A 110,532-nucleotide genomic window follows, 5' to 3' on the forward strand; every position below is an offset into this window, starting at 1 on the left:
CTCCGCTCCCTGCCTGTGGCTTCCCCATCTCTGCTATAGTCGTGGCTTAGAAAACAGCCCTCACTAGGGAAGCAGAGTTGACTCAGAATGGTCCGGAAGACACACCCACTAACTTCTTAGCCCCGCCTACACATTCCAGACATAGAATCACAAATGGTAGAGTTGGAAGGGACCATGCGAGGATCATCTAGTCCAACCCCCTGCAAATGCAGGAATCTTTTGCCCAGTGTTGCATCCTGAAAATGTAGAGCTCAAACCCATGACCTTGTGATTAAGAGTCCCACGTTCTCAGGCTATGTAAGAGTCCCACGTTCTCAGGCTATGTGCGCACCAGCACCAGTTCAACTTGCATTTTCAATTGACTATAAACACCAGAGAGGGAGCAGACTGTCTTCATCTGATGCACACCACCAGGGCTGGCCCCCTCAAGTATTTTATGGTGGGGGAGCTGAAGTGACCTCAGACCTTAGGAGTTGGCTCCTATACACACTACAGTGCTACATCGGGTTACAGACACTTCAGGTTACAGACTCCGCTAACCCATAAATAGTACCTCGGGTTAAGAACTTTGCTTCAGGATGAGAACAGAAATCGCGTGGCGGCAGCGGGAGGCCCCATTAGCTACAGTGGTACCTCAGGTTAAGAACAGTTTCAGGTTAAGAATGGACCTCCAGAACAAATTAAGTTCTTAACCAGAGGTACCACTGTACTGTACTTTGTTTTCCTGTACCAAACTTCTGTTCAGTGAAGCTGTTATCTGAGCATGTGCAACAGCTGCCAGAAATGTACACACCTCATCTTAACTGTGCCAGAAGCTAGTCTGAGGGGCGGTATATCATCCATCAGTAGCAATCGTCAAGAAAGTGCAGGAAAACTGGTGGAGGAGCTGGTGGAAGTTCAAAAATTGTAAAATATGAGAATAAGATTGTGTTGAATAATTTGTAAAAGAAAATTTAATAAAAATTATAAAAAAAGAAAGTGCAGGAATACTTAGGGATGGTAACTAGCAATCAATCAATCAATCAATCAATCAATCAATCAAACAAACAAACAAACAAACAGAGCACTGGCAGTGGAATAAATGGTAAATGTGCGCACAGCCTCAGTGGCAGCACTCTTGTCTCTTCCAGAGATGTAGGCAATGCTAGTCTGTTGCAGCACTGTTCTGACACTCTAATAACTCCGCCACACCATTTCTCTCTCTCTATGACCTAAAGTAGATAAGGTGGATTGCTAAACTTCAATATCATTGATTGGAAGAAGCTGGGAGTGGGGCTAGATCAAGCATTTGCCCCCCCTTATGACCAGCTAAATGCTGGCTGTTACAGTGCCCAGGCAGCTCAATGGACCAGACTAGGAATAGCAAATGCAGGATTGTATGCTGCCCATCCCCCCAAGCTATATTGGCACAGTAATATAAATATAATTGTTGTTGTTTAGTCATTTAGTCGTGTCTGGCTCTTTGTGACCCCCTGGACCAGAGCTCGCCCGGCACTTCTGTCTTCCACTGCCTCCCGCAGTTTGGTCAAACTCATGCTGGTAGCCTTGAGAACACCATCCAACCATCTCGTCCTCTGTCGTCCCCTTCTCCTTGTGCCTTCCATCTTTCCCAACATCAGGGTCTTTTCCAGGGAGTCTTCTCTTCTCATGAGGTGGCCAAAGTATTGGAGCTGTCCTTCCAATGAGCACTCAGAGCTGATTTCCTTAAGAATGGATAGGTTTGATCTTCTTGCAGTCTATATAAATATAATACAGTACTAGAAATAATAAATATTTGTTAGATTCCCAGCTCCACCACAATGTTTGCATGGCATCTTTACCGGGTGTTTCCCATTGGTCATCATTATCGCCTGCTCCTTTTCCTCTTGCTTTTGTGTTTCGGTGGTAGTGGTACAATATTTGGTGGTACAGTAAGGATACAGACTCCAATGGAAGTGGAAAAATTCCCTGCGCTTGTGGATGAAAACTGTTATTGGAGGAGATTAAGCAAACCGCAAACCATTCCCCATCCTAATTTTCAGACCAAAAGGCTCTGGCGTGCCAAAGTGTTTGGGGAGCAACTGGAGGATGATGGAAGCCTATTAAGGAAAGTATCACCAAGAGGATTTTCAAGAGGAGTCCACTTTAAGATTTGCATGGCTCTTATAAGATTACCTCTACAAGCCTACATGTACTCTGATTGGGGTTAAAAAAATAATATTCTGCACCAAGAAAAACTGAATTCTGCAACCTTATGCAAATTAGATAAATCTGTATAACCACAGTTCACATTATTTATTCTGTTTCTGCTCGTTACAGGAAGGGAGAAGGAACTACGGAGGCCACTTGTTGACCACCGGAAAATTAATCAACTCTGTGGTTCTTGAGATTTAGCAAAGCATTGTCCATATACTCTCAAGCATATTATTGCAACCATGAGAGCTAGATGGTTTTAAAAAGAAAAGAGCAAAAGCAGAGATTCTCAGGAATTTCATACTGAATATGGAACCTGGTTGTTTCTGTGCTTGTGTGGAACATACACACAGCCTAGCCGAAAGCATCCTTCCGCTGAAATTCTGATAAGTGCAGCTTTCAATAGATGGCTATGTTTTGTTTTTCATATTGTTTTGGAAAGTGCAGATTTGATACATTCCACTTAAAATGTGAATATAATTTTTCCACCATCCCTAATGGCAGGAGTTGGAGTCCAGCAGCACCAAACCCACCACGTTTTGTGGACTTCTCTTTTTACTACAGCATATGTGGGGGGGATCTTTGGCCCTCCAGTTGTTGCTGGACTCCAACTCCCATCAGCCAGCGCAGCCGGTGGCCAAGGATGATAGGAGTTGTAGTCTAAGTCTAATAGTATCTGGAGGACCAAAGGTTCTGCAGCTCTGGTTTGTAACAACAGTATGCCAAACTAGAGAGCTGATCAGAAATACTGATGCTTCTGAGTAATAATTGCAAATGGTCTGAAACACCAGGAGTTGGGAGCCTTCCTAAAACAGTGCCTCTTTGCTACACAGCCAAGGTCCATTAATAATTACTCAGGTGTGGTCAAGAGATCAGCCCTCTCTTTCTGCGCCTCTCTGGCTTCTGTTTTTGGGCAGGAGCTGCTGTTATACTAGCCTGTCCACTTCATTCCAGAAATCTGCCTGCTTGAAAAATGGGAGGGGGGGTCATTTGCGTGTGAAGAGGGTTGGGAGCGGGGAAACACTTTAGCTTAAACTGTAATACACTATGATGTGTGATAGACATTAACAAACAGAATCCCACATTAAATTTAATTTCATTCCACTCTTCCTGCCTGGAGCGATTGTTCCCTTCATTTTCATTTTTCCTCTGAATTCCCACAACTCGGGCCTCTTTGAATTCCAGGTTTAATTAACAATGCTCATTAAATGAATTTTTATTCCTTTCTTTTAATATTACTCTGCCACCTGTCTTTAGACATTGAGGGCTGACTGTTTATTCTAATTTATTTCTATTAAATATGGCATTAAAAGGAGCAATGAAAGCAGGGCGGGGGAGAGGCAGGGAAGGGGGGGGGGGAGGTAGAAGTGAAACCAGAAGAGCTATTCCTCCCTCCCTCCCCGGTTCCTGCTCTGTCTCTAACAAAGACAACCCAAAATGAATTTCAAGGACACAGTGCCTGAAAGTTCTGTGGGATTGCATTTGTTTTCCACCAGATCTGTTTCATTTGCTAAAATTGGATCAGACATGCTATATTTTGTAGGGATTTTCCACCTAATTCTTAAAGCCCATTGCTCATCTAGTAGTCTGTGTATGATTCCAATTCTCTTTTTACAGGGAAAGAGTCAGAACAATGCAGGGGGGGGGGGGGGGACTCTGTGTTGAAAGAAAGGCTGCGGAGATGTAGCAATGTGGTTTGTTTTGTTTCAAAAGGCAGAGGTGGACCATGAGAAGGAACAAAAGCTAATGCTGTTCTCTGCTCATCCTGATTTGTCACAACTGCCCCCACTTGCAATGGATCTTCCATATACAGGGGGAGGATATCCCTGAACTGGGATGAACAACAGGAGGAAGTCGTCGTCATCATCATCATCATCAGCATCATTTATTATTTATACCCCACCCATCTGGCTGGGTTTCCTCAGCCACTCTGGGCGGCTTCCAATAAAATATAAAAAATACAAAAAAATCAAACATAAAAAAACTTCCCTAAACAGGGCTGCCTTTGGATGTCTTCTAAAAGTCAGATAGTTGTTTATTTCCTTGACATCTGGTGGGAGGGTGTTCCACAGGGCGGGCGCCACTACCGAGAAGGCCCTCTGCCTGGTTCCCTGTAACTTTGCTTCTCGCAGTGAGGGAACCGCCAGAAGGCCCTCAGAGCTGGACCTCAGTGTCTGGGCTGAACGATGGGGGTGGAGATGCTCAACTTCATGTCCTACTTGTAAGTTGACAGAGACTGCTTGCTGACAGAAACTCAGTATTGGACTAGAAGGATCTTTGGTCTGCACCAGCAAAGCAATTGTTGTGTTCCATCTGAATACAGTATTACAAAACATACTAGCAGGTTAGCAAGTTGCAGCAGTGGAAAAGATGAGAAGCAGGATGATCCCATTAGTTCAACTAGTAGACTAGCTCCTCCTCTCCCAAACCCATTTCTATTTCAGTCGTTCATTCATACATAGAGTAACTCTCATGTAATTTAAAGGATTGGTGCTGGAGTTTGCCTCCCCCCCCTTCCCTCTCACCTTCTTTCCTTTTGTGTCATTTCCTTCAGGCTGTAAGCCTGCAGACAGGAAACTGTCTTGTTTGAATTACAGTGGTAAAGGTAAAGGTAAAGGTACCCCTGCCCGTACGGGCCAGTCTTGCCAGACTCTGGGGTTGTGCGCCCATCTCACTTAAGAGGCCAGGGGCCAGCGCTGTCCGGAGACACTTCCGGGTCACATGGCCAGCGTGACATCGCTGCTCTGGCGAGCCAGAGCTGCACACGGAAACGCCGTTTACCTTCCCGCTAGAAAGCGGTCCCTATTTATCTACTTGCACCCGAGGGTGCTTTCGAACTGCTAGGTTGGCAGGCGCTGGGACCGAGCAACGGGAGCGCACCCCGCTGCGGGGATTCGAACTGCCGACCTTTCGATCGGCAAGCCCTAGGCGCTGAGGCTTTAACCCACAGCGCCACCCGCGTCCCTAATTACAGTGGTACCTCGGGTTAAGTACTTAGTTCATTCTGGAGTTCTGTTTTTAACCTGAAACTGTTCTTAACCTGAAGCACCACTTAGCTAATTGGGCCTCCTGCTGCTGCCACGCTGCCAGAGCACGATTTCTGTTCTCATCCTGAAGCAAAGTTCTTAACCCGAGGTACTATTTCTGGGTTAGCGGAGTCTGTAACCTGAACCGTATGTAACCTGAAGCGTATGTAACAAACATTCTTGGGGTGGCCCAGTCACATTTTTCTTTTTCTTTTTTTATAATATTTTTATTAATTTTAAGAAATACAGAAAAAAGAATAAAGGATAGTTATAAGAAAATAGAATAGAAGAATAACAAATTTCCATGTTCTTTTTCCATCCAATCTAAAGGACTTCCCCACATCCTCCAAACCCTGCGTTCTCTGTCATATAAAACATCAGCAATTTGTTAACTTATTTCAAAACTTATTGTATCTTCCATTTTATCATGTTCCCTGATTTCAATTTTACTATAACCCAATTCTTGTATGCTTTGTATTAAACACAATAAAGTTATTTCATTATTTTACCTCTAAATTCTTGTATCTTAATTTTCATTTCATTAACTTACATTTGCTGAAGCTAGAGTTTCCTAAAAGGTGCATTTTTTTAACATTCATACAGCTTATAGTGTTTTTTCAAATAGTCCTTAAACTTTTTCCAGTCCTCCTCAATTGTTTCTTCTCCCAAGTCTCGGATTCTGCCAGTCATTTCAGCCAATTCCATATAGTCCATCAACTGTGATTGCCATTCCTCCAGCGTGGGTAAATCTTGTGTCTTCCAATATTTTGCAATCAGGATCCTTGCTGCTGTGGTAGCGTACATGAAAAAGGTTCTGTCCTTCTTAAGCACTCTCTGGTCTACCATGCCCAGAAGGAAGGCCTCTGGTTTCTTAGGTAAGGTAAATCTCAGTACCTTTTTTAGTTCATTATGGATCATTTCCCAGAAGGCCTTCACTTTCGGGCAGGTCCACCAGAGATGAAAGAATGTCCCTTCCGCCTCTCTACATTTCCAACATTTATTGTCAGACAGATGGTATATCTTAGCTAGCTTGACTGGGGTCATGTACCACCGGTATACCATTTTCATAATATTTTCCTTCAAGGCAGTGCATGCCGTAAATTTCAAACCGGTGTTCCATAACCTTTCCCAGTCTACAAACATAATGTTGTGCCCCACGTCCTGCGCCCATTTTATCATGGCGGATTTGACTGTCTCATCCTGTGTATTCCACTTAAGCAGCAAGTTATACATTCTCGAAAGTAGTTTACTTTTTGGCTCTAACAATTCAGTCTCTAGTTTCGATTTTTCCACCTGGAATCCAACCTTTTTATCTATTTTAAAGACCTCCTGAATTTGCGCATAGTGCACACATTTTTCTAACAGGAGACAGGATTGGGTATTTGTTGTGTATGCAAATATAGCACATCTTCCAAATGCCCAACACTGAGCAAATCCTTCCCATGCAGTCTGTGCAGAGGCGGAGCTAGCTGCTGTGGCACTTGGAGCAGCACACATGCTGCGCACCCGGGGGTGGGGCTAGCCGCTTGTGGGGGCGGGGCTAGCATCCCAGGGGGGCAGGGGGCCTGATGTCAACCCCCCCCCAGATGACGGCACCCACAGTACCCCCTTCCTCTGCCAGTGAGTCTGTGACAAGCCTCAGTGCACCTGCCATAGCAAGTGTGTCCATGGCAGTCTTGTGTTAACAGGGGTTAATGCTTTGCCACCTCAGCCATGATGTCCCCCCGCACCTTCCTGGCTGTGTTCATAAATGTAGCTGGGTGGCTGGGAAGGCTTGTGCAGTTTCCCAAGTGAAAACCATACCAGTTTTTATGATGACATGTGTCCATGTAAACATATAAGCTGCTTTACAGAGAATCAGACAACTGCCTCAGGTGGACCATTGCTTTGAATCATAGAGTTGGAAAGGAGGAGCCCAAGTCCAACTGCCTGCAATGCAGGAATCTTTCACCCAACGTGGGGCTCAAACCCACAACCCCGAGATTAAGAGCATCAGGCTCCACCGACTGAGCTATAAGAAGCTTCAGGCAGAAGCTCTCCATAGCCTGTCAGGAATGGAACTGGAGGTACTGATTCTGGTGAAACGCGTGAGCTTTCTATAACATTGTTGTTGTTGTTGTTGTTGTTGTTATTTATTGCCAGCAGTGCCCTTCAGCTATCTATATTGGACAAACAGGCCAAACCCTATGCCAAAGGATAAATGGACATAAATCTGGCATCAGGAATCACAAGACAGAAAAGCCAGTAGGAGAACACTTCAATCTCCCAGGACATTCAATACAGGATCTCAAAGCAGCTGTCTTATTACAAAATAATTTCAGAAATAGACTTGAAAGAGAAGTTGCTGAATTACAACTTATTACTAAACTGAAAACTACGGAGAGACTTGGTCTGAATAGAGATATTGGATTCTTGTCTCATTACACATGCTAAAGCTATTTTTGGTCATCTGCATACTATACCTTGCATTTTCCTGTAGGGCTAATTGCAGTTGTTAACAGTCGTCTACAGGTTTACCATACCCATTGAGTCAATCACCCATCTCCTACTACCCTTCTGAAAAAAACCCACCCCACCCTCCCACTATATATAAGGGTCTGGTGACTTCTGTTTCAGTGTATCTGATGAAGCTAAGGTGCTACTGGACAATTTTTTTAAAAAATTATGTAATTCAGTTTATTATTAGTAGTAGTATACAACCCTTTATCCATAGATCCCGGCTTGAATATATGAGCAGCCAAGTTGCCCACCTACATCATGTACATCTGGGTAAGAAAAATCTCAGGAGTGACTCTAGGGACTCTAGCAGAACTTGAGAGGAAAAATTCCTGTTTTCTCAGAGAGGGCAAGCCCTTTTTTAACATAAGAGTGACCCCTAGTGGCACAACCTAAGAAGTACCCTGTGTTTTCTTTCTCTACTGCCCATCAGCACAATGCATCAACTATTCAGAGTAAAGCTTCTCTCTCTCTCTCTCCTTACCTGGGACTAAGCACCACAGAATCCAACAAGACTTACTTCCAAGTAGGGGATATGGGGGAAATTCGATTCAGTTCACAGTTAAAGGCAAACTTATCAAATTTGCACTTTCCCAAAAACAATTTCCTTTGAAATTGGCACTTTGCTTGACTGGAGAGCTGTGTTTCCAAATTTTGCAATGTGTGCAAAAATGCATACATTGGGGTAAAATGCATTATAGTAGCAGGCATGGCTTGCAAATGTATTTGTCAAAATACAAAAATGTGCTTATTAGGAGAACTGCACACAAATTGTAAAAAAGGTTTTTTTCCTTCTTAATGCAGATTGCTGCAGAAATGTGGAAAAATGAATTTAAGACTGGAGAAATGAGAGAACCACAGACTGACAGATTCATCTGTCCCTGCTTCTGAGCAGACCTGGTTCGGATCTCACTGTTAAGTTTCCTTAACCTACTTGCTCTCACTATTATTGAAGTACTGTCTTACTCATGTGAAAATTGTTGTTGTTGTTTAGTTGTGTCCAACTCTTCGTGACCCCATGGACCAGAGCACGCCAGGCACTCCTGTCTTCCACTGCCTCCCGCAGTTTGGTCAAACTCATGTTAGTAGCTTTGAGAACACTGTCCAACCATCTCGTCCTCTGTAGTCCCCTTCTCCTTGTGCCCTCTATCTTTCCCAACATCAGGGTCTTTTCCAGGGAGTCTTCTCTTCTCATGAGGTGGCCAAAGTATTGGAGCCTCAGCTTCACGATTTGTCCTTCCAGTGAGCACTCAGGGCTGATACTTCATGTGAAATACTCATCTCTGATAACAGCACTAGGGTGACTTGCCCAAGAGAACAAGAAAATAAGATGCAGAAGAATTATACTGTCAATGAGAAATGCCTTTAGTCCCAGAAATGTCTATAGCCACAAAGTTGACTGATATTGTGGCGGTGAGATGTCCTATGGACACATAAAGATAATGCGACCGCTGACCATTTGGTCCATTCGTGACCGTCTCTGGGGTTGCGGCGCTCATCTCGCTTTATTGGCCGAGGGAGCCAGCGTACAGCTTCCAGGTCATGTGGCTAGCATGACTAAGCCGCTTCTGGCGAACCAGAGCAGCGCACGGAAACGCCGTTTACCTTCCTCTATGGACACATAGTGGGGGGCAAAAGAAGACAGTCTGAGACAGCAAAAATGTAAAGCAGGGATGGGGAACTTGTGCGCCCACTGGACTTCCCCAGGCTTCCCACCCCTGTTCTGGACAGTAAAGGGTTACCATGTAGTGGAATGACTCCATCACCCAAGCTTGCCATAGTTGTCCTTTAAAGGATGGCCAAGGCTTCCTGTAGGGCTGGGAATTTGCCTGGGCAATAGCAGCCTTTGTTGCCTCTTGAATTGTTTTCCAGTTCTGCCCCCAGGGCCATATACCGCCTTACACATTAAACTGATTCAGAGGTTGTTCCTTCCCATAAATGAAATTACACTGCACACCTAGAAAAGGCAGCCTAAAAAGGTTATTATAGGCATGACTGTGTGCAGCACTGTTCTCATGAGCAGGAAGTGATATGAGAACAGGTATGTAGTAAAGATACACTTTGAGCTGGTTATTCATGTAGAATCTTCATTACGAACAAAATAAAAGCTGCTTTATAAAGCCATTCCGCTGATCCGCCCAGCTGCATCGTCTATTCTGACAGGCAGAAGCTCTCCTAGATCTCAGGCTAAGGTGATCCCATCCTTTAAAGCCGGATCTCAAACCTGGGATGTTCCGAATGCAAAGCAGGTGCTTAATCCCTGAGCTATGGCTCTTCTCCTCCAGGCAAAGATCATGGAACAAGGATGCTCTTTGCCAGGTTGTACCAGTGCAGCACCTGGCACTGTGATACTGCATCCACCAGCTTGAGTAAGAGCTTAAAGGCAGAGAAGTCACCTGAACCATTGTTGTTGGAATCCATCTGTCTCAAGAGACAATAGAGTGCGCCTCCGGGGTAGTCAAACTGCTGCCCTAGCAGCGCTGAAGTGACCAAGCCTGGGAAGTGTGTATGGAGGTCCTGGGCTGCCTAGAAAACAAGACCACCAGCCCTCAGCCTCACTGATGTGGTCTAAAAAAGCCTTTCTCAACCTGTGGGTCACCAGATGTTGTTGGACTACAACTCCCATCACCCCTAGCAAGGCCAGAGCTCAGGGGTGATGGGAGTTGTAGTCCAACATCATCTGGGGACCCACAGGTTGAGAACCACTGGAAGGAAAGCAGAGCAATACACTTGGCACCAGCTTGGCTGAAGCAACAGCTGGGAGGTGGACAAGGTGCCACCCAACCATCTTAGGGAACCCACTCTGGATTTGTGCAGGGTTTACTCCTTAGCTTTTTCTTCTCCTGGAGATCTCCCACAAGGCAGCGGAGGGTTAGGAGCTATCTTCCCAGGCTGAGTCCAATCTGCCCCTTAGTTCCCTCTATAGCACATGAAGAAACCGCCTCCTTGACCATTGACTCATTGGCTACCCTTACCTGCTTTAGCCGACCAGTCAAATCCATTCCCAGGCTGTGGATGCTGTCACATTTGACACCTGCTAGGAGCCACAGGTGAGAGCTGAGAGCATGGTGAGGACCAAAGGTGCCAAACTACCCCTGGAGCATGACGTGTCCCCCACCAGAGGTACTACCCCTCCCCTAACATCCCATGAACCCATCAGCTGAACCACAACTCCCACATCACAATGCCTACTCAGGGCTCTGAACACACCGCATCCCCATAGGTGCTTCCTGGTACTGAGGTGAAATATTTTAACTGGGAAATAAAGGACCTTGCTTGAACTTCCCTCAATCGGGGGGCAGAAAAGAGGCAGCACGGTGCTTCCTGCACTCACAAGTACACACAGGTCTGTGATTAGGAGCAAGAGCAATGCTATTTAAAAGGTTTTATAGGCTTGGATGGGAGATGGCTGCCTTCATCTGCCGCTGAGAACCTGCATGTCATCCCGGTGAGCCCAAGAGTGTCAATGGCCCTTTTGTCCCACTTCATACCACCAGTGCATAAATGAGAAAGAAATAGTATGTGACCAGAACACTGAGAAGACTGTACCTGCTTTGTAAAAGGACGTTTCTTCCCATAAAGTTGAATTTTGCTTGAAGAACCAACCGGCACCAGCCTCATAAAGCTGCCCATGAAGCGGCATGAAGACAACGGCCAGATAGCCATACTTTTCTCCATCAAGGGCTGAGTGAGTTTCAACCACTCTGCCCTCACCTTGTAGGTTCGAAGTAGGGAGCTGCTACCCAACAGATCAGATGGATCTGGATCAGGGCTTGTGGCCATTCATGGACTGGCTGGACTTTAACTCCCATCAGCAAGCATGGCCAAGGGGTTAGGGATGATGGGAGTTGTAGTCCAAGCCAACCGTGGAGGCTCTCCAGCCACCCGACCCAGAGACACCACAGAAAATTCCTTATCAAAGCAAATTTCAAGGCGGACTAAAGATCAGTAGCTAATATGTATTGCTTTGGGAGAGGCCCATCAACGGCTACTAGCCATGTCCAGAATCATTGGGACTTGGAATATTTGCTGCTATGGATGAACTGCAAAGACCTCCATGCCCTGCTTGTGAACTCTTCATAGGACATCTGGTTGGCCACTGCTGGAGACTGAAGTAGAGGAACCTTTGATTTGACACAGTAGGGCTCTCCCTCCCTCTCCCTTCTGCTTCACAGGGATTACAGGAGGGAATGAGAGGAAAGGCGATGCTTGCTTCCAGCAGACATCCATTTGGTGAACAAGACCCACATGTCAGTAAGAATCAGGCATTTATTACAAGACAAAGCACTTTTATTTACTGAACTGTAAACACCAAGATATTAAGCCAAGGCCACAGCTTCAGGGGCTAATCCAGCCTCCAACTCATGAACATAATATTTACTGGCTGCATGCAAGAGCCGACATGCGGAGTAATACAGAGAAGCGAAAAACAAGCAAACATTTAACACTCCGGAGAGTACAGATCCCAATACTATATATTTGGCCCCGGAAATCCCTCTTCCTTGAAATGCAGTTGATTCAAAAGGGAGTCAATTATTTTTAACAGCAAAATAGTTTGCACCCTCCCCCTCATTGCCTGCCCCATCTCCCCCCACAGGGCCATCTAATGGCAGCAGCCATGTGGGAGCAGGCAGGCAAGCAAAGGAGACCTTGGTCCTGCTCCAACTGGGGATGTCATCACTCCAGTCCACAGAGTGAACTTCCTCCCTCCCCAATTGTTTTAATCACATTTAAACTGTCCCTGCTTTTTTAAAAAAATTGTAAGCCACCTTGGTGTTTTTTGTTTTGTCCAGAAAGGCAGGTACAAATTTATTAAATAAAGACATCAGCTACCATGTGGGAAGGATCCCAAAGGCTTGTATGTTATTCAATACTGTTTCACTGTGATTTTATCAATATACTTCAATGTTACGTGTAAGCTGCCTAGGAAGAATTTGTATCCTTAAAAATTGAATATTCAAATAAATAAATAAATAGGTAAATAAATAGTATCCTCAAGAAAAGAGCTCCAACAATGGCACAGTCCTGAGGTAATCAATAATTAGATGGCCAGAAGTCTATCCAGTATGCCCTTCATAAGTGCATTACTTAAGTCTACCCTGAAGCCTGATTAAGGTAGCAAAAGGACACCTTGGAAACAATCGCTATACATAGTTAAAAACATTCCTTCCCTTCCACGCTAGAATGCCACCAAAGTTCCTTTAGCATTTGTTTACTCTCCCCTCTAGAGGAAAACTAGCTTTTTCCACAGTGCATTAGAGTCAACTGAACAGCACTAACGTGCACTGGCATACATTTGTGCAATTGTTTCATGTTACTCTACGATATCACAGAGAGCTAGGACACATGCTTTATGAGACATCATATTTTGTTTTAAAACTTTGTGCAGCCATCTGGGAAGAGGTGCCCGACACATCCCATGCCCTACTGATTAAGAAGATCATCCATCTGCATGAAACAGGATGATAAAAAACTGCTTCAGGGAAAACATTTCCCCCCACCCGACCACAACGTGTTCTGAGCACTGCTCACTGCTCAGAGAGACATTGTTCCAAGGCAGCCATGCCATACAGGCTGGCCATTTCCAAACCCCGGTGCTGTTGGATCATCTCCAAACACGGCTGGCTAGCTCGGGCCAGCTCCACCAGGATGCCTTGGAAAGCACGGACAACTTCCAAGTCTACGGATGACGGCGCCACACGGCCCAGCAAGGCCAGCAGCTCCTGAAGCCAGCCGGAGCGCAGGACATCCTGCGGCAGCCACAGGAAGAGGGGCACGCAGCTAGCGAAAGCCTGCATGCCCAGGAACCACAACTCACGGATGGCTGGCCAGGCCGCCTTATAGGTTGGAGAAACGCTCATGGTCACCTTCTCCCCATCGAGGTCAGTCTGGGCCACGTGGGCTTCTGCCAGGAAGCGGATGGCAGCATCAAAGAAGCCCTCAGATTCTGGAGTCCCCTGCAGACCTGAGTGAAAAAGAGAGGAGGAGAAAGGGAGAAAAAAGAGAGATAGAGAGAGGTAATGTGGGCATTCACCAACAACATATGCTTCTTTGCAGGGTCTGGGAAGGTACAGGAAGCAGTGATGGTCACCGACTTGGTTGGTTTCGATAGAGGATTAGGCAAATTCATGGAGGAGAGTGCTATCAATGGATACCAGCTAGGATGGCTATGCTCTGCTTCCACAGCTGGAGGCTGGTATAGTGGCACCGGGTATAGGAGGAGGGGGCTTCAGCTCCCCCAATATTGAGGGGGCCATCAACCCCTGACACTGCTGTGCACTCTCTGCACACCTCAGCCTCTGCTTAGCAGCCAGGCCGGGGGTGGGATGAGCAAGCGCAGAGATAGCCCTCCGCACGTCCCGCCCCCACAAAGTACCCGCTGGGCGGCATCACCCCTGGGACAAGCTGCTCTTTTCCAGCTTAATTTACCTCACAGTGCTGCTGCAAGGACAGAATGGGCTAGCACCTCCATGTGCATTACGCCGCTTTTAGGAGGAGGGAAAGACACAAGCTTAATACTTAAAATAAGTACATTTTAATTAGCCCAACTGGGATGGCTGTGTGGGCTTTGGGCCACTTGCTGTGCTGAGTGATCAGCAGCTTATTCTGAGGGAACTGCCTCTGTGAGGCTTCTCTTGCTTGCACCCTCTCATCCCAGCTCTTTTCCTTCTCATTTGACTCCCCATATATTAGAGCGCACTGTTTGTCAATTCCCAACTCGGGAGGGTAGTGGAGGAGGAAAGAGAGAGTCTCATGTTGGGCAACTCAAGAAAGAAAACGATACTATACGGAGTTGCCATGGAGATGGATGGTAATGAACCACTTGTCTGCCCACACAGGCCTAGCTTTCACTGAGCTAATAAACCTGTGCCTGGGCTGTACCACTTCAGGCTACTGCGGGGGTGCTCGCATGCTGTTCTATGCAAAAACAAAAAACCCAAAATAATCCCCACACAGTGAAAAACTAGTGCATCAGGGAGGAGGTTTGGCTAGAACCCTTCTCTTATGATGTGCTAGTTTTCTACGTGAAAGGGTTTTGGCCTTTTGTTTTGTAAGGACAGCATTCAGGTCATGTGGGCACACACCTGCACTCTGAAGAGGTACAGCCTAGCAACAGATTTGCCACTGAAGAAAAACTAGGGCATGGTTACATTTTGTTGACTTCCTACTCAGTTTTGGCAGTGGAAGCTGACAGCGCTATTTCTTGCCTGGGTAAGCAAACAGCCTCTTGGACATCATGAGTCCCAGTGTTGCCACATTGGCTGTCAGGCCGAGATGTTCCCTCTGTGGCAGCAGAGAAGGAAGGGACTTCAGCAATGTGTCCATCAAGGTCGCAAAGCAATCTTCTCGGCTGCAGATGAGAGAGAAAGCAAAACACGAGATGCTTTCTGAGTTAATCATATCTGCAGTCCACCCTTCACCCATAGTACTCAAGTTTATGTGCATAAACTTCTCTATTTTTGTTCCCACACCAGCTTGAGGGCTTGGCTAGGACCCTTTGAGCTTCATAACTTGAGTGGGGATTTAAACCCTGGGTGAAGAATTAAACCATGATTTCCTCAGTCATGTGTGAATTCATTTGTTACATTTTTAGGTGTACATCTCTTACTAAAGAAATTCATTGAGCGAGCACTTGATGAATATTTAAAGTATTATATTTCATGCTCTTCATTTTGTATTACAAAAATTATTATACATATTAAAATTACAACATATTTTTAAAAATATGTGAATAAGAAGTCTGCATTTCGAAACAGAGGTTTGCCTCTGTAACATGTTAAGGTGTCATTAACTCATTTGCATTCCTCCTCTACCCATTACCTGATTAAATCTGGAGCAGTCACAACCAAATTAAGGAAAATTTCACAACACGTCTGAAGGCTGGTTTCCACAGTAGTCGATGTAGTCAGGGTATCTGTATTTGAAACAAATATCTCCCACCGGTACAAGAAATATTGGCACAGGAGTACTGGCGCGCCCTCTGAAATGAGGATTCCACGGGGTCGATCCTCTGCAGTCAAGTGGCTTAAGCCAGGTAAGAGGAATCTGAAAGGGGACATGGAAGTGTTGGAACTAAGTTAAAGGCAGAGGGTTTTTCCCATTTATTTAAAGCATTTATATACCCAAGCTCTTAAGACAAAAAAGTCCCTCGAGCAGCTTACAAAAACCACTAACTAGATAGTCCATGGCCTCAAGCTTCTGACAGCAAAGTTTAACAAGGAAGTTGTTATGACCATGGTGAAATAAAAATGCATTTCAACCTGGAATATGGATTTTCTATAGTAAAAAACCCAAGCCAGTTACAAAAGATTTGCTACTGAAGAGCTGCCACCCTAGGTCAGCTCAACAGCCAGCCCAATGCCATACCCTAGCACTGGCTACTGCTGAATATATTCAAAAAAGGCCCAACAATTTTTGCACAAAGTAATGAGACCCTGCTGCACCTTCTGCCAATCTGACCAATAATGGGGTCCCTCTCATTATATTTGAGAAAACATGACTAGGGGTGGGAAATTAAATATCAAAGTAAGATCTGAAATGTTCAAATGTTCAGACTGCTTATTATAATGGGGTCTGGGCATTTTGTCTTGTTTATCCCATAAAGTGTGTTTCTTGAAAGCATTTGTACCCAATCTTTCCTACGTCTTTCGTTTCTTTTCCGGGCAGCCCACAATGATTAACACATAATAACAGACCGCAGGAGGACAGGTTTATAAAGTTAGCCTTAGATACCCCTGGCTCCTTTCTTACACTAGTCAAAGTCCTGTGGTTTTTTGTGGTTTTTTAAGGAGGAAATTATGTAAGTCCTAACAGAATGAAGGGAGAGGTAGTTGCATAGAACTGGGACAACTACCAGAGGCACCGCTCCATACCCCTGCCTCGCCACCTAAGCAGATGGTAGGTAGGTGTACTGTAGCTCGTGACACTGCAGCAGCTAGGCAGTATTACACTACACATTATATCCTTATTGTAAAATGCAGGAGAGCGGACCGGCTCCAAACAATTCAAACATTCTTAGAAGAGTACAGCCATACAAGGGAGCTCAGGAACCTGGTTAAAGGTTGTAGGTCACCCAGGATGGAGGCCAATTTTGGAGGAGGGGACTGGGTATGCAGTGACTGTTGGGAATCACACATACTCCAGTAAGACCTGTTTTAACAGTCTGGGATCACGACAAGGCTGCACATGGTTGGGTCTTCTCTCCCCTCCTTTGATGCTAATTGGTAGGGACTCCGTGCCCAATCCTTAACAGAGCCAGGACAACATCCTACCTTTGGTTCTCAAGTGACACAGCTGACCGCAGCTGAAGGGCTGGTTTCAACTCAAGAAGCTTAATGCTGGTCTGGCCTTCCCACAGCTTTTATTACTGGTCCCACTAGAGTGGAAGTTGGTGATCATTGGGTGATCATTGGGACTGATAGGATAGAAGGGAGGATAATCAACAGCAGGCGAGGCCAGAGCCAACTAATTCCAGGTTTGCCCCCTGCTGAAGTATATATGGTGTGACAGCACTGAGGCTAAGAAGGAGGAAGCCGACAACCAGTGCTGTTAAGTAAGAAGGCAGGACTAGCTATGGGGCAGGCTGAAGTTGGTGGGGCAGTGCCCCATTTGCCTTAATGAACCAGCCTTTGTTGCTTAAAAGATGGGAACAAAGGAACTTGATGGAACTTTGCATATTTAAAATTAAGGTGGATTTGCATCCTGGAAGCTGTTCCTACATGGCTCCTGATCCATATCCAACAAAACCAACCTCAGAGCTGAGAGACTGGTGAAAAGAGGAAGAAAGAAAAGAAAAGAAAAGAAAAGAAAAGCAAGCAGAGAGAGTGAACTCAAAGTAAACTGAATCACAGGAGTCAATATTGATGGGTTGATTTTTCCAGACCCAAGCTTGTAATGCCATTCCACATCAGGAAGGTTGCAAAGAGTTCTCCAGGGAACACAGATGACTCACTTGGGAACCTTTGTGCTATAGTCAGGCGCCCACGAACAAATGCTGCTCCCACATGGTCTCGGGATTAGAAACCATCAGTAAGAGCTGTTGCATAAGCCTTTCTAGTGCTCATCATGCCATTGCTGATGGGTGGCCAGAAGCTGTCTTAGATAGACAAGAAGGCTTGGCAAGTAAGCAGCTTACCCTCAACAGCATCCTGGTCCAGGGTAGAGGGGAAGGGGGCAGCACTACTGAAGGAATCCTGTTAACTGCTAAGTTTTATACATGCTAATTGCAACAACAATAAATCTACTGCTATAAAATACTTGGGCTTCCAATTAGCATCACTTCTGTCTTGCCTGGAATTCAGCCTCAGTTTCCCTGCCTGTATCCAACTGATCACAGCCACTGCTGTTGCTCTTGGTTGCCTAGCTAAAATATGCAGCACTGGGAGTCATCAACACTCTCCCCCACAGTTTCATGTAAATGTTTAAAAAAGAGCCCTGGTGGCAATATAAGACCCCTGTAAAAACTCTACACCTCTTATCTCCGGAGGAGAGTAAGCTGCCACCCCAAGATGGAATCTAGTCCAGGTCATTTCCACACTGATAACTAAGATGACAAAAGAAAAGCTTCATATTATGCTTTAGTTGAGATTCTTGCATTGCAGGCGGTTGGACCAGATGACTCTTAGGGTCCCTTCCAAGTCTACAATTCTATTCTGTGAAGAACGTTTCCAAAAATGTAGCAGCGCAGAATTTTATCAGTGTATCAGCGAGGCAGAGGTTTGCCTAAGGCCCCTCAAGGACTTTAATGTCCAAGCTGAAACTCCAGCCAGAATGTTCCTGATCCTCAGCTCATCATTAGAAGTGTTTAAGCAGAATAAACCTAAAGTGGTTCTGATTCCCAAACTGGAATCTAGAAGGCATAAAGCAGCAAAACAACATATTTCAACACCCAAGGCTGTAATTTACCTTATAGCATCTCCTTGCCAAACAGGAGGCTGGATGCTGCTTTGCCCAGCCTGCTCTGCCTCCTGCTGCAAACTACTTCTGACTCTCTTCTCCTCCTCAAACCGCATCTTGGCATAGTAGATGAGGAAAGGCAGAAGGTCACAGATCTCTTGCTTGAGGGAAGATGTCTCTTCAGCCAGCCAGGCCCCAAGGATTCGAACAGAGGCAAAGATGAAAGGGTCATCCAGCTTCTTTCGCCCTACCTGTGGGACAGAGAAAGCAGTCACAAACATGTTGTAAATCAGTGAGGCTGGGTTGAGTGACATTGTGAGCCAGACAAAGGAAAGTGAGCATGTACCATCTGTTAAATCCAAGCTGATAAGCCGCAGAGCCTGCAGGACCACAAGCACTTCAGCTACTTGGCCAAAACAGCAATCTGGGGAAGCAGTAGATTCTTTCGACCTTTTCCACCATCCTTGATGGATTTCAAAGGCCTTGATTGACTCCCAGTTCAGTCTTCCCTACATAAACAAAAGTTAAGGCAGCCCCTGTTTCAGAGCTCTTTGCCCTGCTGTGTTATTCAGAACTTCCACATTTTCATTTAGTCCAGGGACGCCATTTCTATCTCCCCCTTTCCTCCTCTGCTCCTTGTCCTGTACTATGGTTCATTTCCCTCAATACTAGTTTGGGCGTTCTACCCACAAGAATTGCCTCACTTGGACACCAGATGACTCCTACCAAACTCATAAAGGGTCCGAGGTTAATAGTAAGACTATTAACTGCTTCCTGAACTCCTGAGGGAGGCAGCCTTTAAGATTGGAAGATTTTGGGAGTCTTACTATACCTGTCTCAAGTAGTGTATGACAGCCCCGAAGGCTTCCTCCAGGATCCCCACCAGCTGCACTTTCTGCGTCTCCAGCAGCAAAGAACCTTTCTCTTTTGTGCACTCCACAATTGCCGTCTCCATCAGAACGTAGCAAGCAGCCATCAGCTCCTGCTTCTTGTCCACCTCTGCCAGATCCAGCTCCTCCAGAGTCAGGCGGACTTCGACACACGCCAGGTTGGACAGCAAGGCAAAGAACTTGCTGCCAGCACCCCCTCCTTGGATCCACTCTGAGCCACAGGCTTGTGACAGGCAGGCTGCCAGCTTCAAGGCAGGGTCCCGCTGGGAAGTGCTCAGCTTGCTGGTCAGGATGCTAGCCAGGCCTCGGTAGAGGGGCAGGAGGCATTCGGCGTTGGGCGAGAGAAGGGGAGGGATGAAGCGGGGCAGCACTTCACACAGCTGGAATTTGGTCATGTCTTCAGCCTTCTGGAATTCTAGACCAAGTACATTCAGCACCCCCATGAGGTCAACAGTGGCTCTCTGCCAGCACTTTGCTTCGGCTGCGATCAGAAGCCCCACAAGCAGCTTAAAGGCCTGATCAAAGCCATAGCCATGCTTCACATAAGCCCTGCACAGTGCTGGGACAGTGCCCCTGTTCACCAACTCTCTGGGACCCTTTGGAGTGGCCATGATAGCCCTGAGGCACTGATAAGCATCATCAATCATGGCATTACAGGAAGCATCTCCTGGCTTGCAAGTTGAAATCACATCATTGAAAACCGGGATTTTGTTAAGGACCTGGGGATGCCGGGCTAAATCTGGATCGGTGCAGAAGCAGGCCAACAGGGTGAGGCCCAGGGCTTGGAATGTGTGCTGTGTGCAGCCCTCAGGGGCATCCTTAGACGTCAGAAGCCTGTTTGGGAATGTGAAACCAACCGCGTCAAAGATCCTCCGGCGGGTTTTGGAATTGATTTCTCCAGCTTTTGCTGCTTTGGTCACCTGAAGGATAAAATCAGGAGGCATCAGAAGCGTGCAGTTTTGTGACATGGCTTGACTGAGCTAGCTGTTTCCCTTCCTCAGCTATAATTGCTTACTAGATCTCCCCCTCCCTAAGTTCCTCTTGCATGCCACAGACATGGAAGGCTTTGCTCTTTCCTTGTTACAAGGATCTGGGTCCATCTTAAGTCTACAGGACAAGAGTGGATGCTATTATCTAGCCCAAGTCCTTATCTTAAGCAATTATTAGTAATTATGACTGTCATTTTACAGGTAGAAAACTACTGATCACCCACCCAGTTAGCCAACTACCATGAACAGCTGGATTCAAAAAGCTTATCTTCATTCCCAAATTTGCTTCCAAAGCAGTCTATTCCTGCCAGTGCAAGGCCATATTCTTACCAGAAGCAGAGCAGCAAACTGTTCGCTATCGTTGCTTGCATCTCTAAGCACATTGAGACATCTCTCCAGTGTAGGATTCTTGCTGCTCTCACCATCATCAGGGACAATTCCCGAATTTGAAGCCATGATGTCAGCTCTGTACATAAAGACCACCATTGTTTTATACAGCAGGATAGACAAAAGATCACCTATCACATTGACACTGGATAGACCAAGTTCCCCTACAGCAGTGGCTGCTGTTACTGGCAAAGACACAATGCTCATGCCTAGCATGTTAGCTCATGCTATAAACAGGGAAGAACCCAAAACTTACTGAGCTTTCAGGATTCCCAAGTTTTAAGGCAGCTAATGGTAGCACAGTGTAGTAGTTAAGAAAGACTGAGCTATGAAGCTTGATGCTTACTGGGATACCGCAGTAAGATCAGTAAAAGTGATGGGCAAGCTTCCTGAAAAAGCATCTTGCCTTGATGCTTTTGCAGGAATAGGCAGCTGTGGTAACGTACACATTCTTAGCAGGCTATGATATCTAATAGGCCTAACTAACACTCCAAATGAAGTCACTTTAGATCTGAGGTTGCCAGCATGACAGTGGTGCATACAATGGAACCCTTGAGGCCATCGCTTTCACATCGCATTCACAAAAAATCCAAGACCCCACCCTCTCGCACTGCAACCTTTGTCCCGAGAGAGAGTATGGGCAATTACCTTCTTTTCCTCTTAGAAAGGTAGAGTTGGATGAAGAATCGAGACAAAGTGATGATCTTTCACCTCTATATGATTCTTAAGGTCAGAACAGCACCTGGCCAGGTGAACAGAAAGCAGAGTGATGAAAATGGGGGGGGGGCAGAGTCAAGGGAAGAAGGGGGAGTGCTGCAGGAGTCAGGTGGGGTGGGGATATAGAGCAGGCACCTGTTTTGTGGTGCTTGCAAGCACCAAATCTGTGGTTTCTACTGTGCCAATGCAAACTTTAACTTGATGGTGGTTGGGGGGGCTCTGAGCAAAGCAATGCAAATTCAAGATACATTGCAGTTTTGCTTGATTTGACTTTACCCACACCCTATGTAAAAACAAAAAACCTGTGTGCACACTTGCTCTCTTTTATGTAGGAACCTCCAGGGGAGGGGAGAAAGAATGCAACTAGAAGAGGTGGTATCCATTCAAAATTGCAAACGTGCCGGTGGGCTCAAAAAGGTAGGCAATGTCAGCTTTAGACCATGCCCAAAATAGTGATGAGGAACCTATGGTCTGCCACATGTTGCTGGGACTCCAACGCTCACCATCTTCAAGTGCCAGTAAAGGCAAAGAGGGAGGATATCCATCTTTGGGTTTGGACAGTCAGCTTTCCATAGTTATCTACTCTTGCCAAGTGCCAGGGTAGATTCTCTCAGAGATTTTTTTAAATGGCAATTGCTCTGAAATATTCATCTTCTCTCTCATGCGCTTGTAGGTTTAAGAAGGCAGTTAAAAAACCCTAAAGTACCCAAAAAGCAAGGCTGTGGTATTTGGAAAGAGACACCAGAAACTCTAACTGTAAACATATGAGTAACTGATTGACCTAAGAGGTGAATTTAAATGCCTAGAAATTCAGAATTCAGTTTAATGATACATTTTCTTGGGAAATTTGTAGAGAGATGTTTCAGCTTCTACAACTTTGGACACCATATTAAACTGTTTTTGTATAGAAAGGGGTGTTCTAATAGACCCTGCTTTAAAAACAGGTTTCAAAACAAGGTAATGACTCAGATTTTTTATAGGGCTGATTTTGTATAGGGCTGAAGTATCTATTGTCGACTGAAGAGTGGCTCCCTGCAAGGATTAATGAGAGGCAATTTCTGCGTTGCTAGGAAATGTGTGCACTTTAATTTTTAACTTCTATAAAAAACGTTATGCTCTTTATTTGTTAGTACTGCCACGGAAGGTGTGCTGGTTGTATCATTGCTAATAATTGATTGAACTGAAAATGTTTATCCAAGCTGATTCTGGTTGATATAGTTCAGCTCACTGATGTTAACTGATACATGTGCTTGATCATTTATAATTAGTTTAGAATGTTATAATATCCATATCATCAAAAGTGATCTATTTTTTCGGATTGGCATATTCTGTTTTGAAATGAGTTAGCATTTAGACTGTTATAGTAATGATGCATGTGTTTTTTTCCTGTGTTTTTTGCTGTCACATTGGGAGCTGCTTTGGGCAAACGTGTGCAGAAGCAGCATACACAATGGAATAATAAATAAAGTACGGGGCTGGGATGTTTCCCAAATGTTGAAGCTGGAATCTTTACAGAACAGTTTCTTGAAGAAATTGTTGGCTCTGTCCTACTACTCCTAATTCATTCAGAAATACAACTTTCTTCAGTCTCATCCAGTAACCATAATGCTATAATTTATTGTTATAATTATGGACAATTCTTCAGATAGATTTAACAGACTTTTAGTGTCGGCAGCTTCAACTCTCTGGAACCGATGACCAGCTGAAATCACACAGATGAAGTCATACAGATGCCTAGCATGGGGCTGTGTAGGCGCCTTCTGAAGACATTTTTGTTTAGGAAGGCTTTCCCCAAGGTGTAACCCAGTCATTTATGAAAGATAAATTTTATACCTGGTAAAAGGTTTCTGTTGTTTTTAAGTTTATGCTTCTGTGTTTCGTTCTGTTTTTACGCTTTATGTCGCAGTCTATAAATTTGTTTACTAAAACGAAAATCTGTCTAAATTGATACTGAATTGCAAGGACTGGGTTTCCAGATATCAGAAGATACTCAGATCTTAATATGTTTCTACATACACTTTGGTCAGCTCAAGAGAGATGTCAATCTCATCTGATAAAATTAATGCTCTAAGGTAAAGAATTACCATGGTAGAGTAAAAAAAATGACCATGGTAGAGTTGCCAGTTTGGTTAAGTCTTACATCTGCTAAACTCAGGCAAAGCTTTTCTGGCTCAATGTAGATACTTTCATGCAATCACTACTTTTAATTCTGTTCTTTATGCCTGGAATCCTGTTTTAAGGATTCTAGATACTATTTTATTGGGATTACACACAAACAAAACCATCCTAGAAAACATACATTGTCTATTGCCAGATATCATCATCATTAATTACTTGCTTTTCACTAGAAAGTCCAAGGCAGGGTTCCACTAATGTAAAGTGCAACATCAAAAAGAGTTTATAACAATTTACTATCATAACTAGAGTAGGCCTAGAAATATAGGGATGTGGGTAACTAAGTCCTGCTAAAAGTAGATCCAGTGAAATTAATAAACTTAAATTAGCCATTTCTATTAACTTCAATAGGTCTGTTCTGAGTAGTAAAAGAATGAATACGACACATTTTGTTATTGTAGTTTTTGGACAACAACAACAATTTATTCTAGAGAATAATCTTTTGGAGAATATTCTCAATTAATGAGGTGTGCACATTTAAAGCAGCTGTGTAGATGACACAGAATTTACAGTTTTTGGAGAATATTCTCATCTCACATCACTATGGACAAGGATAACTTACATTCGTTAATTTCAATGGGTCTACTCTGAGTAGGACTCTGCCAACTAGAATGTCAAAGGCCAGGGTAAAGAGCTATATCGTCAGCATTCAAAGATTTATACTGTGTCTTTTTTATGTTTGGATCTTTGCAGCAGTGAGTGCAAATAGTGCTTTCAGAGATACTGTAGCTATAAATTGTCATGGTAATGCCATGATTTGATGATAGTTTTATTATTTTACTGCATTTTCATCCCTTGTTTTTACTGTTTGTTTTTCTTGCTTTTTAAATAATTGATTCTGGCTCTCATTAAATATTTTTAGTACCTGCATTGGCAAACATGATTTACTGTACACTCTTCAGCCTGTCTGAATTTCTGCAAAGGCCTTTGGTGATAAGCAATAAAAGTTTAATTTGGCCGACTCTCATCAGCCCTGGTCAGTCATAAAGAATGATGGAAATTTTACTCTAGCAACATCTGCAGGGCCAAAGGCACCACATCTCTACCCTGACACACACACACAGAGAGACACAAAGATTCTGCAGTAGATTATATGGAAAACAAGTCAATTTTTGTAAACTCCTTTGAGTTTATTTGGTTCGTTCCCCCCATCAAGTGGTTTATTTATTTTTGTTTAATAAAATTCATATATGTGGCAATAAGGCACTATATAAACCACAAAGTTACATAAAATAGACAAAGATTAGGTATTTAGACCATGAATGTTTCAAAACTACACACCACCAAAACCACACCCAAATTTAAAACAAATTTCACGTGGGGGCAGTTTTTTGCTTGCAATCCAGATTTCCTGGTTATTTTTGAAGACTTGGCTGTACCTCAGTGAAGAAAAGAGAACAAAAAGTCTTGTGACACTTTAACAAACCAACAGATTGTTTAAGTGGTAATAGCGACATCTGCTCATCAGTAACAATGTAGCACAAGACTTGGCGGTCACATTATGTCTGCCCCCCAAAAGACAGAAATGCATGCATGCGTCTTCTTGTGTGAAAAATAAATGAATTTTTCATTAGCTGCCCTGCAGACATTAACTGCAGTGGGCTAGGAATGATAAAATTTCCAGTATTATTTTTCCCATCCCACAGATGGGGTGTGTATACATATCCTGTAAGCCAAAATACTCATTCAGGGCTGGAAGTGGAGGGTGGAAGAAGGAAAACCAATGACAAATCTGTAACATTGTCCATTGTTAGTATACCCAAATTGCAGATTGGGATGGGTGGGGAGGCAGGAAAATGGCTTACAACGATCCATTACTGTGATCTATGATTAGACCAGTATAGCAAGGATTCTGAGGCAGGGACCCCTGTCCTAATAACACTGCACTCCTACTATTCTAACATCTGTGGAGATTCATTACATTTATATCCCTTCTTTTCTCCAGGGTGACATGGTTTTTCCCACCTTCCCATTTCATCCTCACAACAATCTCAATTAACATATTTCTATTCGCCCCTGCAGAACAAGCCCTCTGAAAGCCTAAAAATAAAAAAAATGTTAAACAAAAACAACTTGTCAAACACAGGCAGCAATAAGATCTATAAAAAGCTTGGCAAAATAAGGGGACTACTTAAAAGCCACAATAGATTGGAGAAGGGGGGGGAGGCAATTTCACAAATACAGTGCCACCACTGAAAAGGCATTCTCCCTAATACAGACATCAGGCTACTGGCCTGTTTGGCCATTGTGATGGACCAGAATGCAGGACTGCTCTTAGCACCTGAGCAGGTTCATATAGGAGTAAGTGGTGTGTCAAATGCAATCCTTATCTGGATTTATGCCCCGGAGAAATCAACAGGGCATACTTCTAGGAAGGTGTACATACATACAACTATGTGCAAGTTGAACCTTGAACCATATAAGTAACCATCTGCCTGCGTTATCTGCAATTGTTTTGTGAATTACCGTTGCCAGTTATGTAATTATCAGCATATCTGTACTTTCTGCATTTCATTTCTCTCCGATCACACTGTGCACAATTCCTTCCTTAAACCATGTGGATATATACCTGAATTTCAGATGTGCATCTAATAAAGTAGTCTTGTATCTAATAAAGTAGACTGCAGTCCACAAACACTTACGCCATAAGTGTTAGTCTTTGCCACAAGGTGTCACAAGACTCTGCTATTTTTACTGCAACAGACTAACATGGCTAACCGTCTGGAAACGGGTAACCAACGCAACCGGTGAAAAATCGGCGAGATAAGATAAAACTGCCTAGCCCCTACAAGCATTCTGCTTCAGCTGAACTTTCTGGACAAAAAGCCCTCAGGAAACATGAAATAGCCTAGTCTCACAGGAGATAGCTAAAAAGCTTTCAGTAGGCCAGTCGCTGAGTGGGGATTTGCACCTGGGTCTACCCAGTGCAGGTCCAAAAATATTTCACTGCTTACCCTCTTCCAAGGTTGCTCACAACATATTAAAACAAAACAAAAAAAAATGTTTGCAAGCATAAAACATTTTCTGCAAACGCATCTAAACAAAATACTGAGAGCGCCGCTGCAGAAGCAGCACCAGCAGCATAAAACAGATCGATGCTGCATTCCTAACCCCGCTTACCTTAGCGACAGCTTCATAGAATTCAGTGGGACTTACCGCCAAGCAAATCCTGCTAGGATCGCAGCTCTAGGCTCGTGCAAAAGCTGACCGGAAGTCTCCCCCAGGACACCAAACGGGAGATGCGAAATGCCACTAAACTAGGAAGACCCTGCGCGCGTGGCGCATGCTAGAAGGCGCAGGCTCTGCCAGAGGTGCATTTGCTCCCTCCTTAATAGCGCACCCACAGACACCCACCCAAACCCTCAGCCCCTGCATACGTGACGCACTTCGCTTTTGCTCTCGTTAAAGACCACCCCCCTAATCTCCACCCGCCTCATCTCCGCAAACACCGACACTCACCTTTTCCTCCAAGCGGGATCCGTCACAGGCGCAAGAAAAACACTATATTACATCCCCTTCCCTTCTTACCTCCGTCTCACCTCCTCTCAGCCCCCGCACTTACTAGCCTCACCAGCCCACGCACGCGCTCCTTAACCAATCAACCTCCCCCTTACTACCCCTTTCGCCAATAGCGCTTCGAGTTCATAAGACGTGCCCTAAGAAGCCACCGCCTCCATGTCAGATATGGGCATTTTCCACCTCCTCCACAAACCCCCTCTCTTTTAAAAAAAAACAAACCGTGCTGGTTGGGGGGGCGAAACACATTGTCCCTCGCGAAAACCTCGCAATCGTAGCAACGGCGCGCGGTCTTTTCCGTTTCCGGCCAATCGAGCCCTGATTGGCTGGCCGGCCTGGCCTGCAAGGCGTACCTTTTTGTATTTCCGGATGAGAGAGAGAGAGAGAGAGAGAGAGAGAGAGAGAGATGGGGGCGGGGCTAGACAGAGTCGAGTGAGGTGCCGCTGCTGCTGCTGCTCTAGGAATGTCGCGCTGACGTGTAAGCGTCTGTAGGCGCGTGCTGAATAGCCTCCGACACTGAGGTGTGTTGTGGTGTGTTTTTTTTGACGGGGGGCGGCTGCTGGTGAGGGAGCCTGAGGCCTACGTGGTTACCATGGTGAACGCGAGGCCTGCCGCCCAGACCTCCACCCTGAGGGGGGATGCTGACAGGGTGACGCCCCCTCCCCTCACCTGAGCCTGTCAAGCCTACGACGACCTCCTCCGCTGCCCCCTCAACCCCACAGCCTCCCCTCCATTCCCAGTCGCGGACCCTTCGCCCCCCTCAGCGGGCAACTGAAGAGGACTCTCTCTCCGCGTCCGCCATGCACCTCTGGTAAGTGCCGCTCTTACTGCGTTTCCTGAAAGTAGGGCGCGGGTGGAGAACGGCGGAGACCGAGGTGGGGCCTCCCGCCTTGTCCGTCCTTTCCTGTGACAGGCATGGTCAGCGCGGAGGGAAGGGGTCTTCCCTGCCTGGACGGCGCCGAGTGCGCTGCAGTGGGGGATGGAAGCGACGCGAGGGAGATCCTATAACTAGATGACGCTGGAGGCTTTTGGAGCAGCTGGGCTCCACTCAAGAGTGGCGGTTTCCGTCCTGAATAGCGAAATCAAACTTTTGTTGGGGCTGTAGGAAGTGCAGCTTCGGTTTAAATCCTTTAAGCAGAGAGAGAGAGAGAGGACCTGCAACCTTACCTATGCAAAGCAGGTACTCTTGAATTATAGCTTCTTCCTGCAAATAGAGATAAAAGTGGCACGGCGAGGGATTTGTGGCCTGAAGCTGGACAAAATAGTAACAATAAGTGGACGAAACAAAGTTCAGAAGTTGGGAAACCGTAGCTTATTTTTGTAGCAAGCCTTTGTAGGTGTGCCAATGAGTGTGGCAATCTAGTTTTAAGGACCCTCTCCTAGCCCAAACCCTCAGTTAACCCCAAAATGAGCAGCTTGAAGCGAAAAGGACTTGATTCTAGGCTTGGGCAAAGATTTGGTTTGTTGTTCCTCTCCATATCAAATTGTCTTCCTGCAAGTTGTTTGCATTAGGTATTATCTTCCTGCTGAGTTCTCTGGCAGGGTGTGTTTTTTAAATAAATTCTGTAATCTTTTGTTCTTGTATTTTAAAAACTTCCATGATTCTCCAGAGGAGGAGGAAATCAACCTGATTTATTCTTATTTGTGAGCCTGTTCATGCCCCATAAAATTTTTTGGGGTAGAGATTAGTAACCTATGGGCATCAGTGGGATGCATTTTATTTATTATGCACGCTCTTCATGCTAGTTTGGAAGCTTTAGTGTATATAAATGCTAATGAATCTTTCAGTACTAATTTTGTACCAGTTAATTCTACTTTGAATCTCTTTTCTCTTAGCCCAGTAGTTCCTATACTGTTTACTGGGATTGGTGTGAACCTAAAGTAGCCAACCAGAAAGGAGATTGTCCATTATATCTCTGCATTTTACTGGTGCTTTGATTTTGCCTCCTTCCAATCAGCTTCAGTTGGAGACAGGTATTTCTTCATGTTGAGAAAGGATGGGATCATTTCTCATGTAAACACATATCAAAATTACCCACCAAAGCTGTCTGATGTGTGACTGTATGGGTTATTACTCTGGTCTTGCCATTTTCCCATCTGGAGGCTCATGCAGAACTGTGACTTGCACAGACACATAGGAGATGGACATCTAAAGGATGACAATTTTCATTCTAACTGTGAAAGTAGAAATGTTGAGATAAAAATGTGGCTCCAGTTTTAATTCTGAGAAAAAGTCAACCTCAGGTAGGAAAAATTTGGAAAATACTGTCTTAGCCTTTAAATAAATAAATAAATAGTTAGGAAGAATTGAGGAACCTAGTTGGCCACAGAAATCTTGTTTTGGTTTTGAAAACACCTCGTGAATTCAATTGTTTCTTCTAATGCTGTTAAGTACTGTATCTTATCTTTTGCAGCTCTAGTTAATCTGCTTGATCAAGAGCATTGTTGCAAAATAGAATATTTAACTATACAAAGTAGCAAATATATCCAGATTGAGTCAAGTGATCTACAGTGTGTCTAGTAGACTTTTAGACATTGAGTGAAAGTTTTAAAAGCATGCATATAGTGGGAAGAACAGCTTTTAATACATGCACTTAAGTTGAATGGTTGGAATCTTATTTGTGTTGGAGAATGGAGAATGAAAGTACCTTAAAAAGTATAAAGAAAGTATTATATTCTACTGAATATGAATAAGTTGTAAATTCTGTAGGAATGGATTAGATTTTGAAAGCTCACTGAGAAGAAATACCTTGTTAATAAGCTGTTTGAAATGCCATTCAGTAAGTGCATTTAATAGCCTCTTTAATTTAGCACTGAGTATAGTGGTTTGTGTCAAGGAACCCTTTTGGAGCACATAGTGATATAGAACTGGCTGTGCTTAATTTGCACTTTTTAGGGGCAGCTAATTAATGTGTGTGTCATTTGTGAATCAGATGGAGGCAAAGCTGTAGCTACTAGGATCCTCCTGTAATCTTAGAGCTAAACTATACAATGTGTTAAATGTGTGAAAGCATTTAATGTATGGTACTTGTTTCTTTCCCCCTTTCTAATGCATCGCTGTTAGGGCTTACATGACAAGCTACAACTGTCAAAATTCTCTCTTCTACACAACTATTAAAAGTTGGAGGAGCCCTGTCCACTTTTTCATCTTGCCACTCCAGTCATGGTCCCAGTGAACTTAAGCTGCTATTTGCTCCAGTTGCCCTTTGGGGGAAACTTTAATTGAGAAAACAGTGCAGAGTGAAAGGGCTAAATTCATGAAGGCATTTAGCATACAGTATTGTCTAGTTTGGCACTTTGAAGTGCCAACAGGAAAATGTTTCTTTGGGTTCTTTTTGCAGTTTTATTCCTCTTTGGCACATTTTTTACCATCACTTTATACCCCTTTCTCCATTGTATTGAGAACCAGACACTGAAATAAAATAAACCTAGCTGGATGACTAGGTTGTGTCATAGCACAAGCTAGTGTTTAAACTTTCATTCAATGCTCAAGGTTTCTTGGACATTTGTTCACAGTTCATAATTGTTATTGCCTACTTCATCCAATTTTTTTTGTAAGAACTCCTTATTATAGCAGTTGAATAACCTGCTTCACAGCTTCTTGATCAGAAAGCTATTCATTGTTCTGTGGAAATGGACTTTCAGGCCTGTAGCTGACAGAATTGAACTTTGAGTTGACTCCTTAAAGACTTGCACAATAGCAGGAATTTAATTTAATTTGTCATCCTGCATAAGTGTTCAGAGCAAAACATGAGATTAGATGCTACTCATAGGCTGATCTCGGCATCAGCCCAGTGCTACAGAGTGACTGGGCAGGTGGCTGACACAATTTAATTGGTGCTAGCCATGCTGGACCTGCCCACCTAACAGTTCGAAAGCACGCAGTACAAGTAGATAAATAGGTACCGTTCCGGCGGGAAGGTAAATGGCATTTCCGTGTGCTGCTCTGGTTCGCCAGAAGCGGCTTAGTCATGTTGACCACATGACCCGGAAGCTGTCTGCGGACAAACACCGGCTCCCTTGGCCTATAGTGCAAGATGAGTGCGCAACCCCAGAGTCGTCCGCGACTGGACCTTAATGGTCAGGGGTACCTTTACCTTTACCTTAGCCATGCTGGATGTAGTGTAAGTCAGGCTGTCATGCTTCTTCCAGAGTTGCTGGCCCCCAATATAACCTGGAAATATGCCCTTAGAATCCTCTGCAAGATTATGAAGGGGTTTTTAAGTGTATCTTCTGTTTTTATACAGCATTGCAGAAGGTTGGGCTTTTGCATTGCTTCCTGCATGGCCAATTCCTTCCTTGTGCAGTCTGAGGATATCCCTAAGATCCTCTTTGATGGAGTTATGTAACATATTTTAGGTCATATGGGAACACCTTTATCTCTCCCTTCCTATGATGATGCATGGTACTGAGGGAGTCCTGACCCCAGCAGTCACTTGAATCTGTTGCTCTGTAGAGTCTTCAGGGCCCACTAGGAGCACAGAAATGTATAGCTTGACATCTGCTGGCCTATTAGTGTTGGTACTGGTGGCATGGTCCAAATGATGAAGTGTCTTGGGATTGTAATTGCTCCTCCAGGTAATTTGCACAGCTTTTGTTCACATACTGGCTCCCTTGCTTCCCTTTTAGTTCCAGTTCTTGGATGCATCCTGGAGTGGTCTGTGCTAATTAGATTATAGATAAGTAGACGTTGCTATGAGGAATGGACATTGTTTTGGGGAATGGATAGATTCAGGTTACATGAAGAGGTTCTAGTTCCACTGCAGTTCAATTGACAATTGAATAGTTATCAATTGGGGAGGAAGGGAAAGGAGATTGTTAGCCGCTTTGAGACTTCTGAAGGGGAGTGAAAGGCGGGATATCAAATCCAAACTCTTCTTCTTCTTCTTCAAATTGAATGCTCCTGTCTGCGTGGTGACAATTGCCAGGCAAATAGGCTTGCACATAGAGAGAGTATGCGCATGTCTGGGGGGTAGAACAACTCTCACTCTTTGTCATGGTCTGTCTACTTTCAGTTTGTTACCTGAAATTCAGAGCTCTTGCCTTTTCTTCACTAGGGGTTATGCAAACTCTCTAGAGACATGAAAAACATAGCCGCTTGAGACTTTTATGGGCTTTGTTCTGTTAATGTGTCTCAGAACCCTTGAGAAGACACAATAAGGAAGGCAAAAAAACCTAACGTATTTGTTGGAGATGATTTTTACACTACACAGAGAATCAGTTCTATTCAAATTAAGTAAACCAGTCTAAAGTCACTGGGACTTAAAAGGCTGTGATCCTGTCCTCACTTATTTGGAAATAAATCCTGTTGAACTTTTGAGTAAAGAAGTATAGACCTATGCTGTTAGTTACCTGGTCCTGTACACATTTACTTGGAATTAAATGTCAGTGTGCTCAGTTGGACTTACTCCAAGGTAAGTCCCCATAGGATTGCAGCTTTAAATTTATTCTCTATCTGAACATTTGTTTTCTTTCTCTTGGCAGAGCAAAACAGCTCAACAGCTTGTTACACCAATAACACTGGGCTATGTGTCTATCAGAGCAAAGCATGAGAAGCTTCTCATTGGCTGTTTGTGTGGGCTGTGCAGCTCCTGTTCCCCTTTTGTTTTCTTACTGGTGCCAGGCAGTGCAAATAAGCAATTGCTGATATTAGGTCCACCTGCTCAGCAGCTGGGCTGTATTTATTGGTATTTAACACACTCTAGGTAGAAGTGACTGCTACCTCTGCACTGGAGACTTTCAAACAGAGTGTCCAAAAGATCCACCTGTTTAAAATTCATCAGCTCAGCACTGTTTGCTTGGAGTTTGGTTCATTTTGAATTGAATCCTGGAAGCTGCTACAAATGTGAGCTTGCTTCTGAGCTGTCTGTTCTAATGTGTGGAAGCAGCTGGCCAACAGTAGACAAGTGCCAAGAAGGCAGCTTTTTAGGTTTGTGTGGGCAACTGCTGTGGATAAATGAGGTTTGCTCTCATCTCATTGTGTTCAAAGGCTAACTGACTTTATAACTCACAAAATTTCTCCAGAAAATGGGCATATACTAAAAGTTGTGTCCTAAAGTACAGTTGGGAGAATTTTGTGATAATTCAGTAACAAACTTTGAGGCTTAATGGTAAACTATGGCAACTATTTGCTTCTGCTCTGTGTGCTTTATTTTACGTACCCGCATGAGAGATGTAATTGCTTTGCATAAAGTGGTCTCAATTCATCTTTCCTGAAAGTGAACTGTGTCTCTTGTGTATTTTATATTTAGAGAGTTCTGGGTCTTCTCACAAAGGCCATGGAGAAAAGCTTGGAAGACAATTTCAGCACCAGCTCTCTGAACATATTGGGATACTTATTTAGAAAAGCTGCCAAGTGCCTGGGCCATCTCCATCTTCTCTACATGTGTGCCTGCCTCAATGCCGCCTGTTCATATGCAGGTAATAGTTCACAATTCTCTTTCTGATAATTTTTTTTAAGATTGTGATGGTTGGGGTTACCATCAGAGAAGCTGTAGCAGCAAGATTCCTCTACTGAGCAGGGCCTAGACTAGAACATGGTGCTTGCAGGGTGTTGCTCAGTCCTATGGAGTCTCTGTTGTGGGGTTCCTGGGTTCAGTATTATCCCACATGCTTTTAAACATCAGCATTATTACCGTATTTTTCGCTCTATTGGACACACCGGATCACAGGACGCACCTAGTTTTTAGAGGGGGAAATCAAGGGAAAAAATGTTATTCTCTCCCCCCCCAGCCCCAAAGAGCAAGGGACAGGCTGCGTGCAGCTTGTCCGCTTATCCCAGAGCTTCTCGGGGCTGTGGGGGAAGCCTGGGTCCCCCCCCCCCCAGCCCCAAAGAGCAAAGAAGCCAAGACAGTGAGCGGGATCCATAGCCGCTCAACCTCTCCAGCCAGGAGCTAAACCTCTCCAGCGCAGCTGAAGAAGAAGACAAGGCAGCGAGCACGATCCATCCTGCTCACTGCCTTGGCTTTCTCTTTAGCCTTAAGCAGCATCTTTAGCCTTGCGCAACGGGATGGATTGTGCCCGCTGTCCACCGGGGCTGGACTAGATGACTCCTGGGGTTCCCTTCCAACCCTGCAATTCTATGACCTTGGAAGGTGTTGGGGGTCTCCACCACTGGAGGCTTTTAAGCAGCAGTTGGGGGACCATCTGCCTGGCGTTCTTTAGCTGTAATTCCTACATTGTGAGAGGGCTGGGCTAGATGACCCTCGGGTGGCCCTCCCAACTCTATACAGGCCTACACGTCTGCAGCAGGAGATCCACAGCCACTTCACACAATGCCCACTCCCAATTTTCATTGGAGAGACATGTGGATTCAGTGTCTAGGTAGGTACACCCCTACCTGCCACTCTCCCCCCACCCCACTTAAGCCCAGGGAATTCCTGCCCAGAGAAGCTCCCAGGTGAGGCAAGGGTTAAGATCTACCTCTGGTAAATGGCTTTCCCTTTTCTCTTCTTCTTCTGTGCTATTTCCTTCTTTTGTGTTTTGTTTAATCTGTTTTTATTGTATACTAAAATAAAAGCTGCAAAGTTTCCTTTTTTATAATACCCTCTCAAACTAAAACGTTAATCTAGATAAAAACACTGATCCAGAGGAAAAGAAGAGGGTGGAGAAAGGACGAAAAAAGAAAAAGAGATAGAGAGATTTTTTTAAAGTTGGCTTCTTTAGCCTTGCGCAGCCTCCTGCGATTGGAGAGGCGCGCAAGGCTAAGGAGGAAGCCCGGGCAGCGAGGGGATGGATATTATTTGGACAGATGGAATGCATCCTGTTCTAGATGGAGTCACACTTCCCTTGAGGAGCTGGTTCACAGTCTGAGATACTCTTGGATCCAACATTGTTACTGTTGTCACAAGGACAACATCTCTCCCCATATGAACCCTGAGATGAAGCCCTTCTTTGTGTGCTTTCCTCCAAGGGAGGTCCAGAGAGTGGTGATGAGAGAATGGGCCTGTTCTGTAATAGCTTCCCACTTATGGAATTCTCCTAGCAGGGAGGCAACCTGGTACCAAATTTGTCTAATTTCAGTGGCAATCAGATCTATTTTCATTTTCCTGTGCATTTGGACAGCAGCAACAATTGGATGTGTTGTTGTTTTTCACTCTGGGTACACTTTTAATTATGTTTATTACTACATTTTGCATTTTGCTCTAAATTACGTTGGGACTTTTATTTGTGAGACGCAATTCATAGATGTAATAAACTAAACTAAAATGACTAAGAACATTTGAAACAGATGAAAGCAGGAAAGTGTAGTGGTGTGGTTTGTTAAGGCCTCTCAAAGAGTAACTTATTTCACAGATTTCTTCTATCTTAATTCCCCACTGCCCCCTGCCACTTGAAAAGTTCTTAAAAATAAGCCTTCCAGCTGGCAAACTTGTAACATTTACTCTTTTTTCAGAGAATAGAGGGATCACTTATACTGACTCAGTTGCATTTGATCTCAGTGGGTTAGTACTATAGTTAGCAAAATCTCTGCCTTCTGGATAGGGCTGCTGCTGTAATCTCCATAATTATCCTATGCTGTCTCTGACGTTCGGCAATTGGGAAATTTGATTAAGCTGATGTGCAGTAAGTGAACCATTAATCTCCAGCTTGTCACACAAAGTTGATTTAAAATTCATGGTTTATTATCTTTTTAGTTGTAGAGAGTAAGTAGTAATCATTACATATTTTAAGTTAGAATGGATCTGCTTTTTTCTTCTTTTGAGATTAGTTTCCTGTTTCCTGAGCCTTCTGGAGTCGTGTTTCAAAAACCACTGGCTTTTTTTTGGTCTTTTTAACCATAGCTATGATAATTTGTGTGGGTGGGTGGGGGCACTTTGAGGCTTCTATGGTGGAAGGTATTGTGGCCTTGTTTGAATGTAATTCTTTACAAACCTACATTTTGCCATTCAGTGCATTCTGAATGCACACGACAAAATGAGCCCCAAAGGTTTAGTAGTAGGATGATTTTGGACATTTTTAAAATAACTTACGGAATTGCTTTATTGGAATTTAGAATTATTGTTCCAGCGTACTAAACTGTCACAGTCTGTCTCTTCTTAACTCCCACCTTCATAATGAATATTCACATACTGAAGAATGAAATTCTTCTTTGTTCCATACAGCTTTCTATTCAGTAGAAAGTGGATATTGTCTAGCTGTTACAATGCTATTTTTAAAAAGCCACCATTGTTTTCAAACAACAATGTAACTGCAAATTGTTGCAGTGAAATTTTCTTTCTTTCTTTCTTTCTTTCTTTCTTTCTTTCTTTCTTTCTGTTACCCTGTCAGAGTTAGTTACAATCTCTTGAGAGAGAAAGATTCATGAATGTGGCAAAACTGTATTTTCTTAATTGATTGATTTTATTCTAAACTGGAGGCAACATAAGGCTAATATAACGTGCTGTGGTAAATCTGAAGTCAGCAACTGGTTTACTTCTGAGAGCTACATTTGAACATCAGAGATCTGTAACTGACTTCATTATTTTAAGCCTGTAATAAACAGAAGGTCAATAGTGTAGGCTACAATCTGTGGTGGTGGTGTTGTTGTTGTTGTTTAGTCGTTTAGTCATGTCCGACTCTTCGTGATCCCATGGACCAGAGCACACCAGGCACTCCTGTCTTCCACTGCCTCCCACAGTTTGGTCAGACTCATGTTGGTAGCTTCGAGAACAGTGTCCAACCATCTCGTCCTCTGTCATTCCCTTCTCCTTGTGCCCTCCATCTTTCCCAACATCAGGGTCTTTTCCAGGGAGTCTTCTCTTCTCATGAGGTGGCCAAAGTATTGGAGCCTCAGCTTCAGGATCTGTGCTTCCAGTGAGCACTCAGGGCTGATCTCCTTAAGGATAGGTTTGATCTTCTTGCCGTCTGTGTTATTACATGTAATAAAAATAATGCTTAAACAGCATTTTTATGTGCTCAAAGTACTGCTTATGGTCATATTTACAACAACCTGATAAGGTTAGCCTAGTATTGTATTACTCTAATCCAGGCTTCCTCAACTCGGCCCTCCAAATGTTTTTGGCCTACAACTCCCATGATCCCTAGCTAGCAGGACTAGTGGTCAGGGATGATGGGAATTGTAGTCTCAAAACATCTGGAGGGCCGCATTTGAGGAAGCCTGCTCTAATCTTACTAATGAGAGGACAACCAGAGAGTTTAAAATGAAGACATCTCAGCCCATGTTCTTAGCTATTATGCTGATAAAAACCTACGGTCAATTCACAATATCTTGGAATTGCTTTCATTGTATGCTGACATTATTTTAGAAATTTCAGAAACCATCTGGGGCATTTTTTGGCTGGGAGAAGCTCCCATTATCCTCGGTGGTATGTTGTCTTCCTGTTCTGAATTGGGACAGCAGTAGGGGGCAAAGAGTTAAAGCCTTACACCAGAGCCTCAATCTGGATCCCCACTCCACAACTGCTGTTTGTGAAAATAAAAATCTTGCATTAGTGCTGCTCCATCATAAGCATCCAAGCAACTTTGACTTTTCTTTGTGTAGAGAAGGCCTGTTTGATGACAGTGATATGGGTCCTTAGCAGAGCACGCTTTCCCCCTACGCAGTTGCTGTTTAAGCAGTTCAGCTAGCTGTCATGCGGTCACAGTGCTTGTGCAAGAAAACTGCCTGAGCCACTTGTAAGGGTTACGAAACCTTTAATGAGTGTGTGTATTTGGATAAGAAAATAAATACTTTGCAGTTCTTGAGCTGGTGAATTGTTTGCTCTGCTGTTTTAATAGCAGTCATCAGGTTTCTCTGGAAGGACCCACCCTGCAAACTTTTGAGGAAGTAACTGAGGCACAACTGGGGCATGTCATGTAATTGATTGATTCTACAGTATTTGTGTTCTACCTTTTTCAAAGCAGTGGTTGTTTCTCTCAGAGTCTAGCATACCCTCTCCATGTTAAAGAAAATTCTTCCTGTTGACTCACAGTGTTGAGAATTCTCAAGGCTTTCCACAAAAAAGGCAGGAAAAGTTAGATAGAAAATTCTCTCTACCCCCCCCCCCCTGAGAAATACAAATCCCCCTTCCTCTTGTGGTGAAACGACTCCTGGCTGCCTTTCCCCATCTTTTGTTTATCTCCCTTACTCCCTTTGTGCTTATTTTCCTTGGGAATTGAGAGAGGAAGAAGCTGGGTAAATTAGCTATTAAGACAAGTGTCCACATGTTAGGCATTCCCAGTTCAAGCTCCAGAGTTCCTTACACTTGGGATGCTATCTTTGTTTTAAAAATTTAAATGGCAACCTCAAGGGGTAGAAAGGGAACCAGATTAGGATCAGAAGCATGATATGTGGTGACAGTAGCTAATCCTTCATTCCTCCTTCACTATAGTACCAGTGACATCTCCCTCAAAGCTTCAGTTCATGTCAGGAGGGATACCTCTGTTAGCCCCAATGGAGACCTCTTCTAGGGACTTTAGCAGCTTCAGGGAAGCAATTTTCATTAGGGACTGGCATAGGACAGAAGGTTTCACAACCCACCCACTTATTGGTAGCATGGATACGGATATTGGAAAATTGCAGTGGAAGTGGAAGTGAAAATGACAAATGTTTGTTAATTTGTCTCATGTTCAGAATAGAAATGAGTTTGGCAAATATTATCAGTATTCACTGTTGTTTCCAGTCCGCAAACAATACATGATTGGTGACATTTTGCCCCCTCTCATTTGCATTGTGTTTCCTTTGCTTTGAACTGATTGGCCTTTGCACTGAATTGAATTGTGTGGAAAAGCATAATAACATAATTTCGTAAAATTCAGTCACATCAGTCAGCGAGACGAATAACGTTTTTGTCGGAAGCTGAACTGCAGCAGAACAGAAATAGTGCAGCATGCAGAAAACATAGGTTAGAATAGAAATCAGTGCCTCACCCCTAGGCATGGCCTCAATCTCTCACCCCCAACATGGTTTCTATTTGATATGTAAATACCAGATACATGAAAGGCATTACATATCTTGTGTATGACCTAACTTAGTCCCTAGTTCTCTCTGAGACTGCTTCTTCCCCAGTGTCCCTTAAATCCTTCAGCTCTATAAAAAGCTTAATGATGCTACCCTTGCTGCAAGCATGCGCAAGGCAATTTCTGCTCCTTAATTATGTGGTTTCTTTCCCTTATATGTTTGCCAAAGCTTGGGCATTCTTAAGAAGCACAATGAGATGTCTGCTTTGGCTGACATTTGGTGACTAGGCAAAGCATTTAAAGGATTTATTTAATATATATGATAAGGAGGGAGACAAATGCAAATAAACAAAATGTAAGTACAGCTTGAATGTTTAATGGAAGGCAGCTGGCAAGAAAACATAATTAGGAATATTCAGCTTTGCCCATCTGTTTTCAGGATTCAAAGACTCTTCCCACCATTTCCTCCCTCCCATTCCATCTCAAAGCTGGCAGGAATACTGTGTCACCTATTTTAATTATGCTGCAGTGAATTTTTATGGTGCTTGACAGATTAATCAGCACACCAGACCAATACCAAACTCAGTAAGAATCTAAACTGTGCTTTGCTTCAAATTAAATTTTTTAAAAACACACACATGCTTGAGAACCTGTCTAAGAGATCTCCAGGGATCTGTTGAAATAAACCCAATAAAGTTGGTCGCCAGCCCCTTGATCCTGTTTATTTTTTTTGCCTTTTAGGTGAACTTTGAGGAAAGCCTCAGTTGTTAAATCCACATTTTGTAAGACCAATCCAAACATAATTTTAATTTTTCTTTAAGGCTGCCAGTACTTCCAATTTGCTATGGAAAATGTATCACAGAAACATTTGTTTTATGGACCTCATGCCCTTGTTATTATGACACCTGTCCTTTCTCAGCCAGTGGTATTGGGTGCTCAGCCCCTTTGTTCCAAAATGAGGTCCAGCTGTGTGCTAAACACAGAATGAATTTTGGAACACAAGACTTTGCAATGCAAGATGTAATGAGGAACAAAATATTTAAGACACCCATGCTTTTCACCCCAAACCTCATACTATTCTCAGGATCCATTCATGCCAATATACACAAAGATGCCAGACTGTTCGGTGACCAGTTGTGGTGTTAGTAGCAAGCATCTTAATTGCTGAGAACTCTTCTGATGGCAGATTTTCTTCTAGGTCCAGTAATAATAATATGTAATATTTTTGGAGCATATTAGTATATTCAGAATGCTTTACATTTAGTGGCCCATTTCACACGTAATGATAAGCCATGTTTTAGTGCTACATGGGTGACAATTAGAACAACAACTGAAAAAAGGCAGAACATACAGAAAAAACTTGAATCATCATCTGATTTTCCTGATGTGAGCAAAGAAAGGATAGCAATTCTTAGTTTGGAAGCATTTGATATTTTAAATAGGATGAAAGGCTGACCATTGAGACCATTGCTGGGCAAGAAAGCAGGTAGGAGATTGGAATGTTAGATAAAGGCTGCACAGTATTTGTAAGTAACTTGAACAAATATGAAATTTACAAAGTACCCACTGAAGAACCACAAACATGACATCCAACTGGCTAGTAGATTTTTCCTGTTTTGCATCTGAGTACAGTGGTGCCCCGCAAGACGAATGCCTCGCAAGACGGAAAACCCGCTAGACGAAAGGGTTTTCCGTTTTGGAGGTGCTTCGCAAAATGAATTACCTATGGGCTTGCTTCGCAAGACGAAAATGTCTTGCGAGTTCCTGCGGGTTTTTTTCCTTTTTCCTTTTCCCCAAGCCGCTAAGCCGCTTATCAGCTGATCCGCTAAGCCGCTTAACAGCTGATCCGCTAAGCCACTTAACAGCTGATCCGCTAAGCCGCTTAACAGCTGATCCGCTAAACCGCTTATCAGCTGATCCGCTAAGCCGCTAATGGGCTTGCTTCGCAAGACGAAAAAACCGCAAGACGAAGAGACTCGCGGAACGGATTCTTTTCGTCTTGCGAGGCACCACTGTACAGACACTGTGGCTGTGCTATAGAAAGACAAAATGAAATCCAGGGTTGATATACAGATATTGTAAATCTGCCATACAGTTTAATGAGGAATATTAGGGTAGGAAAGAGTTACATCAGGAACATGCAAGGAAAAAGAAAGAGGTAAAATGAGAGTCAAAACATTTTAAAATAAGAGGAAGTGTATATGAAAGCCCAACCCAATTCTGTGGCCATTGAACTCCTAGGCAAATATAAAACCATTAGGCTTTCAAACAAAAGCACAGTAAGCACATCTCAGATTTAGAGGGAATTATCAGTGTTTATTTAGAAAGAAAAATATATAACATGAAAAGATCATGGGAGAAAAATAGTCGTCTTTGATGTGCAATAATTAATTCCTTTACTGATGTGAAAACTTTATTGCGTTCTTTACCTTCTCCCTATTGTTGAGTTTAAACTTAATTCACTTAAGTGAATTGGTAACCTTTCGTTTAATGGCACAGTAGCAGCTAAGAACATAGCATGTGAATCAAGGAGTTGCTTTAAGGGTCAGGGCAATATGACCTGGTTATAAATTAATCTTGCAGAGGCCTATTTTCCCAGTCTAGTCATCTCACAGAGGCTAGCTGTCTATTTTAAAGTGTCCTTAATCCCTGGAACTTTATATATAAGGCTCTGATCAATGTAGTGAAAACAGGTGACAATTGTATTAAAATGAAATCCATTAGCATGGTACAGTGGTACCTCTGGTTACGTACTTAATTTGTTCCGGAGGTCCATTCTTAACCTGAAACTGTTCTTAACCTGAAGCACCACTTTAGCTAATGGGGCCTCCCGCTGCTGCCGTGCCGCTGTTGCACGATTTCTGTTCTCATCCTGAAGCAAAGTTCTTAACCCGAGGTACTATTTCTGGGTTAGTGGAGTCTGTAACCTGAAGTGTATGTAACCCAAGGTACCACTGTAATAATAAGAAGCATTTCCGGACTACTTTTTTTTAATGAGATTGCACTAAGCACAAGAAATGTTTGGTACACCAGTTACAGAATTAATAAGATCAATCAACTTCACATGCATGTACGGTGATACCTTGGGTTACAGACACTTCAGGTTACAGATGCTTCAGGTTACAGACTCCGCTAACCCAGAAATAGTACCTCAGGTTAAGAACTTTGCTTCAGGATGAGAACAGAAATTGTGCTGTGGCAGTGGGAGGCCCCATTAGCTAAAGTAGTATCTCAGATTAAGAACAATTTCAGGTTAAGAACGGACCTCCAGAACGAATTAAGTTCTTAACCCAAGGTACCACTGTACTGGCCTCCAGATATGCTTTGAGTTAGGATAGCTCAGATCTTCAAGAATACTTTGAAAAGGGCTTTGGCACTTTAAAAATTATTAATCCCCCCCTCATAAGAAACCTATTGCAACATCTTGAAAATGAGAGTGGGTGTGGGTATGGCTATTTAAAAGTTAGGATAGAATCTCAACCAGTAATCTACTCCAGTGCCATGGGAGTAAAGCACACCTTATGTAGTTTCATAACTGCCCTTGGGTGGTGCTGTGCAGTTTTGGGCTCTTCAGGCCAGAACAGATGGTAGTGTTATGAGCACATCATTACCAGTGGTGTTAGATGTTTGCTCTGTTGTGTTTCCATTCAAAACCTCCTCTGTAAAAGTCAGTCATTAAAAAGCACTTTAGGCTAAAATTTGATAGGCAGGCACCTTGTGGTATTAGCCATTTTTTCCACCCATTGGGGAAATCTTGTAATCGTTTAAGCAGACTTTACTGTGGATGGTATTTGTATTGGAAATAGTCCTTTTCTGCTATATGTTCCTGCAGGAGATCTTTGACCTTGGAGCTGTTAATACACAGGCACAGACTACAGGCCCCCAGCCATAGTCATTTGGTTTTCAAGGTAGCTGTGTTTCTTTGCCAGACTCTGCACCTACCAAGGGAAGGGGGTAAGGTCCTTGAATCCAGGCAAGGCTGGGTGCAGTGAGGCAGAGGCAAAGAAGAAGCAAGACAGATCTGTGGCAAGGAGCAGCAGAAGAGTTCTTTCATTGTCTGGAGCACAGGTGGGAACCTTACTCAGCCCAAGGACTTCATTCCCTCATGGGCAACCTTCCAAAGGAGGCCACATACCTGTATTGGCCGGGGCAAAAGTTGGCAGAGCAATGGATGTGACTCTTTCCTTTGTACATTAGGCTACATTCTAGCCATGCAAAAGCCAGGGGTTTATATGCATGCACATAAACCCTTCTCCATTAAGGCAGGCAAGAGATGTTTCATTCAGGCAAAAGCACTCAAGGAGGGCATGGAGTAGGAGCAGTAAAGGGTGGGACATAGCCAGGGGAGAGTCACAAGGGCCACATTGACCCCTGGGCCCAACATTCCTCATCCCTGGTCTGACCTGGACGAGGTAGGCATAGCAGATCTGTTCTCCTGATAACAGATTTCTTTGAGTGAAATTACTGTATTACTTTAACCAACATCCATTAGGGAAGTTGCAACAAACAACTTGTTTCTTAAGTTTCTTGTAACTTCTCATTGTTCTGCACTTCATAGTTATACAAGGCAACTCTGGTTCAGAACTGTGTGCACTGATGTCTGCATGCTGCTGTTTTTTAGGGCAAGGGAGCCTTGTCAGATTATAACAATGTAGAAAGAGAGAATCTTACAAACAATTGTGTGTGAATGAGTTTGCCAGTACTCCTTTGCTTGTACTTCTGACCTAGCCAAGATGATACTCTAGTCTTTGGCAACAAATGGTAATCGTTTGAAGATAAGACATTTCTCATTAAACAGATTAGCATTTAAGGCAGCTATTTAAAGCAGCCATTAGTATTTAAGGCAGTATTTAAAGTAGTTCCCATGATTCCTGTTTGTAGGGTGTTTAGTCTTCTATTCTTAGATCATAATCATCTAACAATTTAATTTTGTGTGGGTGGGCAACTTCATGCTTGAATGGAAAATATTTCTGTACCCATTTCATTCCAGCTTCAGGCCTGGATATTGGGATGGAAACTGCATTGATCACCCTGAGCAGTGACCTGTTTGGGGAGAAGGACAGGAGGAGTGTGACTCTGTTAATTCTCCTTTACTGCACCATAGCTTTTGATACCATTGACCATGGTATCCTTATAGACTATCACATGATTTTGGGAGTTAGAGATAGTGCATTGCTATGGTTCTTCTTTATTGAGGTCTGGCTCCAGAAACTATAATTGGGTTGCTACTGCTTGTGGGATTCTGCAGGCTCCAGCCTTGTAACCCATTTTGTTTAATACCTTTTGAAGTTATTGGGAGCTGTCATTGGGGGATTTGGAGTGAAGTGCCATCAATATGCTGATGACACCCACCCCTGATAAGTTATGTTTATTACTAGAGAGTAGAAATGAAGTAGGGTTTTTTAAAACAACAACAACAACAACAACAACAACCCAGATATAATTATTTCCTTGATTACATCTATGCTGTTGGATTCTTATTTAAAATTGTTATCATTTTATTTCTCTTTGCTCAGATGCAAGCTGGACTAGAGGCACTTGTCTGCCAGGGAAGGCTCTGCAGGGAGGCCATCTGAGGTCACTGGATGGCGTTCACCTCCAGCTGCTGGAAGGATTTCACTCTGTCCAATCTTGTCAAGCTACTTGCTGTCAGAGCCCTACCTGTGATGCCTTTTGGCTCAAGGGAAAGATGTGCATCCAAGTGAACTGTATCAAGCCTCATTGGTGTCAGGCAATCTGGACCAACACCACTGACTCGATCTTGGTGTTTGTAAAGAGATCTGAGCATATGATAAATGCCCAACCTGCAGCAGAGAGGAGAGGTTATCTTCCTAAGTGGCTGGACTGGAGGGAAGGACATCAAAGTAAAACAAGGATGAGAAGGTCCTTCAAAGAGTTACTGGCTTACAGAGCACACTTGGCAGACATCAGGGGAAGCTCTCTTAAGAGGGACACAGGCTCCAACAACGGAGGTCCTGTAGCCCATCCTGCTCCATCTCAGCCCTTGGATAGTAAATCCACCCATAATGATCTGACGGAAGCTCCTTCTTCACATCAAGAAACAAACTTTCCCAGAAACCACATTGATCCAGAAAAAAACCTGCTGCCAAACAGTGAAGACTTGAAAACAACCAAATTCAAAAGCTCATCTCCCCCCAGCAGCAATAATGTGAACAGACCAAGTGACCTTGCTGGGAGTGGCCTCATGAGGGTAAGTGCAAGATAATATTGTTAATGTCAACACTAATCCAAAATCTGTTGTATAAATGCTTTATAATCTTTTTTTATTGTACAATAGCAGCAACATACTTGACATTGTTTGGAAATTCTAAGAAATAAAAAAAAATCAAAACAGTTTTGAAAACGGTTGTTAGAATCGGTGCAGTTTTAAAAGGTTCAGTCCACTGCCTTGATGAGAAATGGTACCCAAAGGTTCACTCTTGCATTTGTGGATTAATGAACTGATAGGTTTGACTTGCTTGATGAGGAACCTCAAGCCCAGAGACTGAATGCAGCCTTCCAGGCCTCTCTATACAGCCCTTGGGACTCTCCTCAAGTCACACTCCTCACTGGCTTTGCTCCATGCTCTTCTCAGACAGTTTTGTCTGGCTGAAATATGTCCATGAATTGTGATGATGGAGAGATATGTCTGTCAAGTAAAAAAATGAAGTTGGAAGACGCCCCCCCCCCCAGCTTTTTCCTTAAGAAAGTCTAGAAAGGAAGAGAACTTGTCAGCTGGGATGCCTCTGCTTGAAGGTACCTCAGACAGAGGGAAAGTCTGGCAGAGAAGGGCATACACTGCCTTGGACACTCCTGATTGAAGATAACTCACGTGCCTTTTCTAAGAGGAGTGCTGGTGGGGGGAGGACCATTACAGTTTAGACACAACTGCTGAAAGTCTAACCTCCCACACACTGGATTTTCTGGTGGAGAGTATTCCAGCTTGGGCACCATTAGGTAAAGCTGCTTGGATCACTTTTTCCTAGAGATCACCCCTCTGCCTGCACTGACCTTTCCTGTTCTGGAGCACAAAAGGCTACAAGTGCTGATTTAGCCTTGCATAGCCCAGGCTTTCCAGGCACCTTGGCCACAGAGCTGCCAAACATCTCCCAGTCTTCCCCTTTCATAGTTAGAAATAAAACTGGTTGCTTATAACTTCATGGCAAGTGCAACAAACAGAATGGTTGAACTCAGCATATGTGGGGTGTGTGTACCAAGTGTACTTTTTTACTTGCATCCAGGTAAGGGTGCAACAGAGAGTCTTCCACAGCAGACAACTCAGTGACATAACTCTTATCAGTGGGGTCTATCTCATTTTTAGAAATCCCTTGCTCAACTTAGTATGTTTTCAGTAGATTGTGGTTCTTAAAAGCTGTTATTCTCATGTACCTGGTTGCAGATTTTGCAGTCCCAGGTTACATTGCAGCTGTGATATGAGAACTGCCAACCTGGTAGAACAGGATGCGGCTCAGAGCCAAAGGACATGACTAGGAAACCTGGAGCTATCCTAGTTAGCATGCAAAACAACCGCATGGTTTAACTTTGCCTTGCTGACTCAGCTGTCCCTCAGCCCTTGACTTCTTAACAGTCACTTAGGAACTGCTGTTTGGCTCCTCTGTCTCAGCAATACATCAATAATGATGCTTCCCTAAAACCGTAACCATCTGGCCTCTCACAAGAGACTGTCACTCAGGAAGTGATCCAGTGTGGTAGAGACTCCACTGCAATCCCTCTGCTAAGATTGATTCTTGCTTGCCCTAAGTGATAAATAGTAATGTGTCCCTAATTTCCCTGCTGATTTCAACAACAGGGTGTTGAGCTCTGAGCTATCAGATTCTCTTCTAATGCTCCAGCTGAGCAGAGAATGTAAAATTAAGGCTGTAAAAATAAATTCTCTGAAATCTGATGTTTTGCTGCAATTCCAGGCCACTTCCCTAGGGTTACCACTAAAGACCCATTTGTGATTTCTCTCATGGAGAACTTTCATTTTTTGATTTCCAAGTTATGGAAAGCAGGTTTTGCAATAACTGAAGGTCCCCACAGGACAAAAATCTTCATAAGAAAGAGAGAATATAATTTGCACAACAACCATCTTAAAATCACAGCCACGAGTAGTCCTATAACCCACGTCCTCCTACAAGATCTAAGTGTAGTTATGTACATTTAAAGATTGATGCACACTGTCTATTTTGCTTCTTATAGTAATTTAAAAGGGGGACTTGCCAGGCAGTGTTGCTGTGTATCTCCACCCTCTCAGGCATACTCCTGTTCAGGGCTCCAGTCAACCAGAAGCAGGAGCCTTGCAGTGCTTTTCAGGGTTGCGGGGAGATATTCAGGAGTGGGAAAGGGATAGGATACACACACTACACTGCTGCCCAGCAACCTCCTGCATTGCTATAGAGCTCCCAGTCCCAACCTGGCATTCTCCCTTGGAAGTGGCATTTTTAAAGAATATTTTGCTTCTTATAGCAGTATTGTAGCTTGATTGATAAATAGTGGATTTAAGACATATTCTCATAGGATCAAATAATATTCTGAGGGAAATGAAGTGAGAAAATGTTAACTAGAATTTGGCGTACCCCGGCTTTTGTCTAAGGCAAGCAAGGGGAAAATACCACATCTTATTCTTAGCACTACATTGCATTAAACATAAACTGTATCAGTGTACCTCCACATAATGAGACGGGGGCTGTGGAAGAAAGGGAAGTCATGCTGTGTGTGAGATGCAATAATGATAGGGCAGGAATTATTAATTACTGGGGATGTCTAACGATGTCAGAGAAATCCAAAGAAAGCAGAAAAAGGAGCAGGAATTATCAGCATTCACTTTTTTGCCCCGTGTCTGGAACAGAAATCAATCCAGTGAATATAAGTGGTATTCACTGTTGTTTTCAGTCGGCAACGGATACATAACTGATTATGCTTCTGCCATCCAGTTTGCATTGTGTTCCCTTTGCAGTTAAATGAATGGGACGGAATGGAATAATATAATGGCAACCTAAATTATGTAATTATTTAACTACTTTACATAAGTTATGTTATTTCACCTCAGTGAAAGACAAATAATGAAATTTTTGGTGGAAGACAAACTGCAGCAGAATAAAAACAGTACTGTATGCAACAAATACAGGGCAGAACAGAAACTCATAATGATGTTGTATGCACTTGTCTGTGGACCTGTCTGTGACATTCATGTATCTATTATCCAAACTGTTGTAACAAACACACTTGGTGAGGGAGAAGGAATTTCATTTTGCCAATACCAACACACTGCATTTTCCCTACAACAGACGCACTATGTTGGGGGAAGATAGTCTCACATTTACTGCTCATATTAAAAATGTTTGAAAGCCCCTCAGGAAGACAAATTGGCATATGCTCATGAGAGTGAGTGAGAGTCTGTCACGTGCCAAGTTGCAGTCTGGCTCCATTGCCAAATTAGTGCCTTTGTCTTCAAGCGCAATGCTGTGTATTTGAGTCAGACAACGGTGATTGACTAGTCAAGAGAAGTATTCAAGTACAGCACTGTTGATTAAGGGGTCTGCTGCTGCATCACTGTGTATGCTTGCAGAAGCAACCCCTATAAATAATGCACTTTTTTCAAATGAAACTCTTACAAGGTTAGTGTTTCTTGCCTTCCACTTTGACTGTGGTGTAGCTGAAGTGTCTTTATCCTTGGCCAGTGTTTGCTTGCCTTGGTTACTGATCATATTTGCTGCATTTGCAAATTTAGGTCCTGTGATCAGAGTTGAACATTGTTCTAGATATATTAGAACGTGACCCCCTGCCCCTAAAAACATAGGGATTGACACAGAAAGCTGTTCATTAGCAGAATATGTGGAGGAACCAAGAGGGAAGAAACCAGAATTTGCCAGTAACAAAACATTGAATTTTGAGAACTGTTTCATAACAGTTACTTATGAAAAGGTTGCACATATTAAAAATGTATGTGCCTGTGTCTATTTCTAGACTATTGATGGGCAAACTGCGCTCCCTGTCTTGAATTGGCTCAGTGCAAGCTTTCTTGGTGATTGTCCTGAAACAGATGTCTGTTTTAAGAGAGTTCCAGATAGTTAGCACATGCACAGTGATAGTGCTGTACAACGTGCACACAGTTGTATATTACATTCTGAGAAATGTAGTTTGATCTCTCTTGTGGTGCACTCCAGCCCATTGAACACCAGCTATTGTGGAAAGGCCTCTCAATCTCCCGCTAAAAAAAACACACAACACCATGCAGGAGAAGAGAGGGATTGGGGTCTGGATGGGGAGGCAACCACCACATAAAATCTTTGAAAGAAATAATTAAGATAATTGATTCACACAATTAGAGAAGTTGCTTGCCAACATGAGCCTGCTTGTTGATTTGATGATTTGATCACATATTTCACAACAGTAAATGAGAGTTCATTGCATATGAGGCTGCAGTGTTGAAAGAACTTCTTTTCATATGCCTTCAAAGCAACTGGCTTTGTAGTTTTGCAGCAATCAACAAGAGTTTCATTGAGAGTCATGGGTTAACATTAAATAAAGTTTGTGTACATTGTGGTTTGGGGCCCTTGGTCTCCGGGATGTACACCTTCAGAATCTCATTTAACATTCCATACCAGAGAATAGCTTCTTGAGGAAACAAGGCTTGATCCAAAATTATATGAACATTACCAGCCTATCAAATTCATATACTAAACCAGATAACTAGTGCTGTCACCAATATTCATAATCCAGATTGACTCAGTCCAATAGTCTCCAGTGGTCTCTCTCTCCATCTATGAATTGAATGTGTGTTTTGATCATCCCTTTAAATTCAGCTGATACCACATCTTGAACAGAACAGCACCGCAACCCAAAATTATTTCATAACTGGGGCCCTGAGCCCAGAGTTCAAATCCAGAGCTTTATGGGCTGATACTCACCTTCCCAAATTACATAACGTACATGATAACAGAAGTCATGAATTTCTCGCCCTTAGCTTGACCTTTTAAGTATTGCCATTTGACTGTGCCACAAGAAAGTGTGCTGTGATGTTTTTGTTTGTTATGAAAATCAAGTCCAGGTTGTTGATATTTCTGTGTGCTGTGATTTAAATGTTCATCTTATGCTATACAAAGATCAACTGAGGAAAATATGTAGCATATACAGATAAGCCCAGTTAAAGCTGAAATGTCTGGTTCTGGCTGCCTCAGGCTACTCACCGGAATGAGGAGGGCCTGGGGAAGGAATTTTCTTATGAAAGAAAGGAAATTGTTTTCATCTGTCCCCTTGTCTTGTTTACACTGGTCTGATTAGTCTCTCACGGCACTCAAAAGTGGGAGTATTTTATAAGTGAGCAAAATGGGCTTGTCACCCAAGTTCTTGACCATAAAGCCAGAAATTCTGTTTGCACAATGTGCTCCTTTTGAACATCCAGTTCTCTCATGTGGCAGAGGCTGTTAGTTAATTTACTTTTGCATAATCCCATCATTTTTTTGCCATTCAGGCCTATTATTATTATTATTTGCACCCTTCACCAACAGGTTCCAAGGCAGGTTACAACAATTTAAAGCACACCTCTCAGGCATGCAAAGGCCAGGATAAAGTGTTAGCTGAAAACTGTATAGTGAAGGTGTGACAGGGAAGGAATTTTACAATTTAGAGCAGAGGTCAGCAACCTTTTTCAGCCATTGGCTGGTCCACAGTCCCTCAGACCATGTGGTGGGCTGGACTATATTTTTTGGGGGGAAATGAATGAGTTCCTATGCCCCACAAATAACACAGAGATGCATTTTAAATAAAAGGACACTTTCTACTCATGTAAAAACATGCTGATTCCCACGGGCCTTGGGTTGCCTACCCCTGATTTAAAGGAATGCAAACTGTGGTTAATGTGCATAACGAGCCACTGTTCATATTCAAGTGTATATAATCATTCCATGAAGAAGGAATTATGCACACTTCCCAGTCGAGATGCATAATCTGCAATAGGCCTTGGGAAATGTGCATATATTGACAGAATTTTATACGTTCTTTAGTCAGGATACCTAACCTTCAACAGGCCCCTGGGAGTGGTCATATCTCAATTGCATTTTGCACATTTTCCAGGCAGCATGCACTTTCTCCAATCAGCATGCAGTCTCCAGAAACTTGATTTCCCCCTATCTTTCTTGTCCAGAAATGTGCAATTTGTGCACTTGTGCGCACCCCCAGCTGTTTCTAGCCAAACATGTTTTTCTCAAGTGATATGACACATACATTAATAATGAATATTACTACTACTACTACATCATTTTCCCTACTCTTCCTCTGAATGGGGCCCTTGAATGGGGTGAAATTTCTGACAGAGAGGGGAAATTTCCATGACTAGTGATGATAAGAGTTAGGTTGTAAATGCCATTTTGAATGTTGTAGTCAGTGAATGCTTTGTCACATTCCTTTCTTGCTTTCACTAGGCCCCTGTTGGAGCCTCCACTTCAGAACCCTCTCTGGCAGCTGCATTCCCCAGTCCTGTTGCAAACGCTGAGAAAGTCGAGCCATCCAGCAACACTTCTACCCAGCCTTTCTCGTTGGAGGATGCCATTCCAACTTCTAGCAGTCTTCATGGGAAGGGTATGGGGGAAACGCAGCTGGTTACTTCTGTTCCAACTGGCACTCCCACCAATGATAGTAATCCTGTAGTCCCAACAAACCCTGCTGTGCAACCCAGCACTGCTGCCCCAACGCCAGGTAAGAGCAACTGTCGGCTGAGGAGATGTTGTAAGCCTGCCTTTAAATGCTACTGACATAGTTCCACAATCTCAGCTCTTGATCTGACTGTTCATTTGCCAAATGTTTTGACAGAAGTTTTCTTCTAGTGCTTGTTTAAAACATCACATCTTGCTATCTTAGTTCGGAAGAGGGGGAAAAAACCTTTTGGTGATATTGTACAAAATCTAGGAACGTATCATTCTGGTTTTGCACTTTTCCACAGCTACTCTTTTGTGTTGTGCATTGCTTGATTAAGTGAAATAAACCTTTTACAGTGCTTGGCCTCAGATGAGAAATTATTACAAAAAACTATATACAGCTGCCTTTTCTGGGACCCACCTCTAACTTCAACCTTCAGTTTGAGATCTGCTTTTAATTTTTACATTTTACATCTCTGTTTTCTACATTCCCATTCCAACTTTGTCATTCTCCTTCTCTGGTGTTCTACTGTTCCATATCCCCCCCTTATTCTGAAGCTAAAGTGCCATTTCATTTTTGTTGTATGTTTGTTGCAAGGGGGCAATGAAGGGCTGGTCTGTTTGAGAAGAACTGGAGTGCTTTTAAAATTGAAACAAAGCATAAAGATCAATTTCAGTGATACCACCCCATATGCAAAGGTACAACAAGTACCAGAGAGTTAACTTTTATGGGATCTGCATACTTACTTGGACCCTAAAATGCTTCTCAGTTTCCAGCTCAGAATAGTGCAAATTCTTGCTATGTTTGCAAAAGGCTAAGCTTACAGTTGAATAAATAGAGGCTCTTGTCCCTCTCAGTTTGAGAAAGAGCAGCTAAATATGTCTCCTGAAACATATCTGATTCAGCTCTTCTCATCTCTACTGCACCTGGCTGACATCTCCCTTCAGTACAGAGCACAAAGTGCATGTTGAATTTTCCAGAAAGATAGCAAAGAGTTTAATTTCTGTATGATTCTGTTGGTTTGTATTCACTTTCAGTTTAAAATCTCAAATGGCATCTAAGTTTAAAGGATGGGATGTTATAGTTTAATAATTTGTAGCTTGTTATTTCTAAAGCTTTGCAACTAAGGGCTTGTGGTGCACTTTAATTGTGAGACGTGGGATGATTTCTGCAAGCAATTTCTGTGCCCGGGGTTATTACGCACAGCTTGCTTCTCATCAAAAACATGCATTTCCGTATTCCAGGCTCCAGAATATTGAAAACTGCTGTAGTTAATTGAGAAGCATATGACTCATTCACACAATGGCCCCTTTTGGATGTAACAGGTTTAAAACTATTGGTTAGCATGGCATGCACAACAAGCAGCAGCAGCAACCCTTAAGCTTAGTGTGGGTGAGGGAAGATTGGAAGCTTTCACTTCTGGTTTAAAACAAAACAGAGTTTCTCATTGTATCCAAATGTGTTGGGGTGGAGGACTCTAGTTTGTTCAAACATGTCAAGATCAAGCCATACTTTAAACAAACCAGTTTAGACATAATCAGTGCTTTTTTTCTGGGGGGATACATGCCCCTAAACATTTTGTGAATCTAAGTTTGGCTTCATTGAGGGGCAGTATTTCAATATGAGTAGGAAAATGAGAGTACCCCTAACCTTTTTTTTTTAAAGAAAAAAGCAGTGGGCATAATGAGACGCTCTGGTTAGTTCAGAATGGAAAGTGGATGCTTTTGATCTCCTCCTTACAGTCGTGCCTTGCTGCATCTCTGTGCTTTTTAAAATGAATACATACTTCTCAATGTGTTCTACTCTCTCATGCTTTCCCCTTCTTTTTGAAGTGACAATGTCATATCCTTTTTGTACAACAAAATGGCTGTTGCAAGGAGGAAATGAAGGGCTGGCCTGCATGCAAAGTTCAACCATGAGTTACCATCACATCCAAACAGAGCCAATACTTCTTCCACAAGCATCTGGGTATATGAATGGAAAATGTAACATGTGAAATGGCCTTGTCTTTTAATTTTTAATTCTCTCTCTCTTACAGTTATTAAGAAACTGGCAGTTTCTGCTGGAGACAGTGTTGAAGTAACACTGCCAAAGAATGAAGTGGAGCTGAATGCATACGTCTTGCCTCCACCACCTAAAGGTAGAACCCAGGGGGCTATGGCACATAGTATGTGGTAGCAAACCTGAGTTTGCCACCTTGTTAGTTTTGCTGGAAGAGATGCATGCTCTTTTAATGACAGCTCAAGATAGGTGATGAAGCTGGAAACGCTCAGTCAAACCTGCTTGGTAATCAACAGGTAAAGCCTGGTAATCAATAGGTAAAGCCTGCATGGCAGGAAGAAGTTCATCTGGGCTAATTCCAAGATACACTGGCCAGTTCTGAGCCAGTTGTGTGTACACAGCCTCCACACACTGAATTCCTCTTTGAACAGCTTTTGATATATCCTGAGAGTGCAAATATTTACAAGAGTCCAGGGGAGGCTCATGGTTGCTTAGATGGGCATAGAAATGACTCGGCTGTATATATTTTGGGTGCCAACTGTTACCATTTTGTGAGATGGGTTAAAGCACATGCCAAATTAAGTTTTCACAGTTAAGGTGGAATAAGTGCTCTGTTGCCCTGGCATAACAAATCCACTTTTAAAAATAGTTTTGCAGTTAAGTAAGTGCAAAATATACTGAAAAATGTGGGATGAATGAATTATTAAATGGGAAGATGTGTAAACTCCCCAAAAGCAAATCAGAATGAATACAGGATGAATGGTCATTTTCATATAACTATCCTGTAAACAAATCAGAGTACATGCTCAACAGTCATAGTCTAACTACCATGTTATCTTTGTAGAAGTAAATCAGGAGTAAAGCTACATAAACAGGTCATCTGGAAGAGCTCTGTAAATACTGTTATATATATTTGGTGCTAATTTCATTTTATTTATAAATAAATTTCCTTGCAAATAGAAATATAGATGGTCAGTTGGAATAAGCAAAAATTTCCAGCCCGCTAAATAAGCATGTTATGTTGGTGGAAGTGTGCAGTGGTGAAGCTGCATGCTCTGCTACCGGGGGTGGAGAGCAGTCGGGGGCGTGGTGCGCATCCTGGGGGCGTGGCACACATTCTGGGGGCATGGCACTTGACACGCTCGGGGGGGGTGGTGCAGCGCGTGTCCGGGGGGGCGCCACAATGGCACCCTACCAGAATAGTGGTGCCGGGGGTGGTCCGCACCCCTGTTCCTCTGCCAGTGGAAGTGTGCATTTTATTTTGCAGTATTTGATACATGGCTTACACTTCAAGGTTTTTTGGGATGGGATGTTTTAAGTGTATAGTCTCCCTTCTTTAATTTTCGTGCAGTTAATTAGATTTCATATAGCAGGATATTCTTATATTTTACTTTCCCACTCTGCAGTGATGGGAATGGACATTCTTTCCCAAGATTTAGTATGACATATTCTGGCCATAATCAGTATGAAAAGATTTCATTTTTTGTTTTTCAAATCTCAGCTTATATGAGTATTCCTTTCTATTGCATCAGTTTCACTCCCAATATGTGGTGGACCACCACATGTGGATATAACACAATTTAGTATTCTGAAGTGACATTAGTTTTAATCTAGGCTTAAGCTTCTGAGCTGCTTTGATCTTCTCATTTAGTTTCTTTTGATAGTGGGCTCTTCTAACCTCTGGTTTGTTTGTTTGTTTAGGGACTAGTTACTCCTATGACTGGAGGCTGATCACACACCCCACTGACTATAGTGGAGAGATGGAAGGACAGCACTCACAGATTCTCAAGTTATCCAAGGTGAATCTCTTGCTTTTTGGCAACTCTTAAATCTAAAATTTCAGTTGTAGGCTTTTGCACTGTCGTGCTGCAAGGTTAGGGGAAGCAAATGTTACAGTGTGTAACATATATATGTATTGAAGCTGCTTTATGCTGTCAGACCATTGGTCCATCTAACTACATATTGTTGCGTTGCTGAGTCCACAGTAGACAAAAAAAAAAAAAATATCCCCACTTCCACCTGAGCACAAGGCCCAGGTAATACAGGATGTTAGGGTCCAAATAGAGAAGGGATTTATTCTCTTCTGAGCAGATGGCATCAATGGCTCATATCTCTCATAATTCAGTATATGTCAGTTGCTTGATGTGAGGTACTAACATCATTGTGGTGGTCTAATTTAGGGGTGGGAACAGGTAGACACAGCCTTGCCCATGTCTAATATGCCCTGTTCATTTTCTTTGCTAGCTCACAGTTGGCCTATACGAATTCAATGTGATAGTAGATGGTGATAATGCTCATGGAGAAGGAATGGTGAATGTGACAGTTAAACCAGGTATGCTTAGCAGATACATTTACAGCTTGTAGGTTATATATTTCCTTTTTAAAAAAGCAATTTCCACAAAAGCTTGAGATGGTAGACAGCTGGGGGGAGACTGCAAGTTCTCCAGGGAGAAATTTTGGCTAAATTTGCCGTGGGAGGGAGGTGTTGGGTGAAACAGAATGTGAAAAAACATTCACTAACTTTTGCCTTGTTTTATGGTGGGTGGCAGCATCAGGAGTGCTCATCTTAGTGGCTGTCATTTTCTTTCCTGCTTGGCATAGCTTTGTGATTAGGCACACCTAACTAATTCACACTTCCCAAAACAAATTGTGATCCAAAATGGGGCCAAATTGTGAGCCAGAATTTGCTCCAAATTTGGTTGCTATTACCAAGGCTGGTCATAGCTAATATTTTTTGGAAGGTCATAGGATAGAAGCATTGCTCATTTGCTCTTATGTACCCATTTGGTCCTGTCCCCTCCACCCACAGTACTGTTATCTCTGGCTATACAAGTTTTTCTTCTATTTCAGTGCACTTAAGACTGCAAAACCAGGGAACTGAGAGAGCAGGATATTTGTGCACAGGAGTCCACAAATGTTTGACTCAGTGGAGGCTAGTCCATTAGGGCAAGTGTGGCACTGTCCCACCAACCTCTGCCTGGTTCAGTCCGGGGCCACCATGTCTGCTTCTTATGTACAACCAGTCCTAGTGGCAGCAGTGGCAGTCAGCTTCCTTCTCCTTAGTCTCAATGTTTATTTTCATTTTATTTACTTATTGTGTTTATTTGTTTCTTTTTCAAAAAATGAAACAAAGCACTCAGAGCGATGCAAAAGGGTAAAACAGCCTAAAATACACCAGTATCTCTCTCTTTTTCTCTCTCTCTCTCTCTCACACACAAATCCAACTTCACCCCACTGAGATATAAGCAGAAAGTTAATATCTAAGGGCCAGGGTGAATAAAAATGCTTTTGCCTGGTGCCTAAAATAGCTAGAGGTGGTGCCAGGAGTGGGTGGTTGTTCCTACCCGTTAAAGGATGTTGAATGGCTTATAGTCCAAATTCACATCTTCCTATCCTTCACCTAGGAAACGTTGGGTACAACAGGTGTGTGGGTGTGTATTGTCAGCAAATCTAGAAACTTGGTGTTTGTCACTTGGCCATTTCCCCATTAATGCCAGGGTTGCCTCTCTGCCTGCCAGTTTGCAATTTCCACCAGACAATGAAGTCGCTGCTCACCAGTGCCTCTGCTATCAGTGCTTACCTGATATGACCGAATTCAGTCTGGGTGCTTTCCCCTCCCAACAGATGAACAGTGCCATGATAGTATAGCCCAAGCCAGATGCTGCAAACATAGCAGGAGGCCTTGATCATTAAGAACCATTGATCTAGCACACTAGTCTTCAGTTGGTGGGTCGGGACTCATTAGTGGGTTGTGGCCTGATCCAAGGTGGGTCACAACAGGAGCACTACCACCATGCAAATGAAAGATTAAAAAATGGGTCTTCCAATGCATGTTTGAGTTAAAAGCAGGTCCTGTGTCTGAAATGGTTTGAGATATTTGATCTAGTAGAATAGTAGATGATCCTTGGAAGGATTAGCAGCCAGGTGCTGCTGCTCCCCTCCCCTCCCAGGGAGTGGTAGAAATACCTTTACCAACACTGTTTCCTTCAGAATGTCACAATGGCATATAAACAAAGATGAGAATGGCCATCCAAGTAAAAGAGCCTGTATTTCACCAGCTATAGATCTCTTGGATCCTCTTTGACTATGAAAAGGGAGTAAGTAGGCCTAATGGCTTCTAATAGCCAGTGATTGACTTCTAGAATGGAAAGTACCAAGATTCAGGTCTCTGCTGACTAAGATACCCCTTTTCTCCCTCATTCCTGTTGTGTGAGAGCTGGTTTTGATTCCTCAGTGGCAAGAAAGGCAAACTATGTACAGTGGTACCTCTGGATGCGAACGGGATCCGTTCCAGAGCCCTGTTCACATCCTAAAGCGAATGCAACCCACATTTGCGGGTCGCAATTTGCTGCTTCTGCGCATGCGCGTGACATCATTTTGAGTGGCGAAACCCGGAAGTAACACGTTTTGTTACTTCTGGGTTGCTGCGGAGCGCAACCTGAAAATGCTTAACCTGAAGCAACTTTAACCTGAGGTATGACTGTATTACTATTCTTGGCATAGTTATTCCTCCAAATACCACTAGGTGCTGCTAGCAGGGCTTAATATGTTCCAAGGTTCCTCAGAGCTCTGTACTGTAGCAATGGAAGGTAGTGACTTCTATTGATCGTGTGGAAAGTGCCACTTCCTGTAAGCACTCAAAGCGCTTCACCAGCTATATATCTGTGATCCTTACAATAATCCTGTAAAATAAGTTAGCAATTTCCATATTGCAAACAGTTTGCAATTTCCATATTGCAAACAGGAAGGTTGAGGCTCAGTGAGCTCGCTTGCCTAAAGTCACCTTTAGTCTTAACCGTTTTAACCACAAGTTCAATAATATATTAATATGTACAATTTAATATGTACAATTTATGTAGTTTGCGAGTGTTCAAAGTGCTTCTTGTTTATTGTTTTATAATCCTTATCCCATGTTGCAAATTGAAAAGACGTGGAGTAGTTGCTGAGGTTGGGAGAGACCATCTTTCCTTAAGGCCATTTAGTGAGTTCATGGCAGAGGTGAGGTTTGAGCCCTGGACTTCCTGATTCACAGCTCCATCTCTTAGCTATAATGCTGCAGTTTACTAGGATGGGAACTTTCTATGGTGGCTGTAATAGTTCTGTTTTTCATCGCAGAGCCTCGAGTGAATCAGCCCCCTGTGGCCATTGTGTTACCCCAGTTCCTGGAGATCTCACTACCAACTACCTCAACAGTCATTGATGGCAGCCGTAAGTACCTACTAAAACTAGTGCAATCTATTCCTGCAAACCTCAGATAAAAGTCATGGAGGAGACCGAGTGAGACTGTCTATTAAGGAACGGGATTCTAGCGGAATGTCGCTGATGTATCATTAGGATCAGTTCAAATCATGCACTGACTGTTGATCAATTTGTGGGCACATGTAGATTTGTAGCTACTGGTCTTCACTGCCAAATGCATTAGTTAAACTAGGGCAGCCCCAACTCAGTACAAGGAAAACATCTGCTCACTGGACTTGTTTAAACATATAAAGCTGCTCCACACAGAATCAGCCTTCTGGTCCCTTTAGCTCAGGGCTGGGGTATGTTTTTCAGCTCAAGATCTGCATTCCCTTCTGATAACCTTCTGGGGGGCCACATGCCAGGGTGGGCAGAGCTAGAGGCAAAAATAAGCAGAGCAATAGATGTGTGTTTTTCCTTTGTACAGTTGGCTAGCCCCCCCCCCCCCCCAGGCCAGCAAGAAGCAGTTTTAGAGTTCAGTGACACATTCTAGCAGAGCAAACTCAAGGAGAGTGCAAAGCCGCTCTAGTGAGGGGGTGGCAGAGGAGGGGGCCAGACAGAGAGGCTTGGAAGGCCACATTTGCCCCCCCCCCCCCAGCGTGAGGTTTCCCATCCCTACTTTGGCTTATTATTGTATTACTGATAGTGGCTCCCCAGAATCTCAGCCCTTCTACCTGAGACGTTTTTTGTTGAAGTGATGTGGGATAGACTCTGGGACCTTTACATTAATGGTGCATGGATTCTACCAGTGTGTTCATTCCTAGTTTCATTCAGCAATCCCATTTCTGGGGACTATCATTCATATTTTAAATACTCTTTCTTTTATCACATGGCACATTAAGCATAGCTTGACAGTTTAAAAATAAAATTAACTCTTGTCCCTTGTGAAAGTTGCTATACTGGTAGTATGGCCTTAAGCTACTTTGTAAATAGATTTTAATTCCTCCTGAACTTACTGGGAATGTGGCTTTATCTGTCTTCATTGAATCAGATAGTACTGATGATGACAAAATAGTCAGTTACCACTGGGAAGAACTGAAGGGGCCTCTACGGGAGGAGAAGGTATCGGCAGACACTGCGATTCTGAAACTGACCAATCTGGTGCCAGGAAATTACACGTTCAGGTAAGACAAAGAACCTGGGGTCATACCTTTGGTTTGGATTTTCTAGATCTAAAGCATAAGATAGATGACACAAACCAATTAATGAAATCAGCCCTTGGTATGTTAAACAGCTAGATAATCCTTTGTTCACGTGAGCCAAAGAAAACAGTGTATCAGCTAACAATTTACAAAACAAACCAGCAACAACTTTTTGCTACCTAGTCACATTTTATAGTTTCCCTGACCGTGGAGGTTGAGGTTATTGCTATATTCATAAAATTGTAATCTCCCAATTTAAACTGTTATGTGTGACTAGATAGCTAATGTGAAGGGGGGGGGAGAGAATAGTGGAAGGAATGCATGTGCCATAGAGCAGAGCTTATTTTGCCCCCAGCTCTAAACCATTTTTTTCACCCTCATTATAAAAATAGGATTTGGCATATAACTATTGAATATGTCACTGTGATTTTTAGTCGGGGATAAAAGGTTCAGGAATAAATTGATTATTCTAAGGCCCATCTGAAAATGAATATATTGGGTAAGGATATCTTTAGATGAGTTTCCTTTATAAAAGGTTCAAGGTAGCTCAAGAAGAGTTCTCCTGTAATAATTCAATTTTCTTTTGGTTTAGTGTAGCCGACCTCAGCTTTATTGTTATGGAATGAGGGTGATTCTGTGTGTGTCTGCCATTTGCTTCATAGTTGAAATATTCAGTAGGTTGAAAATTGAAATTGTATTTGCTAAGCCTAGCAAAAAAAAAATCTGTTTTAGTATCCTCCATGGGTAAACTGTGTGTCTCAGCTTTGTGTTCTCTCCCTGGGAATTGGGGATCCAGTAAAGTGCTTCAGTTGGTCCTCCCCAATCCCGCTGCTGCCACACTAGCCAGAACTAAGCTGTGGTTTGGCATAGTGTTATGTGTGAATCTGAGCTTGTGTTTTGCCTTCTCTAAACAAATCACAAGTGGTCAGCCTTGGTTACTGCTTGTGTTTTGGTTGGGAGAAAGACAAACCAAGAGCTCAGGTGTGCATGTAATGCTCATCCAAACCATGGCTTAGCCCTGGGTTGTGCAGCAGCAGGAAGACCGGAGAAGGGAAAAGCAGCTGCGAGTTTCCTTCTGGGTATCCACACACCTGCTTGTTCTTGCTAAGCCAGTGTGGCTTAGCATTATGTGTGAACTGGGTTCTTTCCACCTCTAAAGGCCTGTTTCCTCATTGCTTTACCAATGATTTTAAATAAATAATGACTTGCACAGCCCCATTACAAGCCTGTTTTTAGAAGGGGAAGAAGTTGAGAGTGTGCTGTACAGCAAATGATCCAAATTCTGGTTGGAAAGATTTTTGTGCTTTTACTTGCGAAGTCTGCACATGCATTCGACTATCTCAGTTGCTAAGCTCTCTGTCTCTCTCTTAATCCTTAGGAAGAGAGTTTTGTTAATGCATTTTGAGAGTCTTTTAAACAGATATTTTGGCTTCAACAGTGAATACCAGCTTTTAAATTGTTTTAATTGCAAGCAGGACTGTGGGTAGCCTCATTCTATTATTTTTTATGTTTTTCCAGCTTGCAGGTCTTGTATGGGTGACATTTGATGAGAGCAATTACAGAACCCACTAGCATATAATATGAAATTGTCTGAACTGTAAATTATGTGTTTCCTTCCTGTCCACACACCCCCAGCAAATTATGACAGGCTATTCATGCATATTGACCTTATCAGCAGTAATGAGGCCAGGAGAGATACACATATGAAATCATCAGACGGTTGGTCCATCTAGCGCTGCACTGCATACTTTTATCCTTTTAACTGCAGAGCTTGATGCTCATCCTGATTGGGACCCACTAGACACAAAGCATGGGCTCTGCTACTAGCCTATGGCCCTTCCTTATAAAGAGAGCTTCTGGATGAGGGGCTTTAGTGTTACCATTGCTGCTTCAGTTCCAAGCCTTTTCCTTGCCATGTGGCTCCAACCTCCCCTTTCCCCCATCTGTAAATGAAAATAAATGACAGAGGGACTCTTTGGAAATGTTCATCACAAAGTTGGCTAATTAACAGTGCTTTCCCAAAGAGAATTTAATACTTTACTGTAGGGCCACTTCTCATACAGTATGTTAGAGGTAAACAAAAGGAAGTATAGAGAAAACAACTTGGCCTGTGTAACTCATTGCACAGGATGTTGTGATGATATCCATTAGCATGCATACATGGTTTTTTTAAAAAAGGATTCAGTTGATTTATTAATTAGGAGCTACTAAATGTGAGTGGCAGAAGACTGACATGACTTTTCAGAGGCAGAATACTTCCCACAGTCAGACTTCAGCAATAATGGGATAGATACAGTAATTCTTTGTTTTTGTGAACTTGCCTAAAGCACACTAGGCAGACAAAATGCAATTTATTGGTCTGAGCCAGTTCTCTTATTTGATTAGCCATTGCCTAAGAGAGAGCTGGTTACACTCATCACTTGATCCCTGGCACATGTGAATGGGTTGCCTCAGATATAAACCACATATAACTTTCAGTTCACCTGCATTTCAATGGAATGGATTCATAATTTCAGCCACTAGTTATCCTGTGTATAGAAATTTTATTATGTCATGTGTGATTTTGCCTGAATAATTCATCCATGTGAAAACAGGCTCTTCAGAAAAGCCAAAAAATGATATGTGTAATCATTTTTTTTAAAATCCAGTATTTTTTTTTAAAGTACATTATTCTTACATGTGTAAAACCAGTGCTCTGTCAAAAATAGGTTACTATTGATGAATGAATTCTCAACTCGGCAAGAGTGAGAGAACAAGATTTTTAAAAATAGACTTTTTGGGTCTGTTTGACACAGCTTTGAGTTTATTTATTAAAGGTGATTTTTATACTACTTTATAAAATAATATTTTAAGGTATATGGCAAAATAAAATACACAAACATTACAAAAATCTACAATAAAACCATTATTATTTGTGAATATACTTTGAGTCTGTAAATGTGTATCTGGCATTTTGATTTCTTTATTTTCTTGTTATAAATACGGACATGTTTGAATATAGCTTTAGCTGCATGTTGTACATTTGTTTAAAATAGCATCACATTTTCATATTTGCATGCTTCCCTCCTACTTGTTCAGGCATCCGTCTTTGCCCCCCCCCCCCCAGTTTATACATATTCAGCTTAAACCATTAATTTTCTTCCCTTTCATTTGGGGCCGGTGGCTCCCTTTGAGCTTTTCCCTTTCTGTCCTGATCTTTGAATTCTCTTCCTTCCTCCCTCTTCAGCCTCACCGTGGTGGACTCGGATGGTGCCAGCAACTCCACCACTGCCAGCCTGACTGTGAACAAAGCAGTGGATTACCCACCCGTAGCGAACGCAGGCCCTAACCAAGTTATCACTCTGCCCCAAAACTCCATCACCCTCTATGGGAACCAGAGCACAGATGACCACGGCATTGTCAGCTATGAATGGTCCCTCAGCCCCAGCAGCAAAGGGAAAGTGGTAGAGATGCAGGTAAGATTTTGGGGCTGCATCTTGAGAGGAGTCAACACACTTCAATAAACATTTCCTATTATGTTTAAGTTCATGTAAATCAATTTGTTCAATCACTGTAAACACCTCTGACCCAACAATTACTTATCTAATCAACATTTAAAAAATATAGTGTGTGTGTTCAAACATTGTACACCTAGTAATTTTGTGAGGGCATGTCCCTTCTGTCATGTCTGGCGGCTAATTTTGTTTCTGAGCTTAATTTACTGTATGCACTTTGGGTACATGCTCTTTCTATGTGTTCTTATTAAGTTCTGTTGGATTTCTAGTATTATCCTTCCAGCCCACAGCAGTCAGCCTGATGTTTATTGAAAAGCCCACACACAGGACATCAGGGCAGTAGCACTCTCCCACCTGTGTCTCCCAGTATCTGATATTCAGGAGCATGCTGCCTTTGATCCTGGAGGTGTTACATAGACATCATGACTAGTAGTTCTTAGCATTCTTCTGGTCAGTTTGTCTAATCCCCCTTTTCCAACCTGGCAGCCACAACTTGTGGCAGCGATTTCCCTATCTTCTGTGTAAAAATAAATAAATGCATTTATATAAAGTTGCTTATATCACATACTTCAAAGTCGCTTACAGTAAAACAATATTCCTGATTCCTGCATTGCAGGAGGTTTGACTAGTTGTCCCTCGGGGTCCCTTCCAACTCTTCAATTCTATGAAGAAGAGTCAGTTTGGTGTAGTGGTTTGCATGTTGGACTAAGACCTGGGAGACTAGGGTTCAAATCCCCATTTGTCCAGTGTCACCTTGGGCCCGTCACTGTCTCTCAGCCTAGCCTACCTCACAGGGTTGTTGTGGGGATTAAACGAGGGCAGAAGGAACCACATACACCACCTGCAGCTCCCTGGAGAAGAAGGCAGAGGAGAATTGTAATAAATAAATAAACAAAGTGGGCACAAGTGTGATTAAAAGTTGTAACTGCTTTTCTAAACCCAAGCAATGAAGAAGTCCTGGCCTGGAGTTCCAGAGGCAAGAGGCTGCCGCAGAAAAGGCTGTTTTGCATATTGGCACCTTAATAGCTGAGGGGACAGTGAAGAGCTCAATTCTTAGATAGGATTGTATGGTGGATAGTAGTCCTTCATTAGATGATTCTGGGCTCCAGTATTACAAAAAAGGGAGGAAAAACTCCCTGTTCCAGGCATAGTAGCCAGCATGATGCCTTCCAGATGTTGGTAGGCTACAATTCTCACTGGCCATGCTGACTAGGACTCATGGGAGTTGTAGTTCAGCATCATCTGAACTACAGATGGCTATCTATGCACCTTACAGTCATACCTCAGGTTAAAGTTGCTTCAGGTTGAGCATTTTCAGGTTGCGCTCTGTGGCGACCCGGAAGTAATGGAACGCAGTACTTCTGGGTTTCGCTGCTTGTGCATGCGCAGACACTCAAAATGAGGTCATGCGCAGAAGCGGCAAATTGCGGCACGCGCAGATGCGGGTTGCATTCACTTCAAGATGCGAACAGGGCTCCAGAACGGATCCCATTCGCATCTAGAGGTACCACTGTATTGACTTTATCCTGGTTCTGCATGACCTACACATCTCTTTCTTGTCCTATCTTTTGTTTTTTCAAAACCAAAAGAACCCCAAGCATCTCAAGGTGGATAAATTACTGGATGGTTCCAAGGCATAATTGGAGGGCACATATTGCAGCAACCTTGTGGAAGCCAACCACATCTGGGGCTGGTCATTAGCTAGATAGGAGACCACAAGCACATGCCCCATGTATCCTCTAAATAATTTTATTTATTTCACAAAATGTATAAACCACTTGTTTAAAAAACTCCACCTGAAACTGGTTTATATAACTTTGCAATGAGTGGTGCATTTCTTAAGCCTCCTTTTACTTTCTTTCTTTGTGAATGGGGACTTAAATTCTTGGTATTTGTCGTTTCCAAGGGAGTGAGGACTTCAACTCTGCAGCTCTCTGCAATGCGTGAAGGTGACTACACCTACCTGCTGACGGTGACGGATTCTGCTGGCCACCAGTCCACTGCTGAGGTCACAGTGATTGTGCAACCCGGTACGCTTAATAAGGTTTTTTGTTTGTACAACTCCCCCCATTATATATGAGAAGCCTGTATTTGACATTAATATATTTGGGACCAGGGTTAAGGGGGATGCAGAGATAGTGACTGCATACACAGACATTTAAAGCACATGACTCCCCCCCAAAAAAAAATTTATCCGGAGAACTGTAGTTTAGCCATCAAAGAGATATAGTTTCCAGACTCCTTAAGAAAACCCTTAACAAAGTTCCCAGGATTATTTGGGAGAAGTCGTGTGTTTTAAATATGGTGTATGTGCAGCCAGTGTGTGGGGCTGGTGGAGAGCAGCTGGTTTTCTCTTGAACCTAGATAAATGTTTGGTAGCTAATCATGTTCAACACTGGGACAATCTGAAAATAAGCCAGCTGCTCTTCTAGACAGGCCATGATCCAGACAAAGGAACATATTTATAGGTACCATTGATTTCAACCATTGAGACCAATGGGTACTCCAAAGCACGTAACTTTGGATCATTCCCTTTTTTATTTTTTTGTAAAGCCTATTTTCCCCAAATAGCAGTGCCACCCACTCCCTTCAATTTCAAACACAGCTTGCTGTACAGCACAGATAATTGCTATTCAGGAAAAAGCAAAAAGTCAAAGGCTCTGCTGGACCAAGCAGAAAGCTAGTCTTGCAGTTTTCTGGATTGTATGCCCTTTGATTTGTGTGGTGCTATGAAAATGTCAGCCTAATTTCTGAGTCCTGTGAGCTTCCATTTTGTGAAGAGACACAAACCTATTGTCAAACTGATCCAGAATGGAAGACACTGCAATTTTTAAGCTGGGGGGAATCTCTTGTGGTTAAGATCTCCACCGCCCCATGTCTTAACTAGATTTCCTGCTTAATCTGATTTCTTAAACACTGTTTGAATCTGGCAGAGAGCATATAATTCTGTGGCCCACTCACATTCTTTTAATCATTGACTATGCTGTTGCATATGCATTGGCCCTTGGTGTGTGAAAAGTGTTAAGATGCTAGTACTACCTAATGAGTGGTTGCTAGTACTACCTAATGCAGGAATGGGGAACCTCTGACCTTCCAGCTGCTCCTCAGCTGCAACTCCGATCAACCCCAGCAAGCATGCCCAGTGGCTAGGGTTGACAGGAGTTGTAATTCAGTAACATCTGGAGATTCCCCATGCCTGGCCTAATAATTGCTCTTCTGTTGTAAGCTTTCTGTTTGACTTCCTTTAGTAATGTTTTATTTTGAAATCTTAAAGATAATGTTTTATCTTCAACCACTTTGATTTTTTTCCTTAAAAATATAAAGCGGTCTAGAAAGGAAATGAGGGAATAGATAAATAAGCTACAAACACAATTGTAATTGGATTCCTATAGTTTGTGAGCTGTGCATCTCCCTATGTTCCATCCACACTACTTGGTGTGATGAAGCCATGTAGATGGAGAAAGGACCGTTTAGTTGAGCATGCAGGGTTGTTGTATTGTGTGGTTAGTTTTTTTCATTTTTCTGCTAAGCCTTTCTTATTTATGCTCTACTATGTCATTACTTTAATTTTTTTTAAGGCTAAACATTATCTTAATGCTAATTAAATGTGTTGGAGCAGGGACACTGCTAAAATGATGTTGACCACAATGTTTTGAAGTTAATCTTGTACCAACATTCTTTTTCATTAATGTGTATAGATAGATTGTTTTAGTGCAGCTTAAAAAATAAACATGCTGATAAAATGACACTGACTGAAAAGCTATAGTGAAGATTTAACAAAGTATGAACGCATGGCAATAGGTTTTCCAGCCTAATATGTTATTGCCAAAGTCAAAACCACACCCCTTTTTAAAAAAAACCCTGAAGGGTTTCATGTAGGCAGTCTATGCCTATAGAGATTTTGGTGCTGTTGCAATCTTGGTACACACACTGATTAGATTTCCTGAAGTCTGAAAAAAAAATAAGAAAAGTACAGGGGGAAACACAGGACAATAACAATATATGACTATATGCCTCATAGAAAATGAGTGAACAAAGCATGGCATTTCCAGGGTACCCTTCTAGTGTGGGAACATCCTTGATTTTGTTTTACTGAGGGTTTATGAAGGGTTTGTAGCTCAGAGATTAACACAAGCTTGCGTGTACAAGGTCCCAGGTTTAGCTCCCAATCTCTGTGATTAAAGGCTCTCATGTAGAAGCTGGAGAATGCCCCTGCCTGAGATCCTGCAGAGCTGTTTCCAATCAGCGGAGGTAACACTGGGCTAGATGGACTTGCTTCAAGGCTGCTTTGTATAGTCATGTGAACAATGCTTGTCTGTCACCTTCCACATCAGCATCCAGTTCATTTCAAGAGTGCCTTCATATCTCTCTCATTTTGTGAACTTTTGTTCAGAAAACAATAAGCCTCCCAAGGCAGATGCTGGTCCAGACAAAGAACTAACTCTTCCTGTGGACAGCACCACTCTGGATGGCAGCAAGAGCTCAGATGATCAGAAGATTGCATCCTTCCTTTGGGAAAAAACACGGTACATTTCCCTGTCTCCCTCTTGCATACACATGATAATGCAGAACTATGCCGTATCGTACCCTAACATGCACAGTGTATGTAGAATCTTAAAAAACAAAACAAAACCACTATTATTCAGACCAGCCTAAGCCAGCAGGCAGTAGTTGTGCCTCCTTAGGATGGGAGAATTGCAAGGGCTCCCAACTAATCAAATTGGGGCGGGTGGGGGAATGGTGCCCCCGCCTAGTTTTCCTGATTACACCTCATTTCCCCTGTATTCCATACAAGTGAATAGGGGGAAAGCTTTTTCATTCCATTCACTTTTATGGAATAGAGAAGAGGGGCTATGATCAGGAACAGGAATGGAATAATCTCTCAATTTCAGTTTGCTCGTTTTCCCATGTTTCTTCAGTAAGTTGTGAAATTTTGTTTAAAAAAAATGCTCATGAAACTAAAGCTAAATCCTCAGTATTTTAGCATGAATTTCCCCCTTAAAATCACATTTTTGCACACAGTTTTGCATTTTTGTATGTTACTTTCACTAATATATTGATTTTTATGCATATTGTCCTTTAATATTTGCATTTTTGTGAACATTCTTTGGTTTGAGAACTAGGTTGCAAAATTTGAATGTCTGCGGATTTTGATGGATGTCTGTGTTTCAGTTCTCATATTGTTTTGGAAAGTGTGAATTGGACAGATTTGGCATTACATGAGAACTGAATCAAATTTCTTCTCCAATCCTACTCAGGAAAACCCCTGAAGAGAAAGCAGTACCCTATCCCTGTAATATACAACAAGATACAGGGAAGAATAAAAAAATGCTTTGCCTACAGCACAAATTATCTTGGCCTAGCCCAATGCACCTGGGAGTCTAGCATCTTGGCTGAATGTTCAAAGAATATTCCTCTTCTTTTCTGTGCAAAAGTTTGACATCTGCATGCTGATTCTTTTGGGGCTTTTTGCCAGGGGCCCAGATGGTGTGAAACTGGAAAATGCCAACAGCAGCATCGCCACAGTCACTGGGCTTGAGGTCGGGACGTACGAATTCACGCTGACTGTCAAAGATGAGCGGAACTTGCAGAGCCAGAGCTCCGTTAACGTCATTGTCAAGGAAGGTGGGTAGCTGGAGGGAACACAGCCTTTGGCTAAGAAGGCTCCATGCAAGGAAGCTCTTCTATTCATTGCAATCCCTTGGTGATGAAACAGAAGGTAATATGGTCTGGGGTGATAAGCAGTGGTGGAGTAGGACGAGGGAGACATGGGCTGAAATTCCTTCTTGGGCCAGAAAGCTTACAGGGTGGTGATGGGTCAGTAACCATATCTCAGCCTTCCCCAACCTGTTACAACTCCCATCAGCCCCAAACAGCATAGCTCTGCTGGCTGGAGTGATGGGTTGCAGTCCAAAACATCTTGAGAGCAACATGTTGGCCAAGGCAGGGCTAGCTTAACCTCACTGGATTGTTGTGAGGTTGTTGTGTGATAGCCCTTGTTTAGCCCCCTGAGCAACTTGACAAACAGACAAGAGAACATTATTCTTGTTTTCCCTCTTCAGTCAGTCTTGGATTCCATCACTGCCCAAACCATGTGTCTCTGTCTCTCCAAACGGCCAGATGATCTCATTTTTTTTCTGGGCCTTTCTGTGAGAGAATGAAATCCAAGCACTAATGCCTGTTAAAATGCTTCTACTGTTCACTTGCAAAATCAAGCTTTTGAAAAGAGGCTCTACAGAAATAAAAGAGCTCTACCTGAAGGCTTCAGGAAGTTGATCATAATTGCCCATCATTATTACTCATTGCTCCTTCACTACATTTCAGTGTATTAAAATCTGGTTTTTATCTTGGTTATTCCCATGACAACCCTGTGAGGTATGGTACAAATCTCCAGCCTGAAGCACACTTGGTTCTGTCATGCCTACATTCACTTCTCCCAGCACTTAAACGGCAGGAAGCCTGAATCACTGAGCCATGTGATGCACTTGAACTTCCCTGCTATGCAGGTGAAGGTGGGCAGTCAGATGAATGTAAGAAGAATCTTGCTGGATCAGACGGAAGGCCCACCTAGTCCTGCTCTTTTGTCACACAGTGGCCAGCTTGATGCCTGTGGGAAGTCCACAAGCAGTACATGAGCATCATAGCACTTTCCCATTCATGTTCACCAGCAAATGGTATCCAGAGGCATGCTGTCGCTAATCCTGCAGGTACCATATAGTAATAATGACTGGTAGCCATTGATAGCCTTATCCTCCAGGAATTAGTCTGATCCCCTTTTGAAGTCACCCAAGCTAGTAGCAAGTTCTGTCTTTTAACCATACATTGTGCAAAGTTCTTCCTTTTGTCTGTCCTGATCTCCTACCTTGCAGCTTCCTTGGATGTGTGTGTGTGGGGGTGTGTGATATAAGTATCTTCATTTCAAGGTTCAGGGTATCCTGAGGAAGGCCTCAGATGTGGGACAGGGGCCTGTAGTGTGAGTGGAGCTCTGGAGAAAATAGACAGAGGTGGCTTGCATAAGCAGAACTCAACTCATATGCAAGCTGTTGTTGTTTAGTCATTTAGTCGTGTCCGACTCTTCGTGACCCCATGGACCAGAGCACGCCAGGCACTCCTGTCTTCCACTGCCTCCCGCAGTTTGGTCAAACTCATGCGCATATGCAAGCTACCTCCACCTAATTTCAGCCAACTCACCACTCTTAGCGTAGATCCCTGCCTTGCATGCTGAGCCTTTCAGAGGGCACTGCAGAGGGCAGGAAATGGAGGAGAGCCGGAGGAGATGGAGAATTGCCCCTATGCAATAAACACATACAGTCCATTGCACTTTGCCAAAGACAACCCAGTGAGCTACACAGCAGGTCTTCTGACCTGGATTTCCCAACCAGGTCACCTGGTATTATTATATTCTTCATCAAACATAACTAAGTGATTAGAATTGCTAAAGAAGAATTAGTCAACTTTTCCTTAGTTATGGATGGGTTACAGTTTGCTGAAGCTCCTTTGTATTCTGATCCTTTGTCCTCATTTCATACTCAGAGATCAATAAGCCACCCACAGCAAAGATAGCTGGGAATGTTGTCATCACCCTTCCTACCAACACAGCAGAGCTTGATGGCTCCAGATCCACAGATGACAAAGGAATTGTTGCCTTCCTTTGGACTCGGGATGACGTCAGCCCTGCGGCTGGGGTGAGTAATGCTGCTATCTATTCTGCAGTGTTTACTTGTGTGCAAGTGACTCATCGAATTTTAGTAAAGCTTGGAAAGTGCTACATGAGTTACTGCACTCAGCCAAGAAGAGAGAGACCGTCCAATGTACTGAATTTTCTTTTTCTTCAGGGCCTGCTTAAATCTTTCTAAGACCAGTTACACAGAGGTGCTTTTTGGAGCAAAATGCCACAGGGGAAAGCATGTTAGTTTATTATAGCAAATGCAAAGAAAGGGTTGGTTAATGGGAGCTATGCCTCTGAAGTGCACTCAGTTTTGACTTAATTTTTAAACCTCTTCTTCTGACTCATGAACCTTTGAAATGTCCCTGATTTTTTCACTATACCAACAAGTGTGTCTTGTGACTAGGACTGCATGGTCTTCAAAATTCTGAATTTTGCTGCATGTTCTTAGAGTTTAGATGTTATAAGTCAAGATAGTCTCAGTGCTCCAAACACTAGTGATTCCTTCAAAGTCCTGGTTACAAAAGGGTATCTGGAAGAAGATGGCTTTTCTCTTAAGCTGTTCGCTAAAAAAACAGCCTAGCTTGCTTCTATCTCTCCTCTGCCTACAGGAATCTGGGATTGTTACAGCGAGGGAGGGTGTGAAATGTTTCAGGAAAATGCAGCTCTAAAAGAGGTGACCCTAGACCAGAAGTGGGAACCTGTGGCCCTCCAGATGTTGGTAGACACCAACTCACATCAGCCCCAGCCAGCATGGTTAAGGAAGATGGGAGTTGGAGTCCAGTAACATATAGGAGGCTATAGGTTTCATACTCCTCCCCTAGGTCTCCCTGGGACCCTGCACTTCTGATATATTCCCTTGTATTTCATAGGATTGCAAGGTGCATCATCACCCTTGTATGTTTTTGTTAAATGCAGGAGGTGTTAAATAACTCAGACCACCATGCGGTGCTGTTCCTCTCCAACCTGGTGGAGGGGACATATTCATTCCATCTCAAAGTGACTGACGCCAAAGGGGAGAGTGATATGGACAGAGCCACAGTGGAAGTAAAACCTGGTGAGCTACAAATACACAGGCACACACACTCACATGTACTTGATCTTCTGGAAGAGAAGTTATTGCTAATTAATCATAATATTTAGCATTTATATGCACACTTTTAAAAGTATTCATTTATTGGTTTTCAATAATATATGCACATTCCTTTCGTGTTCAGAGCACTTCACAAACAGTACCTTAGTAATAATGGCCTACATATTGTAAAGATTATAGCTCCCTATTGTAAATGTGGAGATGGAGAAGGGGGGCATACATAAGCCCTCCTTAATGGATGAAGTGAGATTTGGACTGAGGACTTCCTAGTAGGGATGCGGGCGTTGGTTTGGATATGAAACTACCTTACTCTCACTCTCACTTCTTGAAACAGGATGTGATTGTGAACCAAAATGCAACTATCCTTCAAAATTCACACTTCTCCATATTTTGTGAATTTTGTACAAAAAACCCCACATGATTGGGAATACTGCTTGCAAAAATGTGTGTATCAGGGAAAATGCACACTAAAATGCTGACACATATTTGGGATGACTTTTTAAGAAAGCAAACTGAGGGTAAATTGACTGGTCCTCCCATCCCAACTTCCCAGCTCACCCTCTTAGACATTACTTTACACCAGCTCTCGGGACTAAGGCCCTGTATCAGTCTGATTACACGAGAAGTATGATTGATCTTCTACAAGTTTACTCAGAAGTAAATCCTGTTGTTAGACATGCAGCATACTGGTTAAAGAATACCAGATCCCTCTATAGCTTCATATATGGCTCTCTTTATTTACATCTGTTCATATCTTTTTAATCTTTTTTATTGATTTTTGAAAATATAAACATACAACATAAAACAATACAAAATCCAAATTCTGAGATTACTCTGAATCTCCTGACTTTCCCCCATCCCTTCCATGGGTCCTTTTGATTCTATTTTCAACTGCATATCAGTACTTCTCCAATTTTCCATCTTCCTAAGTTTACATCTGTTGATATCTTGACACAACTGTAAGAACTGGAATCCCATTTGTAATTGGATGCAGTAATAATTGTTGCAATACATGCATGGGAAAGGTTTTGTGACTGCCTAACACTGAGAAAATGGGTGTAGTATCTGTGATACACTTTTTTCAATAGCCAGAGGGTGGTATTAACATAGACCTTTTTTGAGATAAGATTTGGAGGGCAGGTGTTAAGCAGAATCTGATGGGGAGCATCAGGAAATGGAAGAATTTGGGGGGGGAGGGGCAAGAGGTCAGGAGCTGGTTCAGCATGTGATTATAAAACAGTCTAGTTGCTAGAAGCTGTGCTCTTCTCTTGGAGTTTTTCCAAAGGCTGAATCTCTTGGATGCTCTGCACAACCTGTCTATTTGGGTTGGCTTCTGTGCCAAGCTGGGGATGCAAGGATTCACACAGCATGTACATTTGCTCATATTTCTATTTGAATAAATGTTGTTGGGAATGGGGCAAGCCAAAATTTTCAAATCAGCTGGAATTCATGAGTGAGATGGTACTTATGCATTCTTTTCAGATCCAAGGAAGAACAACCTTGTGGAGATGATACTAGATGTGAATGTCAGCCAGCTGACAGAACGGCAGAAGGGCATGTTTATCCGTCAGATAGCGGTTTTGCTGGGAGTCCTGGATTCAGACATCATCGTACAAAAGATTCAGCCTTACACAGAGGAGAGGTAGGAGACCATGGAGAGGATCTTAACCGAGACAACCTAGTTGTACCCTAGAAGTTGCAATTTGCTCATTTAAAAACAGACATAGGAAAGTGATAAAACACAGCACTCCCTTTTTGAGCTGGGTGCTGGCGGTTGATTTTCAAGATTGAAATATTTTGTGGATAAGTTTGTGTGCACTTGTGGTTCCTTGAAAAATATTCATTCATAATGAGAATTTCATGGCGGGTACAGACATAGATAGAATGCACTCACTGTATGTCTCATGTTAACTTCTCCACAGTATCAAGCTCAGAGGAAACCTGCTTTTCCCCAGGTTTGCAGCAGAAGCTGGGTTTGAACAGTGCTGGTTCTCTGGCCTTTGTATCTGCCATGAAGCCACCACTCCTCTCTCCCCATCCTCCCCCACTTTCTTAGAACAGTAAAACAGTAAAAACCTGAAGAGAAAGTGCCAGGCATTTGAGCCACTGACCATGCAGTTGTTTGGAAACCAAAGCTAAGGGAGATAGCCCACATGGAGGAGGAGGAGGAGCACCCCACATTCATTTCAGAGCCAGATGCATGTGTCCATTGAAGACAAAAGGTGGGGGAAGGGGCGCTTAGCTATAGCCACACACACAAAAAGGCTGCACATAAAACTGTTTTCAGCCTTAAAGTGCAAGTTCAAGCACCCTGTGTGTGGATATATTTTCATAGGTTTATGTTGTCAGCCTTGCTTCACTGCAAGCCAAACCTCTTTAGGTTTTGGGGCAGGAGGACAAACCCAGGCTTGGAGCCCTGGATTGCATTGTGGAGCCTCATGCCCTAGGTTCTCATGCGTCAGGAATCGCAACAGCACAGAGCTCTTGCCTAAGCTAGTGCTTGATTAACCCTGGCACATTATCCAGTCCTTTCAGAAATCTGGGCATCTGAACTTCCTGCCAAGTTTATCCAGACTGAATCTTCTGATACATAAGTGAAGTGTTCACTTTTCGTTAACCTTGAAAAAATTCTTTTGCTTAATGACATGAGCCAAGAAACAGAGGTGCTCTGGGCTTTCAGTTCTAACCCCGTCCCCCCTCCCGCCACCTCACATCATCCCAGTCGCAGACCAGTCATTTACCGTTCTTCCTCCTAGCAGACGAGGAAGAGGTTTGCATCTGATCAATATATATTTGGCTGCAGTTAAGAAAGCATTAAGTAAATGGAATATGGATGCATTTTCTTTTTTGTGCTCCCCTCCCTCTCTCTCTCTCTCTCTCTCTCTCTCTGTCTGTCTGTCTCTTTTTAAGGAGCACTTTTATCTGTGCCAGGTGGACAGGATGGGGTTTTGCATGGCTCGATTCTGGTGCTGCTGCTTTGATTTGCTGTTAAGAGAGGGTTCCAGGGGGGCTGTTTCACATTTTGTCCTTTTTGAGCAGAGCTATGCATATTTTGCTCTGGGGGAAAAAATCTGAAGTCTGCAATGGCAATAAATCATGCAAACAAAGCAGATATATGTGTGTCTGGTTCCTTGGTTTTGCATAATTATTTTGCTTCCAGGAACTGACTTCTCAAAGAACATAGATTCACTTCCAAAGAAACTTGAGGAATTAATGGAAAAGAAGGCTTGTAGGGGCGAGACCTGCTAAAGATTTTGTATCATGGAAATCTTTCTTTGTGTTCTTCCCATTCACCCATCCCAACTCCCAGTAGTTGCAGTTTTCTGGAGAGAAACCTTCTATTTATGCTTCTTATATCCCCAATTTTCCTGTTAATTGCAGCACAAAGATGGTGTTCTACGTGTGGAATCAGCCTCCTCATCAGATCTTCAAAGGGCATGACATTGCTTGGTCACTCAAGAATGAGCTGCGGAAGCAGCAGCAGTCAGGTTTCCTCATCTTCCGAGTGCTGGAGATCAATACAGTCAGTAAGTCAGAGGAACAGCTGATGTGGCTGCTGACCATTTCTTGTCACCTTGCACCACCTTCTTCCAGTGAGAAGTTTCACTTTCCCTGTGTCCAACTTCCCCTAAGGCCATTGCATCTGTAAGTGCACCATATCTGGGGTGGGGTTGAGGATCACAGTAAAAAATAACTTGCTTCTGACAATGGCACCTTATATGGAGCCTATCTCAATCAGATTTGTCAACACTGAATGACAGTGCCTCTCCAGGGTTTCAGACTGGGAACGTTCCCAGTTCTACCTGGAGATGCCAGGGATTGAATCTAGGGCATTCTGCCTGCAAGACAGATGCTCTGCCACTGAACTATGGCCAGCGTAGTGGACCCCAATTTCTCCACCTAGATAAATTCCAGAGAGACTGAATGATATGTTCCACCAACAGACATCCTAGCAATAATGTTTCTGCTAGAAACCAACAGTGATGGTTCTTTTCCTACCAAGCTGAAGAATGGGAGAAGATATGGTTGCTTATAGCAGCCTTCACTAACCTGGTGCCCTTCAAATGTTTTGGACTACCACTCCCTCAACCTCAGCCACCATGCCTGTTGTTCTGATCACTTCATGTATGTTATTTCAGGAATCACTGCAAACAGGAACCCAGTAAATTAAACCAGAGTTATTCTTGTTTATTGCAGGTTGCAGGGTGGGGGTGGGATTACAAATCTGCCTAAAGCCACATAATTTGAATCTGTCCCTGGGCATTACCTCATTAGGGTGGTGTTGTTGTTTTTAACTGATATGATTGCTTCTTACCTCCTTGAAATGTATATGATGCCTGCCCCCAGTTGTATTGATACCACTATTGCTGATCCTTTCTTCTGGGAGTTCTTAGACTAGTTTTATGCCAAGTTTTCTGAGCTATTGCATTTTACTACCATGGTTCATGCCATATGAACCAGCAGCACAGTGCTATTACTGTTTTGATAGCACGGGCTTCAGTCCTGCATATCCACTTTAGCACCCTTTTCCTCACCTTCCTTCTCCACCCTATCTTTGACCTTGCAGTTGATCTATGGGAAGAAAAAAGGTTTTATCCTCCATTCTATTCCCATTGTCAGTCTTTTTTTTTCTTTTTCTTTTTTGGAAGCTACTTCCCATTGTGCACTTCTAAATCTTCATGGTTCCAAGTATAAGTTTTCAATTAATAATGCTATCTGTGCTGCTTTCTTGACCTGATGCAGGGTGCATGCTGAACTGCTCCCACTTCTGGGGATGGCACAAGAAAGAGGGAATTAGGCATAAATGTGAGAAGCAAAGCGGCAAGAGCAGACAACTGGCAGTGTAACACACAGTGGGAAGTGGAGGAAGAGCTATAGCAGGGGATATGTGGAGCTCTGTTTTTGTGAAGGAGAAGCCAAAAGCCTCTTGACAGCTGGCCGCCTCTGCCTTTGCCATTGTGACACAGACATCCACACACCATTCTGCTAACTCTCAGTTGCATTATGGGATTTATGTTCTGCAGGAAGTTCACATTATGCACATTGGCTGGGGTTTGGCATCTCTCAGGGGCCATTGAGGCTGAAACCTGAAGTTGACTGGGTGCTACTCATGGACCAAGAACAAACAGTGATGTTGTATAAGGAAAAGGCAGCCCTACTGACTATTATTATAGAGCTGGCACTCAAGCTTGGATTCAGCAAAAGAGACCACAAATATATTTTTGAAACTTGGAAAGTGAGAGAAAATGGCATTGGGGGCAGGGGAAGCCCCCAGTGTTTGCACATAACTTTCTGCACCAGTGTATATATGTGTATGCATGGATCTAGGGTTTTTTTTGGGGGGGGGGCATTCAAATATCACTAGATGTTTTTATTGCACTTTTCAATGGCATGTAGCACAGACTTGTCTTATGAACAAGGGCCTGCTTGCATGATATTGATCAGTGTCCCCCACAAGCACATCCAGTATATCCAAGTGGGATGTGTGCATACTACAGTGAGCCCAAGATAAGGAACAGAATGGAGCTCTGAACCTGGATGTCTTGAGAATCTAAAGTCAGCGGGGAAATGTTTGAATCCTCATCCCTGACTGTGAAACTTAATTGTGGTGTCTGACTGGGCTCTCCCTCCTCTAGCCTGCCAGTTGAACTGTTCAGAACATGGGCACTGCAACTCCTTCACCAAGCGCTGTGTTTGTGACCCTTTCTGGATGGAGAACTTCATCAAAGTGCAACTAGGTGATGGCGAGAGCAACTGTGGTAGGTACCACTGTCTCTTTCCTTTCATGGTTAATAAGGCAGCAGCATCTGCAAGAGGCTCAGTGCCTAAATGCAGAAAGTTTCTGTTTGTTTCTGTGTCATGCCCCACTGTGGAGAAGGAGCCCTCAAAGGGAAAGAAGAACAGGCAAAAAGGGTATTGGGTGTTGGTTTGGTATATGTTTGAGGGAGGGGATTAATGGCCTGATCACACGGAATCTCTGCAGAAATCAGTAGCTGTACTATATCTAGTGTCTTAAATATTGAGCAGCTTCTGGCCTCATCTTAAGTGATTGGTAGGACAGGGCTTAGTGAGGGGATGTCACTACCCACATTAGCGGTCAGTTGAGACATCAAAGTTGTATCTCATCCAACTCTCCCACTTTACTTATAGTCCCAGCAGAGGTACCTGAGCCAGCCTGGTGCAACATGCAAATGTAGAACTGTAGAGCCACTTCTTGAGGGATTCCTTAGCATAGGCGCCAACTATAGGGGCCCTGGGGGCCCGGGCACCGACAGTACGGGCACCAATGTGACTTCCGGTTTCTACCAAAAGTTGTGTCGCAGGCCCATTGCAACCCCTAAGGCGATGTTGGAGACCCTGCCAGGTCTCTGACGCGACTTCTGGTACAAACCAGAAGTCACGTCAGAGGTCTCACAAGGCCTCAAATGCAATCTCCAAGGCCACACAAGGTTTTGGAGATCTCCTCTGAGGTCCTGCCAGGCCTCAGAAGTGCCACTGCAGCGCATTGATGTAATGTGACACCACAACGTCACATTTTGTCACAGAAGCCATTGGGCACCCATAACCTGGAGCCCAAGTTGGCACCCCTGCTCCGTAGCAAGTCCCTTGGGGGTCTGTGCCTGCCCTGCCCTGTCCTCAGTTCAGCCAGTTAATTGATCTGTTATTTGCACCCTACTCTTCTACACATATGCACTCAGAGAAGCTGCCCCTATTTGGATTCCACCTTTGTCTCCCGTGGCATCAGGAGCATAATTCAGCCTGCTGTTATTCTCAATGTCCCAGTTCAGGCAATCATCATGGTCAAATTGATCCAGGTTTGTTTTAACTAATTAGAATAAACTGCAGTTCCCTCAATTGATTCAGAATAAGAAACTGTGGTTTGTTCTAAAATGAAAGAGAAACTTTAATTTTCAAGTATGTGCATCAAAGGCCGGATGTGAATCATTAATAGTAATCTAAACTTTGGTTTCAATGATTGTCTAAACTGGGCCAGTGTCAGCCAAGCCAGGGCAGCATGCAGTTTTACCCCTAAGCAGACCTGAACTGTGCGTTCTACAACCCATAGTCCCTGAGATGAAGTTCTGAGAACTGGAGACAGATCCAGGGCCTGTATTTCAGCTAGAACGTGAAATGTAGCAGGTGGAATGTGCTGATCTATTCTTGGCCAGGCAAGGAAGGCAGAAGACCAGGTTTCAAGGCTTGGCCAATCCAGGCACTTTATATTTCCTGCCAGTCGCAGGGACCAATACCACATATATCTGTTCCTCTTTCTGTGCCTGATGAAGGCACTGGCTACAGCCCCCAGAAGCTGGATCCGAGCCCCAGCCCCAACTATGAGGCTCCTAGTTCAAGCTCCAGAGTCTGATGCTGAGATTCTATCTCTGTCCTTCTTACAGAATGGAGCGTGCTCTACGTTGTCATTGCATCGTTTGTTATCGTGGTTTCCTTGGGGATCTTTTCTTGGGTGGTGGTCTGCTGCTGCAAAAAGTGAGTAAGGCCCTGAGGCCTTTCCAGACCCCTCTTCCCTTAACAGTTAAGTTCACTGCTCTTACTTTTGGGTTAGGTGCTCGTTCTCTGTGAGGGCCTCCCACTCCATCTAAGCTTCATTCTGTTTCTTTCTCCCCCACGCCCACTTTTTCTTAAGACGTAAGGGAAAACCCAAAAGGAAGAGCAAATACAAGATCTTGGATGCCACAGATCAAGAGAGCCTGGAGTTAAAACCAAATCCCAAAGCAGGTAAGACATCAGAAAAGAGGTTAGCACTCACAGAATGCTGACACAGGCTGGTTTCTATTCTCAAGGGTGTTGAATTCACTGCATGACATAGGGGAAGATTGTAGCTCTGTGGGTGTTTGCTTGAAAGCTGAGTTTTCGGTGATTCAGTTGTATCTGTTCCCCTCAGAGTTGTGTCCAACAGGGCATGTCAAGATGCTTGCCACAAAGGCAGTAAAACGGGGGTCACCTTTTCCCCATGTGCTAGGAGCACTTTTGGCAGTAGAGGGTTTCCGAGAGGAATTCAGAATAACTTCTACATTATATCTGTCTTTCAGTTTTGCTTTTTAAAGTGCTCATTAGTTTTGTGTGATCTTCACAATAGGGCTGTAACTATTGTCTTATGGTAAGCATAAGGTTGTCAAGGCTGGTTGCCTCCATAATTCTGTCTTATGTCATGCTGTCCATGCAAGCCATTTTGGGTTAAGTCACAACCCAAGCACTTCCCCATAATTCAAAATTTGCCCACTGGTCTAAAAAGGTTGACAACCCCTGATCCATTCTTTCCCGTTTACCTCAATGGAGGTGGGACTAAGTCTCATTTTCTAGGTGGATTTTAACTGAAAATCCTTAAAGATATTTCTGGAAACACACATTGAAAAACACAGTTTAAAAAAGTACTAACAAGGCCATCAGAGGGTTGCATGCTGCCTTTGTTTCTGCCCCCCCCCCATTTTAATAGCTTGTTTCCCCCCTACACAATTCTGCCACTGGAGTGATTGCTCCCAAGGTGGAGCTTGTTCTTATGTTCATTCAAGGCACATCATGGCAGATAGCTTTGCTCAGGCTGTAGGCAGCTAGGAAAGATATTTAAAGGGGTTTTTTTTTTAGAGCAGGACAGAGCAAAACCCACCCACTGACTATTTGTGTTATGAAAGCAGCAGGAAACACACCTATTGCAAACAAAGCAGTATAACCACCCCAAAACTTTTGCAGGCACAAATAGTATTGGAAGCAAGATTGCGTATAACCGTCCAGACACTCTCAAGTGTGGCTGATAAGCAGGCTTAAAGTTGTTTCCTTCCAGCCTTTGGATTTGGCTGTGCAGTCAAGTCCCCCATGGGGAACCCAGATGCACAGTCAATCCAGCTGCATCTCTACCTGCTCCACACTTGACATCATTTGCAAAGTCAGGTGTGGGGCAGATGGGTGTGGTTTGGGGAAAATGACCTTGCAGGCCAAAGTGGGACCAGAATGGGACTGCCTGTGGACTGGAGGTGCTCCACCCCTGATTCTGAGCTAGGTGGACCAGCTTCTTATGCTGATATAAAATATGCAGCAGGAGTCGCTCTCTCACACACTCAGAGAGAGAGATTCTTACTGAATAGGTTATCTTACTTTTTTATGTGTTTATATTTGAAGGCAGTAAACAGAAAGCCCAGGCCCAGAACACTAGCCTGATGCATTCAGAATCTGAGCTAGACAGCGACGAAGCCATCTTTACATGGCCAGATCGGGAGAAGGGAAAGCTGCTGCACAACCAGAATGGTTTCCTGCGCAATGGGCAGGTGACACCGAAGCCGAAGAACCAGAGGGAGGAAATCCTATAGCCATGGACTGGCACTCGCAAAGGGACAGCAAATGACTCAGAAGCCTGTTCTGCTCCTCAGTTGCACAAGGAGCCTCAAGAAACCTGCTGTGTTGTGGATAGCACTGCTAATGTATTACATGGACACTTTTGTTTACTGCAGATCTTTCTTTTCTTAAAAAAATTGAACTGCCTGTACTTGAATCTGGACTTCAAGGGAAATTTGGCAAAAGAAGCTGTGAAACAAAAGACTGTGAAGGGTAGGTGCTGGTTCCGAAATGCTGCAGGATTTAAAACCACTCCTGTGAAACTGTGAAAAGCGCCATCTTGCCCAGGACTGCAATACACACCCTGTGCTACCCGCCCCAAAATCAGCTTGCCTCGGGGGGATAGCCATCTTCTTCACATGCTTCCTCTTGTGGAGGGAGACAGTTCTGACTGCAAAACCACAGCTTTGCTCTAGCCAGGATGCCTTGGACTGTGTTCTTTTCTAAAGCACTTCAGCTGCAGAAAAGGACTGTTGGGTCCCTCTCCCGATCTCTCACGGACTGTACTTTCTTTCCAAAAAGGAATAGGAGGCCGAGCTTGCAGAATGTGAAGCACTGCTGTCTCCAGGGCATGGGAAGAATTTACCCCATGGGTCACATTTACAATTGTAAAGTGTCCCCCTCCCCGTTTTGTGTGTGTGTTTAAATTATTGTTAGTCTTGCCACTGGTGGGAACAGAAGTGATATCTCCACGTCTATGACTCCCCTTATCCCCCTGCATTGTTCAAGAGCACTCTACACATATACTGGAAGCCTTCCCTTTGTGTAGTCAGGAACACTGTAAGACAGCAAGTTTCTCTTCCACTTGAAAAAAAAACAAACCTTTGATATGCTGTCTATCTTACAAAGAATATTTGCACAGTTTGAAAGCAGGGTATCGGAGACAAAGGCGGGGGTATCAAATTGATTATTCCCTCTGATCCCCAATTGATGAATGCCTCTTCTCACTCCCAATTCCCTTTCCCTTTATTTGTCGTTTGTTACATGTTCATTGTGTGTTTCTCACAAGAAACACCAATTGTCCAGTCACCAAGGAGGTTCAAAAACTTCTTGTTTATTGAAAGCAACTGCAGGAGTCTCCCTTGAGCACCTCGTTTGATACAGAGATTGAGAGTTTCCACACTCCCCTTTTTTAAAGTCAATGGAAGATGCATACTAGTATGATGGTGATGTTTGTGATTTACTTTCATTTGTCACCTGCATTCTCTTCACCAACACTGCTAACCAGCTTCATACTTGGCAAACCTTGCCTCTCCCCAAAGGTGAATACACCTTTGACAGACACTCCACCCCCCACCTCCGCTGCTACCATCATCTAATACTGAAGGGCAGCTCTTCAAGACTCTTGAGCTTTGATGATGAGGGTTTTGTTTTAATTTCCAAACTGGAATTCCAGGCTCTCTCTCTAAGTCAGGAGTGGCCAGCTGGCAACCCAGAGACCAGATCCAGCCCCTGGTTGGCAAACCAAAGTCAAATAGCTTGCAATACTAATTGTGGTCCTTTATTATTGTAATTGGAGTGAGGGTAGCCAGATGAGAATGCTACACACTTAAGAGGTCACAAGCCACTCTTTAAGGTGGGTTGGTGGTGGCTACAATGGCCTCAGAGAATGTAGAAATTGGCCATCCTTGATTCAAGTGCGTAACAGGTTTTCAAGTTCTCCTGAATTCTGTTTACATTGCTGCACTACTGATTTGTTGAAGGTGATGATTAAATATGCTGCTCAGCTTGTGGGGGCATCTCTCCCCCTTGAATTGTTGTTGATGGTACTGTTGTCGTCTTTTTTCACCCCTTCCCCTTCTGTCCAGCTGAATGACAGAAGTTGGGTGCTGGCTGCTTATTGCTTAAATTGCAACCAGGGACTGAGTTGTCCCCCATCCCTTAGTGAAGCAACATGCCTAAACGAGCCCCTTGGAAGCAGGCCCAGAGGTGTAGGCTTGGGTCCTCAAGCCTTCCCAGCACTGTCATTGCAGTGCTGTCGTGTGACTGCAACAACAGCACTGGTGGAAGTAGAGCTTTTCAGTTCCCCAGGTGTAGGGAACCTTTGGCCCTCCAGATGTTGCTGAACTCCAATTCCCAACATCCCTGGTTGGTGGCCATGCTTTTGGGGGCTGATGGAGGGCCAAAGGTTCCAAATCTGTGCTACTGAATCAGAGCCCATGCTCTTCATAATCCCAGTGGGCATGAGAAGCCACAAACTCTGGTCACATCCACACCATACATATAAAACACATTTATATCACTTTGAACTTTCCCCAAAGAATCCTGGGAATAGTAGCCCCCCCACAGAGCTACAATTCCAGGCACCCTTTACACACTACAGTTCCCAAAAATCTATAGCACGTTGCTGGGGGGATGGGGAGTTTGTGTGTCTCAGAGGAAGAGAGCAGGCCTATCACCAGCATGCAGCAACACACGGGGTCACTTTGCCATAGAACTTGCCCCAATCAGAAACCTATTGTGTCCACTGCTTCTGTGACTACCCTGACACTTGCTTGCCCATGACAGCAGGTGGTGGGGACTGGGGTAGGGGCATTGATTGGAGCTTGAGACTGCACAGCCAGTCTTGCCAACCCCACATCAGTCTGTATGTTCAGATCAGGCCAGCAGAATTAAAATGGGCTCACCAAGTTTGTGTGTGTGGCCCAGAGCTCAGATTGGTGTCACTGCCAAACCGCAACTAGACAGAAAGATTGACTGTCGCCTTCTGGGCAGTTGGGATAGAGTGGGTAGCCTGATTGTGGCACTGATTGTCAGAGCTCTAGGTCACACACCTAAACTCCCTGGGGCCACCAACTTATTTATGCTGTGCTCCCTAACATACATGCCTTGGGGGTGCAGTCTGTGTAATTCAGAAAGCAGGGCTGGCAAGTTGTGGGAAGCAGCTTAGAGCTACCACCATTGCATGAGGAGCCCATCCACAAGATAGCTGGGGGGCAGGCACTAAGGGAGCCTCTATTACCTGAAACCAGGCCTGTGTAGCTAGTTAACTGTTCCCTCAAGTCTTAAGCAGGACTTGGAGAGGAAGGCTGTCAATGGCTAATCTAGGGATGAGGGAGAAATTGTTTTGTTTGCATTTAAATGTGAACCTGCCTAGCCCACCCTTCCCAATGTAATGCACAAAGTGAGACACACATACCCTTCGCAATCCACCTTTCACATTTTTGCAATGCAGTTTTCCAGCCAAGTAATGGGTACAAAATTCATATTCTAGGATAACATGTGCAAATATTAATGAAAGCAACATATAAAATGCATTCTGTTAAGGGAAACTGCATGCAAAAATGTGTAGTAAAATACTGATGAATTTTCAAGTGGAGTATTTAATTTTTAAAAATGCATACACATGAAAATATGGAGAACAGAGCTGATTGGAAAAATGAGAAACTGAAGCTGACAAATGCACCCATCTGTAGTGGCTACTAGTCATGATACCTGTGTACCACTGCCAGTGTCAGAGATGGTATTCCTCTGAGTACCAGATGCTGGAAACTGCAGGAGGAGAGAGTGCTGTTGTGCTTAGGTCCTGCTTGCAGGCTTTCTATAGGCACCTGGTTTTCAACTCTTGAGAACAATAAGCTGAACTAGATGGGCCTTTGGTCTGATGCATAGCGGCTGCTCTTGTGTTCCTTTCACAACAGATATTTTTTTTCTTGCTAGGATGTGCTGTGCTGTAACAAGGACTTTCCAATTCTTAATGCAATAGTTTAGAAAACAAGAATTGTAATCCCCAAATGTTCCACTAGGGTCCGAATTAGTAGTTCAGCAGCTACAGTACCTGATCCTGAGCCTAATTCAGAATATATAGCAGCCTTGCAAATAAGCCTCCAGAGGTTACTGGCCTGGGAAGAGGTTAGTAGTAGCCTCATTTTCATACTGTCTACAAAGAAACAAAAAGAGCCGCTGGCTCATCTAGTCTAGCATCCTGTCCTCACAGTGGCCACCTGGATGCCCCGATGGGAAACCCACAAGCAGGACATCATGAGCAAGAGGCAAGAGGAAAACCCTTCACTGCAAAAAGCATCGAAACTGCATGGTAGTTTTAAAAATAAGTAAAAGCTCCATCCTTTTGTGATGGAGGAGAAATCTGGCTACAAGGTAGGTTAAATAAAAGGCTGGTATGGAGAGCCTTTTACAACTTCAAAGAGGGATATTTCTTATACTGTAACAAAGAGGACTGATACCTGACCATTCTTGCACACTTCCACTACAAACATTTTTCAGGAGGTCCATGAACACAAAAAATATGTTCGCTTTTAAGATGCTATTAAACTCCGCCCCCCCAAGCAACATAAACACCTTATGGTTACTGTCAGAGCCACCCGAGGTCCCAGCTCACAAGAGACCAAAATCCAGTCCAAGTTATATACAAAAGGTTTTATTGAAGAACATTGTTGTCGTTACATCCAAGCTCCGTGGCTCAGCATCTTTTACCCTTAGATGTTTGAAGTCCCCTCTGAGTCAGTCCCGCCCCTGCACCAGCTTAAGAGGCTTGTACTGCTCCACCTTTTCCTCTCCTTCCTTTTCCGCAGGGTCTTCCTGCCCCCCTGTGCTCCCTCCCTTCGGGACTCCCCCGAGGCTGAGTCTTCTGACGCCTGCTCCCCCCTCCTTCGTGCTTTGGGACCAGGCTCCTCCTCAGGGCTCTCCTCATTTCCGCGCGCCTCCACATTTGAACTTGGCGCGCGTACGTTGCCTCTGACCTTCCTTTCGACCGTTACGCTACTCTCGGTACTACACTCCTCCCCTTCCGACAGGATGTTCTGCTCCGAACTCCTTCCCCTCTCTGCTCCCTGTTCTGCTCTTTCTGACACACTGGTAACTCCACCCCCTTCACTCCGTTCCGACGGAGAGGCCGGTCCCGATCTCCAACCCCCACTGGGGATTCCCTCTTCGTTCCCCTGCTTCTGACTGCTTCCCTCTCTACTGCCCCTTGGCCTGACCAGGGGGGCTCCCTTTTGGGAATCCTCGGATTCACTTGACGGACTCACTGACAACCTCGGGTCATCGTCGTCCTCTTCCTCGTCACCCTGGGACCCCTCCCCCTCGCTCTCTGTCCCTGAAACCCTGACATCCATCCCCCCCTCGAAGCCCCCCCTTCCCCCCTCCCGCCCATCTGGTGCAGGTTGTAGGAGCTGCAGCTCTTCGGAGGTGGATGCAGGATACAGGTTGTGTACCTCCATTTCCTCTGCTTGCAGTTCGGTGTATGAGTGTTCGAATTCGGGTTCTTGACCCAAAGTGTTCTCTTCTCCCTCTTCCATTGGTACCTCGTCTGGTGCTGCCGGCCAAGGTCCCGTCAGCCATTTCCTGCGCCAGTCCTCCTCTGGTTGCTCGTCCCACCAATAAGAGGGTTCTGTGTCCACCCCTGAGCACGATCCCCTGGGCGGGCTAGATTCTGGCGTTCTCTGCTCGGCTGAAGAAAACCCCCGGAAAGTACTGCCTGAGAGTGTGGGCGTAAAGAGCCAGTCATCAAAGTACTCGGCTGGCATGGGTCTATGCGGGAAAAGGGCATGGAACTCGTCTTTTAGAAGAGGTTCGTCTAAAGCGTAGCCCGGCACCCAACCGTTGGCACTGGCTGGAGTGCCCTCTGTGGCTAGAAAGTATTCTACCCCCTCTTTCCCCCATCTCGAGTCCAGGATTTCTGTGACCTCGTTGAGTGGTTCGGCCCTAGGCGCCCTCTCCCTCTCCTGTGACTTAGTGTGTAGTTGCGGGACTGTTTCAGACTCCTGAAACCTGTGCGGTGCCTTGTAGGGGGTGAGCACCGACCTGTGAAATACCGGATGCACTCTGGAACCTTCGGGGAGGGCTAGTCGAAAGGCTACAGGGTTGATCTTAGCCTCCACCTGGTACGGCCCTAACTGCCTGTGCCCTAGCTTCTTCTTGGCCAACGACTTGGCTGGCATCGCTTGGGCCGCTAACCACACCCAGTCCCCCACCTGGATCTCCTCCCCCGCTCTCCTGTTTTTGTCTGCCTGCACCTTATATGCTTGCTTGGCCAGCTCCAAATGTCTCCGCAACTCTTCGTGCACCTCCTGCAGCTCCGCTGCAAACTGGTCGGCTTCTTGCGGCACCCCCTCTCTCGGTGCCCCGAACCCCGGGAAGGTTCTGGGATGACGACCGTTGTTCGCGAAGAACGGCGTCACCCCCGTGGACGCGTGCTTCGTGTTGTTATAGGCAAACTCTGCCATCGGCAGGTAGTCTACCCAAGCTGCGGGTCGCTGATTGGCGTAACATCTCAGGTACTGCTGCATGATCGCGTTGACCCTCTCAGCTTGGCCGTTGGTCTGTGGGTGTCTCGCCGACGTAAGGTTGATCTTGACGTTCAGGATACCTAAAAGCTTCTGCCAAAAATTGGAAACAAACTGGCGCCCCCTGTCGGACAGGATGGACTGCGGCAGCCCATGCACCTTGAACACGTGATCAATGAAGAGTTTGGCAGTCTGTTCCGCCGTCGCCACCTTTGCGCACGGAATGAAGTGCGCCATCTTGGTGAACAGGTCCACAACCACCAGTACCGCCGTCTTCCCTCTGGAGCTGGGCAGGTCAGTAACGAAGTCCAGGGCTACCCTCTCCCACGGTTGCTGTGGCGTTTCCAGCGGTTCCAACAGCCCCGCTGGCTTCTGGTGTACTGGCTTGGACCTTTGACAAGTGTCACACCTGGCGACGTAATCCGCTACCTCTCCACGCATCCGAGGCCACCAAAAGTCCCTTGCCACCAGTTCTATTGTCTTCTCCTTGCCGAAGTGGCCCGCACTGGGGGCGTCGTGCAACTGCTGCAGAACCTTTGCGCGAAGCTCGTCGCTTGGCACGTAGAGGGCACCTTTGCGAGTTAGCAGCCCGTCGCGTAGTTGGAAATCTTCGCCACTCTGCACACCTCTGCGCAACTCCTCCATTTTGGACTGTGCGAACTGATCCACTTGCAACGCGCGTCGCACCGCGTCCAGATCTACTGTGATGGCAGCGCACGACCACGCCTGCGGTGCGAAAATGTGCCTGGCTGCTACTGGTGTCGCTTCATCGAGATATTGCGGTTTCCTGGATAGCGCATCGGCTATAACGTTGGAATCTCCGGGGATGTACTCTATCCGGAAGTCGAAATCCGCGAAGAATTCCGCCCAGCGCATGTGTCTCTGGCTTTGGAGCTTCGCCGTGCGCCAATACTCTAGGTTCTTGTGATCCGTGCGGACCTGTACTGTGTGCTTGGCTCCTATGAGGAAGTGTCGCCACGCTTTGAACGCTGCGTGAATGGCCAACAGCTCTCTGTCCCATATGGTGTAGTTTTGCTCCGCCTTGCTGAGCTTTCGGGAGTAAAAGGCACCGGGTCTCCAGTTCCCATGTGGATCTTCTTGCAGGAGCACGGCTCCAACCGCCCTGTCTGACGCGTCGGTCTCTACTCGCATGGGCCTGCCTGGATCCACGTGCAGCAGCTGCTCCTCGGAGGCGAAAAGGCTTTTAAGCTTCCGAAAAGAGCGCTCCGCCTGTTCCGTCCACACGAACCTCTTCTTCTTGGAACTCAGAGTGTCCGTGATCGCTGCTGTCTCCTTTGCAAAACCTCTGATGAATTTGCGGTAGAAGTTGGCGAAGCCGACGAATCTCTGGACTTCCTTCCGATTGCGTGGGCTCTTCCAGTCCAACACCGCGCGGACCTTGACGCTGTCCATGGCCAGCCCCTTGTCGGACAGCTTGTAGCCCAGGAAATCCACCTCCGTCACATCAAACTGGCACTTCTCTAACTTGGCGTAGAGCCTGTTCTCCCGTAGTCTTTGCAGGACTTCCTTTACGTCCCTCTCGTGGGCCTCTTCCGTCTCCGAAAAGATCAGGATGTCGTCGAGGAAACACACACATTTCTTGTAGAGGAGTCCCGCTAGCACGTGATGCATAAAGGCTTGGAATACGTGAGATCCATTTTGGAGACCAAACGGCATAACTCTGTATTCATACGTGCCCAGAGGCGTGAACATGGCCGTTTTCCACTCATCGCCCTCCCGGATGCGTATGAGGTTATACGCTCCACGCAGATCCAACTTGGTGAAGATCTTCCCCTTCCTCACGGTTGCTAGGAGATCATCTATCTTGGGCATGGGGAAGGCCTTGGGCTTGGTCATACTGTTTATGAACCTATAATCCACAATGAGTCTTTTTTGGGGCGTGTCTTTCTTCTTTACAAAGAACACAGGACTGCCCCCCACTGCTTTCGATTCCCGGATGAATCCACGCTTCAAATTGTGCTCTATGAACTCCCTGAGCTCTTGCATCTCGTCCTCAGACATGGAATACAGTTTTGCAGTCGGCAACTGCGCCCCCGGCACCAGGTCGATGGCACAATCATAAGGTCTGTGGGGCGGCAACTGGTCAGCTTCCTTCTCGCAGAAAACCTCCAGGAACCCTTCGTACTTGCTAGGTACTGCCTGCACCATGCCAAGTCACAGCTGGTGCTCAGCCCCCTCCTCCTGGCAGGACTGGATGCAATTTTGAGCACAGTACGATGAGCAAAAGGTGATCTGGCGTTGGTACCACGCTACAGCAGGACTGTGTCTCTCCAGCCAACTCATGCCTAATACTATAGGCGTGTCAGACAGTTGGGTGACATTGAAGCTAATGACTTCTCGGTGATCTCCTATCCGCATCACCATGGGAGGTGTCTGTTGCACAACTTGCCCTCCTAGCAATTTCCTGCCATCCACCGTGACTACGTTCAGAGGCGTTGTGGCGGGCAGAAGCGCTATGCGATGCTGCTTGACGAATTGCATCCCCACGAAATCGGCGTTGCTCCCCGAATCGATCGTGAGGGGCACTTCTAGGGTGGTCCCATTTGGCAACTGAAGTGTTGCAGTGAGCTGCACCGCTGGCTTGGGTGGTAAAGGGTCTGTGGGTTGCAAAGACGCTGGGGACTGTTCTACAGATTCGCCTGGCTGAGCCCCAGCAATCCTGCTTGCAGCCAGGCATTGTCGTTTCCCTGAGGTTCCTCTTCCTGGATCACTTCTGCAGCTACCGTCGCTAAAGCTGCAGTGTGCTTCTGGAGCCTCTGGGGGCACTCTTTCGCCATGTGCAGTGCACTGTCGCAGATGTAACACTTCCTGGTCCCTCTAGGAGGCTTCGCCTTTACTGCACCGGAAGCTGGGGCTCTGGCTGTTGCTTGAGCCTTAGCACCACCAAGTTCCATCGGCTCCTCCCCCTGCCTCCCTAGCGGCGAGGGATGTGACTGACTGAACTCCCTGGGGATGAAAGAAGACGTCCTCGCTGGTGGACGCACCTGACGTTCTTCCTCATTGTGCCAAGGACGTCCCTCGTGACGTATCCCAATCGCCAGAGCCCTCTGCACCACCTCCTCCAGGGTCTGAGGTCTGTCTCCCCTGGCAAGTTCGTCCTTTATGGGACCGCTGAGACCCTCCCAGAACAAATCCCTCACAGGTGTGCAGTCTTTCTCCCAGCGTAACGCAGTCAGTAAAGCAAAAAATCTGGAATGGTACTGACGCACAGTGGCTTTGCCTTGCTGCAGTCCAAATATCTCCCTGCGTGCAAGATCCAAATCTACGGTTGACTGGAAGCAGGCATCCATCGCTTTAATGAATTCATCAGAATCGCGGCGGGCAGGGCCATCTTCACGCCACAAATTGCGCAACCAGTCTCTGGCCGGCCCATGCAAGTGAGAAACAATAAACCCCACTTTCTCCTCCTCATCTTTAAAGTCATGACGAAGCAAGTGTAATGCATACAACGTCTGCTCTGAAACTGGGGTAGTGCTTCAGGTTCCCATCGAAGTGGGTGACTAGGCTGCCCCCCCGCCTTCCAAGTCCAATGCCCTCTGATCTGGACCCTGGGAACCCTTCCCTGTTTGCACGCTCCCACCTTGTTTGCAGGTCTTGGCAGCGCTTCTCCATTTCGTCATGCTTCTTCTGAGACGCAAGGACTGCAGCAGTGAGTTCGGAAACTGTAGTTCGTAGTGCTGTCAGCTGATCCTCCGCACTCATGGCTGTCACCGTTTGTGAGCTTTGCAAAAAAAAAATTTGCGTTCTTTGGGAGGGGACTTACTGTCAGAGCCACCCGAGGTCCCAGCTCACAAGAGACCAAAATCCAGTCCAAGTTATATACAAAAGGTTTTATTGAAGAACATTGTTGTCGTTACATCCAAGCTCCGTGGCTCAGCATCTTTTACCCTTAGATGTTTGAAGTCCCCTCTGAGTCAGTCCCGCCCCTGCACCAGCTTAAGAGGCTTGTACTGCTCCACCTTTTCCTCTCCTTCCTTTTCCACAGGGTCTTCCTGCCCCCCTGTGCTCCCTCCCTTCGGGACTCCCCCGAGGCTGAGTCTTCTGACGCCTGCTCCCCCCTCCTTCGTGCTTTGGGACCAGGCTCCTCCTCAGGGCTCTCCTCATTTCCGCGCGCCTCCACATTTGAACTTGGCGCGCGTACGTTGCCTCTGACCTTCCTTTCGACCGTTACGCTACTCTCGGTACTACACTCCTCCCCTTCCGACAGGATGTTCTGCTCCGAACTCCTTCCCCTCTCTGCTCCCTGTTCTGCTCTTTCTGACACACTGGTAACTCCACCCCCTTCACTCCGTTCCGACGGAGAGGCCGGTCCCGATCTCCAACCCCCACTGGGGATTCCCTCTTTGTTCCCCTGCTTTTGACTGCTTCCCTCTCTACTGCCCCTTGGCCTGACCAGGGGGGCTCCCTTTTGGGAATCCTCGGATTCACTTGATGGACTCACTGACAACCTCGGGTCATCGTCGTCCTCTTCCTCGTCACCCTGGGACCCCTCCCCCTCGCTCTCTGTCCCTGAAACCCTGACAGTTACCAAAAGCAATAGTACAGGGGTGGAGGACCTGTGGCCTCCCAGATTTTGCTGGACTGCAACTCTCCTCACCACTGGCCGGGCTGGCTGGAGATGCTTGGAGTTGGGCATCCAACATCTGGAAGGCTGCAGGTTCCTCTTCCCTGCATGAGTGTTAGGTCTGCCAGTCGCCACCTCCTCCCTCATAGACTTTTGTATCCTTATTCCTTTGCTATGCAAGCACCTTGAGCCTCTCTTGACCTTGAGTCCTGTTCTGCATGGCTATGCATTGTGATTTCCCAATTAGAGACTCTGTGGTTGCAATTTCCCCATGTGTGGAAACTAAAACGTAAGAGACAACTGCTTCAGTAAGCTGTGCCATCCTTGGTCAGAAATCATGTTCTCTTTTGCTTCGCAACAGTTCCCAGAGTTCGCTTGTTCTTAAGCCACTTGGAGAATTGTAGCTCGGGGGGGGGGGAGGAATAGGGGTCTCCTAACAATTCTCGGCACCCTTAATAGGCTACATTTCCTGCGATTCATTGGGGGGAGGCCATGACAGTCTGAAGTGATATGATACTGCTTCAAATGCATAATGCAGATGGGGCCTGAGATAAATGGGCACGCAAGCATTGGCAAAGGGCTTTGTGTGAGGCGTGGGCAGGGGTGGAGCAAGGTGGGTGTGGTGAGTGCAGTCTGCCCTGGGTGTCACCTCTGATGGGGGTGACAAAATGCTGTGTGGCACTAAACGTCTGTGAGAGACGCTGTGGCTCTGGTGCGCGCAGGCTTCCCGCTGCCAAAATGGTCCTCCTCAGCGGCAGGCAGACTCCCCGTTGCAAGGCACGTGGTCTCTGCCAAAAAAGCAGCTCAACAACTCTGGCTCCCCCTAAAAAATTTGAAATAAAGGCAAACCATTTTTGCAGGCAAAAAAATTAATAAATTTCAATTGGGGGTGTGACAATGGGGGGGTACCACTTGACCTTGCTATGCCACTGGGTGTGGAGTGCTGAATTGTCCACATGCTGCTACACACACACACACACACACACACACACACACACACACACACTATTCTGAATGATATTTTCATCAGTTAGGCTCTGGTAGCTAACATGAGCATGGTTGGAAGAAAGGGAGAGCACTAGATTGAAAGATCGGGGAGTTCAAAACCATGTCCCTCTTGCGTGTGTGTTAAAGCACCCACTGATAGGGATGGGGGAGGCACTCAGTTCAGTTGGCAGTGTGGTGTAATGGTTAGGTTGTTGGATTGGAACTGGGAGACCAGGGTTCAAATCCCCATGCAGTCACCGGAAGCTGCCTGGTGGACCTTGGGCCAGTCATCATCTCTTAACTCAACCTACCTCACACTGTTGTGAGGATAATATGGAGGAGGAGAGCCATGTCTGCCACCTGAAGCTCCGTGGAGGAAAGGTGGGATATAAAAAAGCAAAGTCGAATAAATAAATTGAATACAAACCCATTGCATACTTCCTAAAAATGTAATTATCCTTTGCAAAATTTGGAAAGATACTGTCAGAGTTGCCTCCAGGTCCCAGCTCACAGAGGACCCACGCTAGTCAGTGATAACATATAAAAGTCTTTATTGAAGATTAGTTTCCATTTCCAAACCGCAGCGTGCAACTCTACGTCCTAGACCTTAGACCGGCGAAGCTCCATCTGAGTCTCTGCCTCCTAGACACCAGTTTAAGACTCTAGCTTTACTCCACCTCTTCCGTTGTTCCTTCCTCCTCTGGGTCCTTCTGCTCCCTGGGGTTTCCTCCTTTCTGGACTCTTCTGACGCTGACCCCCCTGAGTCTTCCCCCTCCTTCCGGCGGGCTTTAGGACCTGGCTCCCTATCCGGGCTGCCTGCTGTGCCGCTCGCCTGTACATTTGAACTTGGCGCGCGCGCCCAGCCGGTAACCTTCCTCTTGACCGTTTCCCCGCTCTCCGATGGAGGCGTGGTCAATCCTGACTCATCTCCTCTCGCTGGTAGTGAGAACACTGGTCCCGATTCCTGGGACTCCTCCCCCCCCACTGTGCTCTGGTGGGGAAGCTGGTCCTGATTTCCAACTGCTGCTCTGGGAGTCCCCGCTGGCCCCTTCCTTCTGGGGTTTCCCCCTTGGCACCCCCCTTGCCCTGGCCATCGGCGTTCCCTTCTGTGAATCTTCCGATTCGCTGGAGAGGCTCGTGGAATCCCTCTGACCACTGTCACTGCCTATGCCCCCCTCGGATTCCTCCCCCTCGCTCTCCATTTCCTCCCTCTCCTGTGCCTCTGCTCCTGAACCCCTGACAGATACGAATTTCGGTGCAGTTCTCCGACCCAACCACATTTATTAAGAGTGAATATGAGGGTGAATTGTCCATACAAATACACAGAGTACTGAAAATAACATTAAGAATGCATTGTATTAGGGGAAATTGTTTGCAAAAATGTGTACATTAGTCAATGCTGAATACAAAAATGGCCCTCACACATTAGCCCCAATGATGAAAGTAGGGGTGTGTGTGGGTGGGTGGGTGGGTGGGTGTTTGTGTTTTCCTCCACCTGCCAGAACTATCACATCTGCAGACAGAGTATTTGGCCAGAATTCCTTAAGAATTAATATGGGACCTCTTCCCTTTCTCCACTCATATATGCTAACATCAGACCTTAACATGCAAATAGCACCAAAGGAAGGAAAGTGATGTACCATGCTCATGTGGGGCTCAGCACATCTTTTTGACTGACCAACTGTTTTAAATTATATATAGATACCTACAGTGCTTTTTTCTGGGAGGACGCAGGGATACGCATACCCCTAAACATTTTGGCCTCATTGAGCGGCAGTATTTCAATGTGAGTAGGAAAATGAGAGGACCCCTAAACATTTTTTTTTGGGGGGGGAAGCACTGGATAACTACAACTCCCTGAACATCTGGAGGGCATCAGGTTGGGGCAAAGAAAGATATAGCTATGTCCTACCTTATCCCCATAGCCTTGGGCTAGGCAGTTAAACCTTCCCAGCAGAATGGAACGAAATGCAATCAAGTTCAGTGTCTGGTTTCTAACTTGAGCCATCAACCCCAGTGTTCAGGTGGGACTCACAGCAGTTGTGAAAGAGTCTTCGGACTGGACTTTGGTGTCTTCAGGAGAGGCTCCTCTGCCTGCTCTTGTCCAAGCCTGCTCAGAGATGGTATCATTAAGAGTATAGTAGCCCGGGTGAACCTTTAAGACTCCAAAGTGGGTCGAAGCGAAAGAGGCATTCTCTGCAGTATGTTCAGCCTAACCAGTTTAGAAATGGAGATTTGCCTGGGCCATCGTGCAGACTAGATCAGACAGAGAAGCAGTGCAGGCGCTGTGTAGGTTGCAGAGTTAAAGGTATGCTGCATACCCAGGGGGCATGCCCAGATTCTGTCATCTGAGGCCTTCCTCATGTGCCCCTTCCATGGGAGGTCCAGAGGGTGGCAACGTAAGAACAGACCTTTTCAGTGGTGACTTGCAGCTTGCAAAATGCTTTCCCTAGGGAGGCTTGCCTGAAGCCACCATTACGAATCTTTAGGTGCCAGGCAAAAACATTCCTTTTTAACCACACCTTTGGCTTTTAACTATGTATGGTCTTTTCGCGTGGGTGGGATGCTTTAATGTAGAGGGGTTTTTATTATTATTTAATGCTGGCTTTCATGTGTGCATGTGTCGCTCTGAGTTGCTGTGGCAAAAAAAGAAATTAATATATTTAAATGATAATAACAGTCATACCTCGGGTTGCAAACGCTGCAGGTTGCGCGTTTTCGGGTTGCGGACCGCGCCAAACCCGGAAGTATCGGAACAGGTTACTTCCAGGTGTTGGCGCTCACGCATGCGCAGAAACACAAAATGATGTCACACGCATGCACAGAAGTACCGAATCGCATCATGTGCATGCACAGACACGGCATTGCGGGTTGCAAATGTGTCTCCCGCATGGATCATGTTCGCAACCCGAGGTATGACTGTAACTGTAATTAATAATACGAGCCCTGCAGCAGGGTGGGGAGCCTATGGCCTTCCAGGTGGCTCTTGGACTCCCAACTCCTGTCATGCCTCTTAGTTTTTGCCCCTTTACAATCTCAAAGATGGATCCAGCTACACTCCAAACCATACCATCTGCCCCTGCCCTATGGGGTAGCCCTGCACTCTATCTGCGTGGGGCTACCCTTGAGCTTGGCTCAGAAACTGCAGCTAGTGCAGAATGCCGCAGTCCGGCTTTGGGCCAGAGCAGTTCCACATCAGCATATTACACCAGTGCTGAAAGTTCAGCATTGGCTGCCAGGACATTACCAAGCTAATGTCAAGGTATTACTGTGGGTGGGTGAAGCCCTGCATGGCCTAGGACCAGGTTACCCTTATACACCAGCCAGATCATCTGCAGAGGTCCTGCTGACTTTCCCAGTTATCTTATAGTAATTTGGTTTCTACACAAACTAAAAAAAAAATTAGTGTAGGAACCACTAAGGAACACTGATCCTGTGGAAATCAGGCAGGCACCTAAAACACTGATATTTTTTTCGCCTGCTGAAAAGGTTTTAGGATGCATACATACTGTACCTTTAGAGAACATTCTTTCCTTCAAAGAATTTTGGGCACTCTAGTCCTCACAGAGTTACAATTCCCAGCAGCCCTTAGAAAACTAGTGCCCAGAATTCTTTGAGAGGGAAGCGTACATTGAATGTGCTTTAAAGAGGTAGTGTCTGTCTAGTGTTTGCTCTGCCAAGCATTTTCAGATAATTAATTGTAGTTCAGTGTTGGTCATTTGTTCTGCGTGTTTATGGGTTTTCTAATCGTTTTATTATAAAGTCATACCTTGGTTCGTGAATGCCTTGCAACTCGAACGTTTTGGCTCCCAAACGCCACAAACCCGAAAGTGAGTGTTCTGGTTTGCGAACGTTCTTTGGACCCGAACGTCCAAAGCAGCTTCCAATTGAGTGCAGGAAGCTCCTGCAGCCAATTGGAAGCCGTGCCTTGGTTTTTGAACATTTTCAGAAGTCAAACGGACTTCTGGAACGGATTCTGTTTGAGAACCAAGGTACAACTGTACACCGTTATGACTTACTTATTTTGTAATGAGTTGGTGGTTTATAAATAAAATGTTAGTCCGTGACTGATGAGAGCTCTAAGCCTGATGAGGAATGGTTGAGGGAGTTTATAGATTCATAGAACAGTTCACAGATTCATAGAATCATAGAGTTGGAAGGGACCCTGAGGATTATCTAGTCCAAACCAAATATGCAGCTGTCCCTTAGTGGGTTTGAACTTGCAACCTTGGCGGTATAAGCACCACATTCTAAGCATCTTCAAATATCTGAGGGGCTGTCGCATGGAAGATGGAGCAAGCTTGTTTTCTGCTGCTCCATGGGACATGGACCGATGGATTCAAATGACAAGAAAGGAGATTTTTAGTTACAATTAAGAGGAACTTTCTGAGCATAAGAGCTATTTGACAGCGAAACGGGCTCCCTCAGGACTCTCTGCTGGATGTTTTTAAACAGAGGTTGGATGGCCATCTGTTAGGGATGCTGTAGGTGCGATTCCTGCATTGCAGAGGGTTGGACTAGATGACCCTTGGGGTCCTTTACACAGTCCTATGATGCTATGGAAACATCTATAAGTCCACAGGCTTCCTGCTTCTGCCCTATGTCCAGAGTTGCAGCCTGTGGCATCCTGGGCCATGGGCAGAAGGGGCTGCCACTCATCTCTTTTGCCAAAACCTCTCTTCTAAGCAATTAAGATCTCTGGGCAGAAATAGGGATGGGGAGGAAACAGCAGCAGCCATAGATTCTGCTTCGGTCTGTTTGTAAAGAAGGCAGCTGAGATGCAGATGAAAGCTATTGATTTCACCAGGAGGAAGCAAAAAATGCTGAAGCTTCAGGGATCAACCTTCAGCAAACTGCATAAGCGCGCAGGATGTCACCGCCTCTAAATGAAGCTGAAAAACCTTGATTAATTAGTGGAGTCCTTGAAGAAAATTAACGAAGGCTGCCCAGTCTGCCGGTGAAGCAAAGGCATTTTCCAGCACTGCAGTACCCAAGGAAAGGGGCAAAAAATCAGACGAAGGGTTGAGTTGTGGTTGGGAGAGGTATATAATTCAGCGTTTTATGTCGGAACCCTTTTTGCTTCACATCTCAATAAACTTTGCACAAGCCCAGGATGGCAGGCTCATATCCTTACTACCGATAAAATGCCCATTGTTAATGGGCGGAACTCGTGTGAGGAAATGGCTGCCTTGTTACAAGGATCAAGGAGGTGCTATGAATCTCCCTGCAGAGACCTACTGCACCCTTGCAAGGAAGGATTCCTACTGTTCATGCGTGCATTCCATTTTCACCATGGCCCTCAACAGGCAAAAATGGGTTTTTTTGGTGATCTAACTTATACTTCAGGGGTGGGGGATGTTTCTGTCCCCCAGCCCTGCAGGCCAACTTTGACAGGTGGGCGGGACAACCCACCTGCCAAACACCCAGCATCATTATAACATCAGTTGACTGACAATTGGTCAACCTATCAAAGTCCCTTGTGCAACAGTTCCCAAGTGAGAGCCAGTGTGGTGTAGTGGTTAAGAGCGGTAGACTCGTAATCTGGTGAACCGGGTTCGCGTCTCCGTTCCTCCACATGCAGCTGCTGGGTGACCTTGGGCCAGTCACATTTCTTTGAAGTCTCTCAGCCTCACTCACCTCACAGAGTGTTTGCTGTGGGGGAGGAAGGGAAAGGAGAATGTTAGCCGCTTTGAGACTCCTTCGGGTAGTGATAAAGCCGGATATCAAATCCAAACTCTTCTTCTTCAAGTGCTGAACATCCAGCTGGCTGTCAGGCACCAGGGAACCACAGCAAAAGGGGCTTGGTCAAACCTGTGCTCCAGTGTAAGCCTGGCAAATCTGCTGTCAGCAAGGCTTGGCTCAGTAGTGGCTCCCGCCCTGTGGCACGCCCTCCCACCAGATGTCAAAGAGAACAACAACTACCAGACTTTTAGAAGACATCTGAAGGTAGCCCTGTTTAGAGAAGCTTTTAATGTTTGATGCATTACTGTATTTTAATATCTTGTTGGAAGCCGTCCAGAGAGGCTGGGGAAGCCCAGCCAGATGGGTGGGGTATTATTATTATTAATAATAATAATAATAATAATAATAATAATAATAATAATTTTTATTTATATCCCGCCCTCCCCAGCCGAAGCCAGGCTCAGGACGGCTAACAACAATCAAATAATCAAACAATCAAAGAATCCAACATTCTAAAAATATTTCATTATAAAAATTAATTAAAATCAAGTTGATGGCAACCATTAAGCAAAATTCTGTGCAGGTTGCCAGAGGAGGGAGTCAGGCTGCACCCTGACCAAAGGCCTGGTGGAACAACTCTGTCTTGCAGGCCCTGCGGAAAGATGTCAGGTCCCGCAGGGCCCTAGTCTTTTGTGACAGAGCGTTCCACCAGATTGGAGCCGCAGCCGAGAAGGCCCTGGCTCTAGTTGAGGCCAGCCTAACCTCTCTGAGGCCTGGAACCTTCAGGATGTTTTTATTTGCAGACCGTAGGATTGGCTGCATAACCGAGTTCCCCACACAGAACTCAGTCACGCAGCCAATCCCTGCAGAAATCAGGCTTGAACTCACTGCTCGCCAGCTGACCAACCAGCCCTGCCTTTTGCAGGGAGTGGCTGTGCAATGGAGTTCTCCATGAGGAACCTGGTCACACAGCTGGTCCAGCCTTGTCTATCCCTGCCCCACACCTGACATCATATACAGCACTAGGTGGGCGTGTTCAGCGGACAGCAGCCTAGTGCGGCAAACTGGGACCCCTGCTGGGCCAAATGTGGTTTTCCACACTTGTTATACTTCTGAATTAATACGATTTTTCAATGGTGTGCGCGCTGTTTTTATTTCATTTTAAATTGCATTAAATGTATTCTCTGTTTATGATGACAAAAAGTTATAGCATATCAATAATTAATATAATATAATATTACTTAACTTGTTTTAACCCACCCTGAGACCTTGTGATAAAGGTTGAGTAATAAATCTAATAAATAATGATATCTGGAGGTTTCCCATCTGTGGTTGGAATGCTTGCCTTAAAATACAAAACAAACGGGTCTCCCACTCCAATTCACAGCATCATATTTTCTTCCTTACGCCTTCCAGTTTCCAAGGTAGAGCGGCAAAACTACATTTGACGCTGCTGCCAATTAGCAAAGGCAATAATGGTCACCATTTGTCGTTAATAATTTTCAACAAAATGCATTTGTTGTCCTCATTGCCACCATCGTAAAAAACACCATGACCCTTCTTTATTACACAAACATTATTGTGACCAAATGTAAATAAATCAAAGGGTTTCAAGGTTGCAAAGCTTGCTTTTGCTCTTGTCTGTGTCTTTCTTTATCCTTGGGCCCTAATGAGACTGTTTTTGCTAACGAGTTTGCACCAGTCCTGTTGATGTTAATGGCCTGCTCATTAGCAAGTGGAGATGCCTTTGAAAGGAAATGCTTCAGGAGATGCAGTGTCTGAAGTGCAGGAGGTCATCGAGAGAGCCTCCCTGTCACACCCACAAGGAGACCCCAAAAACGCAGGCAGCTGTGTCAATCCATTCCTTATTATGACAGATATATTAAAGGGTCATAGTACAATGCACAGGTTTTTTTAGGATCATCTGACAGTCATAGAATATAGCAAAAGGTAGCAAAAGGTGTGGTGCAACAGCAAAGATCATTCAGTGTGGGACTTAAGGGTTAATTCTGTGGTTTATAAGGCAACTAACCAAGGGGCTGTGACAGTGGAGGTGTTGTTTGGCAAGCAGAAAGGAATGATTCTCACTGAGGTAACACACACTCTGATTAGCTGAGTAGTTCTGAGGGAGTTTTCCTCTGTTTGTATAGTTGAATATCTCCCTGCTACGCACAAGGCCTGGAGTAAGAAAGTCAAAACCCCTTTGTTCTTTTCTCCTCAAATTATACATTTGTTTTTATTCAGATTCCTCAGTAAAGTGTTAGCAGGGTTTTTATTCTCTCTGAACTCTGCATTATTTAAGTGACTTTGCTAACAGTACAGTAGCTTGGCTCCCTTCATCCCTGAACATTGCCAGTGCTGGCAGGGACTGTTGGGAGTTGAAGTCCAAGAGACCACAGATTTCTCCTCTCTGCTCTAACCACTACATCAAACGGGCATTTGTAGCAAGGGAACCCACAAGCTGATGGTGTTTAATTTTATAATAATAAGAAGTTGTTGTTTTTTTAAAAAAATAATAATTAGTATATTTGCACCAAATATATATAAATGATAATAATGGTTGGAATCCAATGTAATACTAAGTGAAAATTCTGTCTGTGAAAGGATTTATGCTTACCCAAAACGGGGGGGGGGGGGGGTGTCTGTGTGTGTGTAAAAAGGCTACAATCTGCTCCATGTACATCAGAAGAGGACAGGCTATTACAAAGAAGAGGGATGCCACTGGATGCAGCAGAACTTTCAGCAATGGGGTAGGGTTGAGAGTTCAGGAGCATCCAAGATGCTGAGATTTCAGGACCCAATTTCAGGTGATAATGAAGGGCAACCCTTGGTGAAATTACGGGGGGCAGACTCCGGTGATGCCATTAAGCATGGCACAAGAAGCATGGACCACAGAGCATGCCATTCAATTTTTTAAAAAAAGCCAAAGTTCAACAAATGAGCAGATAGGTTTTTGTTGGAAATTAAGATAGAAACCTTAGCTAAAGTGGGTGCTCTCACCTTTCAGTTGAAGTAAGGAGACCTGTTCCTTCTCACCTGCTTAGGGTGCCTAGGTAGTCAGTTTTTAATCTAGCCTACTTGCTTTTGGCCAGAAGGGTTTAAATGCTCTTGCCAGGTTGAAGGTTACAAGCTGCATGCCTAATAAAGAATATTTTTTTAAGGCACTTTCAGCCACTTGGGAGATTCAAGCCGTTCACCTGCCACCTAGAGGAGGTCAGACAAACCTGGAGATTCCAGGTCACCTCTGGAGGTCTGGCAAACCTGCTGTTCCAGCATGGGGCCAACTGGATGCCTGCGGGGAAACGCACAAGCAGGATTTGAGCACAAGAGCCTTCTATCCTCCTGTGGTTTCCAGCAACTGGCATTCAGAAGCACTGCTGCCTCCAACTGTGGAGGACAGAGTATAGCCATTGTGGCTAGTAGCCATTGATATCCTCCTTGAAATTGTCCAGTCCTCTTATAAAGCCATTCAAGTTGGTGGTTCTCACTGCCTCATGTGGAAGTGAGTTCCATAGTTTAACAATCCACTACAATACTTTTAAAAATCTGTCCGGAGGGGTGGACCACACATTTAGGCTGCAATCCTTAGCGTGTGGTAAAGAAGGATGTCACAGGCATGCAGGACAACAGTCTCCCTCTTTGCAGCTGTGAGATGTTGGGGCCGTCCCTTTTCCATCTGCACAGCAAGTGCCAGAAGTGGCAGAAGGCTGAAGGCCCTTGGATGACACAGAGCTGGCTGGATGTTGAGAATTGTCTCTCTCTTACACACACTGTACGTGCGCAAAGGGGCCTATCTCTGAATTGTCCTGACACAATCTCTTTTCCACATGCTGTGCCAAAAGCGTGGCTCCCCCCCCTTCTCCCCCCACCCCTTGCAAGCTTCCAGTATATTTAGCTGTGGTGGAACCTTCTACCTTTCCTTATATAGCAGAGGCCAAAAGGATTTCTCACTCTCCTTATTAATAGGCGGAGCAGAGTTTTGAGGAACCTGCCAAAAATAGCAAGCAAACATTGTATGGTGTGGGGAGTGAGGGGAGGGGGGTGGGGTTGGCGAGAGCAAAGAGACAGAGAAAGGTATGTCCCAGTCTTGCTCTGCTTAAGCGAAGTGTTTCATCCATCCCAGAACACAGCCTTGAAAGGGCCTTCAGATTTGAGTTGTGTGTTTAATATTTTGGACTCTGTGGAAGAAGAACAGCCAGCTTCAGCTCCCACATCGTGCTGTCTGTGGGGGGGCCGTGTAGCAAGGATAACAAACTCGAAGGTAGGAATCGGGATTTTGTAACTTCAGAAGCTATCTCCTTTCCAAAGGTGGTTCTTTCCAGCCTTTCCCTGCAGTGATCCTGTCAGGTTAGGACATTTTCAAACTGCTGCTGTCTTTGGGGTGGGATTCAATCACATACCAGCAAATTCAGGTTGCACAACCAAATTTGTTTGGGAGGTCCTATACAGTTAACCCACTTCCTCAAAAGATCGCACTTTTTGCGATAAGCAAAGTGAGCAGGAAATGCACAGGAAAGTGTATGTGAGGGTAATGCTTGCTTTGAAACGTCATATAAATTCCACACAAATGCTTCAGGATGAATGCTCAATAAATAGGCCATCCAGCATCACACTTAGTTACTATTGCATTTTACAAACTGGGCAACTGAGGCTATACCTATAAAAGATATATTTAAAACACACACACACACACACACAGAGAGAGAGAGAGAGAGAGAGAGAGAGAGAGAGAGAGAGGAGTCTTGGGGAGAGGCATGTGCTTTAAAGGTGCTTTAAATGTATGGTGTGTTCACAGCCAGAGGCTGAGAGATAGACAGCTTGACTGAGGCCACTGGTCACCAGCAGAGATTTGAAACCCACCTTCCTTTCCTGAGGTGAAGGACAAGACCTCCCCCACATGCACACACATGCACACAGCCCATGTGTACTTCCAGCTGGATCTTATTTTGGCATTTGCAACACTGCAGCTTTCTGTACCACACCCAAAGGGCAACAGGATGTAGGGGGTGTGGCATGGCACATATTTCCAGTGCCTCTCTGCTGTCTGAGGTGGTTGCTTCCCTCTCCCTAATGGTAGAACTGGGACTGACTCCAGCCAAGCTGGATAGTTACATGGGGTAAAAAGATGATGGGGGGAGGGAGGGAATGGGAAGCAGATGGTGGAGGGGGAGAAGGGGTGCTTCTTCTCAACTAGATTGTGGTCCTTTTCTCTCACTGGCTTCCGTGATGTGGGCAGTTCAATATTAATTTTAATAGGAAATAAATCTCAGGTCTACCTTATACTTTGGGGAGTTAGGAGACCACGAACAAGGACACCCAAACCCTCTAACTATGTTGGTTTGTTGACAATGGAAGAGTGCGCCTTCAGGGGTGAAGTCTAACAGCTGGAGAGTTACAGCGCCTGCTGTGGGATAGAGGGGTGGTGAAAGTGTGGTGCAAAGAGTGCAGATACACACGCTGGGACTGCAATGTTCTCAAGTGCATTTTCCTGGGTGCAAGACATGCATGTGAGAATGTCAGTGTGGTATAGTGGTTAGAGTATCAGATTAGGACAAGGGGAAACTAGCTTCAAATCCCTGCTCAGCTATGAAGCTCAGTGTTGAAGTAAGATTCAACTGGAGAAGGGCCACGTAGCCCAGCGGTAGGCCAACTTTGTATGCAGCTTTGTATGTAGAAGGTGCCAGGTTCAGTTCCAGGCATCTGCTGGTAGGGCTGGGGGAGACCCCTGTCTGAAATCCTGGTGAGTATAGGAGATACTGAGCTAAGCAGGTGAATGGTCTGCCTTGGTCACTGCCCTGAACCCCTGGCCTACCTGGCAGCAAGTCAGCATGCCAAGTCCAAACTTCAAAGTCCGAAGGTTGATCCACACAAGCGAAATCCAAAGACCGAAGCTCAGGAAAGGAGGTTCAGGGGTGATCCAAGTAGCCAAGTCCAAAGTCCTGCAGTCAGGATACAGTCCAGAGTCAAACCCAAAACAGTCCCATGGAGGTCCAGGAGCACCTAAGTCCAGGTCCATCAACATGGGCAGTTAAGCACCTCAGCTCTGCTGCCCTTGTATACTTTGCCTGCTGACTGCAGCACCTGACCTTGATGAGGCATGTAAGCCTCACCTGTTCCTAGCCTACTCCAGCTGAGGAATCACACCCCTTCTGTCAGAGCTAGTTTGCTGGGCTGTGGGCTCTTGCCTGCCTTAGCCTCCTGGAGTTCCCCTCCTGCTGTTCCCTATGCCTCAGAGCCCGCTGTGTTCATGGGGACAGGGGCCTCTCTGGATCCGGTGATGGGTCCTGCTGCTCTGGTTCCTGTGCATTGACCCCCATCTCTCGTCGTCCTCTATCACCCCTTGATTACTTCCTACAACAGCTTCTCCTTCCCCATCCCCTGCTTGCCTCGGCGTGTCCCAGTCCCGGCTACACCCCTTGCTGGCATCATCTTCCTCCTCCCCATTGCCCTGCCAGTTCACGACAGTAGTGGCAGATTGATTCTGGAAGGGACGTAGCTCAGTGGCAGAGCATCTGCTTTCGATGCAGAAAGTCCCAGGTTCAGTCTTCATCATTTCTGGGTAGGGCTGGGAGAGGAACTCTCTGCTTGAAGTCCTGGACAGCCACTGTCAGTTAGCATAGACAATACTGAGCTAGGAGGGTCAATGGCCTGACTTTAAATATGGCAGTTTCCTATGTTCCTGTCAGTCTGGACAGCTTTTGTATATGGAGTGAGAGAGCACCATCTTGTCCTTTGCCTCAGGCAGCAAAATGTCTTTGGCTGACAAAAACTATCTGGTTTAACCTGCTGTCTATATTGGGGGGGGGGGCGACTTTTCCTGATTTGGGGAATTCTTCTTCTGAATAAGTTTGTTCCCAGACAGACTGGTACTCTTTTATCCTCCAGCAGACCAGTTAACCTTTTCTTTGTTGTTTCAGGAAGGTTTATGTTCTAATGCCAATTTAGCTGCAGAATCTTGAAATCTGATTTTATGTTTACTTACTTAGCTCACTTGTTAGACTATGTTCATGTTAACAGTGTCAATGTGTTGTAGCAGATAAAGTTGCTAAACATCAGATATTTTACTTGCCCATTCAGTTTTGCAGCCTCAAATTCGGTTTGGGGGATTTCGCTGAATGAAAAGCCAAGGCAAGTGTTAATTTTCCACTCCTTTTCATCCCCTGTCTGATTTTGCAACTCTTGCTGCATCAAAAGCCATCAAGCCCCTCTCACGTTCTCAACACCCCCCTCAGCCCAACAAAAAGCCCAGGCTCCACCTCCAGAAGTGAGCAGATGATACAGGCCTCTCTCCCTCACCTGCCAAATCCCCACTAGGTTTCCCCTGACCACTCGAAACCCACTGATAGGGTTGTTGTTGTTGTTTTAAATTTGTTAGTCATTTTATCTTGCCCAAGGCAACCCAAAGCATCTTACAAAAACAAAACAAAACAAAACTTCTCCACAGATACAGTAAAACCAAGGACAGAGCATTAAAAACATCCCACCCACTTCTAAAAGTCCAGAGATTGTTAAAGGCCAAATGCCTGGTTTAGAGGAAAGTTTGTACCTGGCCCCTTATCCTCCAACTGAAGCACTATGGTTAGGTTATTACAACGTTTTGTGGATTCTGTGGGTAATTCAACTTATTGCTGTTATATTTTTACTCTCAGGGAGCTGTGTTTGTGGCCTTTTCTGTCTCAGACGCCAAAATAACTCGACCAAACATGGATACAAACTCTTTATTTATTTATGGCATTTACATACTGCTTAGTCATTAGCATTTATAAGTGACGTGAATAAAAATGAACCGCATAAGAGAATAAAACAATAAAAAGGCATCATAAAACCAAACACTGCCTTCAAATGCCGGCTGGAACAGGAAAGTCTTTGTCATGTGACTGAGATTAGACCGGCACCCTCCACAAGACCTCAGTGATCAGGCGGGGGATATAAGGGATCAAGTGGTCCTTGAGATATCCTGAGCCCCAGTTGTTGAGGGCTTTGTAAATTAATGCACCTTGACTTGGGGAGGGGAGCACCATTTGCTGTTCTGCCTGGGGCAACAAAACATCTTGGGGCAGCCTTGATGGCTTTTTATTGTTTGAGTGGGAAGGCAGAGGCGCAGTGCCTCCTTCAGAGCTTCTCTGACTATGTAAACAAAATGGCTGCCGTCCTCATCACAACATCTGTGTATTCTTAGCAAATTGTATAGCAGCTACATCGTGGGAAGAAATTCTGCTTCCCCACATAACAGGGCAGCATGTTTTAGGGGTGGGAGGTGTGCCGTTAGGTTTTCTATTGCTATTTTCAAATATTAAAAATTTGGGAAATTTCCCTTTCCTTGATGTTATTCAGACCACAATAGCTATTTTTCTGGATTATCTTGACACAACCAGGACAGCTGGCAATTTTCTTTGAAAGGGCTGGGCACATGTTTGGGTCACTGCAGGGTTCAAAGAAATAATAATAATTCTGGCAGCTGAACGATGACAAGCTGGAATTCAGTAAGTGAAGTTTTCCCTATCATTGCACCTCCCTGCCAGGAACGGCTGCACCAGATGCATTTCTGTTTGTGGTGCAGCTGTTAAAGACACAGTTAGTCTGCCAGAAAATGAGACAATTTGTTGGAGATCTGGCTCATCCCCTCTTGCCCGGTAACCACTGCCTGCTGGCTCCACCACTATGACAATCCTTTTCCCTCCACCCGTTCACTGCCTTTTTAAATATTGTGTACATCAAAAGCATCACTGTAAATAAACAAAGAAGACAGTGTTTTCCATTTGTGTACAGTTAGACTCATCAGCCATACTCACCCACCTGTGTATTTAATAATATTAAATAATATGTTTTTGAGGGGGATTATTGGTTTGTTTGTTTTCTGTTTTAGTTATGTATTTTGAGTTCCCATTTTGTATTTTCCTGTTATGGATCTTTGGATGGGGGGTGGTATACAAATTTAATATATTATTATTATTCCAACAATTACTGCTTAATGACATAGTTTCTAAGCGGTGTACAATAAGGCTACAAAAAAGCTACAACAGTGATAAGATCTGTTAAGATTAAACATAAAATTAAATTAAAATGGCTGCTGAAATAAGGTCTTCACCAAGTACGAGAAATTCAAGAAGGAAGGGGCTAAGTTCCACAGAAGACTGAATGCATGTCTGCAGCTGAGTGTTTGGGCCATGGGCTCTGAAATGGGAAAAGCCGCCCTAGGCCAAATTCTCCTATGTAACTTTGAAAGTCATAGGGCTACTTTCAGGGTTCAGACCTGGCACCTGACGCACACAAATGCTTTGTACTTATCTTTGGCACCCAGGCAGCCTGGGGAGAGCAGCAGAGCCATGCCAAGATCTGAGCATGTAGTGGTCATTATGGGGTGGAACAGAGTTGTGTAATGGGTAAGATCAGTTTAGCTCTGAGCCAAGCCAAATCAAGCCTCTGATCAAAACCGCCTCCCAAAGATTTGTTATATTGGTGCCACATGCTTCCGCAGGGCAGTTCCATATAGTGGATGAGGCCCATTTGATCTTCAGGGACACCAATTTGCATTAAAAAAAAATGTCCACATGCTAATTCATATGCATAGATGCAAATTTAGAGAGTAATTTAAACAGAAATACAATATGACTCACTAGAGTGGGAAAACTGTTACCAGGTGACCTGTTGGCCTGCCCAGCCCAGGTGCTGCTCACTGGTGATGGGCAACTTCGAAGGCCCCTCCTGCTTTTCCTTCCAGTGGTTCTTTTTTTACTTCAAACTGGACTTGGGCCAGACACAGCTTTTCAAATAGACGACTGCCCTCCATAAAACAAGGACACAAGGACTACGATTACCCTCACCATAAGCTTGAGAGGAAGGATAAATCGAGAGATAGTGAGTGGGTCCACTAAGCCCCTGCATGGCCTCCATGGCTGAACTAAAATTTGAACCCAGGATGTTGGGCTATGTGGGCTGCTGACTTGATCCAGCAGTAAGGCTCTTATGTTCCTCCTGAACTATAGACCTTCCCCAAGGAAAAGAACGAGGTTGCTACAAACAGCAGCTGAGCCCCGTTAACAAGGTTTGGGCCCTGGCAGTTGCCCTGTTTTGTTGGCCTCTGTGGCACTGGCCATGCCCAAAGCCTTGCTATCTGCTGAATGTGTGCGTGTTAATAAAAGCTGCTTTTAACATTTCACTTAATGAGGCAAAATCCTTCTTACCTGCCTTGGGGGCCAAAAAGTCAAGCAAGCTCTGGAGAGCTATTCACATATTTGCATGTGCTGGTGAAATCTGGAAAGCAGAGAGCCCCTCTCCGCAGTTTGCCCGTGACAATATTTGCTGGTTAATAAAGACACCAAGGATTTCATTAGCATAAGTCTGCTCAAAGTTGCATTGGTTGACAGCTGGAAAGTGTGTGTGTGTGTATGTGCATGTACAAGCATGCGGGAAAGAGGAGGTTGGTGGCACTAATTATTATTTTGGTTTTGCTCTTTAAGTTGTGGGGCAGAAACTGAAGAGGGGACACCCAGCCCCCTGCCAAGTGTGCAGAAAGAAGCTCTTTTATGGATGAGGAGCGAGGCAGAATAGGGGAGAGCCACCTCACCTCCTTTGCACCTGGAAACCCCTGCAAAGCTCAGCTTGCCTTCTGTGCCGTTTTTTAAATCCCTCCCCTTCTTTGCAAGGAAGGAACTTCTCAAGCTGAACTGTGAGAGGGTTTGCTGCTGCTGCTGCCGCCGCTGCTGCCGCTACCGGCTTCCAGGGAACAGAATGCAGAAGGCGAGAGAGAGATGTGCAGGGAGTTTTTTTCCTGTGGCAAAGTCAAGAGGAGCATCAGAGCACCGGTGAAAGGGGGGAAGAAGAGAGAGAAAGAGATCTTGGCAGGCTGCGGGGCACCATCCCAAAGGCCCATGATGACCCCCCCACCGGAAAGGATGGGAAATCACCTCCAGGACTGTAAGTGATGCTGAAGCGGGAGAGGAGCAGAGGGAAAGAGATGGGGGGAAATTGCTGGGCACTGCAGAAGAGTTGGGCGTGTTTAACCTTCACCAGTACAGAGCTGGTGTTGCAAAGCTTGGGCACCCAGAGGGAGGCACCTTTTGGGGGTTCTTGCAAATTGAGGATGGGATGGGATGAGCTGGGACACCCCCCCCCCTTGACATTTTGGAACCAGCATCATTTGCCAGTTTTGCAAGGGTGTGTGTGTGTATGTGTGTTTTGGGCAGGGGGGAGTTCCTCTGGGGAGGCTGGGGAAATCTTTCAAAAGCCCTAGGTGGAAAAGAAGCGGCTTCTGCTGAGAGCTGCAAT

General features: G+C 44.7%; 2 protein-coding genes and 1 long non-coding RNA gene across 8 annotated transcripts; 1 reads left to right on the forward strand and 2 right to left on the reverse strand.

Annotated features, from left to right (window-relative positions):
* Window positions 1-11,962: 11,962 nt before the first annotated feature.
* On the reverse strand, window positions 11,963-27,592 carry NCDN (neurochondrin). Of its 4 annotated transcripts, none has more exons than XM_083751724.1 (8): window positions 27,487-27,592; window positions 21,505-21,598; window positions 20,800-20,935; window positions 19,423-20,400; window positions 18,600-18,841; window positions 15,516-15,740; window positions 14,903-15,045; window positions 11,963-13,659 (listed from the first exon to the last, which is right to left on the reverse strand). In XM_083751724.1, exons 3-8 carry the CDS (start codon window positions 20,923-20,925, stop codon window positions 13,223-13,225), a joined length of 2,151 nt encoding a protein of 716 aa, XP_083607850.1. In that variant the 5' UTR covers window positions 20,926-20,935; window positions 21,505-21,598; window positions 27,487-27,592; the 3' UTR covers window positions 11,963-13,222. The 4 variants fall into 4 exon arrangements, with proteins under 4 accessions (XP_083607850.1, XP_083607848.1, XP_083607849.1 ...); XM_083751722.1 differs by having other exon boundaries at window positions 27,208-27,543; XM_083751723.1 differs by lacking the exon at window positions 27,487-27,592 and adding an exon at window positions 27,277-27,325.
* Window positions 27,593-27,635: 43 nt separating this feature from the next.
* KIAA0319L (KIAA0319 like) lies at window positions 27,636-83,524 on the forward strand. 2 transcript variants are annotated; one of them, XM_083751633.1, is made up of 21 exons: window positions 27,636-28,075; window positions 33,516-33,684; window positions 44,661-45,355; window positions 51,570-51,843; window positions 53,822-53,923; window positions 55,486-55,583; window positions 56,029-56,116; window positions 58,900-58,992; window positions 60,014-60,146; window positions 63,391-63,619; window positions 65,565-65,688; window positions 68,052-68,184; window positions 69,135-69,283; window positions 71,192-71,343; window positions 72,243-72,381; window positions 73,900-74,059; window positions 75,799-75,944; window positions 78,054-78,176; window positions 79,815-79,905; window positions 80,063-80,154; window positions 81,553-83,524. In XM_083751633.1, the coding sequence occupies exons 2-21, from the start codon at window positions 33,543-33,545 to the stop codon at window positions 81,738-81,740; spliced, it is 3,351 nt and encodes a 1,116-aa protein (XP_083607759.1). In that variant the 5' UTR covers window positions 27,636-28,075; window positions 33,516-33,542; the 3' UTR covers window positions 81,741-83,524. The 2 variants fall into 2 exon arrangements, with proteins under 2 accessions (XP_083607759.1, XP_083607760.1); XM_083751634.1 differs by lacking the exon at window positions 27,636-28,075 and adding an exon at window positions 28,173-28,444.
* LOC310850454 lies at window positions 41,159-105,900 on the reverse strand. Of its 2 annotated transcripts, none has more exons than XR_014567330.1 (3): window positions 105,077-105,900; window positions 95,495-95,692; window positions 41,159-41,178 (listed from the first exon to the last, which is right to left on the reverse strand). It is a non-coding gene; the product is annotated as an uncharacterized lncRNA (long non-coding RNA). The 2 variants fall into 2 exon arrangements; XR_014567331.1 differs by lacking the exon at window positions 41,159-41,178 and adding an exon at window positions 63,631-64,509.
* Window positions 105,901-110,532: the final 4,632 nt, after the last annotated feature.

Source organism: Podarcis gaigeae (genome assembly GCF_964106915.1).
Source record: "Podarcis gaigeae genome assembly, chromosome: 8".
In the NCBI taxonomy this organism is placed as follows: Eukaryota; Metazoa; Chordata; class Lepidosauria; order Squamata; family Lacertidae; genus Podarcis; species Podarcis gaigeae.

Coding starts and splice junctions, on each gene's coding strand:
- NCDN (XM_083751724.1), bottom strand. CDS start 20,925: ATGGCTTCAAATTCGGGAATTGTCCCTGATGATGGTGAGAGCAGCAAG. Junction 20,401..20,799: donor AGTTTGCTGCTCTGCTTCTG/GTAAGAATATGG, acceptor TTTATCCTTCAG/GTGACCAAAGCAGCAAAAGC. Junction 15,046..15,515: donor ACTGCTCCAGATTTAATCAG/GTAATGGGTAGA, acceptor TCTCATCTGCAG/CCGAGAAGATTGCTTTGCGA.
- KIAA0319L (XM_083751633.1), top strand. CDS start 33,543: ATGGAGAAAAGCTTGGAAGACAATTTCAGCACCAGCTCTCTGAACATA. Junction 65,689..68,051: donor CACAGTGATTGTGCAACCCG/GTACGCTTAATA, acceptor ACTTTTGTTCAG/AAAACAATAAGCCTCCCAAG. Junction 72,382..73,899: donor CACAGTGGAAGTAAAACCTG/GTGAGCTACAAA, acceptor CATTCTTTTCAG/ATCCAAGGAAGAACAACCTT.